The sequence below is a fragment of the Ranitomeya variabilis genome, chromosome 5, assembly GCF_051348905.1.
Source record: "Ranitomeya variabilis isolate aRanVar5 chromosome 5, aRanVar5.hap1, whole genome shotgun sequence".
Taxonomy (NCBI): domain Eukaryota; kingdom Metazoa; phylum Chordata; class Amphibia; order Anura; family Dendrobatidae; genus Ranitomeya; species Ranitomeya variabilis.
The window spans coordinates 121,747,960-121,892,138 of NC_135236.1; the positions used below are offsets into that span (position 1 = coordinate 121,747,960).

The window sequence follows — 144,179 nt, forward strand, 5'->3', positions numbered from 1 at the left end:
TTTTTTAAATGTATCTACTGTCATTGTCACAGTAACTTTTTCACTGACAAAATATCTTGCAACTGATGGCTGCAAAGTTCTCTGCTCCTTTGTTTGGCTGGAAGAGCTGGGCACTGGTTCATTGGTTTGGATGCAGTCTTTCTCATCCACTGCTTTCAGTACTTCTGGATGAAAGCGCTGTAAATGTCTCTTTAGATTAGAAGCTCTGGTAGGAGCATTTTTATCTTTGCCTGAATATGTACTGATCTTGGCTTCACAGCATTTATTTTCGTCTGGATCATTTGTCATACACTGACAGACATAATGTTTTCTATCTTGAGTGATGGTGAAATGTTCAAATACAGCTGATTTAATGTGACGCTTCTTTGACATTCTCAGGTTTTTAATTCTGCATTCACAATCCAAATGACAATTGTTTTCCTAAAAACAATTGTACAAAATTATTGCCAGGTCGTACAACTGATATAGTGGTCAGTAATACTGTTATTCCTCATGTACTCACAGTTAACTGATGCAAAGTTTGTTGAAAGGATAATACTTCTTACAGTCTTCCTCTTCTGAGTAGCAGCTGTGAGATGCTTGGAAGACGCACACCTAGTAAAGATCTAGTCTAGAGGAGGAGCTTTACTACTAAGAATTTGCAACACATTTTCACGTTCAGTTTCATACATTGTAAGTAGGGGGGTTTGGGCAGCATGAGGTTAACCAAGTATAAGATTAGATAAGGGCAGTGGAGAACAGTGACACACAAGAAGTAAGAAATGTCTCTATACCCAGCAGAACTGCTTATCACTGTTGTTCATAGTTTGATAGAACATATATATTTGAGTAAAATTTATAAAATTCACATGAAAGTTCAATTATGAAATATAAATAATTTTTTTTTAAAGCTGGAGTCGGAGTCGGTACATTTCTACCGACTCCGACTCCAACCAAAACTGACTCCGACTCCACGACTCCGACTCCACAGCCCTGCATAAAAGCATCTGTTATTGTAATGTACAGTTGTCTCAATATTTTTGTCCATGGTGTTTATGTGTGTAAAGCATGTCTAAGTATGCAAATTAGTCTGCAATTAAAAGGTGGTTCAACAAAACTCAATACAGTGTGTGGCTAAAGAGGTTGGTTGTCTCCAGTCAACTGTGTACATTTTGGAAAAGTATAAACAGAATGGGAATGTTATAATATTACAAAAGGAAAATTTACTGATAGACCGAGGAAAACTTCAAAGCATCAGGATCAAAAATTCAAAGTAATATGCCTTTAAAGCAGTGTTCCCCAGCGCCGGTCCTCAAGAGCCACCAACAGCTCATGTTTTCAGGATTTCCTTAGTATTGCACAGGTGATGGAATTCTTGCCTTTCCAAGCGATGCAATTATCACCTGGGCAATACTAAGGAAATCCTGAAAACATGACATGTTGGTGGCTCTTGAGGACCGGAGTTGGGGAACACTGCTTTAAAGCAACAAATGCACAACAATAGACATAGAAAATAATAGAAAGAAAACAAAAGTCGATATATCTATAACTAAAAGGGTTATACAGCCTTTAAAATTGATGGCCTAGGTTGGTGGCGTCAGTCTACTGGCCCCTCCTCTGATCAGCTGGTTGAAGTGGCAGCATTCAGGCTGGTTAGTATTTGCCATGGGCCAGGAGATATGTTTTTTAGAACCCTGTATAGTTATTGCAGCATTATTTAATTGAATTGAATAGAGCAACTTGAAAGTCTGCTAAAAAAATAATGGCATCGGCAAGCATGAAGTAACCTGCAAGCTGATGTAAACACGTCAATGGCTACAGAGTCGCAGTCTCTTCAAACAGCTCCTCAGAGTGAGTGCCAATAATCAGATCCTCACAGATTATATATTGATGGCTTATACAGGACGACATTAATTTTAAAAAGTTGGATAATCCTCATAAAAGAAAGCTGTCATTTGATTCGTGCGGGCCAAATCACGGGTAGCATGAATCCGATCCTAGCTGCAGCCATGTATATTCTTCTCTGAAATGTTGGTCATATGACACCTGTGTCGCAGCCACAAAATACAAAAAAGGCCGAGAAGGGGCGAGTTGGTGGCAGAACCTGTACCAGGCAGGTCGTGTGGCCATGAAGTGGGCTTACAACCACCATGGCCACAGAAGGGTCAGACAACGGTCAGATGCTGGAGGAAGATCCGTAGCCTAAGCTGGTAGAACACCGTAAGCAGCGCCAGTAGAAGATCCATAAGCTGATTCAGTAGAAGACTGAGACCAGATCGGAACCAGGCTCAGGAGCCGCTCCAGCTGTAGCAGAGGATCCTTCATTACTTCCAGTGTCGACGTACGGTACAGGGTGTGGTGTGGGGCCTTGCTTCAGTGAACAGAGACAGCTAGTGTAACGAGCACACTGTATGCCCGGTTACTCGCATATATTGGACTTGTGGCCTAGCGAAAAATACCGGTGACCACCCGCTAGAGCCAATGTAACAATCAGTGGAGCCTACATAGACTACAACAGGAACAGCCCTTGTACTGAGAGTGACGCCTGTTAAGCTGAGAAATAAAGGCAATAATAGTCGTTTAACTGCTAGATAATACAGTATATATTATAACTTTGCATAAAGTAGATATTGTATCTAGTCACATTGCTTTGTTCTGATAGTGTCATAACATACCGTATTGACCTGTTTGTTACTCACATACTGTACATATACCTAATTTTGCAGACTATAAGATGCACCAGTTTATAAGATGCACCCCAATTTTTGGGGGAGGAAAATAGGAAAAAAATTTTTTTATAATAAATAAAATGATGCCTGTTATAATCCTATTTTGTGGTAGCATACCTGGGGGACCGCAGTGGTGGAGCTGGGTCCCAGGTGGCAGGGTTGCTGCCGGCAGAAGCAGGAGATGCTGCATGCTCAAGGCTGGTACGAGGTGGTGCATTCGCATTTGACATCTCAGGAAATACGACTTCGGTGCAGAGATCTCAATTTTCACTTGCGCCGCTTCCGGCGGCCATTTTCCCGGAGTCCACCGAATAGTAGAGTATGGAAAGCATGGGTTCCGAGCTGTCACAAAATGTCGGTGGAACCCTCAGCCATCACCCGATTTATGCCTCTGCTGCCACCAGAAGCTTCCGGCAGCAGCAACCCTGGTACCCTGCTCCACTGCAGCCGGTAAGCTCCACCGTAGCTACAATTTTGATTATAAGGTGCACCCCCATTTTCACAAAAAAAAAATTTGGAGAAAAAGTGTGTCTTATAATCCGAAAAATAGATAGATTTTCTTTCTGTGTTAGTCAAATAAATAGTGTTGGTTTAGCACCACTGTCTCCTCATTGTCTCCACTGATGCAGTCAAGTAACCTGTTTACACTGTCAATGTGCAAGTATACATAGAAAAAAATAGTATGAATACAGTACAGTACAGAGCAGGCAGGATGTCAGTCAAGGATGAGTGGTCGAGATTACAGCGTACTCACGGTGTAGTGATCGATGACTGATCACAGCCCCGGCACCACCCTGATGACTGGAAGCAAGTGGCTGCAGGGAGAATATAACGTCATGTTCTTTGTGTAACCCGACTTCCAATTACACTGTTACATATCATGCAGATCACCACCATGCTGCAGGTAGATACCTTTTTTTTTTTGCTGCCAGCTTTCCTTTAAATTATATTGGTTAGCAAGATAAGTCATTTAAGCTAATTTAAAGGCAATGTGTTATCAGAATTAGACCTACTGTTTGAATCAGGTTATTGTGATAAACTAGTTTTTGTATATCATTTCAAAATTAGAAATCTTAGTTTTCACATTGGCCATTAGGGCTATGCTACACTCTCGCACTTCCTATTTTTTCAGGAAATTTACATGTACATTAGTATCAATAGACTGACTCAGACCCTATGTTTTGTATTGAAGCATCTAATGAGTGTGTGCAAAAATTATTGTGAAGGGAGGGGGAACTGTGACATAATTTCGTCTGAATGTTATCAGCTGTGTATAGAGGTGCCTGTGTACCTGTAAGAGGGTGGTGCTGTTATGGACAGTAAGGAACACGCTGTCACTTTAAGAGGCTGCACCCCCTTGTCTGGTGTGATGGAATGTTCTGCTTCTCCCCTGCAATAGTCGGTGTGATGAACTAGTCTGGCAGAGTGCAGGTGTGGAGCTGGAGCAGCGTGTGTGAGCTGAGGCTGCTGCAGAGAGGACTTTTTGTGCTGATAGCTGAAAAAGAAAGGAACTGTGTCCTGATATAGCTGCAAGAGAGCCACGAAGATACAGAGAAAGGGATTTTCAGTTTCCAGGAGCATCCCTAGGATCCAGAAGCAAGGAGAAGACCACACTTCACAGAGCTGACAGAAAGCCGTGCGCACCACCATATTAGACTGCTGGGGGCCCCCCTGGGACTGGATCTGATTCTCCAACATCACCGTGAGTTTGTCCCTGTTTGGTGCACCTGTTAGGGCCTAGTGTAGGCTTCAATAGTTAGTACACGGGAGCCGTGTGGCCTGCTTAGTAAAGGCCAGGGAGGTTATACGTAGAGTAGCATCATCACCTGTTTATTGTTTACATTTGCTGGTTAGACATATTTTGAGTCTGTAATAGTTGGAGCACCGTGCTATTTTATGGGAAAAATAACGTTTATAACTCTTGTAAATTGTCTTTTGCCATTGTATACCCCTGTTTGCATCTTCCTCATTTACTTCATCCCTTGCCTTCCAATAAATCTACCCTTTGTTGTTTGCACCTCATCTTGTGTACAGTAGTCTTCCTGCACCATGGTGGTCCCCTGGCCATCGCTTCATACCTGTCATTGTAATCCTGCCTGTGATGAAATTTAGATTGCTGAAAACTCTTCCTCATACACAAGACACAAATAGTCCATTTCAAATATTTTAATGAAATAATACTTTCCTCTTACATTCTTCTTGTCCATAGATTTTACACATTTTAATCTTTAGAAATTTGCTGATGATTACAAATATCGCTTATTTGGTCTTTCCAATTTTTTTTTAATTTATAGACCAGAAAGATATCTAACTTAGCTCAATAGATAACCTATCTGAGATGCCTGACCCAGAGGACATGGCACTTTAATATTAAATATTATGTTTCTGTATATAATATAGAATTCATGCTAATAGTAGTATTAAGTACAATGCATATTCTTATACATTCACATTATACAATATATATCTATATAATATAGTTAACATTTCTCAATGTCTTTGCTCTTGTAAATAATCTGACTTTTTTATTTGCAGTATTTTAGGAGTAAGAAAATAGCTTGCCCTTTTAATACAGGTTGAGTCTATGCTGCTTTTAATGTATTGCGAGGAAGGCAATTTCCCACCTTGAACTTTTATGCATAACAGGAATAAACAAGAAATAAACAGCTTTTTCTTTAAATAGTGCCTCTCCTGTCCAGTAGCAGGGCCTGGTATTGCTGCTCATCCCATTTTACTGGAATGGGAATGAGTTTTCACAACAGTCACTGCCAACTGACAGGAGTGGTACTGTTCCTGGAGAAAAATAGCAGCGTTTTATAAATCTTGGACAACCCCTTTAACAATCAGTCATGGACTTAAAAAGGACCTATCGTTTCTATGAAAAACACATAAAGTGACAGTAAATGAAAGTATAAGACTTCTGTCAAATTCATCGTTAACAAAGTAGATGATTTGCTTAGTATTACCAGGATGCAGGTTTTACTTTGATGTCCCTGTGTATTCTGCAGCGCAGATAAAGGAGGAGCAGAAATATGCAGCTGCTTATAAAGAGTTAATCATCTGCAGTAGGAGGACATAATTGCTTCTCCATAATCTAAGTCACTAGCTACATACCCTCCAAGCATATAGCAGACACACTGGGGAGACTTGACAAGTTTTACAGTGCAGATAAAGGAGGAGCAGAAATATGCAGCTGCCTTTAAAGAGTTAATCTGCAATGCCAGGAAATAATTACTTCTTCATAATCTAAGTTACTAGCTACATACCCCCAAGCATATAGCAAACACACTGGGGAGACTTGACAAGTTTTACCTCTGTAACTGTTTGTCTCCTTCTCTTCCTGATGCTCTATAATACACAGGAACCCATCTTGCTTTGCATAACACTACATTCAGTAGAAAACCAGATAATAGCATGGTTCTCCCCTCTATTTACACGCAGCCTCCATCCACACAGTTGTGTATCCATAGTCAGAAGCAGGAAGTCTCACACAACTGTCAATATAGTGAGACAGTAGAGAACCCTACCTCAGCCTCCTTCTCTTAAGGTACAAGAGGTTTTAGGACTAGTGAGGACTTTTTTTTTACTTTTCCTAATTTTAAATATTTGAGAAAGTTATATTTCGGTATCCTTTTACTTCATGATGTTTCCCAGGAGGTGATAGGTCCTCTTTAAATGTCTATGTTAATGGAGGAAAAGGGAATCAAGATATACCCACCTGTATAAATGTCAGCTTTGCACATTACAGTTTTTTAGACACATTCTTCCACTGTCATTACTAAATAACAATCATGCTTAACCTAACTATCCACACCAGGGAGTGACAACTTTGAGTCCATTAACTCCATATGCAGGTATTGAGAGCTCACTGAGGGTGGCATATATGGGTCATCATGGTTTTGAACTTCTCTGACAAAACCATGTAAGAGGCAAATTACTCTAATAGTTAAATAAAAAAATAATGTAATGCTAAAAGCAAAAATTGCTGTCAATGTATCGAAGAAAGGCACGAAAGATGGAATGATTGTGTATTGCTGTTCAGTCGATGCTGCATCACGTCTTTGGCTGTTCACTGTGTCCTCTAAATGTCTTGTTCCTCTTCTCCCTTATGCAGATGAATGCTGAATTCACATCTTTGAGGTCTGTGCATGTGTTAGCTTGATATGTCTTCTTTGTGGTGGCTTTTATAGCATGTGATGACTGTCCAAGAGGATCTCTCTGGAGGGAGGAGGATTTGTAGTCTCTATAATCCATTTACATAAACTGCAAGAGGGTACATGCCATAGTGTAATTCCTACTCCTTTCATCTGAGTTCTTAGAAAATGCCAGCATCATTCTTGTAATGTGTACATTGTGAGTGTCCTATATATTGTTCTATATCTCTTAGTTTCTTCTCATTCATTTCACTGCCACTTATGTCTATCAGTAGCCTTCATTATCCATTCCTGGTCACTATACAGTATAAATTGAGAATGCAGGTTGAGCAGTCTGTTTTTAGGGATTATGACTTCATGGTGCAAATGGGTACCACAATCACTAGGATTACCGTACAGGCAGCTGCGGTGATGAGTGCCGCCATCTTACAGACCTTGGTTCGCCGGAATTCTGCTTCCTTTCTTTTCAGCAATGAGTCGTAACCCGGAGTGTAGATGTCTTCCATCCAAAACTCCAGGTTATTGGGGTTCAAGGATTCCTGAGTCTATAAAGAAAAAAAACACAGTAGACCTCAACAGTTATAAAACCTCAGATCTTTCTGTTACATACGACATTCTGATTGTAAATTGCATCTACAATGAGTCTGATTTTCATTTTTATTTTCAGAAATTTACTTCATATGTAATTTTTTTTCCATCAGCCACGTTCACATCCCAACTGAGTGTTTGGTATCTACACATCCCCGTTCTAACATGCTTCCCTTTTTGGCTGGTCTTTAGGGCTTATTCAGACTTCAGCTTTTCGTGTGCGAGTTCTGTCTGTGTTTCTCATGGATAGTACTTGTACCTATTATAGTTGTGGCTGTTCACATGTCCGAGTCATTTCGTGGACTGAGTTCTTTGCAAAAAAGCATGGAGATATGTCCCAGTTTGATCCAAATCTCCGATCAAGCTTGCCAATGCAAGTCTGTGGGTCAGTGAAAAAAAAATCAGACAACACAGATGCCATTCTTGAGCGTACTGTCTTTAGCATGGATTGTTTAATAGGAGAAGTTTGAAAAACCTACAAAAATTATAACATTTTGATAACAGAAACTGACACTGACCCAACTCTGCTGAAACCTTGATAAATAACCCTGCTCCTTTATTCCAATTCCGCTACCACCCTCCACTGCTCTTTCCTCATTTGAGGTGCACTCCGTCCGCATCTATTCCCCCTCCAACCTCCAGCTGGCTGTCATCTACCGCCCCCAGAACTAGCCATCTCCACCTTTCTTGACCACTTCACCACCTGGCTACTTCATTTCCTCTCTGCTGACATCCCCACTATCATCATGAGTGACTACAATATCCCCATTGATACTTCTACCTCAGCTGCCTCTAAACTTTTATCGCTCACTGCCTCCTTCTGCCTCACTCAGTGGTCCTCTGCAGCCACTCACAAAGATAGTCACACACTAGACCTTATCTTTGCCCGCTTCTGTTCCCTTACTAATCTCACTAACTCACTCCTCCCCATCTGACCACAACCTACTGACATTCTCTTCCCTCTCCTCTCCCAGTGTGCAACCCCCACTCCACATACTCACTCACCCTCTCAGAAATCTCAAACACCTCAATTTACAATCTCTCTCTTAGTTCCTTCTCCCTCTTACAGACATAGCTTCCTTTCATGACACAGATGCTGCTGCCTCTTTTTATAACACCACAGTAACAACAAAGAACTGAGACAGGCTTCCAGGGTCGCTGAGTGGAGATGGAAGCGATCCCGCTCTGCCGACCACTTCATTGCATACAAGTATTCCCTCTCCAGCTTCAAGTCCACGCTCACTGCCGCAAAACAATCTTCTCATCTCATATCCTCCCTGTCTCACAACCCTAAACAGCTTTTCAACACTTTCAATTCGCTACTCCATCCCCCAGCACCTCCTCCCTCCCCTCTCATTTCTGCTGAAGACTTTGCCTCTTTCTTTAAACAGAAGATCAATACGATCAGAGAAAGCTTTGGCCAACAGCGCCCAATGCCCCTCTTAGCTGCGCAACCCTGTTCCTCCAAAACCAGCTTCTCCACCATGACAGAAGATCAGCTCTCCACTCTCCTGTCAAGATGACACCTCACCACTTGCACGCTTGACCCGCTCCAGTCCCACCTCATCCCTAACCTCGCCACAGTCTTCATCCCAACCCTAACACACCTCTTCAACCTCTCACTCACAACTGGTGTCTTCCCCTCATCCTTCAAACATGCCAAAATCACACCTATCCTCAAAAAGCCTTCCCTCGACCCATCCTCTGTGCCTAGCTATCGCCCGATATCTCTTCTCCCTTATGCCTCAAAACTACTGGAACAGCATGTCCATCTTGAGCTGGCCTCCCACCTCTCCTGCTGCTCCCTCTTTGACCGGTTACAATCTGGCTTCCGACCCCATCACTCAACTGAAACTGCCCTAACTAAAGTCACAATGACCTACTAACCGCCAAGAGCAGGCGACACTACTCTGTCCTACTTCTCCTTGACCTGTCTTCTGCCTTTGACACTGTGGACAACTCCCTCCTGCTACAGATTCTCTCATCTCTTGGCATCGCAGACTGGTCCCTATCCTGGATCTCGTCATATCTAACAGACCGAACATTCAGTATTTTCCTCTCCCACACCACCTCCTCACCTCGCACCTTGTCTATCGGTATTCCTCAAAGCTCAGTTCTAGGACCCCTACTAGTCTCCATCTACACCTTCGGCCTGGGACATCTCATAGAATCCCATGGTTTGCAGTATCATTTCTATGCCAATCACATACAGATCTATATATCCGGAATTGACCTCACCTCCTTACTCAACAAAATACCACACTGTCTGTCTGCTATCTCTGCCTTCTTTTCTGCTTGCTTTCTAAAACTGAACATGGACAAAACAGAATTCATCATCTTTCCCCATCTCACTCTACCCCTCCACCAGACCTATCCATCAATGTCAATGGCTGCTCACTTTCCCCAGTCCCACATGCTCGGTGCCTCGGGGTGATCCTCGACTCTGCCCTCTCTTTCAAGCCACATATCCAAGCCCTTGCCTCCTCCTGCCATCTCAAACTCAAAAATATTTCCCGGATCCACGCATTCCTTAACCACGAAACCACAAAAACACTAGTGTACGCCCTTATTATTTCCCGCCTTGACTACTGCAACCTCCTACTCTCTGGCCTCCCCTCTAGCACTCTGGCACCACTTCATTCCATCCTACACTCTGCTGCCCGACTAATCTACCTGTCTCCCCGCTATTACCCAACCACCCAACCTCTCCCCTATGCCAAGCCCTTCAATGGCTTCCTATCATCCAGAGACTCCAGTTCAAAACCCTTACTATGAAAAAGCCATCTAGAACCTGTCTCCTCCATACATCTGTGACATGGTCTCCCAGTACTTACCTACACGCAACCTTTGATCCTCACAAGATCTCCTTCTCTACTCCCCTCTTATCTCTTATTCCCACAACCGCATCCAAGCCTTCACCCATGCTTCCCCCATGCTCTGGAACTCTCAAACCCAACACATCAGACTCTTGCCTACCATAGAAACATTCAAAAAGAACCTGAAGACCCACCTCTTCCGACAAGCCGACAGCCTACAGTGATCCTCAACCTACTGAACCGCCGCACAACCAGATCTACTCTCTCCTCATGTATCCTCACCCATCCCCTGCAGACTGTGAGCCCTCGCGGGCAAGGTCCTCTCTTCTTCTGTACCTGTAAGTGCCTTGTTTTTTTGCTCATGTTTATTGTATTTGTCTATATTTTCCCCCTTTTCACATGTAAAGCGCCATGGAATAAATGGCGCTATAAAAAATGTATAATAATAATAATAAAAAATAACTGATGAAACTCAAAACCATATTATGAGTGTAAGAAAATCACTGACTTCTGAATGAGCCCTAAGTCTGTCCTTTTTAAACACATTCAAGGTATACAGTGGCTTGCAAACATATTCACCCCCTATTTCCTAATTTGTTACATTACAACCTGTGTTTAAATATTTTTATAATCCAAACTGTGTGTGATGCATCAGCACTAAATAGTCTAAGTTGGTGAAATGAAGTGAGAAACATATAGGCATAAATAAAATTTATGGGATCAAATAACTAAAATTAGGCATGTGCATATGCATTCACCCCTTTTGCTATGAATCCCCTAAAAATTTCTGGTGCAAGCAATTACCTTCATAAGTCACATGCTTAGGGAAAGGAAGTCCACCTGTGTGGAATCTATGTGTCACATGGTCTGTCAATATATTCACAGCTTTTCTGAAAAGCCACAGAGGCTGCAACACCATTAAGCAAGAGGCTTCACTAACCAAACACCACCATGAAGACTAAGGAGATCTCCAAACAAGTCAGGGACAAAGTTGTTGAGAAGTACAAGTCACGGTTGGATTATAAAAAACAATATCCCAATCTCTGATGATCCCCCAGAGCACAATCAAATTCATTATCATCAAATGGAAAGAACATGGTACCACAACAAACCTGCCAGAGTGGGACGCCCACCAAAACTTTCAGCCTGGACAAGGAGGGGATTAATCAGAGAGATGGTGTATATTGGCTTTTAGACCTCAAGTCCTAGTGGGATATGGTGTACCTTATGGGAACCCTGTTGTCTGGTGTGCAGATGTCCAGACAAAAAATGTCTCTGGGATGATTTATGTAAAATCCTGGTCTGGGACTTCTAGTATGAACGTTGCAGTCTATTTAGACTGATAAAAAGGGAGCACTGTCCGGGCCGGTGACAACAGCTTCGGGCTCCCGTTCCAGTAGTACACACTGTTCAAGTAGAATCTGCTTCTGGTCGATGCAGGAACTGTGTGATGTCAACGGCATGTGACTGAAGCTGCTTCAGGAAGTAAAAAGCAGAGCACTATAAGGGTGCGTGTCCACGGTCCGTAATGACGGCACTTTGGACGGAGCGGAAAACCCGCTCCGCCCAAAGCGCCGCCCCTTCTGTACGCACGGTGATTCTGGATGTGTTCATTGCACACATCCGGAATCTCTGCACCCTATACATAGGGCCCTGTGATTTATCTGCAGGAACAGAGCGTCGCCACAAGGTAAACAGACATAATGTGTATCAGTAATGATACCATTTTGGTGCAAATACGATCTTTTGATTGCCCGTCATTGCATTTTAATGCAATGTTGCGGTGATCAAAAAAACGTAATTATGGCGTTTTGACTTTTTTCACTTTATCTCGTTGAGCAATCAGGTTAATTCTTTTTTATATTAATAGATCAGGCAATTTTGTACTCAGTGATGCCAAATATGTGTATGTTTGATTTTTTTTTGTTTTATTTTGAATGGGGCGAAAGGGGGTGATTTGAACTGTTATTTTTTTATATTTTTAAAAACTTTTTTTTACTTTTGACATGCTTCCATAGTCTCCATGGGAGACTAGAAGCTTCCATAATCCGATTGTAACTGCTACATACAGGTGATGATCAGATTGCCTGTATGTAGCAGAATTGCTCACTTGCTATGAGCGCCGACCACCAGTCGGTGCTCAAAGCAATCTGGCAGTGACAAACCTAGAGGTCTGATGGAGACCTCTGGTTGTCATGCTGACTCATTGGCTGGGAATTCCGGCATGCTTGCCGGAAGCACGCATTAAATGTCTCTGTCAGAGATTGACAGCAGCATTTAACTAGTTAACAGCCGCGGGTAGATTGCGATTCCACCCATGGCTGTTAGGCACATGTCAGCTGTTCAAAACAGCTGACATGTGCCAGAAAAGATGTGAGCTCTGTGCTGGAGCCCACAGCAAAGGGATGGAGTCCGACATTGGCGTAGTATTGAATGCCTTTGTAAATACAGATTTTTTTTTTGTTAAAAGCACCATTAGAGCATTTTTTTTCTTTATCACTGGAGTGGTGCCTCTAATGTAATGTCCTTGCCTCCAGTCTTATACCCTTCCTCCAGCACCTTCTCCTTTTTTTGGTGTCTCTCCGGTCCCACGATATCATCTTGTGACCACAACTTCTGACTGACTTTACGTCAGAAGTTACATCACAAGCTCTCAATAGAAGTAAATGAAAGCCAGACTGAGCTCCTCATAGACTTCTATGGGGTTATGATCGTCGGCTCGCGCCATGAAACACTGGGGCGATCCGGAACGTCACGAACTTCAAAAAGCAATGTCGATGGAAGGGGAAGATGGTGGCAGGTACGTATCAGACTAAGTGCAAGTACCTTATATTCAAAGCACCACTCCAGCGGTAAAACAAAAAAAACACCTGGAGTGGTGCTTTAATTAAATGAAATATATTTGCAATGGGTTTCTCCTAAACATTTTGTGATGCTTGTCTTCTTCTTCTTCATTATTCTTCCATTCTAACTGCTCGATTCACTTCTCTCCTGACAGATTGTCTAAGCTGATTTTTTTTTAATTGGTTTGATTAAATTTGAGTTTACATTACAGGAGAAGTGCTAGAGACTGTCCTGACAAAGAGCCATCTCACCCATTAAAAGGCTGTCTGTCAGCACAGAATGACTCTTCAAACCCAGCCCAGCACCTTGTAGTGGACACAGCCTCAATATAAATTGTATTTTTAGTGTCCAAATCTGTCTAACATAAACATCTTAATTAATCGCCCACATACTGTTTCTGAGAAGCTCATCTTCCCACCTATTTAATTTCCATCTATCTTCCCACCTTCTCTTCGTTGACTGACACGTTTGGCTTTACAGTTCCCTCAAAATGGCAGATAGATGACAAGTAGATGGGATGGTGCACCTCATTAGCGTATTTGATCAAAGAATGACTTCTAGCAAACTCATCAATAGATTTGAACACCGAAAATCTGATTTTTATGAGGCTTACCGGTATGTTTTTTATAGAGTATTTTGCTATGTTTGAGCTGTCATTTTGTGCTGACACGGTCCTTTTAAAGGGAACTTCTCACCACTTTTTTGCTCTATCAGCTAAAAATATCATTTAATTGCTTGTCAGGTATGCATTCCACATCTACATTTGAAACCCCCCTACACCCCATGCATCACCCATAAAAACCTTTTTAGTTTGTCCCGCACTGTATGTTAATCTGTTCAGTCCAGTCCGATGGGCGTTGCCTCTGTTCCCTCACTCCACCCCTCCTCGGCTTGCTGTACGCATTCTTCGCCGTGAATCTCGCAGAGCGCGTATGCTTTGCCCAATTGCGGGCAAAGCCGAAAAGCAGTATGGCGCATGCGCCAGTACTGCGCCTTACTGCTTTTCAGCTTTGCCCGCCTTTGGGCAAGCATACTGCGCACGCGCGCGGTCACATTGCAATGTGCACGTGCAAAGTCTGTACGCGCTCTGTGAGATTCACGGCGAAGAATGCGTACAGCAAGCCGAGGAGGGGTGGAGTGAGGGAACAGAGGCAACGCCCACCGGACAGGACTGAACAGATTAACATACAGCGCAGGACAAATTAAAAAGGTTTTTATGGGTGATGCATGGGGTGTCGGGGGGTTTCAAATGTAGATGTGGAATGCATACCTGACAAGCAATTAAATGATATTTTTAGTTGATCGAACAAAAAAGTGGTGACAGGTTCCCTTTAACACTGAACAGAATTGAGCAGCTTGCGGTGTATGGGAATACATGCAGTCTGCACAACTCACATGGTGTTACATTTTTTAATTAGAGCCAATAGAAAATATGTTTTATTTTACAAAATACATAGTTTAACTTAGCAAAATGTACACAGGGGTGTCCATAATCATATTTTAATATATTCTTTGTTTCATTTTTTCAATATTTTCAATATCTCTGTGTTGTAAGTGAATGGGAATAACCTTGTATATGCGACAGACAAGCGATGAGACAAGGTAGTCAGGAGGTTTTAGGTCAGATACCAGAAGGGCTCGTGGTACGGGGAGGGGGGTGCAAAACAAAAGCGTGGTCACTGGTCAGGTAACAGTCTGGGGTCAAATGCCAGGAAGGTATGTCACGACAAGGGAGTAAGCTAAACGGATAGTCTAAGACCAAGTCCGGGGTAAGGTACCTTAAGTCAGAGAGCGTTAAGAGCTGAAGGGATAATCCACATGAATGGTCGTGACAAATCCTAGGTCCGGCAATAAGATCAGAGAATCAGAAACAATCAGGCACAGAACTAAGCACACACAAGACTAAGCTACAGCTAGCAAATCACCAAGGAAAGGAGGCACCTGGAGAAACGCCCTCAAGCTGGGCCAGATTGAGTAGCAGGGCTGTCAGTCAAAATGCTGACAGCCCAGCTAGCCCCATGATCAAATTGGATGACTGGACTGTCACTCACAGCACTGAAAGTCCAACACACTCCATATCCCATAGGACATCGGAGCTGTCACTCCAGCATCCCTAGGCTGCAGGAAAGATGAAACCGTGACTGTACACATCCAGAGACTGAAAATGTGTATATACCTAATACTTATCATAGCTGAGAGTTTGCTATAATGTATCCAGGCTAGGTAATGCTTTGTTAGCATTAAAAAGTAACTGTACTTTTAATTTTCTTCATAAATCAATACTACACGTGAAAACAAGAAATTTGGGAATACCGTATGTCTTATTACAGAAATATGCTTCTTTCTTCTCATGAACTAATCATTCTTAAAATTCTCAGTTCATGGTTAAAATCTCTCTTTAGTGAATACAGATCGTCTAATTGCTGATTTATTAGATGGTAGTGGGTGATCCTAAATTTCTATGGAGAATTACAGCTGTGGTTTCAGGAGAACTTGCAGCAGAATGTCTGTGCCTGCCTCCAGCTCCACTCCACTTCCATAGAATGTTCAAAGCACCAACTGCCATCTCGTATTTCAGCAATGTGGCAATCTAACTTCACTGAATACAGAGTTTACCTGTGAATTGAAAATTAATGGTCAGTCCAAGAGGTGAATGAAGCAGATTTCTCTAACAAGATATACTAAAAAGTTCCTTATTTTCATGTGGACGATTGATTTATTAAATAAAAATTAAAACTATGGTTACTCTTTAAAGGCTCAGATTTCTTAAAGATGTTTCATTAAGTTCACATTTTTGTTTGCACATTACGGTACTTTTGTCTGTTCAAGTTAGAGGAAAACACAAAAAGAATTCATCTGCATGTTGAACTTTTTCTTCCAGGTTAAAAACTGACAAATAATGGAACCATAATAATCAATGGTTTCCTCTAAATTAATTTGCATCTGTTATGCAATGGATCCGTTTTGCACATGAATTGCATTTCTCTGTTCTCTTTAGAACAGGGGTGGGAAATCTTTTTTCTGCCAAGGGCCATTTGGCTATTTATACCATCCTTCGGGGGCCGTACAAACTCCACCCACAAAGTACATCCTGACTCTGGCACTGGTTTCAGGACGTAATCTTTCATTGCATGCCCTTCAGTGTTCAGTAGGGAACACAGCGTGTATGTGCTAAAAAGAGCAAATAGAAATTAATGAGCTGGTTGTAATCAAAATACTCCTCCCTTCCCAAGAATGCGGTCCCTGAGAATCTGCTCGGGGTCCTGATAAAAGGTCATCGAGGGCCGTAAATGGCCCGGGGACCTGAGGTTCCCCACCCCTGCTTTAGAGGATCAAACAGATGTAAAGTTCAAACAGACAAGTAAATTTAATCTTACGCAGTGCAATACACTGTATTGATCATGACGAGAGGAGAGCGATATGTGCTGTTGAAGTGATTTGCTAATAAGGATTGCCTAGAGTATACACTTGTGGCCAAAAGTGTTGGCACCTTTGAAATTGTTCCAGAAAATGGAGTATTTTCTTCCAGAAAATTTGTGCAATTATACGTTTTGTTTTACACATGCTATTTTTTTTTTGTAAGTATTGGAACAACACACCAAAAAACAGAGGGGAAAAAGGCAAATTTAACATAATTTCACACAAAAACCCAATAAAGGGCCTGACAAAATTCTTGGCACTCTTCCAGAATTGTGGGTAAATAACTTTGTTTCAAGTGTATGATTCTTGTTCAAACTCACCTGTGGCAAGTAACAAGTGTGGGTAATATGAAAATCACACCAGAAACCAGATCAAAAGGGAAGAAGATGACTCAGTCTTTGCATTGTGTGTCTGTATGTGTCACAGTAAGCATGGAGAACAGAACAGAAATAGAGGAATAGAACTGTCTGAGGATTTGAGAACCAAAAACGTTGGACAATATCAACAATCTGAAGGTTACAAGTCCATCATCAGAGATCTTGATGTTTGTCCACGATGAGCAATATAATTAAGTAGCTTTACAACACATAACACTATGGCTAATGTCCCTGGATGTGGACGGCAGAGAAAGATTTATGAAAGGATGCAACGCGTGATAGTCTGGATGGTGGATAAGCAGCCTCAATGAAGTTCCAAACAAATTCAAGCTGTTGTGAAGGCTCAGGATGCATCAGTGTTAGAGCGAACTATACACTGACATTTAAATGAAATGTAATGCTACAGCAGGAGACCCAGGCGGACCCCACTGCTGGCACATAAAAAAGCTAGAGTTCAGTTTGCCAAACTGTATGTAAGTAAACCAAAATCCTTCTGAGAAAGCATCTTGTAGACAGATGAGATCAAGATATAGATTTTTGGTAAAGCACATAAGTGTACTGTTTACTGAAACAGAATGAGGTCTACAAAGAAAAGAACACAGTACCTTCAGTGAAACAGGATGGAGGTTCAAAAATGTTTGGGGGTTGTTTTGCTGCCTCTGGCACTGTGTGCAAGGCATTATGAAATCTGAAGATTACCAATTAATTTTTGGTTGCATTGTAGTGCCCAGTGTCAGAAAGCTGGGGTTTTGTCCTAGGTCATTTCTCTTGGAGCAGGACAATGATCCCAAATATTCTTCTAAAACCACCAAGAAATACATGGAAATGAAGTGCTGGAGAGTTCTCAAGTGGCCTGCAATGAGTCCAGATCTAAATCCCATTGAACACCTGTGTAGAGATCTTAAAATTGCTTGGGAGAAGAGACCCATATGAGAGACCTGGAGCAATTTGCAAAAGAAGAGTGATCAAAAATTCCAGTTGAGAGGTGTAAGAAGCTTGTTGATGGTTACATGAAACAATTGATTGCAGTTATTTATTCCAAAAGGTGTTTAACCCCTTTATCCCCAAAGGTGGTTTGCACGTTAATGACCAGGCCAATTTTTACAATTCTGACCACTGTCCCTTTATGAGGTTATAACTCTGGAACGCTTTAACGGATCCCGATGATTCTGACATTCTTTTCTCGAGACATATTGTACTTCACGATAGTGGTAAAATTTCTTTGATATTACCTTATTTGTGAAAAAAGCGGAAATTTGGTGAAAATTTTTAAAATTTTGCAATTTTCCAAATTTGAATTTTTTGGGCCTTAAATCACAGAGATATGTCACACAAAATGCTTAATAAGTAGCATTTCCCACATGTCTACTTTACATCAGCACAGTTTTGGAATCAAATTTTTTTTTTGTTAGGGAGTTATAAGGGTTAAAAGTTGACCAGCAATTTCTCAATTTTACAACACCATTTTTTCTCAGGGACCACATCACATTTGAAGTCATTTTGAGGGGTCTATATGATACAAAATAACCAAGTGTGACACCGTTCTAAAAACTGCACCCCTCAAGGTGCTCAAAACCACATTCAAGAAGTTTATTAACCCTTCAGGTGTTTCACAGGAATTTTTGGAATGTTTAAAAAAAATGAACATTTAATTTTTTTCACAAAAAATGTACTTCAGCTCCAATTTGTTTTATTTTACCAAGGGTAACAGGAGAAAGTGGACCCCAAAAGTTGTTGTACAATTTGTCCTGAGTACGCTGATACCCCATATGTGGGGGTAAACCACTGTTTGGGTGCATGGCAGAGCTCGGAAGGGAAGGAGCGCCATTTGACTTTTCAATGCAAAATTGGCTGGAATTGAGATGGGACGCCATGTTGCATTTGGAGAGCCCCTGATGTGCCTAAACATTGAAACCCCCCACATGTGACACCATTTTGGAAAGTAGACCCCTTAAGGAACTTATCTAGATGTATGGTGAGCACTTTGACCCAACAAGTGCTTCACAGAAGTTTATAATGCAGAGCTGTAAAAATAAAAAATCATATTTTTTCACAAAAATGATCTTTCGCCCCCAATTTTTTATTTTCCCAAGGGTAAGAGAAGAAATTGTACCCTAAAAGTTGTTGTGCAATTTGTCCTGAATACGCTGATACCCCATATGTGGGGGTAAACGACTGTTTGGGTGCATGGCAGAGCTCGGAAGGGAAGGAGCGCCATTTGGAATGCAGACTTAGATGGATTGGTCTGCAGGCGTCACGTTGCATTTGCAGAGCCCCTGATGTACCCAAACAGTAGAAACCCCCCACAAGTGACCCCATATTGGAAACTAGACCTCCCAAGGAACTTATCTAGATGTGTTGTGAGAACTTTGAACCCGCAAGTGTTTCGCTACAGTTTACAACGCAGAGCCGTCAAAATAAAAAATATTTTTTTCCCACAAAAATGATTTTTAGCCCCCCAAATTTTTATTTTCCCAAGGATAACAAGAGAACTTCGATCCCAAAAGTTATTGTCCAATTTGTCCCGAGTACGCTGAAACCCCATATGTTGGGGTAAACCCCTGTTTGGGTGCACGGGAGAGCTCGGAAGGGAAGGAGCACTGTTTTATTTTTTCAACTCAGAATTGGCTGGAATTGAGATCGGACGCCATGTCGCGTTTGGAGAGCCCCTGATGTGCCTGAACAGTGGAAACTCCCCAATTCTACCTGAAACCCTAATGCAAACACACCCCTAACCCTAATCCCAATGGTAACCCTAACCCTGACACACCCCTAACTCTAATCCCAACCCTAATCCCAAACGTAAATGTAATCCAAACCCTAACCCTAACTTTAGCCCCAACCCTAACCCTAACTTTAGCCCCAACCCTAACCCTAACTTTAGCCCCAACCCTAACCCTAACTTTAGCCCCATCCCTAGCCCTAACCCTAGCCCTAACCTCAGCCCTAATGGGAAAATGGAAATAAATAATTTTTTTTTATTTTATTATTTTTCCCTAACTAAGGGGGTGATGAAGGGGGGTTTGATTTACTTTTATGGCGGTTTTTATATCAGATTTTTATGATTGGCAGCTGTCACACACTAAAAGACGCTTTTTATAGCAAAAAAGTTTTTGCGTCTCCACATTTTGAGACCTATAATTTTTCCATATTTTGGTCCACAGTCATGTGAGGTCTTGTATTTTGCAGGATGAGTTGACGTTTTTATTGGTAATGTTTTCGGACACGTGACAGTTTTTGATCACTTTTTATTCCGATTTTTGTGACGCAGAATGACCAAAAACCAGCTATTCATGAATTTCTTTTGGGGGAGGCGTTTATACCGTTCCACGTTTGGTAAAATTGATAAAGCAGTTTTATTCTTCATGTCCGTGCGATTACAGCGATATCTCATTTATATCATTTTTTTATGTTTTGGCGCTTTTATACGATAAAAGCTATTTTATAGAAAAAATAATTATTTTGGCATCGCTTTATTCTGAGGACTATAACTTTTTTATTTTTTTACTTATGATGCTGTATGGCGGCTCGTTTTTTGCGGGACAAGATGACGTTTTCAGCTGTACCATGGTTATTTATATCCGTCTTTTTGATCGCGTGTTCCACTTTTTGTTCGGCGGTATGATAATAAAGCGTTGCTTTTTGGTTCTTTTTTTTTTTTTTCTTACGGTGTTCACTGAAGGGGTTAACTAGTGGGACAGTTTTATAGGTTGGGTCATTACGGACGCGGCAATACTAAATATGTGTACTTTTATAGTTTTTTTTTGTTTTTTTTAGATAAAGAAATGTATTTATGGGAATATTTTTTTTTCTTTATTTAGGATTTTTTTTTTTTTTACACATGTGGAAATTTTTTTTGTTTTTTTTTTACTTTGTCCCAGGGGGGGACATCACAGATCGCTGATCTGACAGTTTGCACAGCACTCTGTTAGATCAGCGATCTGACATACAGCCGTACAGGCTTACCAGCGCCTGCTGTGGACCCGGAAGTACTCCCTGCAGGACCCGGATGCAGCCCCGCGGCCATTTTGGATCCGGGGACTGCAGGGAGGAGATGCTCGGTACAAGGTGAGTACATCGCCTTGTACCGATCGTCTCAGGGAAGCACGCAGGGAGCCCCCTCCCTGCGCGATGCTTCCCTGTACCGCCGGTACACTGCGATCATGTTTGATCGCAGTGTGCCAGGGGTTAATGTGCCGGGGGCGGTCCGTGACCACTCCTGACACATAGTGCCGGATGTCAGCTGCGATAGCCAGCTGACACCCGGCCGCGATCGGCCGCGCTCCCCCCGTGAGCGCGGCCGATCGCATATGACGTTTTATCCCGTCGGTGGTCATACGGGCCCATCCCACCTCAACGGGATAGTACGTCAGATGTCAGAAAGGGGTTAACCAAATATTAAGTTGAAGATAAGGGTGCCAAGAATTTTGTCCTGACCATTTTGGGGCTTTTGTGTGAAATTATGCCTAGTTTGTCTTTTTTTCCGGGTTGTTCCAATATGCACAGAGGAAATAACTATGTGTATAACAACATAAGTGTAATTGCAATAATTTTATGGTAGAAATACTTTATTTTCTGGAACAATTTCAAGGGTACCAACACTTTTGGCCATAGCTGTATATAATATAGTAAACTCTGAGTTGTGTGCAGAGTTAGGTAGTTAAAGGTTCTAATTTCGTTGCTGTTCACACAGATATTTGCTTTGTAAGCAGTCATGAGAATAGTGTATATATTATAATTTACCTGGAGATCCAGTGCCGTCAGACGCCCTTTCTCTCCTGAGTTGTGTGCATATTCTTCTATTGTCCATGATGGTTGAGTTCGTTTTAACTCTGCCATTTCTGTTAGGCGCATGTCTGTATAAATGGGGTTGCTTTTCATGTGGGACTTCAGAGATGCTGGATAAGGGTGAGGGCTGAACACTTGTTCCACCATATAGGATTCCCTGGCTGGTTTTGGCATTCTGTGCAAATGAGGTATTTCATGCTGGCGATCCACCTGCAGCAAATATCAAAGATACAGTTTAAGTATATATCACCTTGCATTTAATACAACATATAGACAAGAATATATGTTTGAGTTTTCATATTTACGTTAATGTAAATTTGCTCTTTTACCTCTTTTGATTTGCGGTGCCAGTCTCTACTTGATCCTCCTTTATCTTTCTTTTCTTCTTCAGATATGCTGGGCTGTTTAGGGAATCCCCAAGATCGACATTCCAGCTGGGAGTTTCCAGGCTTAGACTCGCTGGTAGTAATATCTTCAGTTAATGATCGAACAGACCTTTGAGAAAAAAGGTTTTTTTTCATGGCTTTGACTCTCAGACTTTCCGTGGTAGCATTAGTAATGTCTGGACAACAGCAGTCAGGCTTGTCCACGTTCCCATTGTGGGATGAGTTTTGATCTTGGAATGAACTTGGTGAAGCTCTTGTACTGGAAGTGGCATCACTATGTGGTTGACTATCGATCTCTAACTTTGCTTTCTCTGGAGGCTGTATTCTTTCATCTAGCTTGTTTAGCTTGGCCAACACTTGGGATACCTCATCACGCACACCAGAAAGTGATTCTAACTTCTTCTCTATCTCTCCAATTCTTCTGACTAACTTTCTAACACTACATTTTAGTTCTTCCTCTTCCAAAGTCTCCCCCCTTGGGCCCTTGGTGGGTTTGCTGTTTGCTCTGTTGGTTGCATGCTCTGGAGAACTTTCATTTTCGACTCGTGGAATTTGAGATAATGAACCACTGCTATTGTAACAAGAGGACTGAGGAATGCCAGAGGATCCACAAAGACTCATATCATCGAGGAATCTGAATATGTCACTTATGTCATCACTAATGATTTCTGAATCTGCTTCCGACTGGTTACGAGCCCTGCCTTCTATATAGCGGCTGCAGTTGGAAGGGATGTTTGGTTCCTTTCCCTTTTTGGCATCAGTTTGTTCTGTCTGTGTACCAACACTCTCTGTCTTCTCTATACTAAACTGACAGGATGAGGATGGCGTTTTTGTGCCTTTGTCTCTGAATCTCCTCAATGCCTCTTGCTTTTCAACATCTTGAGGCTCACAAAAAATTTTTCCATTCGATTTCAAAGCTAGGTCTGGTAAGTAAGAATGATGTCGCTCTGGCACTGAAACAAAATTTGCTGATGGTAAGCCTGTGCTTGGATAACACATAGCTTCTTCTTTTCTATTAAAAAATGAGCGTTCAAAATCTGGCACCTCTTCAGTGTTTAAACTCCAGCTTTTTACTGGCTTTCCTATAAGGTGTTTAGGCTTACTATTAAACCTTTTTTGATCTGATAATCCTGAACCAGTTGTTGGACCGAAGTATGTGGAAGCCTGAAGATCATCTAAGCTTTCATGCTTCGCTCTTCGAAAGTCCTCCGAAGAGGAGTATGCTGTATTCAGATAGTGAGAGCTATATGGCATCTCAAAACTATGATTGAAAAAAACTGTCTTGGGACTTATTTTCCCTTCATTTTTTTTCATTGTTACATTAGGTGACGCTCTAGCTAAGTTATGAAAATCATCCTTAAAAATGTTTCTTCTCTGTCCACTGGAAGCTGGAAGTCTGAAAGGTTCTTCACTGGGCGTAGGGGGCAGTGAATCCGACTCTGATAATGGCTGACTGGGGAAATAGGTGCTTTGCATTTCACAGGATTGCGGTGTTACCATAGGGTATGAGTCCAAAGCTTGCAATCTCTCCATGGAAGCTGCCCGCTTGTTTCCTTCTTGTTTAACTCCTAAGAGGAAATTTGGCTCTGGGAGAAATGTATGGCATCCTTCACATTCTTCTTTGTGGCAGCTGGAGGACCTGGTGATGGAATAACTCCGGTTGGTATCTCGTTTATGTGCTTCTTTATGTGAGGATAAATCTTTGCCACTGTAAACGTCTGTGTCGGATTCCATGCCCTCTTTTTGCTGAGACTGCTGTTGAATGGGCAATTTTTCTTTGGCAGCCCCATCATTCATTTGTATTAAATTAAATATAGTGACTATATCTGCAGCTGCTATAATTTTTTTGGACTGTTGATTTTCTGCGGCATTTCTCATCTTGTCTCGGAAGAGACTTGCTGGAAAGCTGGGATCTTGACAGGCAGTGTAGTAAAGGAGACTGCGCAGCTTTGCAAGTTCAGGTAGTTCATATCGGGAACATAAAGATTTACACAGGTCTTGGTAAGAAGCTGAATTTTGTTTGGAGTCTAAATCTTCTAGAATCTTCACAAGAAGATAGGAAGAGTCCTGAGCATCACTCATGGTGACTGGCTTCTATGTTCCTACAAATGATAAAATTACATTACATTACATCAAATATGTTATTTTGCACTTAACTTTGCAAATTAAGTTTAAAACCTAACGTTAACCAAAACCTTAAAATTGAGGTACTACTACATTTAACACCACTCCCCTGCATTGTTAAAGGGGCATCAAGCAAACTTTGTGTCTTTTACCCCATTTCCGTCAAAGCCAGTTTTCACCGTTCTGGCTGGGCCAAATTATTTAAATATGATGTGTCACTTTAACCTCTGAAATGCTTCTATATATTCTGGTGACTCTTAGATTTTTTTTTTTTTTCGTGACAGATTGTATTTTATGTTAGTGGTAAATGTATGTCGATATGATTTGCATTTATTTAAGATAATATCTAAAGTTTGTTACAATTTTTTAAAAAATGTTTAATTTTTGAACTTTGAATTTGGATGCCCTTAAAACAGATATGCATACCATTCTAATTAGTTAATAAATAACATTTACCACGTGTCCACTTTATGTGAGTATCATTTTTTTCAACAACTTTTTATTGTTAGGACGTTAGAAAATGTTAAATTTTAGCAGCAATTTTTCATTTTTGGAAACTCTATGAAAATTACAAAATATTTTTTTTTGGGGACCACTGCATTTTTTTAAATGTCTTAATGTCTTTGAGTGACCTACATGTCAGAAAATCCCCAAACAAGACTTACTTTTAAAAACTGCACCCCCTCACAGTGTTCAAAATCATATTCCGAAAGCTTGTTAACCCTTCAGATGCTTCAAAGAAATTAACAGAATGTGGATGGAAAAATGAGAAAAAAATTTTTTTACTAAACAGTTGCCCCAAATTTTTCATTTTCACAATGGTAAAAAGAGAAAATGGACCCAACAATTTTTGTGCAAATTTTCCTAAATACATTGATAACCAATATGTGGTTAGAAACTACTGTTTGGGCAGACAGCAGGGTTTAGAAAGGAAGGAGCGCTGTTCTAGTTTTAGAGTGCGAATTTGGCTGGGATAGATTGTGGAAGCCATGTCTCATTTAGAGAGCCCATGTGGTGCCAAAACAGCAGACACCCCCTACAAGTGACCCTATTTTGGTAAAAAATCAATTAAGGAATTTATCTAGGGGTTTTGTGAGTATTTAGATTCCTGGAATGATTCATTGAATTTTTTTCAGAATTTCTCTTGAGTACGCCAATACTCCAATTATTCAGGAACCAGTTTGGGCACAGTGCGAAACTCAGAAGGACCCGAGCGCCTATTGGAGTACAGATTTAGCATTTCATAGAATTATGACATTGGTCACTGAATCAAAAAATAAAGTTTTTACCTCTAAAATTTTGTTTTAGCCCCATAATTTCTTATACTATTATACTATTTTCACAAATGCGGAAATACTTCCTTTGTGGTCATGCAGTACTTTTTGGCCACATGGCAGGGCTTTGAAGCAGTACTGTCTTTTGGAGAGGAGATTTTCCTGGAATAGTTTGCAAGTGCCATTTTCAGAGCCTTTTAATTTTAGAAAAGTAAAAAGCTCCTCAATTGACCCCATTTTGGAAATTACACCCCTCTGGGAATTCACGTATAGATGGCGAGACAATTTTGGCTGTACTGTTTTTTCAGAATAAGTAGTTTGTGTTGCAGGGTAAAAATTGCAAATATGGCAGCTTAGTACCCCATACATTGTGTTGTGCCCACCTTGGGCTTCTGGAGATGTAAACCCTCCAAATTGTTACATGGATTTTTCTTGCTACAGTGATGCCAAATATGTGGACGCTATCTGCAGTTTAGACACACTGTGAGGCTAATAAGAGATGGGGGCATTTGGATTTAGGAGCGCAGATTTCTCTGCATTTTTTCTGAAGGGAGCAGTCATGTAGCTTTTCCAGAACCTTCGTGCTATCAGTGACTTGGAGAGACCATACATTTTAATTGACAGATGGCAGACCTGAGTGAAGGTTTGTTTTTGATGGGTTGGTTTGAACATTTTTCAAGTACACTGTTGGGGTACATAACATTTTGGATACCTTTTTAAGGTTAGTTTCGCATTTAATTTGTGGTTTCCACCTAAATCTCCAAAATACAGAATTCAGACAGAAACCAGAACCATTCACTATATTGAGGCAAGCATTGTAAGGGTATGTGAACACTATATTTCTTTCAGGTGGGTCTGCTCCAAGACCTCTTGAAAAGTGCTAACTAAAGTTCCAAAAGAATGAACATATTCATTTCTATGTGAACACGACTTTATGTTCATATGTTCAGTCTTTTGAGCGTCTTTTAACTGCTTCAGGTTTCCATAAACAGTTAAAAGAAGTGACCTGACCATTCTTTACGCCTTTTTCAATCAGAGGACACTCTATAATTTTTAATACAGGTCAATGAAAAGGTCAAAGGAGGCCCAGGCATCTTTTTGAGCATTTTACCATTGTATTTGTTTGAAAAACAGATAACTTCACCGCTTAATGTAGGGATGTACCCTACTACAGAGCACTGTCGTTTAACTTTGAGTGCTGGCCAGCAATTCGGCTAAATGCATGGCTTACGTATTGGTGCAGTGGAGAAGGATTTTGGTTCCTAGAGCACTAGTCTGTCTTTGCATTTTGGTACAATCTCTATTTTGCATATACAGTAATTCCACTTGAATGGAACAGGGTCTGCTGAGCTGAGGGAGAGAATTCTAGCAGGGATGGCGGAGGTTTTAAACTATAGACTAGGGGGAGAACAAGGCAGAAAATAAAGGGATTCATAGATTAGAGAGGGGAAAAAAACATAACTGGAAAGAAAAATTTTGGGTGGATTAGTATGTGCTTTTTTTCAGTAGTATTTTATCATGGACAACCTGTTGCATCCTGTGGTGCATTTGTGCCTGGACATGGTATTGCAAGTATGGCTGCTATTTTTCTTTTTCAATGATAATAATAATAATCATTTTATTTAAATAGTGGCAACATATTCCACAGCACTTTATGATTAAGTGGTGACATGTACAGACAATAGATTCAATACAGAGTAAGACATTTGAACAGTTACAGGAGACGTGAGGGTCCCGCTTGCAAGCTTACAATCTACAAGGAACAAGGAAATAGGGGGAAACAATAGGTGAAAAGAGCTTGCTATTTAAGGTCCAGCCATTATAATAAATAGGGATTTTCATGTAAAGCTGCATGATCCAGTCATCAGCCAGCATGTTTAAGTGCAGTTATCGTGTGAATGGAGGGTGCAGTTTCTGAATAAAATTTAGAAGGAGGGAACAGAGGAGAGTTAGGTAAGTGAGTTGAGGTGATAGGCTTGTTTAAAGAGATGGGTTTTTAAAGCACACATAACATTGTATAGGGTAGTGCACTCCAGAAAACTGGCGCAGCACGAGAGAAGTCTTGGAGACGGAGGTGCGAAGTTCGGATTATGGAGGATGTTAGTCTTAGGTCAGTTGCAGAATGGAGGGCACATGTAGGGCTATAAATGAGGGAGGAGATATAGGTTGGTGCAGAGCTGAAAAGCTTTGTGGGTGAGAGAGATAAGTTTATATGTATTCTGTAGCGAATGGTCAACCAGTGTAATAACCGGCACAAGGTGGAGGCATCGGTGAAGCGGCTGAACAGAAAGACGACGCTAGCTGTTGCATTCAGGATGGATTAGAGAGGAAAAAGTTTGGTTAGAGGTAGACTGAACAATAGAGAGTTGCCGTAGTCCCGACGAGTGACTAAGAGAGACAGTAAGAGTTTTAGCAGTTTAAAAAGTGAGAAAAGGTCAGATTTTTGATATGTTTTTAAGATTCAGGTGACATGAGCGACTGGCTATAGAGAATATGTCATGAATCACAGTGGGGATATTTTTGATTATCCCACCGCTGCCACCAATATGTCATGAGCCGGGGGTGTTTGGTTGCCCCCAGTTCTTTCTTCAGGGATTTATATCCCACTTCCCAGTTCCGGTTTAGGACTTGCAGCTCTCTGGCACCCCCTTTACCCTCAGGTCAGTCCAGGAACTGCACCTCGGATAATTAGTCGCCAGAAAGGCTGCTTGCTCATGTACTGGCTATTGGGTACGTTACCGTGAAGGTGATATAATTATTCCTAGCCGCAGCTGAGCAATACCCTTTTTGGTGCAGTGACCAATGTTACAGCCAGGGGGCGCTGTGTGTGCACTTCAAGATGCACTTGGAGGCATAGTTGTGGTGAAACAGTGACTAGCAGCGTTGTGAATGGCTGATATGTATCGCAGAGGTGGGTGGCCCTGTGATGGAAGCCTGGGTATGTTTTGCTCAAGCAGATCTACTGCTGAGGGATTTGTTTACATTGGGAAGGCTTCCAGGTGATTGGAGAGATGGGTGGGTCCAGTCACCTACAAACCCACCCAAAGAGGCATGTCTGAACACCTAAGATGGTTTTGTGTTTAAGGACCTGTGGTGATGTCACGCTCACATGACTGGCCATGTGACAGGTACCTGGGTGTGGTTACACCTATGTAAAGGAGGTGTGTGTAGCACATGGTGTGAGTGTTTTGGGAGTCTGTCAGGGTGGACACACTTCCATGTGTCCTGGCTGGACACTGCAGAGTGGCCTGTGTGCTGTAGGTCCTGGATGGTCAGTGTTGGAGGCTCCTGGGAGTGGAGTCATCCTGGAAGCACCTAGAGACCATAGACCTGGACGGTCAGTGTTGGAGGCTCCTGGGAGTGGAGTTGTCCTGGAAGCACCTAGAGACCGTAGACCTGGTCGGACTGTGTTAAGGACCTGGGACTGACGTGAAGTCAGCATGAGGAGTGGAACTCCTGAAAGGTAACCCCGGACAAGGGGATTGTAATATATGGCAGAGAAGTTTATCTGCTGCATGAACAGACTGGTGGTCGTGATAAGTTCATGGACATAATGAAATAGACTGTATGTCATGTGGTTTATGACATTTAATAAACTTGATTTGACCAGATTTGTGTGAGGTACCGTGCCTGAGTGCTTGAATCCTATGCCAAGCGAGTGTCCCCCAACACACTCAGGTAGCGTATCACCACAACTTATAAACCCCGTTCCGTCACTGCCAGCGTTACCCAACAAGCTCAGTACGATCTGCTGCCACCAGCTCCTATTCCTAGGACTAATAGCGGGTCAGAAGCCAACCCAATCAGTAGCGCAATTTACTGCAGAGGACACTGGAGATACGTTTTAGAGCAAGGAGGATGAGACTAGTAAATATTATAGCTTTTACTCCAAAAAGATTAGGCAGTGTTTACAAAGGGTATAAAAAAAAGATATTACAAGATGAGACAATTATATATGTACAGACAGTTACAAAATAAAAGGGATTAAAGGTGAAAAAACACTTACAGTCATCTCAGATAGTGATACGCCATGTGGTTGTGTGGGGAAGGGGACCTTCCCAAATTATCCGGTCAGATTGTACAGCCTGTCGTAGCTGAATCCCCCAGCAAAAAGACAATTCCTAAAATGAGCTTGAACCGCTTATACCCTCTGCTAGTGACATCACTGAGGGGCTGGATATGCCCCCTTTGGAAAGGTATGGAAAACCATCTATTAAACATATCTCGGGGTAGGAACCTCATAGAAGGATGACAAAAGTATTATATGACTTCTCACAAAATTAGCTTACAAATATGTCTACTGTAAACATGGCTTGGTAATGTGACTCGGGTAAGCAGTAATGAGTTTCTCAGATCCTGCCAGGTGCTGAGCTTAGAAAAGCCACTGTGTGATGGCATTATTAATGCACATTCCAAATATGTAACTTTCACACCTATGTCACTACTTGGGGTCAAGTTATTTAATCTTGAATAACTATATCCTACAACAAAGAAAGCACATGGCTAGTAGAACTGCTTTCAGACAGTTTCACAGCTGCACAGGAGGAAGGGGGAATTAGTGGTTTAGAATTACAGAGGCAGACTGAGGAGGCTATGCAGCTGTGAGTTTGGGCCAGCAAACCTAAAAGATGTAGCAGAGCTCTGTATGAGTCATGGTGCAATGAGGCTTACATCGTATTTCATGACAGAATAAAGGAATATTTTGTGTCAAATATAAGCCCAAGACAATAGGCGCACTTCTTGGGAGTTATGAATAAACCCTCCAAGGTAATTTCAATGTCAGGTAGAGTTAGGTTAGTAGATGGAGGAAGCACAAGAAGTTTAGTTTTGGAGCAATTCAGTTGAAGATATAGAGAGGACATGATGTTAGAGACAGTGAACAAACAATCCTTGGTATTTTGTATTAGGGTGGGGGTGATGTCAGGGGAAGAAGTGTAGAATTGGGTGTCATCAGCATAGAGAAGGTACTGGAACCCAAATCTACTGATTGTTTGTCCAATAGAGGTTGTTTATAGAGAGAAGTAGAGGGGGTTTAGGACTGAGCCTTGAGGAACCCCCGATAGTAAGGGGACAAGAAGAGGAGTAAGAGCTGGCAAAAGATGCAGCAAAGGAGCAGTCAGAGAGGTAGGAGGAGAAGCAGGAACAAAGTGAGGAGGAGCTGATGATCCAGAGTGTCAAATGCAGCAGAGAGATCCAGTAGAATTAGCAGGGAGCACTGATTATTAGACTTAGCTGTTTATAGATCATTAGAGACTTTAGTGAGGGCAGTTTCAGTAGAGTGTAGAGAGGGGAAACCAGATTGCATATTGACCAGAAGTGATTGATCTTAGAGATAGTGGATTAGACTAGCATGGACCAAGTGTTCCAGGAGTTTAGAGATGAAGGGAAGATTAGAGGCTGGTCTGTTGTTAGCAGCGCAGTTCTGGTCGAGGGATGATATTTAAGTAAAGGGGCTATGATGGCATGTTTAAATGAGGAGGAAAAGATATTGGAAGAAAGAGAGAGGTTAAATATTTTAGATAGGTGAGTGGTGACAACCAATGAGAGAGACTGCAGGAGATATGAGGGAATAGGGTCACTAGTGCAGGTTGTAGGCCGAGAAGAAGCGAGGAGTTGAGTAACTTCTTCTTCTGTAACAGGCTCAAAGATGGCAAGTGAACTTGAAGTGAGGGTGGGAAGGGGACATAGGCACTGAGGAGATTGGGCAAAAATGTCCTGATGGATGTGGTTGACTTTTTCTAGGAACGAAGTGGCCAGATCCTCACCGCTGTGGTTGGTGAAAGGGACCTGTGCTTCAGGGCTCAGAGGGAGTGTAAGGGTTTGAAAAATCATTTAGGATTGTTAGCTAGCGAAGTGATGTGAGTGGTGAAGTATGATTGTTTGGCCAAGTGAAGGACAGAGTTATAACTTTTGAACATGAACTTATAATGGATGAAATCTTCTGCTAAAAGCGATTTTCTCCACTGTCAATCAGCGAACCTTGAGCAACACTGAAGAAAACGTGTTTGCATCGTGTACCAAGGTTGCCATCATCTGTATTTGGTCTTTCTGCATGTAGCAGGTGCTGCTTCATCTATGGCACTCTGCAATGTATTATTGTAGTGTGACAATGCTAAGTCTGAACAGGAGTGAGAGGAGATCGGAGCTAAAGATGAGTGTAGATTGTACATAAGCTGTTGGGTATAAATGATATGTGTATTCCTATAAGTTTAGTATGTGGAGGTGTCCCGGGCGAGGAGATAGTTCTTGACAGAAAAGGAAAGAAAGTTGTGGTCAGAGAGCAGGAGAGGGGAGTTAGTAAAGTCTTGCAATGAGCAGAGCTGGGAGAAGAGCAAGATCAGCGTATTCCCATCTTCATGCATAGGAAAGTTAGTAAACTGTGAGAGGCCGAATGAGAACGTTAGAGAACGGAAATGAGAGGCAGATTGGGAGAGGGATGTTAAAGTCTCCCCAAATGAGAGAGGGAATGTCACAGCATAGAAAGTGAGGAAGCCAGGTAGCAAAGTGATCCAAGAACTGACATGAGGAGCCCAGAGAGCAACACACTACTGCCAATCGCAGGGAGAAGGGTTTGAAGAGTCTAACTGTGTGGACTTCAAAGAAAGGAAACATAAGTAAGGTTACTCGGGGTGGAGGGTAACCTGGAAAGCACATTGTGATGAAAGAAGCAGACCAACACCTCCACTTTGTCTGGTCTCAGGTCTAGTGATATGTGATAATTTCAGCTCAGTGGCGTCCGACTGCTGGATTAAGGTTTCTGTGAGAGCCAGATGGTTAAGGGAATTAGGAAGGAAGAAATCGTGAATTTAAAGTCGTTTGTTGCATGCTGACCATGCATTCCAGAGGGTACAAATAGATAGAAAAAGGGCGTGCACTAAATGTTAATAAGATTAGCTGGGTTTCTATATGCAGCTGGAAGAAAGCTATGTGTACTAGTGGAGGGAGGCCCAGGGTTGGGGAGTGATGTCGCCATCGACTTGGAGTAAAAGAAAAAAGAGAAAGAGCAGGTGGTGCAATGATTTGAATGAACTTTTTTACTACTGTATGGTGGTAGTGGATGGTTTGGAGTGAGAAATGTCAATAGAGCCTCAGAGTTATACATAGGAGAGGGGAGAAGGTAGTGACTGATGTGGAGAGAGTGCACAAAATGTGTAACAGGGCTGGAGAGTTTGGAGACAGCAGAAGTTAAAACATATACAGTATGAAGCAGAGTGATATGACAAAAAAATAATGCAGTATAACTGACCAAGAAACATGTTTGTTTAAATATCTGGCATAGCTTACCTGTCTCCTGCCCTGTACAACTGCCATGCAGCTACACGTTAAAATTATATTGTATTTGATGCATTTGCAGTGATGTTTTTATTGATTTTTTTGTCATTTTTTCATTGAATTATAGATTAGAGAGGGGTCAGATTTTATTGGAGGGCGGATAAATGGACTCTAGGGGGCACTTTAGGTTAGTGGATAAGGAGATCCATGTGTTACACACCAATAATAAAGATAAATGAGCACTAGTTCACTTTATCACTTTAATGCCTGTATACAGTGGGTATGGAAAGTATTCAGACCTCTTTACATTTTTCACTCTTTGTTTCATTGCAGCCATTTGGTAAATTCAAAAAAGTTATTTTTTTTCTCATTAATGGACACTCTGCACCCCATCTTGACTGAAAAAATAAACAGAAATATAGACATTTTTGCAAATTTATTAAAAAGGAAAAACTGAAATATCACATGGTCATAAGTATTCAGACCCTTTGCTCAGTATTGAGTAGAAGCATCCTTTTGAGCTGGTACAGCCATGAGACTTCTTGGGAATGAGGCAACAAATTTTTCACACTTGGATTTGGGGATCCTCTGCCATTCTTCCTTGCAGATCCTCTCTAGTTCCATCAGGTTGGATGGGAACGTTGGTGGACAGCCATTTTCAGGTCTTTCTAGAGATGCTCAATTGGGTTTAGGTCAGGGCTCTGGCTGGGCCAGTCAAGAATGGTCACAGAGTTATTCTGAAGCTACTGCTTTGTTATTTTAGCTGTGTGCTTAGGGTCATGCCTTGTTGGAAGGTGAACCTTCGGCCAAGTCTGAGGTCTAGAGCACTCTGGGAGAGGTTTTCATACAGGATATCTCTGTACTTGGCCGCATTCATATGTTTCCTTCAATGACAACCAGACAGCCTGTCCCTGCAGCTGAAAAATACCCCCATAGCATGATGCTGCCATCACCATATAACACTGTTGGGATTGTATTGGGCAGATGATGAGCAGTGCCTGGTTTTCTCCACACATACTGCTTAGAATTATCACCAAAAAGGTCTATCTTTGTCTCATCAGACCAAAGAATCATATTTCTCATAGTCTGGGAGTCCTTCATGTGTTGTTTTGCAAACTCTTTGCGAACTTTGAGATGTCTTGCACTGAGGAGAGGCTTCCGTTGGGCCACTCTGCCATAAAGGCCTGACTGGTGGAGGGCTGCAGTGATAGTTGACTTTGTGGAACTTTCTCCCATCTCCCTACTGCATCTCTGGAGCTCTGCCACAGTGCAGTGATCTTGTGGTTTCTTTACCAGGGCAGCATGGTGGCTCAATGGTTAGCACTGCAGCCTTGCAGCATTGGATTCCTGGGTTCAAATCCCAAAAAGGACAACATCTGCAATGAGTTTGTATGTTCTCCCCATGTTTTGCGTGGATTTCCTTCGGGTACTCCGGTTTCCTCCCATACTCCAGATACATACTAATATGTAATTTAGATTGTGAGCCCCATCGGGGACAGCGATGTTAATGTGTGCAAACTGTAAAGCGCTGCAGAATATGTTAGTGCTATATCAAAATAAAGATTATTATTATTTACCTCTCTCACCAAGGCTCTTCTCCCACGATTGCTCAGTTTGGCTGGACGGCCAGGTCTAGGAACACTTCTGGTGGTCCCAAACTTCTTCCATTTAAGGATTATGGAGGCCACTGTGCTCTTAGGAACCTTGAGTACTGCAGAAATTCTTTTTTAACCTTGGCCAGATCTGCGTCTTGCCACAATTCTGTCTCTGAGCTCCTTGGCCAGTTCCTTTGACCTTGTGATTCTCTTTTGGTCTGACATACACTGTGAGCTGTGAGGTCCTATATAGACAGGTGTGTGCCTTTCCAAATCAAGTCCTATCAGTTTAATTAAACACAGCTGGACTCCAATGAAGGAGTAGAACCATCTCAAGGAGGATCACAAGGAAATGGACAGCATGTGACTTAAATATTAATGTCTGAGCAAAGGATCTGAATACTTATGACCGTGATATTTCAGTTTTTCTTTTTTAATAAATGTGCAAAAATGTCTACATTTCTGTTTTTTTTTCAGTCAAGATTGGGTGCAGAGTGTACATTAATAAGAAAAAAATGAACTTTTTTGAATTTACCAAATGACTGCATATTAACTCTTCCATATTAAGAGTTATATTTTATGTTTGATATCTGATCCTGCTTACCTCTAGCTGTATTAATTGGATTCTTGTAACCCGAGTGAGTTTTGCTTATATGAAGATAAATGTGCACACAAAATTTCTGGATTTGGCATTTCTGAATGTAAATGTGGGAAAATGGATAGAAACCCTAAAGTGTCTATTCACAAATGTCAGGAGCAAGCAAAATTTAAGAGATGCAGACCTTGGTAAAGTAGAAACACGTTGATGTAGTTGGTGTTGCTGAGACATGGTTGGTTCTGCGTCAACTGCATATGAGAGAAAATTCCTCAGCTTGTTACAGGACAATTTTATGGGCCAGTTAGTCAAAAACCTGGCAAGAAAAGATTTTCTGTTCGATCTGGTCAATTCTAACAATCCAAACCTTGCTGAAAATGTCTTTGTTCGCGTAAACCTTGGCACTGGTCACCACAATATAATTTAGACAGCAATCAATGACAAAAAAGGGCATTAAGAATATATAAATCTGAGGGGAGTCAACTCAAGTCTTTAAAAACTACAAAGATCTGAATAGAATCATTAAAAAGTAACCAAGTCAGATAAAATTGAAAGGCAAGACACATGCCAAGAAAGTCTTTAAATACATTTTTTAAAAACGGTCCACACAGGTGAGTTCACTAAACAATGGTAAGGGGAGTTGGTTAACCTCTTTCTGACCTCGGACGGGATAGTACGTCCGAGGTCAGATACTGCGCTTTGATGCAGGGCTCCGGCGGTGAGCCTGCATCAAAGCCGGGACATGTCAGCTGTTTTGAACAGCTTACATGTGCCCACAATAGCGGCGGATGAAATCGCAATTCACCCGCCGCTATTAACTAGTTAAATGCCGCTGTCAAACGCTGACAGCGGCATTTAACCGGCGCTTCCGGCCGGGCGGCCGGAAATGAGCGCATCGTCAGCGATGCTTCTGCATTGTAACCATAGAGGTCCTTGAGACCTCTATAGTTACTGATGCCGGCCAGCTGTGAGCGCCCCCCTGTGGTCGGCGCTCATAGCACACCAGCATTTCTGCTGCATAGCAGTGATCTGATGATCGCTGCTATGTAGCAGAGCCGATCGCGTTGTGCCAGCTTCTAGCCTCCTATGGAGGCTATTGAAGCATGGCAAAAGTAAAAAAAAAATATAAAAGTTTAAATCACCCTCCTTTCGCCCCATTCAAAATAAATCAATTAAAAAAAAATCAAACCTACACATATTTGGTATCGACGCGTTCAGAATCGCCCGATCTATCAATAAAAAAAAAGCATTAACCTGATCGCTAAACGGCGAAGCGATAAAAAAATTTGAAACTCCAGAATTACATTTTTTTGGTCGCCGTGACATTGCATTAAAATGCAATAATGGGCGATCAAAAGAACGTATCTGCACCAAAATGCTATCATTAAAAACGCCAGCTCATCACGCAAAAAATAAGCCCTCACCCGACCCCAGATCATGAAAAATGGAAACGCTACAGGTATCGGAAAATGGCGCAAATTTTTTTTTTTTTTTTTTTTAGCAAAGTTTGGATTTTTTTTTCACCACTTAGATAAAAGAGAACCTAGACATGTGTGGTGTCTATGAACTCGTAATGACCTGGAGAATCATAATGGCTGGTCAGTTTTAGCATTTAGTGAACCTAGTAAAAAAGCCAATCAAAAAACAAGTGTGGGATTGCACTTTTTTTGCAATTTCACCGCACTTGGAATTTTTTTCCCATTTTCTAGTACACGACTTGGTAAAACCAATGATGTCATTCAAAAGTACAACTTGTTTCGCCAAAAATAAGCCCTCACATGGCCATATCGACATAAAAATAAAAAAGTTATGGCTCTGGGAAGAAGGGGAGCAAAAACGAACAGGGAAAAACGGAAAATCCCAAGGTCATGAAGGGGTTAATGAGGATCATGATTAAGCAGAATTGCAAAATGGAGTTTTTACTTCTACATATACAAAATAAGAGACAGCACCAGATGTAGTCGATCCCAGTGTTCTTAATCTCATAATCTAATACTGTATACTCTCTTGATTAAACGTAGATATGGTCCAAGCTAAGGGTACCGTTACACTAAACGATTTACCAACGATCACGACCAGCGATACGACCTGGCCGTGATCGTTGGTAAGTCGTTGTGTGGTCGCTGGAGAGCTGTCACACAGACAGCTCTCCAGCGACCAACGATGCCGAAGTCCCCGGGTAACCAGGGTAAACATCGGGTTACTAAGCGCAGGGCCGCGCTTAGTAACCCGATGTTTACCCTGGTTACCATTGTAAATGTAAAAAAAAATAAACACTACATACTTACATTCCGGTGACTGTCACGTCCCTCGCCGTCAGCTTCCCGCACTGACTGTGAGTGCCGGCCGTAAAGTAAAAGCAGAGCACAGCGGTGACGTCACCGCTGTGCTGTGCTTTACGGCCGGCACTGACACAGTCAGTGCGGGAAGCTGACGGTGAGGGACGTGACAGTCACCGGAATGTGAGTATGTACTGTTTATTTTTTTTTACATTTACAATGGTAACCAGGGTAAACATCGGGTTACTAAGCGCGGCCCTGCGCTTAGTTACCCGATATTTACCCTGGTTACAAGCGAACACATCGCTGGATCGGTGTCACACACACCGATCAAGCGATGACAGCGGGTGATCCAGCGACGAAATAAAGTTTCAAACGATGTGCTTCGACGTACGATTCTCAGCAGGATCCCTGATCGCTGCTGCGTGTCAGACACAGCGAGATGGTATGTATATCGCTGGAACGTCACGGATCATGCCGTCGTAGCGACCAAAGTGCCACTGTGAGACAGTACCCTAAGTTACATAAAATCAATGTGAAAATCCCTGACAGAAATAATTTTGATAGAATTGCTTGGAATTGCAGAATTTCATGTCCCTCAACTAAGAGTAAATATTCAAGAATAGACTATCTATTCATACCTCATTATTTACTAAATCAAGTCAAGAAAGTCACTTAAGACACTATATTATAATCAGATCACACTCCATTACTTCTCGATATCATATCAAACAACCAAAAGAAATGCCCCCTCAGTTGGAAGCTTAATAATAATAATCTAATCTTCAATAATGAGTCCTATAAATACATAATTGAGAGTATCAAAAACTACTTCAAAGAAAACTGTCTTGATGACACCTGCGATTCTACTATCTGGGAGGCACACAAAGGAGAGCTTAGAGGCCTTCTCGTAGAACTTGGCTCTAGGAAAAAAGGAAAACTTGCAACCACTTTAATAAACCAAATTAAAGCTTTGTAAGAGACACAGAAAGCGAAACAAACTTTAGCACTAGAGAAGGACCTTTTTAGAATGAGATCAGAACTCAGAGACTTGTTAAAGCAAAAATCAGAAAAATATATGCAATACTCAATATTTAAATTCCACGTCTGAGCAAACAAATGTGGTAAAGTTTAGCAATTATGATCACAAAGCAAATAAACTTAGCATATATACAAAAAAATCAAAGACAAACAAGATTGTATGCATCACAAAACATGACATAATATATTTAGTTAATTCTACTTAGACCTCTATAACCTCAAAAAAGAGAGGACCCAAAACTCTCGAAAAAAGAGCTCTGAATTGACTAATAACTATTTAAAAGCAGTAAATTTACAAACTTTAACGGACACACAAAAACAACTCCTAGACTATCCAATTACGATAAATGAATTAGAATCTACCATCAAATCGAGCCCCAAAGGGAAAAGCCAAGGCCTGGATGGATATTTAATAGAATATTATAAAATAGTTAGAGAATAACTATCACCATACCTGACAACAGGTATTCAGAACAGAAGCTCTTTCTGCACACATTACACTCATCCTAAAAGAGGAAAAAGATCCGGCTTTATGTGGCAGCTACCAACCTTTTTCTTGAATTTTTTAACGACATTTAACTCTATGCTAAAATCATTGCCAACAAAATTCAAAGCGTTCTACCTAGTCTGGTTAGCCTAGAACAAGTAGGCTTTGTAAGAGGTAGGGAGGCTACAGACAACGTCATTACTAGAGATGAGCGAACATCGTCGGCTCCCTCCTTATTCGGCAAGCAGTAGCGCTTACCGAAAAAGCTGCATCGGGAACCCGGATACCTGGAGCGCTCCCGATGATCAGCTGTTTGGCACCGCAGCTGCATGTGTCAGGGCTGTGTGACAGTCACAACATAAGCATAGAGAGTCTGTGTGTTGTGATTATCACACAGCCGTGACACATGCAGCTGCGGCGCCGAACAGCTGATCATCGGGAGCGCTCCGGGTATCCGGGTTCTCGATGCAGCTTCCTGTTATCGCTATAGCTTGCCGAATAAGGAGGGAGCCGACGATGTTCACTCATCTCTAGTCTTCACTTCCCCTGATGAAGCTGCATCCTGCAGCGATATGCGTGGGGCTTTCCCCACACTACTTGGGTCCTGGGACCATTCTCTTCTGACTGTATGACGGCTGACGGCTGATGCCACACTCTGGACTGCCTGATACGGTGATGTTCCCTCATATTTAGTCTTTTGGCTTATTTCTCTGACATTGGTCTGCCCTTTTTCCTTCCACTGTGATGGTTTGAGTTGGCGAGTTTATCTTATACGCTCCCTATATCACTTTAACAGGCTCGACCCTCTGTGATACTGGTAGCGTTGCCTTTTATAGGGACTATTTTTGGTATTTAAACTCCCAAATCTTTTTTTTTTTTTTTTTTTGAGGGGATTTACACTTATCTCCTCTTGCTGCAATTTAGTAGGCTTATCGAGGCCCCCTTGCTAGCATTAGCCTTTTCATTTATATAGGGGCACTCCTGCACTATATGGTACTCTGGGGACGCCCAGAGTTTACCTGCTACCTTGCTCTGTGCACATAAGCCATTGTGCACATAAGTCACCGTTTGTGCATATGTGTTGTGCTATTTATGCTACATCTTTGTATCTTACATTTACGAAATTACCAGCAGTGTGTTGGTGGCGTGACTCACCATATATTATTGTATCTTTAGCTGTCTCCATATATTTACTCTGTATAGGACCATTGGTGTGTTGGTTGTATTTTAATATGTTTTTATTGGTGTTTTCTGTCTTCCTCATTAATAAATAATTTTTTGTATTTTTTCAACTTAATTGTATTCTGGGTGTGCGCCCTATATGCATAGTCTCTTTTCTTGTTTGTTTGGTATATGCTGCTGCTATGCATTGAGCTGCACCCCTTATACTTACCTTATAGGTCGCAATTGGCTCCTCGCCCATTGGTAGTGCTCCCTAGCTCTCCCTCTTCCTTTGCACTCATCTCTAGTCATTACAACCTTGAGCGTCATTCATCTGTCAAAGCTAAAAAATAAATGAAATACCATATACTGGTAGGGTTTATTGAATCAAAAACAGCTATCAAGAGGAAACCCTAGAACAATTTATGATAAATAAAATATAACTTTTAATGAATATACTGAAAAGAGCATCACAAACAATAATCACCGTGCAAGTAACCGTGCTGGCTATGTTCACTCTGCACTACACACCCTGGATGAATATCTACCTGACAGCGGAGGTTGGCACCCTAGATGATATACGAGTATTGGCTCCCCTGCTCCTCGATGGCTGTCCCTAATAACTCCTAGATGTTCCTACTCTGATGCTGCATGCAAACACCCAGTTATACAGTCATATAGGGATAGAGAATAGATAGGGTACTTTCTGAGGACTAGTACTGAAGACAAAAAATTATAGTTGTTTGCTGAAAAAGGTGAACAGAACCACACTAATAAATTGACATGTGCATAAAAACAATGGTGCAGAACCTCACTATGCTGTTCCCTGTTATGCACAAAGCCTGCCTATCAGCGGGGGTTGGCAGCGGATATGGCGCCCCCGCTCCACGAAGGCTGACCCTGAAAACTACCTTTTTCAGCACACACCAATATTATTTTATGTCTTCAGTACTAGTCCTCAAACAGTACCCTATCTAATCACTTTCCCTATATGCTTTTATAACTGGATGTTTGCATGCAACACCAACGTAGGAACATCTAGGAGTTATTAGGGACAGCCGTCGAGGAGCGGGGGCACCAATACTCGTATATCATCTAGGCTGCCAACCTGCTGTCAGGTAGATATTCATCCAGGGTGCATAGTGCAGAGTGAACCTAGCCAACACAGTTACTTGCACGGGGATTGGTGTTTGTCATGCTCTTTTAGCATTAACATTCATTAAAAGATGCTGAAAAAGCATTTGAGTGTGTTGATTGGATGTTCATGGAACATACACTGGCGAAATTTGGCTTCCCAACCCTTTTAATTGACAAAATCTTAGCCCTCTACACGAAACCCTCAGCTAGGTTGAAAATTAATAATGAACTTTCCCCTAGCTTTGATATCAGATATGGGACGAAATAGGCTTGCCCACTCTCGCCCCTTTTATTCACTCTTATAATGAAAACTTTCTTGCAAAAATTGAAACAGAACCATGAAATCAAAGGTCTAAAATGTGTTCAAACAGAACATAAAATAGCTGCCTTCGCAGATGATGTGCTCTTTTATCTAGCAGATCCCTGTAAATTAATTGTAACATTACTCCAAGAAATACACACTAAATACTAAATAGTCTTGAGTCAACCTTTAAAATACGGTAAGTCTCAGCTGTTAAACATTAATATACATTTCGGAAAACTGGCATCGCATATCGTAAATCACCACTTTTAAAAATAATTGCTCCTATATTACATACCTAGGGACCAAAATCAGTAATGCCCTCTCCTCTCTCTATGACTTTATACCACTAGTCCATAAATTAAAATTTGACATTTCCTCGTGGAAAGAAGCCCCCATTTCCTGGTTTGGAAGAATTAACTTGATAAAAATGATTACTCTCCCAAAATCTTATACTTTCTCCAAGTTGTACCTATTGATATTCAACAGTTTTTCTTTCAAAGAATCAAACCTCTTCTTATCTCAAAGTACATTTGGTAGAACAAAGGTCACAGGATTAAACATTCAACACTAACAAAAGCGAAAAATAAAGGTGGACTGGGACTCACAGAATTCGAAATATATAGACTTTCTACACATTTTGCCAGATCCATGGAAACTATGGGTAAATAGAACTCAGCTCTCTTAGTGCAAACATCAACCACTACCTATGGTTAACTTTGTACAGCACATACAAATATAGCGAAATAACAAACCCATTCACTAAATTAACCGTAAGACTTTGGAATAAAACCAACAAAAGATACGGTAGTCTAATCCGTAATATTTTTCCATACTCCTTTATTATACCAGATTCCAAATAGATATAAGTCCTTAAAAAATAAAATTAAAACATCAGAAAACCTATCTAATAAACCAATTGGTAATTTAATGTATAAAAATAAAGCTATTACTGCAAAAAAGATAAAATCTCTCTTCGCTAATATTAGACTTACAGATTCTGATCTTCTAATCCTTAACCCCTTTACCCCCAAGGGTGGTTTGCACATTAATGACCAGGCCAATTTTTACAATTCTGACCACTGTCCCTTTCTGAGGTTATAACTCTGGAACGCTTCAACGGATCCCGGTGATTCTGGCATTGTTTTCTCGTGACATATTGTACTTCATGATAGTGGTAACATTTATTTGATATTACCTGCGTTTATTTGTGAAAAAAATCGGAAATTTGGCGAAAATTTTGAAAATTTCGCAATTTTCCAACTTTGAATTTTTATGCCCTTGAATCACAGAGATATGTCACACAAAATACTTAATAAGTAACATATCCCACGTGTCTACTTTACATCAGCACAATTTTGGAACCAAAATTTTGTTGTTGTTAGGGAGTTGTAAGGGTTAAAAGTTGACCAGCAATTTCTCATTTTTACAACACCATTTTTTTTTAGGGACCACATCTCATTTGAAGTCATTTTGAGGGGTCTATATGATAGAAAATAACCAAGTGTGACACCATTCTAAAAACTGCACCCCTCAAGGAGCTCAAAACCACATTCAAGAAGTTTATTAACCCTTCAGGTGTTTCACAGGAATTTTTGGAATGTTTAAATAAACATGAACATTTAACTTTTTTTCACAAAAAGTTTACTTCAGCTCCAATTTGTTTTATTTTACCAAGGGTAACAGGAGAAAATGGACCCCAAAAGTTGTTGTACAATTTGTCCTGAGTACGCCGATACCCCATATGTGGGGGTAAACCACTGTTTGGGCACATGGCAGAGCTCGGAAGCGAAGGAGCGCCATTTGACTTTTCAATGAAAAATTGACTGGAATTGAGATGGGACGCCATGTTGCGTTTGGAGAGCCCCTGATGTGCCTAAACATTGAAACCCCCCCACAAGTGATACCGTTTTGGAAAGTAGACCCCCTAAGGAACTTATCTAGATGTGTGGTGAGCACTTTGAACCATTAAGTGATTCACAGAAGTTTATAATGCAGAGCCGTAAAAATAAAAAATCATATTTTTTCACAAAAATGATCTTTTCGCCCCCAATTTTTTATTTTCCCAAGGGTAAGAGAAAAAATTGGACCCCAAAAGTTGTTGTCCAATTTGTCCTCAGTACACTGATACCCCATATGTGGGGGTAAACCACTGTTTGGGAGCATGGGAGAGCTTGGAAGGGAAGGAGCGCCGTTTGACTTTTCAATACAAAATTGACAGGAATTGAGATGGGACGCCATGTTGCGTTTGGAGAGCCACTGATGTGCCTAAACATTGAAACCTCCCACAAGTGACACCATTTTACCATTTTGGAAGTAGACCCCCTAAGGAACTTATCTAGATGTGTTGTGAGAACTTTGAACCCCCAAGTGTTTCACTACAGTTTATAATGCAGAGCCGTGAAAATAAAAAATCCTTTTTTTCCACAAAAAATATTTTTTAGCCCCCAGTTTTGTATTTTTTCCAAGGGTAACAGTTGAAATTGGACCCCAAAAGTTCTTGTCCAATTTGACCTGAGTACGCTGATACCCCATATGTGGGGGGAAACACCGTTTGAGCACATGGCAGAGCTCGGAAGGGAAGGAGCGTCATTTGGAATGCCGACTTAGATGGATTGGTCTGCAGGTGTCACATTGCGTTTGCAGAGCCCCTAATGTACCTAAACAGTAGAAACCCCCCACAAGTGACCCCATATTGGAAACTATACCCCCCAAGGAACTTATCTAGATGTGTTGTGAGAACTTTGAACCCCCAAGTGTTTCACTACAGTTTATAATGCGGAGCCGTGAAAATAAAAAATCTTTTTTTTCCACAAAAATTATTTTTTAGCCCCCAGTTTTGTATTTTCCCAAGGGTAACAGGACAAATTGGACCCCAAAAGTTATTGTCCAATGTGTCCTGAGTACGCTGATACCCCATATGTTGGGGTAAACCCCTGTTTGGGCGCAAGGGAGAGCTCGGAAGGGAAGGAGCACTGTTTTACTTTTTCAATGCAGAATTGGCTGGAATTGAGAAAGGACGCCATGTCGCGTTTGGAGAGCCCCTGATGTGCCTAAACAGTGGAAACCCCCCAATTATAACTGAAACCCTAATCCAAACACATCCCTAACCCTAATCCCAATGGTAACCCTAACCACACCCCTAACCCTGACACACACCTAACCCTATTCCCAACCGTAAATGTAATCCAAACCCTAACCCTAACTGTAGCCCCAACCCTAACCCTAACTTTAGCCCCAACCCTTACTGTAGCCTTAACCCTAGCCCCAACCCTATCCCTAACACTAACCCTAGCCCTAACACTAGCCCTAACCCTAACCCTAACCCTAATGGGAAAATGGAAATAAATACATTTTTTTAATTTTTTAATTTTTCCCTATCTAAGGGGGTGATGAAGGGGGGTTTGATTTACTTTTGTAGCATTTTTTTAGCGGATTTTTATGATTGGCAGCCGTCACACACTGAAAGACGCTTTTTATTGCAAAAAATACTTTTTGCGTTACCACATTTTGAGAGCTATAATTTTTCCATATTTTGGTCCACAGTGTCGTGTGAGGTCTTGTTTTTTGCAGGACGAGTTGTCGTTTTTATTGGTAACATTTTCGGGCACGTGACATTTTTTGATCGCTTTTTATTCCGATTTTTGTGAGGCAGAATGACCAAAAACCAGGTATTCATGAATTTCTTTTGGGGGAGACATTTATACCGTTCCGCGTTTGGTAAAATGGATAAAGCAGTTTTATTCTTCGGGTCAATACGATTACAGCGATATCTCATTTATATCATTTTTTATGTTTTGGCGCTTTTATACGATAAAAACTATTTTATAGAAAAAATAATTATTTTTGCATCGCTTTATTCTGAGGACTATAACTTTTTTATTTTTTCTTTGATGATGCTGTATGGCAGCTCGTTTTTTGCGGGATAAGATGATGTTTTCAGCGGTACCATGGTTATTTATATCCGTCTTTTTGATCGCGTGTTATTCCACTTTTTGTTTGGCGGTATGATATTAAAGCGTTGTTTTTTGCCTCTTTTTTTTTTTTTTACGGTGTTCACTGAAGGGGTTAAAAAGTGAAAAAGTGGGACAGTTTTATAGGTCGGGTCGTTACGGACGCGGCGATACTAAATATGTGTACTTTTATTGTTTTTTTTTAGATAAAGAAATGTATTTATAGGAACAATATTTATTTTTTTATTATTATTTTTTGGGGATTTTTTTTAATTTTTTTACACATGTGAATATTTTTTTTTTACACTATAACATTGCCCCAGGGGGGCATCATGTTATAGTGTAAGATCGCTGATCTGACACTTTGCTGTGCACTGTGTCAGATCAGCGATCTGACGTGCACAGCTCCAGGCTTCCCGGCGCCTGCTCTGAGCAGGCACTGTGAAGCCACCTCCCTGCAGGACCCGGATGCCGCAGCCATTTTGGATCCGGGCCTGCTGGAGGGAGGAGGAGGTAAGAGACCCTCAGTGTGCCGGTGGTTAATGTGCCGGGGGCGGTCCGTGACCGCTCCTGGCACATAATGCCGGATGTCAGCTGCGATAGCCAGCTGACACCCGGCCGCGATTGGCCGTGCTCCCCCGGAGAGCGCGGCCGATCGCATATGACATACTATCCCGTCGGTGGTCATATGGGCCCACCCCACCTTGGTGGGATAGTACGTCTAATGTCAGAAAGGGGTTAAAGAAACAGCCAGGATCCACTTACCAGACATTTCAAACCCAAAAGTTGACAGTTCAGTACGAGATCTATTTATAAATACGAAAGAAAAAAAAATCAATGTGAACAAGGCTCCTGGCCCAGATGGTCTGCATCCAAAACTTCTTAAGGAATTCAGCTCAGTTGGGACCCTAAAAATAATTTTTAGAGCCTATTTAGTGACTTATACTGTACTGAGTGTTTAGAGTAGTGGTGCCCATTAACCCTAAGTGAGAGCTAGTTTTGACCTTAATTACCAGACCAAATTTTTGAAATCTTCTGAACACTGTCACTTTATGTGGTAATAACTCGGGAACGCTTCAAGGGATCCCACTGATTCTGAGATAGTTTTTTCATGATATATTGTACGTCATGTTAGTGTTAAATATTGGTCGATATGAGTTGCTGATATTTATGAAAATATCAAAAATTAGCAAAAAAATTTTAAACATCGCAATTTTCAATCAAACTTTATATTTTTATGTCCTTAAATCAGATAGTTATACCACACAAAATAAATAATAAAAAACACTTCCCACATGTCTACTTTACATCAGTACAATTTTTTAAACATAATTTTTTTTAGTTAGAAGGGTTAAAAGTTGACCATCAATGTCTCAATTTCCAACAACATTTACAAAACCATGTTTTTAGGGACCACATCACATTTGAAGTGACTTTGAGGGGTCTATATGACAGAAAATACCCAAAAGTGACACCATTCTAAAAACTGCTCCCCTCAAAGTCCTCAAAACCACATTCAAGAAGCTTATTAACCCTTCAAGTGCTTTACATGAATTAATGGAATGTGGAAGGAAAATAATGAACATTTTACTTTTTTACACAAATTTGTTATGTTCATAAGGTTAACATGAAAAAATGGACCCTAAAATTTGTTGGGCAATATCTCCTGATTACGCCGATACCCCATATGTGGGGGAAAACTACTCTTTGGGCGCACTGTAGGGCTTTTTCAAAGCAAAAATGGCCGGATTCAAGAGCGGACGCCATGTCGCTATTCAGAAATATGATAATGGCTGCTGTATTCGTATTCACAGTGGCACTGCTACACATAAAGTGTATTGTCACCATGTAGAAGAGCATTGCTATACCTCATGTTTATTGCTCTGCATATATATACACTGTGTTCCAAATTATTATGCAAATTGGATTTTAAGTGTCATAAAGATTTAATTGTTTTGTTTTTCAAATAAAGTCGTGGATGGTATTGTGTCTCAGGGCTCAATGTATCACTGAAATCAATCTTAAACACATGTGATAATTGGTTTTCCAGGTGATTCTAATTAAAGGAAAACTACTTAAAAATGATGTTCCACATTATTAAGCAGGTCACAGTTTTCAAGTAACATGGGAAAGAAAAAGGATCTCTCTGCTGCCGAAAAGCATCAAATAGTGCAATGCCTTGGTGAAGGGATGAAAACATTAGAAATTTCCCCAAAACTTAAGCGTGATCATCGTAGTGTTTAGAGATTTGTGGCTGTATCTGAGCACAGATGTGTTTATGCTGATAAAGGCATAATGAGGAAGATTTCTGCCAGGCAAGTTCATTGGATAAAGAGAGCAGCTGCTAAAAAGCCATTACAAACCAGCAAACAGATATTTGAAGCTGCTGGTGCCTCTGGAGTACCTCGAACCTCAAGGTGTAGGCTCCTTCAAAGGCTTGCTGTGGTGCATAAACCTACTATTCGGCCACCCTTAAACAGTGTTCACAAGCAGAAATGGTTGCATTGGGCCCACACATACAATAAGCGTTGAGCAACCCTGGATGGTCCAGATGGATGGAGTAGTGGATGGTTGGTGTATGGCCACCATGTCCCAACAAGGCTGCAACGTCAGCAAGGAGGTGGATGAGTCATGTTTTGGGCCGGAATCATGGAGAAACAGCTGGTAGGGCCCTTCAAGGTTCCTGAAGGTGTAAAAATGACCTCTGCAAAGTATACTGTATAGAGTTTCTAATTGACAACTTTCCTCCATGGTATAAAAAGCAGAAATGTGCCTTCAGGAGCAAAATCATCTTCATGCATGACAATGCACTATCTCATGCTGCAAAGAATACCTCATTGGCTGCTATGGGCATAAAAGGAGATAATCTCATGGTGTGGCCACCATCTTCCCCTGACCTTAACCCTATAGAGAACCTTTGGAGGATCATCAAGCAAAAGATCTATGAGTGTGGGAGGCAGTTCACATCAAAACAGCAGCTCAGGGAGGGAAGAAATACAAGCAGAAACTCTCCAAAAACTCACAAGTTCAATGGATGCAAGAATTGTGAAGGTGATATCAAAGAAGGGGTCCTATGGTAACATGTAACTTGGCCTGTTAGGATGTTTTGGAGTTAAATAGATTTTTTATTCAGTTAATGTGACCTCCTAATGCTGCAAATTCCACAAATGAGTATTTTCAGTTCTTTAAAACATATCAAATGTTTAGAAATTCTACTGTGCCTAATAATTTGGAACAGTGCATTTTAATTTTTTATTTATTTTGGAGATTATAATGTTATCATTGGGAGGTTTCTTCAATAAAATTCGATGTATACCCTAACGGGTGATTAGTTTTATTAGACTGACTGTCATTTGCACAGACCATTTAGGAAAATCCGATAAAAATGTCAGTTGCATAATAATTTGGAACATAGTGTATATATATATATATATATATATATATATATATATATATATATATATCATGTCACTGTTATATGTTTTGCACACATAGTTGTAGGGAAAGTTTGTCCCCGAGCCCAGTATATTGATAGGGGCGTAGTGTCCATAGTTGGCTACTAGAGGGAGGCACTGTAGCACATAGTTAGAATAGGAAGGGCACAGTGAATAAATATAGTGTAGCTTCCTGTATAGTGTAGCTTCTAGTCAGTCAGGGCCTGAGCGCCCGTACAGCTCACAGGGCTGCCTGGCCAGAAGTCGCTGTGCCCTGCAATGTTGAAGAAAGGGGCCCAGCATAGTACAGCTAGCTAAATAATTCCTCTAGGAGGAAAGGAGTACGGGAACACTGCGGACACAGTTGAAGGAATCTGTCCTCATAGAGAGAGAAGTTGGTTCAGCCGGGCAGCACAAGTGAGATGTGGCAGATCTTTGCCTGGTCGGCAGTTCTTAGAACCGAGGCAAAGCGGTGTAGGACTCCCCCATGTGAGGCAAGAATTCTGGATGGAATAGATTCTGCGGCACCAGAAGATTCGATCCGACCCGGGGCTGAGCATAGAGAAGGAAAGGACAGAACAGGGACAGAAGAGAAGGTACTGAATGCGATGCCTGAAGTGCCTGTATTTGAACACGTTGTGCTGAGTAAACAAGTTGTTATTGAAGTTTAGCCAGAGTGTGTCTCCTTTATTGCGGAACCGTCTGTGAGGAATGCATCCCCGTACCGGGCAAGTCCAGATGGTGCAGAGAATCAGCACAGAGGTAACGCAGCAGGGAAATGTGAACTTTTGCTGGGAAAGGACCAGGGAGTGATACAGGGATTGCTGTCAGCCATGGCTACCTCCCTGGCTCCCCCTTCCTACACAGTCAGAATGAATCAGAGCAACAGTAGGAGTTTTTACAGATAAAGGTCAAATTCTAGAAATGCTTTAGAGGTGCGAGTGACATGAGCAAGTGAGTGATCGGATGTAGGGATTGAATCAAAGATCTGAGTCAATTATAAGCTCAATACCGCGGGCAATGTGCTTGAGAGCTATGGCAGAACCACACACGGAGATGGCAATTTTAGGTAGGTTAGTAAAGGGAGGAAAACCAAGGAGTTTAGTTTTTGACAGATTCAGTTTTATACAGAAAGAGCACATAATGGTAGAGGCAGTTATTTTGTAAGAAGGTGGGAGTGATGTCAGGAGAAGAGGTATATAGTGGGTTGTCATCAGCATAGAGATGGTACTGGAAACCAAATCTGCTGATGGTTTGTCAAATAGATGCTGTGTTCAGAGAAAAGAGTAGGGGACTTAAATATGAATCCTGAGGAACCCCGACAGTAAGTGGAAGAGGAGAGGAAGAAGAGCCGACCATTGATACAGTGAAGGAGCAGTCAGAGATAGGAAGAAAAGCAAGAGAAAAAGATGTCCTTGAGGCCGATGGAGTGAACCATAGTGACGAGGAGCTGGTCACAGAATTAGTAATCTGTGGAATAGTCTACGTCAGGAGCTGGTCACTACAGGAACCGTTCATGTTTATTTTTTAAAAAAGCCTTAGATGCTTTTCTAGAAGAAAATAACAAATAATTATGTAATTGGAGCACACTGGCTCATGCTTATGGTGGGACATATCATTTTTCTTTTTATCCTTTTCCATTCTTCGGTTGGACTTCATGGACATTTGTCTGTTTTCAACCGGATTACCCATCCATCTATGTCTATATAGCTGCTGTAAAACAGATCTGAGAACTACTGTTCAGAACAGGCAAGATGGTTGCCCTAATAATTATGTCCAGAAAATAAAATAGGGGTATATACAACCATCAAACAGATTTGAACAGGATTGCGCTTCAGTATCTGGTTTTAATTAAGGAAAAAAAAATGAAGGTGAGACATTTCTTTTATCATGTTGAAGTATTACTAATGTAAATCGTGTAGCAATTTGGAGTTGCTATGTGATTCTACTATTTATATCTCTTGTTATCTCTCCAAGTTGAAAGAGGTGTTAAATGTAATCAAAACTACAAAACGAGAATCTAATTAATTGAAGGAGAGAATGAGAGTGATTAAAATGTGTAGTGCTAGTACACAGAGGGAGTGCGGCTGATCCGGCATCTCTCCTATCCTTTTTTTGCTTGATATACACTTACATTATGTAACAGTTTCATATGCACTTTGAATAGTTCCCCAAAGAATTGTTCCATAATTGTAAGTCCTTGGTGCATTTTCATTATGAAGGTGCCGCTATCAACTATAAGTAAATGAATATATTATTTTTGTATCTGATAACCTGTGATTTTATCAAAACGACAGAAAGATAACAAGGTCAGCAAAAACCTGGTGATAGATTTCCTTTTACCAGTATGTAATATCACATCATTAGGATGTATTCACACATTGCAGTTGAATAACAATTTTGCACAAAATCGATGTTGCTTAGCAAAACCCTGATTGAACCACAACGTTGAGTGTGCACCCTTATACATTGTAGTTGTCACATACCACTCAATGCTTGCCTTAGGCAATCTTCTGGTATTAGTCCTATTAGAACCTGTGAACTGATGTGGGATTAATAATAATAATAATAATAATAATAATCTTTATTTATATAGCGCCAACATATTCCGCAGCGCTTTACAGTTTAACAGTTTCAAACACAACAGTCATAGGTAACAACGTTAACAATACAGTAATAAAGCAAAAATAAGACAAAATAAGACAAAATAAGATGACCCTGCTCGTGAGAGCATACAATCTACAATGAGGTGGGGAGATACAAAGCACAGGTGTGTATTTACAATGATGTATTTACAGTGATGGTCCAGCCATCTTCCGGGGGTGGGGGTAGATGGAAGTAGTGAATAGGTTACACACCACAAAAACATAAAATGAGTTTGATTAGGGAACGTGATAGGCCGCTCTGAACAAATGTAATTTGAGCGAGCGCCTAAAGCTATGCAAGTTGTGGATGGTCCTAATGTCTTGGGGTAGAGCATTCCAGAGGATTGGCGCAGCACGGGAGAAGTCTTGGAGTCGGGAGTGGGAGGTACGGATTAGTGCAGAGGTTAGTCGAAAGTCATTTGCAGAGCACAGAGGTCGGTTAGGCCGATAGACAGAAATGAGGGAGGAGATGTAAGGGGGTGCCGCACTATGGAGAGCTTTGTGGGTGAGAACAAGTACTTTGAATTGTATCCTGTAATGAATGGGCAGCCAGTGTAACGACTGGCGAAGAGCGGACACGTCCGAGTAACGATTAGCTAGATAGACGACCCTGGCTGCTGCATTAAGGATAGACTGGAGAGGGGAAAGTCGAGTGAGGGGGAGGCCAATTAATAGAGCGTTACAGTAGTCCAGACGGGAGTGGATTAGGGCGACAGTGAGAGTTTTTGTTGTCTCCATGGTGAGAAAAGGGCGGATTCTAGAGATGTTCTTTAGGTGTAAGCGGCACGAGCGGGCAAGACATTGTATGTGGGAGGTGAAGGAGAGATCGGAGTCAAGCATAACACCCAGACAGCGCGCCTGCTGCTGGGGTGTTATTATGGTGCCACCCACGGAGAGGGAAATGTCAGATTTAGGGAGGTTAGTAGAAGGTGGGAGCAGAAGAAGTTCAGTTTTGGAGAGGTTGAGTTTCAGATAGAGAGCAGACATGATGTTGGAGACTGCAGACAGACAGTCAGTGGCGTTCTGTAGTACAGCGGGGGTAAGGTCAGGGGCTGACGTGTATAGTTGTGTGTCATCAGCATAAAGATGGTACTGAAAGCCAAATCTGCTGATGGTCTGTCCAATTGGGGCCGTGTAGAGGGAGAAGAGAAGGGGGCCAAGGACTGAGCCCTGAGGTACCCCGACAGTGAGAGGAAGAGGAGAGGAAGTGGAGCCAGAGAACAGAACACTGAAGGAGCGTTCAGAAAGATAGGAGGAGAACCAGGAGAGAGCAGTGTCCTTAATGCCTAGTGACTGGAGCCTAGAGAGTAGGAGAGAGTGGTCAACAGTGTCGAAAGCTGCAGAAAGATCGAGGAGAATGAGCAGAGAGTGGTCACCGTTACATTTTGCTGTCAGAAGGTCATTGGTCACCTTGATGAGTGCAGTTTCTGTCGAATGTAGGGCGCGGAAACCAGACTGTGAAGGGTCTAGAAGGGATTCAACCTTTGATTGATTTAACTATTTTGGCTTTTTTTAACATCACTACGGCCCCTGATTCATTAAGACTGGCATTCTGTACAAGAATGAAATGCACCAAATTCATTAAGAGGTGCACACCACTTAATTCAGCACATATTATCAGTGGCGTGTGCCTCCATGTGCCGCACCTGAAATGTTTATCCAGTTTTGGATAAATTTTGGTCTTTGATTTTTTACTAGATGGTGGCCCGATTCTAACGCATCGGGTATTCTAGAATATGTATGTAGTTTATTTATGAAGATTTCAGAATAATGCAATGAATACACAGGATTCGGCCGGCCGGGCGCGACCAATTAGCAAATCGTGGTTCAAATCCTGCGCCAATTTGCAGCCGGACTGCACCTGTCGCTGATTGTTCACGGCCAGCCGCGACCAATCTGTGAAGCCAGGGCCAGCTGCAGGTTTTTGAGGGCCCCGGGCGAAAGAGTCTCACAGCCCATGTAGCATATAACACAGCCCACGTAGTATATAGCACAGCCACGTACTATATAGCACAGGCACATAGTATATAGCACAGCTACGTAGTATATAACAGCCACATAGTATATAGCACAGCCACATAGTATATAGCAGCCATGTAGTATATAGCAGCCACGTAGTATATAGCCCAGCCACGTAGTGTATAGCACAGGCATGTAGTATATAGCACAGCCCACGCAGTATATAACACAGCCACATAGTATATAGCACAGCCACATAGTATATTGCACAGCCATGTAGTATATAGCACAGGCACGTAGTATATAGCACAGCTACGTAGTATATAACAGCCACGTAGTATATAGCACTGCCACGTAGTATATTGCAGAGCCACGTAGTATATAGCACAGCCCACGCAGTATATAACACAGCCCCCTTAGTATATAGCACAGCCCACGTAGTATATAGCACAGCCCACGCAGTATATAACACAGCCCACGTAGTATATAGCACAGCCCACGTAGTATATAGCACAGCCAACGCAGTATATAGCACAGCCACGTAGTATATAGCACAGCCACGTAGTATATTGCACAGCCACGTAGTATATAGCACAGCCCACATAGTGTACAGCGCAGTGACATAGTATATAACACAGCCCACGCAGTATATAACACAGCCACGTAGTATATAGCACAGCCATGTAGTATATTGCACAGCCACATAGTATATAGCACAGCCCACATAGTGTAGAGCACAGTGACGTAGTATATAACACAGCCCACGCAGTATATAACACAGCCCACGCAGTATATAACACAGCCCACGCAGTATGTAACACAGCCCACGTAGTATATAACACAGCCCATGTAGTATATAGCAATGTGGGCACCATATCCCTGTTAAAAAAAACTAATTAGAATAAAAAATAGTTATATACTCACCTTCCGGCGGCCCCCGGATCCAGCCCAGGCCTTTAGCGATGCTCCTCGCGAAGTTCCATTCCCAGTAATGCCTTGCGGCAATAACCCATGATGTAGCGGTCTCGCGAGACCGGTACGTCATCATCTCGCGAGACCACTACATCATCACGGGTCGTTGCCGCAATGCATTCTTGGGACCGGAGCGTCACGAGGAGCTGGAAATGCTGCCGTGGATGCCGAAAGGTGAGAATATAATGATTTTTTTTTTATTATTATTTTTAACATTATATGTTTTTACTATTGATGCTGCATAGGCAGCATCAATAGTAAAAAGTTGGTCACACAGGGTTAATTGCAGCGTTAACGGACTGCGTTACACCGTGTTATGCCGCGGTGTAACGCAGTCCGTTTAACAGACTGCTAAAACACTATGTGGGCGCTGACTGGAGGGGAGTAGGGAGGGGCCAATTCGCGGCCGGACTGTGCCTGTCGCTGATTGGTCGCGCCCAGCAGGCTGCAACCAATCAGCGACGCGGGATTTCCGTGACAGACAGACAGACAAACAGACGGAAGTGGACCTTAGACGATTATATAGATTTTTTCATTATCCAGACTCCATTAATGGTCATATATCGCTCCTACCCTTAACCTTCACCACATGCCCTCAAGAACCTTATGAAACAGGTCCATGAATCTGCTTCCTCAGTAGAGGCTCAACCAGGAATAGCGGGTTGTACAGAAAGAGCATGCTAAAAGGTCAAAGGCATCCTTACCGCTCCCCACAGCTGGACAATGCCGATATTTTAGTAGCCCCTGATGGCCAGTTACCTACTGCTCCTGCTATACTATGCAGTGCTCGCTGGGTCCTGGAGAACTAATACCACCACACCTATGTCTACTGCCGAAAGGGAATTCCATAATAACAATTGGCATTGTTGTCTGGATAATGGGTCCTATAGCTGCCTAAGATAAACTGACAGTGGTATCCAAACTTGACAATGTTTGGATAAGCCAAGAATTTCTATGGACAGCGATTCCACAGCAATTTTTTGCAGTAAGCTATAACAAGTCCAGATGCAGCCGGCCGTCCACTAGTGTAGAGAAAATCACAACCCAGATAGCGCTGTTGTTGATAATTAGATGCCTATAACGCTTATTAACTTTGCACTAATGACAGGCAGAATGTAATTGTGCTGAATTAATTCATCCATCTGATGCCCATTTGCAATTATCTACAGTACATTTTAATTTCATTTTCTAGGGATGAAAGCTGACTACGAGGCTCTTCGCATTTGCATTAGTATTGTGTTACACGCACCCAATAATATATATCTGACTGAGGGTTCATTTTTTTGTAGTTTACAGTCAGTACAACCAGTATTGGACTAGGGGGCCAAGTGCCCACCAGTAACTAACTCCAGGGCCCCACTTTTCAGCTACATGCAAATGTGACATTATTCTCAATCACAAATGTACAATGAATGGGTAGATTGATAAATGAATAAGATGCCGCCTTTGTCTGTACATAATAATTCAAGTGTATAGTGCTCATATATGAGGGTAGTGGCCTACTCTTGCACAGGGGCCCAACAGAGGATTCTTCTGTTCTCCGGTGGGCTAGTCCAAGCTTTCCTCCACATTCTGACGTCTGTTTTTTAAACATGTGTTCTCTCCATGGTTTTCATGGATAGAACACTTACCCATTATAAAAACGGACTCACGGACCAAACACTGATGACACCGGTACCATTTTCTTCATGTATGTTATTAAATACAGACGTGTGAACGGGCCTCAGTCTGTGCCTGTTCTGTACAGTGAATATAGTTTGTTATTCTCCTGCTGAGGCTACGTTCACATGATTGTACAGTATTTTTCACACTAGTGAGGTCCATGGAAAACTGACAGAACTCGGAGCAATGGTATGTATTAGGGCTGTTCAGATGTGCGTTTTAAAAAAATGGACCAAATGTCTACATGAAAATATCGTAACCTTCACTTTTATGGACCAAGGCCGCGCCCACTAGACGGGTTCTGGCCGGGAGTATACATATACGATTGCAGACTTATGGATTTGGACCGGACAACCCCTTTAACATTATGTATGGGCCTTTGCTATCCGAGTACAAATTAGGCAGCATACTGACCAATGTATATCAATAAGGTTGTTGAGATCACTGGTTTACTTCACATAGATTGTCTTCAGAAATATATGTTGAGCCCAGAAAACACTTTTAGGCCGGGGTCACACTTGCGAGTTCAATGCAACAGACTCGCACATCAATACCCGGCACTGCCGCCGGCACTTGGGACCGGAGCGTTCAGCTGCATAGAAATACATGCAGCCGCACACTCCGGCCCCGAGTGCCGGCGGCAGTGCCGGGTGTTGATGAGAGAGACTCCCGCGAGTTTCTCGCATTGAACTCGCAAGTGTGACCCCAGCCTTAAGTGTATGATCTTTTTTCTGGACATAGACAAAAGTTGCCTGGATCAAAATATTTCAGCGGTTGTTGCTGACAGCTATCTCAATTGCTGACTTGCTGTATGAAGTACTAAACCTGGTTTATTTGCACCAAAATCATCACAAAACCAGGTCTGAATATGCTCATAGGGCTGAGATTTCTTTTGGAGGAGAAAAAAAGACAGTGTGAAAAAAAAAAATCCATGCTTCTCTTACCCATTAAAACGCAAAAAACTGACAATGCTCAGTTGGCACACAGATGGCAGGCATGTCCTGTTGGTTTTTTAATGGACACATTGACTTGAATGGGTGATTTTGATCCACAAATCAGATTGGACAATTGGTCCGCAAAAAATGGATGTGTGAACATGCTCAAGGACTATAATGGGTGCAGACTCTATGAAAAACATGGCTAGAACATATATGTAAAAACCTGACATCTGACTAAAGCATCATATTTTTTTTCTTTTATTACTTCTCAGTTTTAGTTAACTAGTCCCGCTTGAACAAAAACATGGTAAAGACTTGTGTACTTCTGATATCCTGGCTATTATCATCTGCTGTGCTATTCTTCCATGTACAAATGAATAGAAAAATAATGGACCTCATTAAAGTCAATAGATCTCTTAGGATCTGTTAGGCTTCCCTTCAAATCTCCAATTCCCTTCCCTTCCTATCTCTTCCAAGATCTCACTAAATTGTATCCGCCAGCCAGGAAAGGGTTTTTTATGGTATAGGAGCCAATTTTTTAACAATCGCTTCCACCTTGGAGTGTAAACCTCATTGTACTGTCACACACAGACCTTCCATCCCGCTACTTGTCATCTCAAACTACAAGATCTCCGCGTCTCACAGCAGACAGGTGACACCAAGAGAAGTAGAGAAGCTCTCTGCAGTCGTATAGATGACCCCAGTACACAGGAGAGTCACCAGTATATTTAGTACCGTATTTTCCGGCATACAAGACGACTTTTTAACCCCTGAAAATCTTCTTAAAAGTCGGGGGTCGTCTTGTACGCCGGGAATCGCCTTGTACGCCGGGTGTATATGGTGGGTGGGGGGGGGAGTGGTCCTGATGACGACGAGGGGGCGTCTCACAGGAAAGTGAGTATCCCCCATTACCTTATCATAGTGCTGCAGCGTGGGGTCTCTGTGCTGGGAGCGGCGGCTGCTGTGCTGTGGTGCGGCGGCTCCTCTTCTGCAGTGTGGGGCCTCTGGTGCTGTGGGGCGGTGGCGGCGGCGTATCTTCATGCAGTCGGGGCTCCTCCGGCATCTCAAAGCCTGGAAGCCCCGCCGGCAACTCCATCGGTGTAATGCGGTGGCCTCCGGGAAAATGGCCGCTGCTTAGATTCAGATCTCGTGTCCCGAGATTTCGGGACGAGATCTGAATCTGAGCATGCGCAGCCCCCAGCGGCCATTTTCTCGGAGGCCACCGCATCGCACCTATTGAGCTGCCTCCGGGAAAATGGCCACTGCTCAGATTCAGATCTCGTCTCCCGAGATCTCGGGACGAGATCTGAATCTGAGCAGCGGCCATTTTCCCGGAGGCCACCGCATTGTACCGATGGAGTTGCCGGCGGGGCCTCCAGGCTTTAATGAGATGCCGGAGGAGCCCCGACTGCATAAAGATACGCCGCCGCCGCCACCCCACAGCACAGAGGCCCCACACTGCAGAAGAGGAGCCGCCGCACCACAGCACAGCAGCCGCCGCTCCCAGCACAGAGACCCCACGCTGCAGCGCTATGATAAGGTAATGGGGGATACTCACTTTCCTGTGAGACGCCCCCTCGTCGTTATCAGGATCACTCCCCCCCCCCAAAAAGGCACATATTCACCGGCCCTATAAGACGACATAGGGTGTATAAGAAGACCCCCGACTTTTAAGAAGATTTTATTTTTTAACTGGTAAAGTTGGGGGGTCATCTTATACGCCCAGTCGTCTTATACGCCGGAAAATACGGTATATTGGCTATGGCATTTTCTCTGTCTGCTTGTATTTTCTTTTGCTATGCTATTAATTGCATGGCATATGAGGCATTTCTGTTACTTTTTGCGAAACACGACAAAGTCTATTTCTAGAAAATTTTGGCACTTTAGCAACACAGAACACAACACATTCTAAGATGAGCAATGCCGACAGCAATGCACAATGTGTGCCGCTCGCTCATTACACGGGATTATTTCATTAAAGGTTTCTTTGTGAACCCAGAGAACCCATCTGGATTTCTGCAGCGGGGTCTCATGCACACAGCTATATTATTGCTCCATACAACTGAGATGTATGAGGCCATTATGATTCACTTATACAAGTCTATGTGGCCTTAATTTACCTCCCTATGTCTCATGTTTCACATGGCAGCACAGGTTTTTTTTCATATTGTATAAATCCGACAGAGCAGTAAATGATTCATCAGATGCCATATTATAAGGCAATACTTCTAGGGGAGAATTTCTCTTCTACTTTGTTATGCAGTGTTAGGCCTCATTCACACATTCAGCATTTTCGTCAGTACTTTACATCGACATTTGTAAGCCAAAACCAGGAGTGGGATAGTCAGAGGAAAAGTATAAGGGTGGGGTCACACTAGTGTATAAAAAATCGGCCCCATGTTGATCCAGAAAAGTAGGATGAGTATCATGTGATTACAATGCCATTTTTCTCACCTAGCATCTGTATGCAATCTGTATGAAATGCGTCTTTAATATAATGTTTTCCATACAGTAATTCTCTATATAATTTAAAGCTAGTTTACAAATAAAGCAATCTTATGTATCATAGATGGATAGATAGATAGATAGATAGATAGATAGATAGATAGATAGATAGATAGATAGATAGATAGATAGATAGATAGATGGATAGATGCCCTGGAGATATATATATCATAAGCCCCCTACATATTAATAAACTAACACTCTTTAGTGCCTTTCATGTGGCAGTAAAGGGTGTTTAGCCTTATTTAACCTATTAAATAAATAAATAATAATAAAAAAATGACAACGTGGTGTCCCTCCTATTTTTGATAACCAGCAAAGGGAAAGCAGACAGTTGTGGGCTTATATTATCCAGCAGGGAAGATCCCCGTTTTTTGGGCCCCTCCCAGCCTAAAAGTACAAGACCGCATCCGTCCCAGAGGTGGTGCATCAAAAGTTCCTGCTATTCACATTTGCCGGGTACTGACGATAACGCTCATCAGAGAAGCCAGGTCTTGCTGAGCTCAGCGGGATCCATCGATGCTGATGAGTATTGTCGTCACTACACGACACCGGTGAATAGCAGGAACTTTTCTGCTATTCACAATCACCAGAGCCAAAATCGAGAAACATGGACCATGTCATAGCTTGCGTGGGAACTTTTTTTGGTAATATATTGGTTTTTATTTCTGTCTTATGTTTTTCAGGTAACATGTTCTGGAGTACTTCAGATTTGGTGTATTATGATGGACCTGCATGGGATTTTTTAAAATAAATTGGTGAATGAGGGATAGTGTGGGGGAGTCTTTATGCACATTTTTTTTCTGTTTGTGTGTTTTTATTTTTGATTGCCACTTGATAACCACTTCTCCATTACTAACCCCATAGCTAGCTGTGATTTTTGACAAATCGCAGCTGTTATCAACTCCAAATATCATTACCCTGATTGCCACCACACCAGGGCAATCAGGAAGAGTCAGGCAAAGTGCCAGAATTAGCACATTTAATGTGATACGCCAATTCTGGGGTGGCTTCAGGCTGGTATTATTAGGCTGGAAATAATTAGGCCCAGTAACCAGGGACCTTACTAGCCTCATAATATAAGCCCGCAGCTGTCTGCTTTACCTTTGCTGGTTATAAAAAATAAGGGAGACCCTACATCACTTTTTAAAAATATTTATTTAATTCATAAGTTAAGGTGAAACACCCTTTAGTGCTACATGAAAGGCACTAAAGGGTGCAAGTTTTTATATGTAGAGGGCTTGTGATATTATAGGTCTACAAAATTTCTATCTATAACTTCTATATATCTACTAGATGGTGGCCCGATTCTAACGCATCGGGTATTCTAGAATATGTATGTATGTACGTGGCGCTTAGCACAGCCACACAGTATATAGCACAGCCACGTAGTATATAACACAGCCATGTAGTATATAACACAGACAGCCACATAGTATATAGCACAGCCACATAGTATATAGCACAGCCACATAGTATATAGCACAGCCACGTAGTATATAGGACAGCCACGTAGTATATAGCAGCCACATAGTATATAGCAGCCACATAGTATATAGCACAGCCCACATAACACAGACAGCCACGTAGTATATAGTATAGCCACTTAGTATATAGCAGCCACGTAGTATATAGCAACCACGTAGTATATAACATAGCCCACGTAATATATAGCACAGCCCACGTAATATATAGCACAGCCTACGCAGTATATAACACAGCCCAAGGTAGTATATAACACAGCCCACGTAATATATAACACAGCCCAAGGTAGTATATAAGACAGCCCACATAGTATATAACACAGCCCATGCAGTATATAACATAGCCCACGCAGTATATAACACAGCCCACATAGTATATAGCAGTGTGGGCACCATATCCCTGTTAAAAAAAAATAAAATAAAAAACAGTTATATACTTACCCTCCTGCGTCCACCGAAGCTGTCCAGATGCGCGCGATGCTGCTGGCGGCAGCATCGTGCGCATCGGTGGATGTCGGAAGGTGAGAATAGCACAATTTTTTTTTTTTTAAATTATTTTTAACATTATATCTTTTTACTATTGATGCTGCATAGGCAGCTTTAATAGTAAAAAGTTGGTCCGGGATGGGGCGGCACACTGGCACTGACTGGAGGGGAGTAGGGAGGGGGCACTGACTTGAGGAGAGTCGGGAGGGGCCAATTCGCGGCCGGACTATGCCTGTCACTGATTGGTTGCGCCCGGCTGGCCGCGACCAATCAGCAACGCGGGATTTCCGTTACGGAAGTTAGTTACAGACAAACAGACGGAAGTACCCCTTAGATAATTATATATATAGATTGTAGCTATCTATTCTGACTGTGAATTTACTGTACTTGGTAGATTAAATTTTGTGGTTCCTTGGAGTACCCACAATGTGAAATTCACAAGTCTGCAAACTTGTAGCATAAGGACAACCCCTTTAATGCATAATGTTTCTAGGTGGTGTGTTAAATATTTTTTTTTTGTAGATGTTTTGTCTTTTTTTAATTTACAGGTCTCCATGTGTGTGAACATAGTCTTGATACGGGTGTGCTTTTCTGCTGTGACCATATGTTGCATGGTTGTGAAGGGAACAATCAATTAAAATGGGACCACAATCAATCCAGTATTACACTCTTTTATCATATCAATTCTCACACTAGTCACTGAAAGCAAGGACATAAAGTTCTGTACAGAAATAACTATCAACAGGTCTTTACAGTATATCAGACTGAGAACTAGACGACTATATTCCGTCAATGTGACTTGTCGTTGTTTGAAGGTATAAACCAGAATGATTCATTTGACCGGCTGCACAGAGCAGAAGTGTTTTCCTCTGTGTCACAAGTCAGCTGTCACCTCACTGAGACTATAATCACCACTGCAGCACATACCTGTCAGGAAACGCAACTTGTAATGTCAGCTAAAATGAAGCAGAGCTGAGTGTATAAATGCCAATATCAGACAGTAAGGACAGGATTGGAAGGGTTCGAGGTTCAGATAGTCAAAGATATTACAGTTCTGTACAGTTGTTGGGCATACAGTGGCACGCAAAAGTTTAGACACCCCTGGTCAGAATAACTGTTATCGTTCGTGAACAATTAAGCAAGCTGAAGATGAAAAGATCTCTAAAAGGCCTAAAGTTACAGATGACACATTTCCTTTGTATTTTAGGGGGGGGGGATATATGTATATACAGTACAGACCAAAAATTTGGACACACCTTATTTAAAGATTTTTCTGTATTTTCATGACTATGAAAATTGTAAATTCACACTGAAGGCATCAAAACTATGAATTAACACATGTGGAATTATATACTTAACAAAAAGGTGTGAAATAGCTGAAAATATGTCTTATATTCTAGGTTCTTCAAAGTAGCCACCTTTTGCTTTGATGACTGCTTTGCACACTCTTGGCATTCTCTTGATAAGCTTCAAGAGGTAGTCACCGGGAATGGTTTTCACTTCACAGGTGTGCCCTGTCAGGTTTAATAAGTGGGATTTCTTGCCTTATAAATGGGGTTGGGACCATGAGTTGTGTTGTGCAGAAGTCTGGTTGATACACAGCTGATAGTCTTACTGAATAGACTGTTAGAATTTGTATTATGGTAAGAAAAAAGCAGCTAAGTAAAGAAAAACGAGTGACCATCATTACTTTAAGAAATGAAGGTCAGTCAGTCCAAAAAATTGGGAAAACTTTGAAAGTGTCCCCAAGTGCAGTGGCAAAAACCATCAAGCGCTACAATGAAATTGGCTCATATGAGGACCGCCCCAGGAAAGGAAGACCAAGAGTCACCTCTGCTTCTGAGGATAAGTTTATCCTATTCACCAGCCTCAGAAATCGCAGGTTAACAGCAGCTCAGATTAGAGACCAGGTCAATGTCACACAGAGTTCTAGCAGCAGACACATCTCCACAACAACTGTTAAGAGGAGACTTTGTGCAGCAGGCCTTCATGGTAAAATAGCTGCTAGGAAACCACTGCTAAGGACAGGCAACAAGCAGAAGAGACTTCTTTGGGCTAAAGAACACAAGGAATGGACATTAGACCTGTGGAAATCTGTGCTTTGGCCTGATAAGCCCAAATTTGAGATCTTTGGTTCCAACCACCAAGTCTTTGTGCGAAGCAGAAAAGGTGAACGGATGGACTCTACGTGCCTGGTTCCCACCGTGAAGCATGGGGGAGGAGGTGTGATGGTGTGGGGGTGCTTTGCTGGTGACACTGTTAGGGATTTATTCAAAATTGAAGGCATACTGAACCAGCATAGCTACCACAGCATCTTGCAACGGCATGCTATTCCATCCGGTTTGTGTTTAGTTGGACCATCATTTATTTTTCAACAGGACAATGACCCCAAACACACCTCCAGGCTGTGTAAGGGCTATTTGACCAAGAAGGAGAGTGATGGGGGGCTACGCCAGATGACCTGGCCTCCAGTCACCAGACCTGAACCCAATCGACATGGTTTGGGGTGAGCTGGACCACAGAGTGAAGGCAAAAGGGCCAACAAGTGCTAAGCATCTCTGGGAACTCCTTCAAGATTGTTGGAAGACCATTCCTGGTGACTACCTCTTGAAGCTCATCAAGAGAATGCCAAGAGTGTGCAAAGCAGTCATCACCGCAAAAGGTGGCTACTTTGAAGAACCTAGAATGTAATACATATTTTCAGTCGTTTCACACTTTTTTGTTAAGTATATAATTCCACATGTGTTAATTCATAGTTTTGATGCCTTCTGTGTGAATTTACAATTTAGTCATGAAAATACAGAAAAATCTTTAAATGAGGTGTGTCCAAACTTTTGGTCTGTACTGTATATATATTGTTTACAAGCTGTGATACTTTCAATTCAAAAGAAAGTGCTACTTGATACTAGCGATGCAGGGTGCCCAAACTTTTGATTTGGCCCATTTTTCTTTTTGTAAAAGAAAAAAAAGAATATATATATATTTATTTATATATATATATATATATATATATATATATATATATATATATATATATATATATATATTTTATATACTGTAAAAAAATGAATACCGGTATATATACAGTATATATTACAAAAAGAAAAGTGGGCCAAATCAAAAGTTTGGGCACCCTGCTTCGTTAGTATCAAGTAGCACTTTCTTTTTATTTGAAAGTATCACAGCTTGTAAACACTTTTTGTAACCAGACAAGAGTCTTTCAATTCTTGTTTGATGGATTTTCATCTATTCTTCCTTTGAAAATTCTTTCAGTTCTGTGACATTCCTGGGTCATCTTGCATCCTCTGCTAGCCACAGATTTTCAATGATGTTCAGATCAGAGGACTGTGAGGGCCATTGTAAGACCTTCAGCTTGCACCTTTTGAGGTAGTCTATTGTGGATTTGGACGTGTGTTTAGGATCATTATCCATTTGTAGAAGCCATCCTCTTTTCAACTTCCGCTTTTTTATAGATGGTGTAATGTTTCCATCAAGAATTTGTTGAAATTTCATTGAATCCATTCTTCCCTCTACCTGTGAAATATTCTCCGTACCATTGGAAGCAACAAAACCCCAACGCATGATCAATCCACCCCCATGTTAATGGTTGGCGAAATGTTCTTTTCCTGAAATTGTGTGCCCTTTTTCTCCACACATACATTTGATTATTGTGGCCAAATAGTTGTATTTTGACCTTATTGGTCCGCAGGACTTGTTTCCAAAGTGCATCAAGCATGCTTAGATGTTCTTTTGCATAGTTCAGATGCTGAATTTTATGGTGAGAAAAAACATAACGTGAATATAACATGCAAAAAAACATAAGCCTGTTTTAGTTTTTTTTTCTTGAATATTGGAGGATTTTTTCCTCTTTTTGTGGTTTTCATGTTAGAGTAGGACTGGCAAACATAAGGACCCTTGACGCGAGTTGCCAGCTTAGATATTATGGCCAGAATATCAACCAATACCTTACATATATTGATTTTTTTGTTGCACGTTATATTTTTTTCAGGGTGCAATTGGACCCAAATGGTTCTGTAAACTGTGGCCTCTGTTCACACAGGATGCATCATAGGTAGATGATTCACATGAGAATGAAGATAAAGAAAGAATGCGGCACTCACCCGGTTTCTTCCACTGTAGTTAATTCTTTATTGAATGTGGCAATCCATGTTCAACACGGCACAATACAGGCTGAGGCATGGGGAGGGAGCAGTGGGGGAGTGTGCAGAGACAAGACGGACAAGACAAGACAGTCCGTCTTGTCTCTGCACACTCCCCCACTGCTCCCTCCCCATGCCTCAGCCTGTATTGTGCCGTGTTGAACATGGATTGCCACATTCAATAAAGAATTAACTACAGTGGAAGAAACCGGGTGAGTGCCGCATTCTTTCTTTATCTTCATTCTCATGTGAATCATCGACTTTAGCTGCAGAGCACCGCCCCCACTTCACTAGTAGCTGACTCCGTCTGTCTTTTGAAGAAGTTATTAGCCTCGCAGCTGGATTGCTTTATGACAGCTCGTTCAGTGCCGATCTGATACTGTCTTTCTTTCTTGCGTTTGCATCATAGGTAGCACTGGGCAGCCCACCATAGCGCGTCATTAATAGGCTGAGAACCAGATGCTCTGCATTCCTTGTGTGAACATTGCCACATACAGAGTATATTTTTTTTGCATTGGTGTACCACACGGCCAATCCCTGATTGAAGGCTGGCTGTTTCATTTGGTATTGCACCTGTGCAGTTGCCATTTTACTTGGGTCCGCTGCACCCTGGTAGTGCAATTGTATTGAGGCCCATTTAGACAGGTAAGCATTTCTGCCTGTTTTTGTTTTTTTTTTCTTGAATATTGGAGGATTTTTTCCTCTTTTTGTGTTTTTTTCTGAATACTTATGACCATATGATATTTCAGTTTTTATTTTTTAATACATTTGCAAAAATTTCTACATTTCTGTTTTTTCAGTCAAGATGGGGTGCAGAGTGTACATTAATGAGAAAAAAAAATAACTTTTTTGAAGTTACAAAATGGCTGCAATGAAACAAAGAGTGAAAAATTTAAAAGGGTCTGAATACTTTCCGTACCCACTGCTGATACATACAAATACAGTGGGGGAAAAAAGTATTTAGTCAGCCACTAATTGTGCAAGTCCTTCCACTTAAAAAGATGAGAGAGGCCTGTAATTGACATCATAGGTAGACCACAACTAGGAGAGTCAAAATGAGAAAACAAATCCAGAAAAACTCCTTGTCTGATTTGGCAAGATTTATTTTGCAAATTATGGTGGAAAATAAGTATTTGTTCATCAACAAAAATGCATCTCAATATTTTGTTATATATCCTTTGTTGGAAATGACAGAGATCAAACGTTTTCTGTAAGTCTTCACAAGGTTGGCACACACTGTTGGTGGTATGTTGGCTCATTCCTCCATGCAGATCTCCTCTAGAGCAGTGATGTTTTGGGCCTGTCTCTGGGCAATATGGACTTTCAACTGTATACATGAATCCCGTTAGCCGAATGTTCCCCAAATCAAAGCGCTCTCCTTTGGCTAAGTTAACTCATCTCTGTGAGCGGGCAAGTAAGTTCGTTTGTTAATCCCTTTTGTTGTCTGTTATTGTATATTCTGTATTGTCTTATCCCCTTTGTAAAACCGTTTGTGTATTTTTTGTAAACACTGCTGTGTTTTGGATTAAATATAAAATGTAATAGTTGTGCTCCTTTTGTTCTGTAAACCGCTTCTCAAAGCCATAAGCTACCTACCATGCCTCCAGTTAGCCTGAATATAAAAAACAACTGGTGGTGGCGGCAGCAAGTAATCTGGGGTTATCGTGAAGTTAGCGGTGATATATACATATTCCATGCATTTAATCAGAGGTGTATATATCATATGCTCACTGTTAGTTTCACAATAACCGTCTTATTAGTGGTGACAACCTGCAGCCTCCTTTAATCATCGGTGAATCAAATAATTGTCTGGATGATAGGGGTCAGCAGATAGTTGTTTGAGACAAAGATCACAGCAGGCGATTCTACGTGACCTTTCCGTGCTGCGATAATCATGGTAACAGGTGATGCAGTATTCGCATCTACGCGTTTCAGATGAACACTCACACTTAATCTATGTCCTGTGTATGGATTTCATCTAAATAAAAAATTATCTATTTGTAAAGCTGGGCTTTGGCAGAGCCGTTGTCCGAGCTCCGAGTGGATGAGATCAACGTCTGTGGTGAGCTGGAATCTGCGTGATTAGGTTAACTCAAAGAACATACTATATATTGTACATTCAGTCATCAAATTACCGTAGTAAAGTGTAGTTGCATATTTAATATTATACACTTTTTTTTACAGAATATATCTATTAGATAATGCTCAACCTTATAATCCTGTGTCTATGACTAGTAAAGTGCAAGCAGTGTAGTTATTTGATTAATATCAGGCAATAAAATGAGGGCTGTAAGTCACCGCCCCAGGCGTGATAAATCTATGCCACAAGAGTAATAAGTGAGCATACCATATGCCCTAATGTGATGTGTTGCCTGCCGATTAGATTATATTTTGTAGATTATATATATTACATTGGATTGAAGGAAATGAAATATTGCATTATGAATAATTTAAGATTGTTCATCTAATACAGTGCTGCTGCTCCTCGTGATGCCCTACTGCTGTGTTTTCATGACAAATAACAGAGGAAAGACACAATGCAAAGTTCTAGGGAAAGCTCCAGGAGAATTATTTTATGGAGAATATAAGTTTTTACTAAAAAAGATATGTCAGAAGAGAGTTACTCAAAAAACTTTATTAAAGGTCATCAACAAAGTACTTTTTATTCAATAGATCTTGGAATAATAAAAAGTTCCACATTGAGATGTGTTAAAAAGGTTGATATGCCCATTTTTGATCATAGTCATGGATAAAATTCACCCATCCAAGAGCATGAGTTGGTGAAAACTTCGGACAGCACACTGATGGTGACCTGATTGCTTTCTAGTGCTGTCTGTTTTAGGAGGCAGACAGATGGCCATATTTCTCGTGAGAGGATTGCATCGCAGTGCACGGACTGACCCAACACCTCTCCTGACCTGAGCTTGATAGCTGCATAGAAACACTTCACACTGTCAGGTCAGGAGAGCCGTAGGTCAGACCGAGTATTGCAATATTACAAGTGAGTTCATGAAATATCCTAAATATTCCACTATAAACTGGTATTATTGAAAATTGGAATAGTTTATGAATCACAGCAACTCAGCCACAACGTGTAGACCACGTAACGTTACACAGCGAGGTCAGTGAGTGCTAAAGAGTATAGTATGTAAAAGTCACCAACGTCTGCTGACTCCATAACTGCAGAACCCAAACCTTCTCTGGCAGTAACATCAGAGCAAAAACTGTGCCCCTGCTGTTTGCTTCATGGCACATGTTTCCATGATTAAGCAGCCTTACATTACCAAGCATGATGTCAAGCATTGGATAGAGTGGCATAGAGACATGACCACTGGATTCTGAAGTAGTATGATGTATGAGTTTGGGTTTGGTGAATGCCAGGAGAACATTACCTGTCTGACCGCACTGTGCCAAGTGTAAGATTCAGTGCAGGAGTATTATTGCCATTATTTGGTTTTTCATAGGTTGACCTTACTACTTCATCATACCATAACATTTTGGATAATTTTAGCTTCTAACTTTGTTGGAACAGTTTTAGAAAGTCCCTTTTCTGTTCAAACATGACTGTGCTCCATTGCACAAAGCAAAGTGCATAAAGCCATGGTTGGGTGAGACTGGTGTGGAAGAACATGACTAGAAGTACAGAACCACGACCTCAACACCATCTAACATTTTTGGGAAGAAGGAGAATGGAGATTGTGGGCCTGTCCAGCCCCTCCAATATCGGTTGACCTCATAAATGCTCTTATGGACAAATGGGGAAAAGTCTCTCAGACACACTCCAAAATCTTGTACAAATCCTTCCAAAAGACTGGAAGCTGTCATAGCTACAAAGGAACCAACTCCATATTAATGTCCCTGGATTTCGAATGGTAGGTCATAAAAGCTTATGTAGGTGCAATGTGTAGGAGTCCCAATACTTTTGTACATATAGTGCATGTTTTTGCACTCCTATTAAGAATTTTAGACTAAGCAACAAGTATAATAGGAATAATTCAAAGCTGTCATCCAGTATGATCCCGTATAAGAAGAAGACTGAGGATGTGGAGGCCTGTGGTGCCGAGCACTGATGGTTGCCTTAAGGATGTTATTAACTGCTCAGTTTATTATGCAGAAGTTAATTACACTGGTCTGTTGGCGATGAGCTCATACACCGCCTGACATCTTCAGATTTAATAATTAATTGTATCAATAACATATTCATATTACAGTCATCTACAAAGGCCATGCATTCATGTTCCATGCAAAATCTCATAAATTAATCTCTCCCCGGTTATTTTATGCCATTCAGTGGTGCATGCAGGATAAAAAATAATCCAATTGATAGCATTTATATTACATGCTCCACAAGTGCACCGCAGTCCCTTCAAATGGCGCTGTGTCAGTAAAGAATAATTTCTAGCTGGATGTAACCATTTTGGATACAGCACTTTGGGACCATTTCATCAAAGTGTTTGCGAAACTGGCATAAAACACTTTGAAAAGTTGCAAAATGGATGTGTAACATCCACTTATGAAAAAATATTGCACCTTTGGGCATTTTCAGGCTATTCCTTACCATTTAAGCCAAAATTGGCAGAGCATGTGCAGGACGAAGCATGGTGCTGCCCAGCCACCAAATACATCAACAGTTACATCAATACTGACTAGAGTAGTAATTCTGGCGAGGCACACACCACTGATAAGATGCACCAAATTCATTAAGTGGCATGCGCACCTCTTGATGAATTTGGAGCATCAAACACCACAACTCCGGATTATAAAAGCTGGCGTGTATAAAGTAAATATGAAAAAATTTCAAGAATTGGGCCAATCGCCAAAAATGTCTATAGAGCCTCAAGTGTGAAAGGTTATCAGTACTGGTCAAAGTTCGTGATTGGCGAGCAGTAACATGATTGGGTGCTCGTTACTCGAATCAAGCAAGTCGTAATGGTTGGGTGCTTGTTTCGAGTAAAGGTACCGTCACACTCAGCAACTTTGCAAAGAGAACGACAACAATCCGAGACGTTGCTGCGTCCTGGATAGCGATCTTGTTGTGTTTGACACGCAGCAGCGATCTGGATCCCGCTGTGCCATCGCTGGTCGGAGCTAGAAGTCCAGAACTTTATTTCGTCGCCAGGTCGGAGTGTATCGTCATGTTTGACATCAAAAGCAACGACGCCAGCAACGAGCATAGGGGGCGTCGCAGTGTCTCCTTCTAGCCAGTCCGTACACTCCGGCTGTTTGACATGGAGCTAACAACCAGCGAGAACGAGAAGTGAGTCTGGATCGCTCTTGCATCGTTCTGGAGTTGCTGTGTTTGACGTCTCTACAGCGACCTAAACAGCGACGCTCCAGCGATCTAGTTTAGGTCGGCTCGTTGTCTATATCGCCACAGCGTCGCTGAGTGTGACGGTACCTTTACAAGTGTAATAGAAGTCAATGAGAAACGTGAGCATTTTCCCAACAGAACTTACCAGGAGGTCTCGGGGAGGGAGGAAAATTGCTGCAATGGAATGGGAACAGCATGGGGAAGACCCCTGGACACATCTCTGGCTTCCAGGTCACTGCTGGGAGCAATGCTGTCAGAGTATTGCGCAATTTTTAGAGGACTAACAATAAAACATACAAAACTAAAGATAAAATGGATTTTACAGGAAAAAAGGTTAGGAAACATTCTTTCCTGTATAATGACTTGTATATCAGGCAAAATAAAAAAGTGAAGAAAAAAACATAATCTCCCACATATTTCCCTGCCGTTTTTAGCAATAAAGATATAATTAAAAAAAATTACATAGGGTCCCCTCTATTTTTAATATCCAGCTAAGGCAAAGCAGACAGCTGTGGGCTGATATTATAAGGTTGATAAGGGCCATGGTTATTGGCTCTTTCCAGCCTAAAAATACCATGAGATGCGCCAATTCTGGCGCCCTATCTCAGCTCTTCCCGATTGCCACCACACTAACTTAATGGGATTTGGGGTTGATGACAGCTGTGATTTGTCAAAAATCACAGCCTGGCATCAACCCCTGGGGTTAGGAATTGGTAGATGTCTGTCAAACACACCCATTACTAACCCAATAAGAAAAAAAAAACACCCAAAAATCCTTTATTCACAAAAACACTTCCTGACAAATGCCCTGATTCTCCCATTTATTTAAAAAAAAAAAAAATCTCATGCAGTTCCAAAGTAGTCCAACGATCCCACGATGTCCCACATCATCTGAAGCGTATGGAGCGTCGTAACGCTGCTCCATAGGCTTTTGTAGCTGCAACTGGCTGGCACACTGCTCTGCGAGACTGGCTGGCTATGAACTGACGTAATTTCAGTGACGTCAGTGAGGTTACATCAATTCACAACTATCTGGGCCTCATGGCAGCTCTCTTACGGTTACCAGAGTTCACAGCCCCCGGGTCTCCCGACTGCTGTGAGGCCCAGAAATCTTAAAGGGGTATTCCTATCTCCAAGATCAGGGGTGCCCAAACCTTTACATGCCACTGTACATTGACCAAATTTACCTGTAGATACTGAAGGCCGGTGCCTATAAGTGTGTTTAGAAGAAGGGTGCAGGCTTAATGATACATTTCCATATGAAAACACTAAACAGTGTGTATTTATATGTAAATGACGGATATTTACATGTTAATTAGGTTCTGCCAGTGCTGGAGAAGTGAGGACATGGGTTAGATAAGGAGAAGGCTGCACAAGGGGCTTTATTTGTGCACAAGTAAAATCATAGATGACTTATCTGGAGCTGAACTGCAGCTGTGTATAGCTATGTATAGACAGACCTCTGTGGGGTCTTCATTGCTTCAGTAATTGTGGGGTCTTTACTGCTTTATAGCTTGCAGCCAATTTTCGTTTTTGTGCCTTCATTTTTCCCCTTCCCTTTTTCAAATAGCCATATCTTTTTTATTTTTCTATCGACATCACAGTATGAGGTTTTGCGTTTTTGCAAGATGAATTGTAGTTTTTGATTGACACTTTGTTTTACCATATAATGCACTGAGAAACGGAAAAAGCAGGGGTCATAGAGCTCCAACACTGACCGGGCTCCTGTGGTGAGGAGCCCGCCGACGTCCGCTCAAATTTCAACTGGATGTTTGTCTTCGGACACGCATACAACTGTAGGGTATTGCTGCGCACAGACTCATCGGCAATACATGCAGCTGGTCAACTAGAGGCCAGCAACTGTTGTTAGGATGCCCGTGACTGGGGGCCCATGGCAGTGATGGCATGCGCTCCCGTGGCTTGCACGCTGAAATCAGCTACCAGCTTCAGAATAGGACGCCGCACGGTGTAGGAGCGGATAGGAGGTGAGTAGAAACATTTATTTTTTTCTAATCATTGAAGAACTGCGGCAGAATGGGGGACATATAACAAGATGTGGAACATGATGAGGGACATATGTACCAGGATGGGGGATATACACCAGGATGGGGCCCAGGATAAGGGATATATATAGCAGATGGGGCTAAGGATAAGGCACATACAGTATATAGCAGGATGGGGGACATATATACCAGAATGGGACAAAGGATAAGGGACATATGTACCAAGACGGGGCCCAGGATAAGGCACATATATAGCAGGATGGGGGATATATATATATACAAGGATGGGGCCAATAAGGGGAACATATATATCAGGATAGGAGACATAAATACCAGGATGAGCGATATATATACCAGGATGGGATTCAGGACAAGGGACATATATACCAGGATGGGGCCAGGAAAGGGAACATATTTACCAGGATGGAGGGCATATATATACAGCTCTGGCAAAAATTAAGAGACCACCACATCAAAACCCTATCATGGGCAGCCCAAACTCCAGACCTGAACCCCATTGAAAACCTCTGGAATGTAATCAAGACGATGATGGAAAGTCACAAGCCATCAAAGAAGAACTGCTTAAATAAAGCAGTGTGAAAGACTGGCGTAAGGCATGAAAGATGTGATTAAAAATCATGGTTATTCCACAACATATTGATTTCTGAACTCTTCCTGAGTTAAAACATTAGTATTGTTGTTTCTAAATGATTATGAACTTGTTTTCTTTGTATTATTTGAGGTCTGAAAGCACTGTTGTTGTTGTTTTTTTTATTTTTTTTTATTTTGACCATTTGACTTTGTCCGAAAAAAATACAAAATTTGTTGCTTGGAAATTCGGAGACATGTTGTCAGAAGTTTATAGAATAAATGAAAAATTTACATTTTACTCAATAATATAAATATGAAGAGAAAAATCAGACAAACTGAAAATTTTGCAGTGGTCTCTTAATTAAATCAGTGTGGGGGGGGTCCCGGTCCAAATCTTACACTGGGGCCCATGGAACTCTAGTTACGCCACTGGAAAAAAGACTGAGTGGGGAGAAATAATGAATACATGCAATTCCACCATTTTTGGGGGGGCTTCGTTACTATGGCATTAATTGTGAGGTAAAGATGAACTCGCATCACGATACTTCATGTCAATACTATTGTGGCGTTACCAATCATACATGGGTTTTTTTACTAATTCAGTGGCTTAAAACAAATAAGAACTTTGTAAGAATAAAACTTTGTGCCGCTAAATTTTGAGACTTGTATCTTTTTTATTTTCCTGTCAATGTTCCTGCCTTGCTTTTTTTGTGCCGAGTATTAGATTTGTACCATTTTAGATGACATACCAAGTTTTCTTAGCTTTTTACAGTATTGTTTTGTGATTGGGGTGTGGGAACCAATATGGCAATCTTGGCATTCATATTTTTTTCAGATCCCAACATTAAAGGGAGTCTGTCAGTCCAAACTTACAGTAAAAACTAAGCACATCACTTTTTAAGGGATATGGCCTCTATAAAATCCCCTGGAAATAGACGTTGTGTGCATGTAGCCCAATTCAAATCAAAAGTCCTGGTTTCTGAACTCTCTGTTGTTTTTAGAGAGTTGCATTTCCAAAAACTCAGCAAAGAAACAGAAAAGACAAAGGCGAAAAAAGACAACGGTTTAGGAAAATACACAACCAGAGCTCTCCTGAAGCTACTTCACCATCTAAAACTCGGCAAGTGCGCCAAGACACCGTGTGCATATTATTATTATTATTATTTATATAGCACCAGTGATTCCATGGTTCTGTACATGAGAAGGGGTTACATACAAATTACAGATATCATTTACAGTAAGCAAACTAATAATTACAGACTGATACAGAGGGGCGAGGACCCTGCCCTTGCGGACATACATTCTACAGGATGGTGGGGAAGGAGACAATAGGTTGAGGGTTACAGGAGCTCCGGTGTTGGTGAGGCGGTAGCTTCGGTAGTGGTCAAGAGGCAGCGGGGTCAGTGCAGGCTGTAGGCTTTCCTGAAGAGATGGGTTTTCAGGTTCCATCTGAAGGATCCAAATGTGGTGGATAACTGGACGTGTTGAGGCACAGAATTCCAGAGGATGGGTGATATTCGGGAGAAGTCTTGGACGCGGTTGGGTGAGGAGCGAATAAGTGTGGAGGAGAGAAGGAGGTCTTAGTTTACAAATCTCTGCCTCCATTCTGCAGAAACTGAGATCTAGTAAAATATGCTACTTAGGATGCGTGGTGCATCCTCAGCTTGGCCAAGACCCTCAGTGCACCGTTCTGCTCCCTGACTGGGGATTGACAGCGCTGGCTTGTCTGCAACGAGCACAGTCTATAGAGGACGCTAAGGGAAGCCACTAAGGTGATTTACAAAGCAGATGCCATGCAAAGAGCAAGGAATGGTTGAGTTAGGATACATTTAGCGTGCATTCACACTAGTGGCTTTTTTTAGACTTGTGATCTCATACGTTTTTAGGTGCTGCACGATTAGGAGAACTGATGTATTTTTTTCCAATCGGTATCTAACGACGTCAGCATTCAAAGAAATATAAGGAAATATGTTTTCTTTGAATGTTCTTTGTTTTATCCTACTTTTTCCACACTGCAATTCTAAGGGTAGGGTCATAGAAAAGTAGAAAACAAAAAGGTCAGATTTTCATCCAGAACAATGGGACGATTCTGGTCTCACTTGTCATCCGTGTGCTGTCCGTATACAATTTGTTTATATACTTCGCAGTTAGTAATTATTTCCACTCTCTCATTTTACAGAACTGCAATGTATCCAAACAAATCGGATGCTTTACTGTGGCTCGGTATGGCATCCGATTTTTCTTTTGTACCCATCTGATATCGGAGTGAAATTGCAGTATTCTACAATTTTTTTTTCACAGACAGATTTTGTCAGTGAAAAAAAGCGGTCATCAGCACTGCCCCATTGAATAACATTGGTCCTAGTGCTGTCCGATAAAAAGGTTTCTGTTCAGATGGCCCTTTTTCACATAGAGAGCAAATACAAATTATATTTAGGGAGCTGTTCACATGTCTGCATGACTTTTTGTGGACACAAGTACCATAAAAACAGAGACGTCCACTTTTGATCCGAGTCACGAATTAAAATCCCCCATATAAGCCTATAAGTCTGTGAAAATAACAAACAGCCGATGGAAGCTGTCCTTTTTTAACATTACAGAGGGTAAGAGAAACTTTGCAATTTGTTTATTTTATTTTTTTGTGTATGAGAAAGTCACCGATGAAACCCTGGTTGTAAAGGTGGACCAAAACACAGAATGAAAATCAGATAAAAATCACTGAAGAAAATTGGCCCATTTTTCATTTATGTGGAAAAAAAAGGACATCTGAATTTGGCGTTAGGCACAAAGCTGCTCTTGTCTGTGTGTTGTTTTAAGTCTTGTATCTCTGTTTTACGAGGAGTCGGAGGTCTTTTATTTTTGTATTCTGACTTTACTTCTGAACTAATTGTAAATATACAAAATGTATCATGGTGACAATTGTAATTAGGTTGATCGACGTTCCTATAAACCTGACAGTATGATTATATACAGTCTCTGTACAGCCTCCAACCAAAACTACCCACCCCTCTTCCCCATACACATTAGATGAAAGTTAGCCAAATGGCTCATATCAATGGCTTTGGCAAACAGTCTAATGTGTATGGAGGCCCCCAACTCTCCCCTATCAGATGATGTCAGAGGAGTGAGGGTATGTGCACACGTCAGGATTTCTTGCAGAAATTTCCTGAAGAAAACCGGAAATTTTCTGCAAGAAATCCGCATTTTTTTTTTGCGTTTTTTTTCCCAGTTTTTTCGCGTTTTTTTTAGCATTTTGCTGCAGCATCTGTAGCATCGCTTGGAAAACTGACTGACAGGTTGGTCACACTTGTCAAACATACTGTTTGACAAGTGTGACCAACTTTTTACTATAGATGCTGCTTATGCAGCATCAATAGTAAAAAGATATCATGTTAAAAATAATAAAAAAATTAAAAAAATGGTTATACTCACCCTCTGCAGACAGCCGATCTCCTCATCGGCGTCCGTTCCTATAGATGGTGTGTGCAGGACCTTCGATGACATCGCGGTCACGTGACCGCGACGTCATCGCAGGTCCTTCACACACACCATCTATAGGAACGGAAGCAGCAGCTTGCACCGCTGAGAGGCGGGAAGACTCCGGGGGCCATCAAAGGTGAGTATATGACTATTTTTTATTTTAATTCTTTTTTGTTTTTACCAATTATATGGTGCCCAGTCCGTGGAGGAGAGTCTCCTCTCCTCCACCCTGGGTACCAACCGCACATGATCCGCTTACTTCCCGCATGGTGTGCACAGCACCGTGCGGGAAGTAAGCAGATCAATGCATTCCTAGGTGTGCGGAATCCCCGCAATTCCGCAAATTTAATGAACATGTTGCTTTTTTTTCCGCGATGCGATTTTTTCACGGAACAAAATGCAACATTTGCACAAGAAATGCGGAATACACTTAAAATAATGGGAGGCATATGTAAGCATTTTTTTCACGTTTTTATCACGTTTTTATAGCGAAAAAGCGCGAAAAAAAAGCGAAAAATACTGAACGTGTGCACATGGCCTAAAAGATATGCCATGTCTGATTTCAGCCTGACAGTCCTTTTGTTCTTTAAGAGATAAGCCACCTCCAGAGATGTCTGGCAGCATCACTCTCACAGAGGAGACCGGAGAGCTTGGCCAAGTTAGGACTTCTTTGCATGAAAGAGTCAGTGGAGATAGCTGTTGGTTCAATGATCAGCTATCTAGTGTGTATGGAGTGCCAGGGGTGGATATATAATTGTGCAATCTAAGCAGCTCATTTCCTCCTTGAAAATGTGGAGTTGTGCATTATGATGAGCTCTTGGACTAAAAAGGACCCATGTATTTTGGTTGAACACTGGTTCTTTTCTGTCTGTCCGCCAGTGTGGGTACTGTAGATTCACGTCTTCCTTTAATTCACTTTTTAACACTGCGATGTGAGGAAGGGGGTACAGGTAAATGTACAATCTTATTGGCAATGCTGAGTTGAATAATTATATGCAAATTGGGTTATTTTTAGTGCATCTTGTTAGTTCCATCTGATAGCTATCTTATAAATTAGCCCTTTACAACCTTTCAGGTATCCATACGTCCAGATTGGGAAGGAATTTGCGTCCTTGGACATATGGATATATCCTGGTGAATTTGCGCAACAGGCTCTGAGCACACACGATCACTGGCATGTGTTCAGCAATTCTGACAGCTGACACCCAACGTGACATTTGCTAATGATTTCAACAAATTTTGTATTAAAAAAGTCAAATGGCGCTCCTTCCTTTCTGAGCCCTACTGTGCACCCAAACAGTAGTTTCCCTCCACATATGGGGTATCGGCGTACTTAGGAGAAATTTCACAACAAATTGTATGATGCATTTTCTCCTGTTATCATTGTGAAAATGCAAAATTTTGGGCTTAAAGAACATTTTTTGTAGAAAAAATATGACTTTTTATTTAATCGGCTCTATGTTATAAAATTCTGTAAAGCACCTTGGGGTTCAATGTGGTAACCACAATCTAGAAACATTCCTTCAGGGGTCTAGTTTCCGAAATGGGGTACTGGTAGGGGGTTTCCACTGTTTAAGCACATGAGGGACTCTCCAAACTCGGCATGGCATCCTCTAATGATTTCAGCAAATTTTGCGTTCAAAAAGACAAATGGTGCACATTCCCTTTTGAGCCCCACCAAATAGTAGTTTTCTCCCACATATAGGGTATTGGCATAGTCAGGAGAAATTGCACAACAAATTTTGAGGTCCATTTTCTCCTGTTACCCTTTGTGAAAATAAATAAAATTGGGGCTAAAGTAAATTTTTTGCGAAAAAAAATAAAATGTTAATTTTTACCTTCCACATCGTATTAATTCCTGTGAAGCACCTGAAGGGTTAATCAACTTCTTGAATGTGGTTTTTAGCACTTTGAGGGGTGCTGTTTTTAGAATGGTGTCACTTTTTGGTATTTTCTATCATATAGTCCCCTCAAAGTCACTGTCACTTCAAATGTAATGTGGTCACTAAAACAATTGTTTTGTAAATTTTGTTGGAAAAATGAGAAATTGCTGGTAAGCGTTTAATCCTTCTAACTTCCTAACAAAAAAAAATAAAAAATGTTTCAGTAATTGCGCTGAATGTAAAGTAGGCATGTGGAAATGTTATTCATTATCTATTTTGTGTGACATAACTCTCTGGTTTAGGGATATAAAATTTTGAAAATTGCTAAATTTTCAACATTTTCGCCAAATTTCCTTTTTTTTTTTTTTACAAATAAACTTAAGTCATATTGAACACATTTTACTACTATCCTAAAGTACAATAAGTCAAGAAAAAACAATCTCAGAACCAGTGAAATCCGTTGAAACATTCCCGAGTTATTATCACAAGGTGAAAACAGGCTTAGGAGGGTGAAGGAGTTAAGTGGCGTTTACACTGCAAGAAGAACGTGAATGAGCACTGTTAAAAACTTGCCATATAAACAGGCTGCAGATTCGATATTTTTTGTGCAGCGTAAAAGATCATCATTCTCGCTGGCGCATCGACCAGTGTAAACATGAATTGCGCTGCCGAAAACCCTGGCAGCCTATGTGCAGTTAGCCATCTACAGATTGTGTTGTGTGCATCGTTTGCTTTGGTCTTATGTAAACAGACGTTCAACAACCGCTGATCGGTAAAAATATTCCGAGTGGTGGTCATGTTGTTCTACTGATGGGCCTGTGGAAATGGTCTTATCTCTTAACAACGCTTGCAAGTTGACCAGGTATTTAAGATTTACCGTATTTTTCTTAAGGTGGCACTAGTGAGATTTTTCTTCCGCCTGAGAAAGTGATAATTTACATATAATTTAACCCATGGATCACTAAATAAAATAAACACAAGCAAATACTGAAAAAAAACCCCTACATTTTTACTTGTAAATGCCTGTTGGTTCCAAATCCACTTATATTTCCATTAATGTTCTATCTAGGGAAAGCTCTTTTCTTCCATATTATCATGAAGCACAGAAGCCGCATAAACGTGATCCATCCATACGGTATGTCTTTACAGGACTAATTTACCATGACTGCACATGCAGAAAAGGTGATAAACATTCATGTGAATGGATGTGTTAAATTGGCTGTTGGTGGAATTACATTCACCTCTGTATATTGATACAATTTAAAGGTTTATTGAGCCTCACCACGCTTGACAAATGAAAACAAGAATAGCAACTAACATAAAAGAAGTGCAGAGAAGATTTCTGGAAGTACTGGCCAAGCTCCAGTTCTTGCTTCGGAGGATGTCCAGTGCCTCAGCCATTACATCATCTTACTGGCACCAGCTCCAGACCCAAGACAAAGCAGTGTCCTCACTGATGCTGTACAGGAACCAAGGAAATCAATCATGTCACTGCTTACTTTATGAGAAGCTCGATATCTTAATTTTAAGACATAATCCTAAGTGATCTGAAACGTAACGTAAGCAATGTAACTGATGTATGACCCAATCATCTCTCCCATCTCGTCTTCGTGCGTAACTGTATCCTACCACACATTTAAAGGGAACTTGTAATCTCTCCAGATTTGTCTGTTTTAGTACATACTTGAATTAAATATTTAACCCATTACTTGCCAAATTAAAATTTTTACAAGTACGGATTTTTCAGAAAATTGCATCCCAATATTCATTTAAAAATGACAATGACATGATTTCCTATTTTGAAAACATTCATTTTACAAACACAACACAAAAATATTGGACCTGATTATAAAAATTATAAAATCTTAGTTGCTAGAAGCTAAAGATTAGGCATCCCAAAAAAAGGACATTGGTAGATAATAGGTTAAGTATATCCTTGTATTCTCTATTATACATCTGCATTTTATCATTCCTACTTGAAACATAGTCACCCTACTTGGAGGCCTTGGTTTTCTATCTCTGCTTCCTCCACTGAGCCTCACATTTTGGTTCAGTTTTTATAATGGTGTCACTTTTTGGTACTTTCTGCCATATAGACCCCTCAAAGTGACTTCAACTGTGATGTGGTCCCTAAAAAAAAAAGGTTTTGCAAATGTTGTTGGAAAGGTGAAAACTTGCTGGTCAGCTTTTAACCCTTATAACTTCCTAACAAAAAAAATTGTGTTTCCAAGATTATACTGATGTAAAGTAGACATGTGGGAAATGTTATTTATTAACTATTTTGTTTGACACAACTCTCTGATTTAACAGCACAAAAATTAAAAGTTTGAAAAGTGCAACATTTTCAAAATGTTTGCCAATTTTTTTTTCCATAAACGCAAGTCGTATCGAAGAATTTTTACCTCTATCATGTAGTATAATCTGTAAAAACAATCTCACAATCAGTGGGATCCATTGAAGTGTTCCAGAGTTATTACCTTATACAGTGACAGTGGTCAGAATTGTAAAAATTGGCTGGTCATTAAGGTTAAAATTGGCTTGGTCAATAAGGAGTTAAGCACTGTGTAGCACATTGATGATTGGAGTTATTCAGCTGGCAGGATTGAATGTAGGCAGTTACTGGCTATTGATCCGGGAGGGAGTGACATGGTGAAACTGTTGAGACTCCAACCTGAGACTATATTGGCACCTGAGATTATATTGGCAGATGCAAAGGTCCCAATATGTCATGGTACGTCTCGCATTTATATAGATAATCATATTGCTGTCTTGTGATGAAATAATTTGCATTGCCCTAAGGGTCATCACATTGGATGATAATCATGTTCATTAGACTAATTGTTTCCAATAATTGTCCACTGTAAACGTTTAGCAACTAAATGACGAATGATAATTTGCTTGTTTGTCATTGGTGACATCTTTTATGTAGATCTAAAAGTCATCGTTAGTCGCCCGTACATTCCCTTCATGTAAACGGGCATCTGTCTGTCGTTCCTAATGTAGATGTAATGAGAGGAAGAAAAACAAGCGGACGCATGAACGATCGCAGTAAGGAAAGAAGAATACGATTATTGGAACATATAATAGCAATTCTAGCAAATCTAAACGATCAGCAATTGGTGGTCGTAACGGGCAATTTACCTGCCCTTGTAGAAGGACCCTCTAGGTCTTGACGGCCATTTGTACCATCAATAGGAGGCCTCCTGGGAGAATGTTTATGTCTATAGAATCTGTGAAAAATACAGTCTAAAAGATGAGAAAATAAGAGTTGTGCTTCTCCATAACCATTGCTCCACTCCCAAGGATTTTACCGATCTGATTTCCAAACAGTTCAGCTGTAGCAGTAATGCAATTGTGATATTGACAAAGCTGCATCTAATCAAGTGAACTTCAGCACACGTCTTCTGGGATATCCTGAGCATTTGGCCTTTTGCAGGGTTTTGATGACGTGAGCTGATCACACAGTTCTGAACCGCTCTCTAAATTGGCTACTTAGAATTCTTTGTGCACATCGACCTTGAAGCGCGTTATATCCAGAGAAAAGATCTAAGGATTGTTGTGTAATCAGATTTTAATAAAACATGCAAAAAGAACGGCAATCAATTAACCTTATCTTGCGTTTCGGTGTGTGGACGTGGCGCTACGTTGTATGAGAGCTGTGATTGAACATGACGATCTTTATTGCTTTCATTAAATTACATTTGTACTTTGTCAGAAGATCCTTGTTGGTTCGGCGACCTGTGAACATTTTTTGGCCATCAGTTGATTAATGAATGGTTGGTACAGAATTAAAAGGGCTTGTTTTGCTTATATTGCATGCAATTGTAAGGCTATGTGCACACGTTTAGTATTTGAGCAAAGATCAGAGTGTTGGCAGGAAAAACGCTGCATAAAATACAGGATGTGCATTTTTGCCCCATTTTTGCATGTGTTTTTTATGCAATTTACTAGCATTTTTTTTTTACTATTCATTTGAATGGGTGAAAAACGCTAAAAAACGCTTTGAAGGTTCAAACCTGCAAGGAAAAATAAGCAGTGTGTGTATGAGATTTCAGAAATCTTATTCACTTTGGTTTTGTAAAACACTATATTTTTTCTGCTTCAAAACCACAAGGCAACGTGTGAACAAGCCCTAAGGGTATGGGAAGAATGGGTCTATAGACTGTCAAACATGCATTTTATACTCTGAATTCCATTTTGTTGGCACCATGATGAGAATTTGCTATATAGTTTAACTTTTTTGTTTGTTTTGCTTGTTTCTTAAAAGGGATGTCCAGTACTGGACAACCCCTTTTGAATGTTCCCCATGTGCTAAGTGAAGTAAAAGAAAAGTATAAAAATTGTTTGCAAATTACCTCTGCCCTTAAACTGCGTTTACACTATGAGATAATCGTGAACGAGCGTTCTTAAAAATGTAAACAGCCAGCAAAACGCTTGTTCATCGGGTGAATTAAACTTTTGTGCAGCTCAAAAATTCAGCATTCTTAACAGCAGATCTCTCATTGCGCATCTTTTATTTTGGTCTGCCTGTGTAAACTGTAGTAACTGATCGCCGATTGGTAAAGCTTTACCATTCGGAGGTCGTAAAGCTTTCCTGATCGGTTCATGTAAATGTACCCATAGGGCTCATTAAAGGTTTCAAGACTGAATTATTGGGAAGTTATTTCCAATAGGTGGAGTTAATTTGTATACCGTTTCCCAGTCAGTATTGCCTGGTATATACAACTCTCTATGAAAACTGGCTGTCTCCGTAAGGAAAAACAGCACTACCTAAACCAACATCACTAAATCCCCGCTAAAACTCAATGTATAAGTTGAACATTTGATTTTTTGCTTATGTTATAGTCAATCTCGTTCTTCTCAAAAACGTAAGTTTCTGTGATTTGTAAATCTTAGGCTACTTTCACACATCAGGTTTTTGCCGTCAGGCACAATCCGTCGAATGTTGAAAAAACGAATCCATCGCAGATTGTGGAAAAACTGATGCGACAGATCCATTTTTTCGACGGTCCGACTAGCATATCCAGATAATTGGATTAAAAAAAAATTGGAGCATGCTCAGTTTAAAAGAACGGAATCCGGTCATTTTACGGATCCGGCACCTTCTGGCTCCCATAGGCTTCCATTCTAGCAAAAAGCCGGAAGCACCGCATCCTGTGCTTCCCGCTTTTTCGCCGGAGACAAAAAACATTACTGTGTACGTTTTTACCAGACGCCAGAAACAACATTTTTGCCGGACGAAAGGTAAGGTCATCCGGTGCAATCCGGCTCTAATACAAGTCTATGGGAAAAAAACTGATCCAGCGGCATCTTTCGCCAGATCCAGTTTTTTCAAAATTTTCCGGATTGAGCCTGACGGCGAAAGACGGATGTGTGAAAGTAGCCTTAGTCTTATTTCTTTCCTAATTTCTCCATTCCATAATATTTTATGAACTACAATTTCATTTTTTATTTCAACTACCAAGTCGTGATATGATTATCAGAGGCAAATCGTGGATGCTGCAATTTTTTTCCTCGGACTACTTGGTCCAATGAAAAAAAAAATCAGACGTGCACTGCCTCAATGAATAAGACAGGGATGAGTGCGATCCAATATTTTGACAGATCACACTCGTATCGAAACTACGGTCTTCTTCTGCAGGAGCTCTTAAGAGGAGCCAGGACTTGCTGCTAGCTGACGGAGAACACAATGCTGCTATATTTCTGTGTCAAATGCATCATATGCACATTATGTAAGGGCTTTTCTAATTGTGATTAAAACCATTTAAGATTTTAATATTTTAATCCTGAACGTGCACCAAAGGGCGGCACGGTGGCTCAATGGTTAGCACTGTAGCCTTGCAGCGCTGGAGTCCAAATCCCACCAAGGACAACATATGTAAGGAGTTAAGGCCCCGTCACACATAGCGACGCTGCAGCGATACAGACAACGATGCCGATCGCTGCAGCGTCGCTGTTTAGTCGCTGTGTGGTCGCTGGGGAGCTGTCACACAGACCGCTCTCCAGTGACCAACGATGCCGAGGTCCCCGGGTAACCAGGGTAAACATCGGGTTGCTAAGTGCAGGGCCGCGCTTAGTAACCCGATGTTTACCCTGGTTACCAGTGTAAAATGTAAAAAAACAAACACTACATACTCCCCTTCGCGTCCCCCGGCGTCCGCTTCCTGCACTGACTGAGCGCCGGCCCTAACAGCAGAGCGGTGACGTCACCGCTGTGATCTGCTTTCACTTTCCGGCCGGCAGTCAGTCAGTGCAGGAAGCAGAAGGCAAGGGACCTGACGGACACCGGAATGTGAGTATGTACTGTTTTTTTTTTTTTTACATTTACGATGGTAACCAGGGTAAACATCGGGTTACTAAGCGCGGCCCTGCGCTTAGTAACCCGATGTTTACCCTGGTTACCAGTGAAGACATCGCTGAATCCGTGTCACACACACCGATTCAGCGATGTCAGCGGGACCTCAACGACCAAAAAAAGGTCCAGGCCATTCCGACACGACCAGCGATCTCACAGCAGGGGCCGGGTCGCTGGTACATGTCAAACATAGCGAGATCGCTACTGAGGTCGCTGTTGCGTCACAAAACTTGTGACTCAGCAGCGATCTCGCTAGCGATCTCGCTATGTGAGACGGGGGCTTTAGTATGTTCTCCCCGTGTTTGCGTGGGTTTCCTCCGAATTCTCTGATTTCCTCCCACATTCCAAAGACATACTGATAGGGAATTTAGATTGTGAGCCCCAGCGGGACAGCGATGATAACGTGTGCAAACTGTAAAGCGCTGCGGAATATGTTGGTGCTATATAAATAAAGAGATTACTATTCTTATTTCCTTCTAGATACAGGTTCTAATTTGAGTATAGGAACTGAGTAGCGGAGAGAGGAAGAAAGCTCTGCTGGATGTTTAACCTCCTGATAGACTCAAATTTATTCTTTAATTTATTCTGGTAGATCACATAAAAAAAAAAAAAATTCCAGTGTAATAATTTTTTTTTAAACAATGATCTTGTGCCTAGATATTGCAGATGCAGACTTAGAAAAGCTCTCCCATGAAAGTTTTTATCCTTTAATAAATTACAGTCATCATGTTATACATCATTGTGTAAGTCTTTTCCCTTCATGAGTCATCATTAGAACTACAATTCTATATCTCTGCACAGATTATTGTGAAACCAGCATTCTTATAAAGTTCATTCACAAGAATCTTTCAGTGTAAATGCACCTTTAGTGTACAATACTTTTAAACTGGCTTACTATGTGCCAGAAATGGGTGACACAATACTGGCACCTTTTTTACCGCACAATGTCACAAATCAGATCACAACCCTTTCGCCTCAAAAACAGTCCCCTTTTCAGCATGATCCTGCCATTGAAAGCGTCTAACACACAAATAATAAATAATGTCCAAGTCATGGAAAACAGTTTTTTTGCAGCAAATCAAATCAGAATTCTGGCACATTTAGCTTGTTACACGTCCCTCAATTTGTTTTTGATGTAGAAAATCTTTAAATAATTTGTATGAACAGAAAACACAAATGTAGTTGTCCAAAACGAAAATTGGATTTAGACATCCTATCTATCATATAGATAGTGTAAACATAAACAGTCTACAGTGCCCCAGACTTATTACATCCTGCTGGATGATATACTGTATTTGGTGCATTTAGAAATTTTTGTCTAAAGCCGGCCATACGCATTACATGACTGTCGGATGAATGCTGCTTTGGCCATTCATTCTACATCATAAATCTTGCTTGTCTCTGTCATAACAGGAGCGTCCGTTCCGCCAAGCACTCCTATGTCCTTTATGAAGGAGCCACCAGCAGAGATCTGTCAGTCCGAAATTGGGCATGTCCAATCAACAGCTCCTGACAATCGGCCACCACCCCCATAAACATTAGATTGTCTGTTGAACCTGTCAATAACAACGGAGTCTGCCAACATTAGTCTAATGTGTATGGATGGATTTTAAGAGTTTGTCGGGCTTTAGGCTACATGTCTACAATCACTATGTGACTGTAGATTTGTGAATCCTCACATTGTATGCGGATTTGCTGGGGCCTGGAATGGTGGGTGCGTGACCACAAGTATGTGATGTGCATACATTTGGTCACGTGCCAACTAGACATGCACAGCCTCGCCCAAGTGTATTGGGGGAAGCCAAAAACACAGTCTAGTTAGAATGTGGCCGGAAGTTTGCAAGTCACGTACTTGCTGTTACATGACCGCCCGTTCCCGGCACTGGTGCGGCGACCCAGGGTCCTGGTCGTCGCAGTGGTATTGCTTTCCTCTCGGGGAGAGATATGCTACGTTAGGAGGCAAAGAAGGATAACTGCATCCAGGTATCACTAACATGCAACATGTTCACACTCCAGACCAGAAGGGGGAGCTCTAAGCCTCTTTTAGGTGAACTCCCCTATAAGAGCATCCTGATCTGGAGGGAAAGGGTCGGTTCCTGTCAGAGAGACAGAGGGAAAGGAAGGAGAGGAGCCATGTAGCCTGAAGTGCTACAGCTCCTGGGAAGAGACATTCAGAAGGCAGAATTGTACTGCAGTGAGCGTGAAGGAAGTCAGAACAAAGGAGAGGATACCAGAAGGGGACCAGCCCTGCACATGGTGCCTCCTTCTGAGGCGCAGAATCCTGGTAGCCGGAACACCGAGGGAGTAAGGACCTTTATACTTTACTTCCGAGACCGGCAGGACAGCCAATTGCAAGTTACCTGTCCGCACCTACACCCAGGACGCACGATGGCACCCCTCAGAGGCTGGGGAGTGCTAGAGTCCCTATAAACAGCCTCAAGCCACCAGTCATACGGGTATTGTCCTATCCTATATGGGGGACAGAGAGAGAGACATAACATCTGTGAGACCCATATGTGAAGCCACAGGCAGTAAGGGACTACATCACTACAGTGCAAAGGAAGGCTATTGATTTCCACCTGGACAAGGGGACTCTGGACTTGCCTCCAAACCGGCCGGACTCTGCCTGCCCTGTGATCTGGTGCCCTGGACTGTGGATGCAGAAGTCTTCAGTAAAGGTAAAGAGACTGCAACCTTGTGTCTTCGTTCTTCTCTGCTCCTCTCACCATACCATCATCTACACACCGGGAAACCCTGGGAACATACTTCACCTGTGGAAAAGTATACCATCTAGCTGCCATAACATCTCCCCAGCGGACCCCTTAAAGCAGCGTTGGTCACCCTGACCGAATACCACAGGTGGCATCACGAACACAAACTTTATCCTTTTAAAGACCTTTCCCTTTTACACGGACGTCCCAGGGCCACAGACCGGGTCAGCCACCATGACATCGCCCTGTGAACCGCAGGACCCGGTACCGAGTACCCCACGGCCCCATGGGGGCGATCCACTGGCACTGAAGAATCCTTACAGTACTCTGTGATATGAGAATCCACAAGTCTGCAGTCCCATACAATGACTGCACACTTGTGGCCTTAGGCTGGACAACCCTTTAACTTTAAGATGGTTGGCTTACTGGTGCATGTGGACTCGCTTTAAACCACACCCATTTCCACTTAAACCATGCCGCTTCCTGCAAAGCCACATCCCTTTTTAAAATAACCAGTAAACAGTGATTTACACATATTATAAGTAAGTCTTAACCTTTATACAAGAAATTGTGTCAAAATATGCCAGAATTTACACATCTGCTGAATTCAAAAGCAAACTCACAATAGGAAATTTGTTCCAATGTAGTTTGTTTGTCATATTTTACATAACATTGTCCCTTTCTAAGTCCAGAGCTGGTAATTTTGGGATCAGCATATTTTAGATGGGCTAAGGGATAAATATCCCTTCCGGGCAGATGTATATCATTCATATCATTCTAAAAGTGAACCTGGAAATTATAGGCCAGTAAGTCTAACCTCTATTGTTGGTAAAATATTTGAAGGGTTTCTGAGGGATGTTATTCTGGATTATCTCAATGGGAATAACTGTGTAACTCCATATCAGCATGGGTTTATGAGGAATCGCTCCTGTCAAACCAATCTAATCAGTTTTTATGAAGAGGTAAGCTATAGGTTGGACCACGGTGAGTCATTGGACGTGGTATATCTTGATTTTTCCAAAGTGTTTGATACCGTGCCGCACAAGAGGTTGGTACACAAAATGAGAATGCTTGGTCTGGGGAAAATGTGTGTATATGGGTAAGTAACTGGCTTAGTGATAGAAAGCAGAGGGAGGTTATAAATGGTATATTCTTAACTGGGTCGCTGTGACCAGTGGGGTACCGCAGGGGTCCGTGTTGGGACCTGTTCTCTTCAGCATATTTATTAATGATCTGGTAGAAGGTTTACACAGTAAAATATCGGTATTTGCCGATGATACAAAACTATGTAAAGCCGTCAATACAAAAGAAGATAGTATTCTGCTACAGATGGATAAGTTGGAAACTTGTGCTGAAAGGTGGCAGATGCGGTTTAACAATGGTAAATGTAAGGTTATACACATGGGAAGAAGGAATCAATATCACAATTACACACTGAACGGGAAACCACTGGGTAAATCTGACATGGAGAAGGACTTGGGGATCCTAGTTAATGAGAAACTTACCTGAGCAGCCAGTGTCAGGCTGCGGCTGCCAAGGCAAACAGGATTATGGGCTGCATTAAAATAGGTCTGGATACACAATGAGAACATTATACTGCCTCTGTACAAATCCCTGGTTAGACCGCATATGGAGTACTGTGTACAGTTTTGGGCACTGGTGCTCAGGAAGCATATAATGCTACAGATCGCTTGGAAAACTTTAGCATTCTGCAAGCTAATTACGCTTGCAAAATGCTAAAAAAACCGCGAAAAAAACGGAAAAAAAACGCAAAACAAAATGCGGATTTCTTGCAGAAAATTTCCGGTTTTCTTCAGGAAATTTCTGCAAGAAATCCGGACGTGTGCACATACCCTTAGGGCAGTGAGTATCTGGAATTCCTTGCCTGAGGAGGTGGTGATGGCGAAATCAGTCTAGGGGTTCAAGAGAGGCCTGGATGTCTTCCTGGAGCGTAACAATATTGTATATTACAGTGATTAGGATCATTAGAAGGACGTACATCTGGGGATTTTATTCTGATGGATATAGGCTGAACTGGATGGACAAATGTATTTTTTCGGCCTTGCTAACTATGTTACTATGTTACATATGAGCAGAAATAATTTTATTTTGTTATAGCCAAAGTAAATATACTTTGCTCTGGCAAAAATTAAGAGACCACTGCAAAATTTCAGTTTGTCTGATTTTTCTCTTTATAGGTATATTTTTCAGTAAAATGTAAATTATTTTATTCTATAAACTACTGACAACTATAGTTGAGCGACTTTTACTTTTTTAGGATCGAATTGGGTTTTGCGAAACCCGACTTTGTCAAAAGTTGGGTCGGGTGAAATCGGCCGATTATTGCGAAAAGTCGGGGATCCGACTGAAACACGAAACCCAATGCAAGTCAATGGGGAAGCAAAGTCGGCAGTGAGTGGAGGACAGGAAAACACCTACAGTGCCCATTTTAATGCCAAAAACATCAATTCTTGTTACTTAAGCTTGTCAATCTTAATTTGCCTTATAATAATAGTTAGGCATTGAAAATTGGGGGTCATTTGGCTAAAGTTGTGGGGGGGGGTAGGGCTGGCTCAAGTTTTCCGTGGGCCCAGGAAACGCGGACTACGTCACAGCGGTGGAGCAGGGAGAGGTAAGTATTTCAACTTTGCAAGTGCTGCTATCCTGAGCAAGCAGGGGGGCACTCTCGTTCGCATTGGCACTGGCACAGGGCCCCTCAAAGTACGGCAGTGTGTTGGACGGCGGGGGCGCCTCCCACCAGCAGAGACACTTTTGCATACTATGAGGGTCCCTGTGCCAGTGACGTCGCCAACGAGTATGCCCCCCCACCTGATGAAGGAACCTGCACTTTCATCTGCACCTTCCTCTTTGTCCCCGTGTAAGGTGGTATAGTATGCGGGAAGGGGAACCTGACTTTCAGCAGGGTCAGATTCTGGCTGTGTAGAGTTCAAGGGGAATGTAGTGGTCTGGGTCAATGTACCAGCAGACTCATCTAGCAGTGGCTGGGCAATGGGCAGGATGAGAAGGAAACACAGTTAGTAGGCCCAAATAATAAAGTAGGCTAAATGCAGTTCAAATGTGGTAACAGGACTAAACAGGCGGCATTGCTTTGTTCAGTGGAAGACAACTGTAATGAGTGGCAGGCACAGTTAGTAGGGCCAAATAATAAAGTGGGCCAAATGCAGTTCAAAATTGGTAACAGGAGTAAACAGGCGGCACTGCTTTGTTCAGTGGAGGATAACAACAAGCAGTGGCAGACACCGTTAGTAGGCCCAACCAAACAAGTAGGCCAAATGCAGTTAAATATCTGATATAGGCTGAAAGCCTGAAAATTGAAGCTCAGCTTTGTTCAGTGGAGAACAACAAGCAGCGGCAGACACCGTTAGTAGGCCCAACCAAACTAGTAGGTTAAATGCAGTTTCATATTCAAAATATAGGCCGAAAGCCTGAAGATTGAAGCTCAGCTTTGTTCAGTGGAGGACAGCTGTATTGAGTGGCGCAGACAGACACAGGTAGTAGGCCTAAAATAAAAAAGTAGGCTCTATGCAGTTTAAAATAGGTTACAGGGGTACACAGGCAGCATTGGTTTGGTCAGCGGAGGACAATTGCAAGGAGTGGCGCAGACTTACTAGGCCTAAAATAAAAAAGTAGGCTCTATGCAGTTTAAAATAGGTTACAGGGGTACACAGGCAGCATTGGTTTGGTCAGCGGAGGACGATTGCAAGGAGTGGCGCAGACTTACTAGGCCTAAAATAAAAAAGTAGGCTCAATGCAGTTTAAAATAGGTTACAGGGGTACACAGGCAGCATTGGTTTGGTCAGCGGAGGACGATTGCAAGGAGTGGCGCAGACTTACTAGGCCTAAAATAAAAAAGTAGGCTCTATGCAGTTTAAAATAGGTTACAGGGGTACACAGGCAGCATTGGTTTGGTCAGCGGAGGACGATTGCAAGGAGTGGCGCAGACAGACTTAGTAGGCCTAAAATAGAAGTGTAGGCTCAATGCAGTTGAAAATAGGTTACAGGGGTACACAGGCAGCATTGGTTTGGTCAGCGGAGGACGATTGCAAGGAGTGGCGCAGACTTACTAGGCCTAAAATAAAAAAGTAGGCTCAATGCAGTTTAAAATAGGTTACAGGAGTACACAGGCAGCATTGGTTTGGTCAGCGGAGTACGATTGCAAGGAGTGGCGCAGACAGACTTAGTAGGCCTAAAATAAAAAAGTAGGCTCAATGCAGTTCTAAACTGGTAACAGGAGTAAACTGGCGGCACTGCTTTGTTCGGTGGAGGACAACAGGAAGAAGTGGCTGACACAGTAAGTTGGCCAAAATAGTAAAGTGGGCTAAATGTCTGCAAAAAAATGTTCCTAAATAAACAGGTGACAAAGCTAGGTACAGGGGTGGGATCCTCTTCTGAGTAGCAGACAGTGGTAGTTCGCGCACAGTATTCACAGGTCTAAATGGAGGGCAGAGCCCCTGTATATTTTTACTATCATCTATCATTTCAACAAATTTGTATTGGCAGTGCCATTGAAGGATTTAACAGCACAGACTAAACAGTGGTGGAGCAGTGAGAGGTAAGTTTTGCAAGTGGTAGAGCACTGTTTGAGCTGGGGGGGAACACTCTGTCGTGGGCGGTGGTACTGGCCCAGGGCCCCTCATATTACGATGGTGTGTCTGACGTTGGGTGTGCACCACCACCGCCAGAGACACTTCATTGTACTATGAGGGACCCTGTGCCAGTGCCGTCGGCCAAAAGTGGGCACACCCACCTGTCCAGGCAAACGGCACTCGCACGGGTGCTTGCGCCAAGTGGTGACCACGGCCCCATGGGGGGAGTCAGCCCATTTAGGGAGGTGTAAAAATGGCCTATGGTGGACATTCAGCAGCTGCAAATGGAGGAATTGGAGCAGTCAGTAAGAGGAGGCCAAATGCAAGACCTTTTTACAGGAAAGCTACGTGTCAGCAGGGGAAGGTGGGGCAAAATAATCAGAAATCCATGATTGGTTCATTTTAATGAAGGTTAGATCATCAACATTTTGGGTAGCCAGACGAGTCCTTTTTTCGGTCAGTATTGAACCATCAGCACTGAATACTCTTTCTGATAGCACACTAGCAGCTGGGCAAGCGAGCTCCTGTAATGCATATTCTGCCAATTCAGGCCAGGTGTCTATTTTAGATGCCCAGTAATCAAAGGGGAGTGACGTGTGAGGGAGAACATCGATAAGGGAGGAAATATAGTTCGTAACCATACTGGACAAATGTTGTCTCCTGTCACTTTGAATTGATGCAGCAGTACCTGTTGTGTCTGCGGTCATTGCGAAATCACTCTACAACCTGGTCATAAAACCCCTCTGTCCAACGCCACTTCTGATTTGTGCACCTCTAACACCTCTGCCATGTTGCCCCCTGCAGCTCGTGTCAGAACCATCACCGCCGCTGTGTGCTGGGAATGCCTGAACCAAACGGTCTACAAGAGTTGCTTGTTTGGTAGCCAATATTTGCTCAAGGTTCTCATGTGGAATGATATTTTGCAATTTCCCTTTATAGCGTGGATCCAGGAGGCAGGCCAACCAGTAATCGTCATCGGTCATCATTTTGATAATGCGGGGGTCCCTTTTTAGGATACGCAAGGCATAATCAGCCATGTGGGCCAATGTTCCAGGTGTAAAATCACTGCTTGTGCTGGGTTGAGGAGCACTTTCTGGCAAATCAACATCACTTGTCTCCTGCAAAAACCCTGTACCTGACCTTGCAACACCACCAGTTTCTATTGCCCCCTGAGAAGCATCCTCCTTCCATAAATATTCATCCCCATCATCCTCCTCCTCCTCTTCGTCCACCACCTCGTCCAGGAGAGTTCCCTGAGCAGACAATGGCTGACTGTCATGAAGGCTTCCCTCATCCTCGGCTGCAGACGCCTGCTCCTTAATGTGCGTCAAACTTTGCATCAGCAGACGCATTAGTGGGATGCTCATGCTTATGATGGCGTCGTCTGCACTTACCAGCCATGTGCATTCCTCAAAACACTGAAGGACTTGACAGAGGTCTTGTAGCTTCGACCACTGCGCACCTGACAACTCCATGTCTGCCATCCAACTGCCTGCCCGTGTATTGGTATCCTCCCACAAATACATTACAGCACGCCTCTGTTCGCACAGCCTCTGAAGCATGTGCAGTGTGGAGTTCCACCTTGTTGCAACATCTATTATTAGGCGGTGCTGGGGAAGCTTCAACGATCGTTGATGGTTCTGCATACGGCTGGAGTGTACGGGCGACCGGCGGATGTGCGAGCAAAGTCTTCGCACCTTCAGAAGCAGGGCTGGTAACCCCGGATAACTTTTCAGGAAGCACTGCACCACCAGGTTCAAGGTGTGAGCCAGGCAAGGTATGTGTTTCAGTTCTGAAAGGGCTATGGCAGCCATAAAATTCCTTCCGTTATCACTGACTACCTTGCCTGACTCAAGATATACACTGCCCAGCCATGAATGAGTTTCTTGCTGCAAGAACTCGGCCAGAACTTCCGCGGTGTGTCTGTTGTCGCCCAAACACTTCATTCCCAACACAACCTGCTGACGCTTACCACTAGCTGTTCCATAGTGGGACACCTCGTGTGCAACACTGGCAGCTGCGGATGGAGTGGTCGTGCGAATACGCTCTGTGGACGAGCTTTCACTTCTGCTGGAGGAGGAGGAGGAGGGGTGGCGAACGCCTACAGCTAACTGTTTCCTAGACCGTGGGCTAGGCAGAACTGTCCCACTATGGCTGTCCCCTGTGGACCCTGCATCCACCACATTAACCCAGTGTGCTGTGATGGACACGTAACATCCCTGGCCATGCCTACTGGTCCATGCTTCTGTTGTGAGGTGCACCTTTCTACTGACTGATTGCCTGAGTGCATGGACAATGCGGTCTTTGACATGCTGGTGGAGGGCTGGGATGGCTTTTCTCGCAAAGAAGTGTCGACTGGGTAGGTCATAGCGTGGTACCATAGGCCATCAGGGCTTTGAAAGCTTCGCTTTCAACCAACCGGTAGGGCATCGTCTCTAACGAGACTAGTCTAGCAATGTGGGCGTTCAAACCCTGTGTACACGGATGAGAGGATAAGTACTTCCTTTTCCTAACGAGAGTCTCTTGTAGGGTGAGCTGGACTGGAGAGCTGCATATGGTGGAACTAGCGGGGGTGGTGGTGGACATGGCAGATTGAGAGAGGGTTGGTGAGGGTAATCTTGCCGTTGGCCTACATACAGTGTTTCCTACCAACAACCTGGTGATTCCCTGACTGCTTTGGCCTTGCGATGATACCTCCACATTTGCTGCAGGTGGTGTCCTAAACGGTGGGCTTACAGTGAGGGAAGCAATGTAGCGTTGCTGACTACCTTCATTCTGAGCAGGTGCACCAACGGTACGTGACGTTTGGTAGTTAGTCCAGGCTTGCAAGTGCATGCTGGTTAAATGTCTACGCATGCACATTGTATTTTAATTTTTGACATTCTGCCCTCTGCTAAAGGTCCTTGAGCATTTCTTACAGATAACTTTGCACTGATCATTCGGATCTTGGTTAAAAAATTGCCAGACTGCACTCTTCCTACTATCGAATACCTTTTCAGGCATTGCACGCTATGCTACTTTCACCGTATGGCCACGCTGTCCTACAACTGTTTTTTGTTTTGACACACGTTTTTGGCCAGAGACGGGCCTGCCAGATGAAAGCTGTTGCGATGTTGATGCCTGCTGTGGCTCATACTCCTCCGCTTCAGAGTTACTGCCAGCGGTACCCTGTTCCCCCAATGGCTGCCAATCGGGGTCAACAACTGGGTCATCTATCACCTCCTCTTCAATGTCCTGTGCACCTTCCTCTGTGTCACCGTGTAAGGTGCTATAGCGTTCGGGACGGGGCACCATAGTCTCATCAGGGTCAGATTCTGGCTCAGTACACTGCGAGGGCAATGTTGTGATCTGAGTCAATGGAACAGCATAATAATCTAGCTGTGGCTGTGCATCTGTGCACTCCATGTCCGATTCATCTTGTAATGGCCTGTTAACAATTTCCCTTTCTAACCCAGGCACGGTATGTGTAAAGAGCTCCATGGAGTAACCTGTTGTGTCGCCTGACGCATCCTTCACTGTTGTTCTGGGTAAAGGACACAAGGAAGCGACTTGTTCCTGACCGGGAGCATCCACTGACGACTCGCTGCTTTTAAATTTTGAACTTTCCTGAAGAGGAGGCGAAAGAGCTAGAGGCTGAGTCAGCAAGGAAAGCCAAAACTTTTTCCTGCTGCTCCATGTTTAAAAGCGGTTTTCCTACTCCCAGAAAAGGAGCTTTCGAGGCCTTGTGTAGCCAGACGATGACGCTGGCTCAACAACTCGAGCCTTAGGTGCTATTTTGCTTTTCCCACTACCACCAGATGCTCCACTACCACCACCACCATCATTACCAGGTGGCAATGACCGCCCATGGCCACGACCTCTTCCACCAGACTTCCTCATTCTTGGGAAAGTGTAACCAAACTAACAACCGTTATATGGTACTGTAAAACAAGGTAGAAGGTGTATGTAAATTTGTTGTGAATTTAAATCTCCCTTTCTATATGTGTGGGAGACTGCTGCAAAAATCAGGCCCACTGTATTACACTACACAGTATAAGTGGAAGACTGGAAAAAAAAAAAAGGACTGCTGCACACAAAGTGTGGACAAATAAACAATAGAACTGTGCAGAAAGGAGCAACAGGACTTTTGCTTTTAAAAAAGCAGTTGGTTTGCACAGCGGCGTACAAACAGCAATGCAGCTATCAGGGAGCCTTATAAGCTACAGAGCTGATGCACAGAAATCTAGCCTCCGCTGTCCCTGCAAAGAAAAGGTGGTGTTGGACAGTGGAAATCGCTACAGCACAAGCGGTTTGGGGGTTAATATTTCCTCCCTAACTATATCCCTGCTTCTGACGAAGCTGCAGCAACCTCTCCCTATGCTACGATCGGCAGAAGTACGATGGCGGTCGGCGTGCACGCCCCTTTATAGCCCCTGTGACGCCGCAGAAAGCAAGCCAATCACTGTCATGCCCTTCTCTAAGATGGTGGGGACCGAGACCTATGTCATCACGCTGCCCACACTCTGCGTCCACCTTCATTGGCTGAGAAATGGCGCTGAAAGCTTCATACGAAACGCGACTTTAGCGTGAAGATCGCCGACAGCCTGGCCGATCGCACACTGGGATTGGGTCGGGTTTCACGAAACCCGACTTTGCCGAAAGTCGGCGATTTTTGCAAATGTCCGATCCGTTTCGCTCAACCCTACTGACAACATGTCTCCAAAGTTCCAAGCAATACATTTTGCATTTATTTTCTGAAAATGCAAAAGGCTAAAATAACAAAACAATGCAGTGCTTGCAGACCTGAAATAATGCAAAAAAAAAAACAAAACAAGTTCATAATCATTTAGAAACAACAATACTAATGTTTTCATTCAGTAAGAGATCAGAAATCAATATTTTGTGGAATAACCATGATTTTTAATCACGGCTTTGGCATGCTTATCATGTGGCATTGGCGCATTATCCTGCTGGAAAAAACAGTCCTCAGAGTTGGGGAACATTGCCTGAGCAGAAGGAATCAGCTGTTTTCCAGGATAACCTTGTATGTGGCTTGATTCATATGTCCTTCGCAAAGATTAACCTGCGCAATTGAAGCCTTGCTGAAGCATCCCCAGATCATCACCAATCCTCCACCAAATTTCTCAGTGGGTGCAAGGCACTGCGGCTTGTACGCCTCTCCAGGTCTCCGTCTAACCATTAGATGACCTTTGTTGGGAAAAGCTGAAAATTAGACTCACCAGAGAAGATAACCTTACTCCAGTCCTCTATGGTCCAATCCTTATGGTCTTTGGCAGACTTCAGCCTGGCTCTCCTTTGCTTCTCATTGATGAAAGGCTTTTTTCTACCTTTACATGACTTTAGTACTGCCTCTAGGAGCCTGTTACGAACTGTTCTTGCCGTGCACTTCACCCCAGCTGCCATTTGTCATTCCTTTTGTAGGTCACTTGATGTCATCCTGCGGTTGCTGAGTGACATTGGAATAAGATGACGGTCATTGGAGAGACATTTTTGCCCTCTGCCGGTCTGTAGCTTTGTTGTCCCCAATTCTGCTGCTTGACCTTGTTGTAATGGACTGCCGTCTTAGAAATTTTTAAGGATGGAGGCAACATGATGCTCACTGTATCCCTCTGCTAGTAAAGCCAGAATTGAGCCCTTCTTTTCCTCACTCAAGACTTTTCTTTTCAACTCCTTTGGCATGGTTAAAAGTTATTTTTTCATTCCTATCCACAACAGGGTTTTTTATACTTTCGTTTGTTAAATAAGGCTTAGTTCAGGTGATCATCGAATCAGAAGCACATTAAGTAGAATTGAGGTGTACTCTGGTTGGAATTCAACAGACACTGGAATGGAATGGCTGTCAGACATGTAGAGAAGCTGATTTTTATAAAACTGTGCAGTGGTCTCTTAATTTTTTCCAAAGCTGCACATTTCCCTCTCTATAGATTTGCAAAATCAGTCTTTAAATGTCAATATCAGCCCTCAAAGACATCTTGTAGCACTATTTGTCATAAAATTAGCAATTATGAGTTTACATGGATTTTTATGCTAATATAATGCCAGTTTCTGTCCTCCGAAAGGTCATCACTCCACAGTTCCCAAGATCAAAAGTTCAATTGGTTTCAAAGGATTTGTTTAACTAAGAACTAAAAGATTCACTGCAGTTTACAAAGTCCCTAATGATCTTGTTTTTTATGAAGCTAGAATATCATAAAAATTTTGAAAAGACATAGATGGGCTTTTATCTCATTGACAGCTGGATAGACTTTGATCACTATTTATCGCCTGAGATCATCGTATGTTCATGGGCCTCTGTCTGTGTTTGCAGCTCTGACCCATTCAAGCGGTCCCAAAATGATCTGTTTTACTAATTTGGAACTAATCATAAATCTGGAAATAACATGATCTATGACTCATCTAAATAAACTTGTTCTAAAACACAATTATTCTTTATAAATTCAATAGAACTCTTGAAAAAAGGGCAGAATAGGTGCACGTAAGAACACTGATGAAAAATGCAGCCAAAAAAGTGTATGTGAATGAGTCTTTGGGCCTCATTCAAAAGTACATTTTTCACATATGTGTTCATACGAATAGGACAGATACCTATCATACTCATTTGTGCTGTTCACATGTCCATGTTTTTTTTTGCAAAATCACATGTCACAGATACATGTCCGTTTTTGATCCAAGTCACAGATCAATATCACCCATGAAAGTCTATAGGTTCGTTAAAAATCACGGAACCATGGCATATGAGAAAATGATTGAGGGTAAAAATGGAACCATTGAGCAAACGCTGATGAGAGTCTGATCCAGCATACTGATGGAAGTTGGTCCATTTTATTCAACTGCCAGAAAAAAAAATGTCCATATCAATGAGGCCTAACATGGACCTCATGAAATGGACCTACAGCTGTAGGGTTTATGTGCAGGTTAATAGCATTACAACGCTGTGCAGCTTCCTAAAAGCGTGGCTATAGGGAGAAAAGGAACGTTATTCCTCCTGGGAATGACCGGATTTCAGTCACAGTACATACCCAGAGCGGCTGTAGTCACCTATCGCAGCACTGTGAGCAATGACTGTAAGATCGCCTGGAACATTGACAGCTCCCTCTGGACAGATGCACTGCAGAACAAGCTGTCAATCAAAGTGCTAGGGCGTGGTTAGAGAAACCACTCACTCTAATCCCGCCTCCATGACTGTAAGCTGTTTCCTCCCAGGAGGAATAAAGTTTATTTTGTCCCTGTAGTCGCGCTTTCAGTAGGTAGTCTGAACAGTGTTGTAATGCTATTAAAGAAGCACTAACATGAATATTTTTTTTTAACCTCATTGTGTATTAATATGCTCGCCTATCACTGTTCTCTCCGGTGTCCAGTGCCGTTCTACTCTGCTTCTCAGTGGTGTCATCACTCTGCAGACTCTCCGGATCTTGCTGCGCCCAACGTGACCCAGAAGTGGCTTTTACAATGTAAGTCTATGGAGCATCGGAACAAGGCTAACATTGTAAAAGAGAACTCTGGCTCCTGCATAGAGCACAGAGTGATCCGAATAGACGCAATTGCGGGGACGTCACGCCGAAGTGAAGCAGAATGGCGCTGGACACCAGAGAGAGTGGCTGTTGGAGAAAATATTAATACACTCACACTCCATTACATGCACATATGCACAAATTTAATTAGAAAATATACATGGAAATGCTTCTTTAACCTGCAGATAAACCCTTTATCTTCAGGTTTGTAGCGTTTGGGAACACGACAGGTTTACTTTAAAGGCTTTTTCTTTATTTACCCTTCCAGTTTTGATCCATACTGGACTATGATTTCTGGATGAAAATTGCCAATTTATTTCAGATTCATTAAAAAAAAAAGCTAAAAGTCACCAAATTTTGAGCTGTTTATCGAATCTGATTTTTAAATAATCAAAGGGTTGGCACCAGAGGGAAGCAAATTTTGTTTCCATAAAAGCACACAACTAATTTGAACTTGATGATACGTATGTAACAGGGATCTAAAACAGACCTTAAAATGGCCCATGATTCTAAAACGGTCACACATATAGACCAAAAATTTGTGAGCCTGCATGATTTTTCAGGATGAACGCCCCACAATTTTAAAATTGTTTTTCTGAATAAGACCTAATTTTCTTTTTATCACAGACAGGACCCATCACCGAAAGTCTGATTTTCCCCATTAAAATCCACCGGCTATATTTCTATGCATTGTGAAACTCTTGCTAAAATTCCTGGAAGAGCTCCAAAAGCATCAGTTTGTCTCTGCAGTGTTAATCTTGCAGCAGAAAGTAACAACGTAACGCAAGAATAAGCCACGTTACAGCAGGAGAATCTGCAAGTATTAGCATAAAGTAGAATTCTCATGAAATTATGCATTCTGCCACATAAGGAAACACAGCCAGGTCCTGAACACAGATTGCAGTTACTCCTCAAAACATGAAGTCTCTTCTGTTCTCTACTCTTTCTCTTGGTCGTTGTCCGGTCACACTCCTTCTATTCTTTTACCATTAATGCTATCATCTATGAAACTGACTAAGTAGGATTAATGTAGGTCAAGACCCCAAGAAAAATGGTACCAGGGATGACTGTGTCAATTAGTTCATTTTTATGATGTGTATCCTGTGGTTTTACATAGGACTGTAAGTACGCCTAGGGTCCTAAGAGGTAGTAACCGCGTGGCCGAAAAGTCATTCTGTGATGAAGCCTTCCGAGACGATTATTAGAAATTGGTTGTATATTGATTGCTTACTGTTAATGACCGCACGGTGGGTCTTCAGGGATGTCTACGTTAGACCCTGCCCTGACTTCTAGTATGCCTCATCTATGGTATTTGTCAATTATAAATGCTTGATAGGTGGAAATTGCAAATCTTAGGAGAACAGGGGTCTTCTGACCCTAATTTCCCCATACAAATCAGCTAGCAGCAGTGTTGGTTTCAATACATAGTTGGCCCCTCTTGTGTGTAGTGCTCCCCATAGAACTCCATAAGTCTCGTCACCACTCTGTAACCTTCCAAGGATTGTTCTCCTGATAGGTTGGACCCATGCCTGAGATGTCAAAATCCCTCTAAGTTAGAAATGTATCACAGTGCATAAATAATGCTGCCTAATTTGTCTAGTATTCAAGCTGCTCATGCTCATGCAGATGGCCATATTATTGGTCCGAGTGGATCCAACAAAATATTGGATAACGCTCGGATCAATGTTAGTCTATGAGGCCGTGAACATGTCCTCTGTCCAAGGAAAAAATCACTGCATGCTCAAATTTGATCTGTAATTCGTATGGCACTCGGCCGTGCGAGTCAATGAGTGCGTGGAAATCACTGGACTGCACTCAGATGACATTTGATTTCTGCGCAGACACAATTGAGAAGATGGAGAAATTTTGTTCTCCGTATTTTCCTCACAGGGTGCTCCAATTCTCTTATGGGAGAGAATCGGATCATACTATGCTAACAATTTGATCAAACTCTCAACAGTTTAATCAAAGTGTGATTTGCATAATCATCACGATTCTCTCGGATGAAGGAATCTACGGCCGCCTGCACCTGCCCTTACATGGAATATTTATCAACATACCATTTACCAAACTAAAAACCGCCTAATGTGCTGACAAGTGTAGACAGAGATAAATCATGGCAACTCACCTAACGATCAGTGTATTTTTAACTCTACTGGTTGAGCCTTTGCTCGTCTTTCACTGCTTGCATTACATAAATGGAAACTGTCACCAGGTCAATGACCCCCTAATCCGAGAGCACCATAATGTAGAGATAGAGACTCTGATTCTCGTGATGTATTACTTAATGGGCTGCCTGCTGTAATTTTGAAAAATCATTATTTTATCAGAAGGAGATTATCACTAGAGAAACAGTAATTCTGATGCTATGTAGTCCAGCCACACCCCTACAAATGATTGGCAGCTTTCTGCCTATTCACAGTGTACAAAGAAAGCTGTCGATCAGTGGTGTGGGGTTATACAGAACTCAGCATTCAGAGAACCTTTAGATCTGCCGCAAATAAAACAGTGATTTTATCAAACCTGTAGCAATCTGCACAGTAAGTAACACATCGCTGGAATTAGGTTTTTTATCTCCATCTTGCGGCTCTCAGACGGTGAAGAAAAACCTGTTGACAGATCCTCTTTAAAAGATAGTTATTCCAACTACATCTGCTAAATACTGTAAATGTGAGGTATGAAAATTAGGGTTTTTTTATCATATCATCATAAATCAAAATAAAGGATTGCAGTTGTTGGTGACATTAATATTTATAGAACATAAGCTAGATGATAAGCACATCTACCAGCCACAGCTATAGGACGAAAAAGATCACTGATGGAGGCAAGTTTGATCCTATTAAACCCCTTACGGGAAGCCCAATTTGGTTGCCAGGAATTCCTGCCTATACATAGAGATAAAGAAAGAGACAAGGGACAACATAGGCAAGACACATTGCCAAAGATCACAGAATGCCAATTCTAAATCCGTGAGTGGACACACCATTGATGCAACATGTGTGGCTGCACAGGAGCCCAAGGTAAGGGGTCCACCCCTACTCCAGAGCAGCAAGCATCTTCTGTCACAAACATACAAAGGGGTGCATTATTATGAATTATTGGACTGCAAAGGGCCCCTATACTGTTATACTGCAATGGGCCCCTATACTGTTATTGCAGAGAGGTCCTACAAAGGGTGTTGGGACTTCAAGCACTAACCAGGTAACTAGAACTAGGGGTGCCCTGGTCAATCCCTGACCCCTGGATTACTCCTGAAGGTGAGGACGCCAGGTTCTCGTGTCTTGCTATGCTCACATATCTACCCTGATCTGTCCCCACCCAAGGTAGTGGGAACCTGAAGAGTGTAGGAATACACTAACCAGATAAACAAAGGAATATAGACAGGGATAAATGATAATACCAACGATACAAAATACACACACACACACACCAAACAAACAGAGTGGGTTACAGGGGAGTTAAAGGAAGGAGAAACCAAATAGTAGAGGATGAGGATGTGCACACAGACAAAACTCCAAGCAACAATCTCCTAAACAATCTCCAAACACCAACCACGAACAACACCTCCCACTCGAAGCTAGGCAGTAAGAACTAACACTGGCAATTTCTATGTGCCAGAGGCGAGCATATATATCAGAGGGAAGTGGCCAACACTGAACAGCTGAGACAATCCAGATAGGAAAGCTCCAGGAGCTTCAACTGAACAGATTAACCCTTGCACCACCAGCAAGGAAAAAAACTGCACTGTTTAATAAGGTGGTGAAGTACGTCTAACCAGCACAGGAGTGCGTGATTCCAGGCACCGCAGTCTTCTGCCCCTCTCTGTTGCTGTATCCCCATGACACATACACTCACTGGCCACTTTATTAGGTACACCTGTCCAACTTCTTGTTAACACTTAATTTCTAATCAGCCAATCACATGGCGGCAACTCAGTGCATTTAGGCATGTAGACATGGTCAAGACAATCTCCTGCAGTTCAAACCGAGCATCAGTATGGGGAAGAAAGGTGATTTGAGTGCCTTTGAACGTGGCATGGTTGTTGGTGCCAGAAGGGCTGATCTGAGTATTTCAGAAACTGCTGATCTACTGGGATTTTCACGCACAACCATCTCTAGGGTTTACAGAGAATGGTCCGAAAAAGAAAAAAAATCCAGTGAGCGGCAGTTCTGTGGGCGGAAATGCCTTGTTGATGCCAGAGGTCAGAGGAGAATGGGCAGACTGGTTCGAGCTGATAGAAAGGCAACAGTGACTCAAATCGCCACCCGTTACAACCAAGGTAGGCCTAAGAGCATCTCTGAACGCACAGTGCGTCGAACTTTGAGGCAGATGGGCTACAGCAGCAGAAGACCACACCGGGTACCACTCCTTTCAGCTAAGAACAGGAAACTGAGGCTACAATTTGTACAAGCTCATCGAAATTGGACAGTAGAAGATTGGAAAAACGTTGCTTGGTCTGATGAGTCTCGATTTCTGCTGCGACATTCGGATGGTAGGGTCAGAATTTGGTGTAAACAACATGAAAGCATGGATCCATCCTGCCTTGTATGGAGCATCTTTGGGATGTGCAGCCGACAAATCTGCGGCAACTGTGTGATGCCATCATGTCAATATGGACCAAAATCTCTGAGGAATGCTTCCAGCACCTTGTTGAATCTATGCCACGAAGAATTGAGGCAGTTCTGAAGGCAAAAGGGGTCCAACCCGTTACTAGCATGGTGTACCTAATAAAGTGGCCGGTGAGTGTATTTATTTCAGTATGCCCATTTCTTAATTTTGTCAAATCACAAGAAATCAGAAGTCCTCAAATCAGGGACATTTTTTTAGGTACATACAAGTCTGACACTAGGTGACATAGTCAGAGTGAGAGCTGTGGAAGCTTTGTCGATTTTCCCCAAGGCCTGATGAGGGTAAAGCACGTTTACTAAGATCATCATGTCCTGAAGTCCAGTGGGCCCTGGCTTGCTCTCAGATTTGCTTGGTGCTGACACTAGTCCCATATGTGGCTACTTTATGTGTTTCTATGTGTTTGGATATTCTCAGAACCAAAGCCATATGAGGTAAGGTAGAGAACATGGGGCAAACAGACTTGTGGAGTACCTGTAGGTCATTCTAAACAATAAGAAAATGTGAGAACAAACAGAGTCCTCCAAAACTGATTCTCATAATAAAAATAATTTTATTCAGATACACAAATTTTGTTAAATATGATATGATCAATCTGAAGTACAGTGTGAAGATTAGGTAAAGTGCATAGTGCAAGTAGAATCAATAGGATAGTGATACCTGTCTTCAGACAGGTTGTATTTTAACTACCTCTGATATTCTCACTTGCTGTTATTGTGTTTCATGTGACCATCTCAAGTTATGGTGTGCACATTGTTCTCTGGTTTCCCTTTGAAGGCTATGAATTTTATTGATGTTATCATACCATGAAAAAAATGTTCTCTATATATTTTTGCCCTCAGATGGAAACGGACAGAATTGATATCTACCTGGATACTGTATTAATAGTTATTTTGTCTATATATCCTATTGATTCTATTTGCACTATGCACTTTACCTAATCTTCACCCTGTACTTCAGATTGGTCATATGATCATTATGACCAGTATAGATGATATTGTATTCAATATCACCACATCTTAATATCTTTATTATCCCCATTCTACTTTAGACTGTCTGTTGGGTCATTGTATGCTGTTTATTATCCTGTATAACTTGTATTATTGTATTTACTTCACAAAATCATTATCACGTTCACTGTTTGCGCTTTTTCTCATCATTTTTGTGGCTAGGTTGCATTTCCAATTTTTTGTGTTTTTTAACAAAATTTGTGAATCTGAATAAAATGATTTTTATTATGAGAATCACTTTTGGAGGACTCTGTTCTCACATTTTCTTTGGTTGCCCTATGGTCCTCCGTTTTCAGACTTTTTGAGCTGATCATTTTCTGTTCATTCTAAACAATAGTCAGACGCTGCCATTATCACTCCATAATAACTGGGTGATTTATTATTTTTGTATGTTGTACTCTATCTTCTATCCCCTTCTATCTATCTCTGTATCTCGAAGAGCCATATTTTTTTTTTTATTATTCTCCTGACAGCCATATGACAGTTTATTTCTTTAGCGCCATTTATTTTTCCATGGATGTTTTTCTTGTTTTTCAATATAAGTAGTGTAAAATTATGAAAAAACTAAACTCCCTTTAATATCGCATTATGTCGTCTTAAAGAAGTACTCCAATGAAGATTTTTTAAATAAATTTGTGTATATGTGCATGTAATGTAGTGTAGTGTGTATCCTAATATACTCACCTACCACTGCTGTTTTCGGAACCCAGTCCCGTTCTGCTCCTCTTCTCAGTGACGCCACCCCTCTGCAGTCTCTAGGGGTTACACTGCGCTCTGCGTGACCGAAAATTGGGTTTTAAAACGTGAAACTATAGGGCGTCAGAATGAGGACCCATAGACTTACTTTGTGGAAACCACTTCCGGGTCATGCTTAGAGCAAGCCGGATAGTCTGAAGTGCCGTGACTTCACTGAGAAGAGGAGAGGAGCGATGCTCGATCCTGGAGAAGGAGGCGATAGGCAAGTTTATTAACAAACACACACTACAGGGTGGGCCATGTATATGTATACACCTGGGTGGGCCATTTATAAAGTTGCATTAAAAAATAGCCGACTTCAAAATGGCCACCATGGTCACCACCCATCTTGAAATGTTTTCCCGGTCCCATATACTAATGTGCTACAAACAGGAAATTGATATCACCAACCATTCCCATTTTATTTACGGGTATCCATATACATGGCCCACCCATGTGTATCCATATAAATGGCCCATCCTGTAGATTGCATACACATATACACAGATTTATTTAAAAAATATAAAAATATTTATTGGAGTGCTTCTTGAATTACAGTCTCTTTTGAAGTTAGCCACACACAAGACTTTATGGGAAAACCAAATTGGCAGTGATGAGGCCTTCAGTAAGGGTACCGTCACACAGTGGCATTTTGATCGCTACAACGGCACGATTCGTGACGCTCCAGCTTCGCTCCAATATCGCTCCAGCGTCGTAGACTGCGGTCACATTTCGCAATGCACGACGCTGGAGCGATAATTTCATGACGTATTTGCGATGTAGAAGCTGTTGGTTACTGTGCGCACATCATATACAACCTACACGATGCGATCATGCCGCCACAGCGGGACACTTGACGACAAAAGAAAGTTTCAAACGATCTGCTACGACGTACGATTCTCAGCGGGGTCCCTGATCGCAGCAGCGTGTCAGACACAGCGAGATCGTAAATATATCGCTGGAACGTCACGAATCGTGCCGTTGTAGCGATCAAAGTGCCACTGTGTGACGGTACCCTTAGCCTCCAGCTGCATTGCAGTGGGGGGTGACCTGGAACGGACCTCTAGCAGAACCATACAGTTTAAATGCCACTGGCAGTGATTAACTGTGACATTTTAGTTGCCGGCTGTGTAACACAGACGGCATCAGCCCTGTGTGGAGCAGGCTCAGCTGCTGAGCTCGCTCATCACACCCCAACCTGATCTATAACAGATATATGAGAGGTGAGGGGACGCTAGGATCACAATCTAACATCTGGTAATTATCCTTTCCAATACTATCATACACAAGGTGAATTTACTTGGCACATATTCTGATGGAGACAATGTAATTCATCTTTAGTGACATGTCTCCTGCGTCTCTTGATGTTACCTAACACAGGATTGTTGTTATAATCTGTTTGGATACATTGCCTGGTTATACCTTACGAGTGTATAGAATAGGATCACTGTTTTTGAAGATATCATGTCTTTCAAAAAGGGGTTTATATGCATGATTATGTGCGAATACTAGTACTGTATACCATCAAACTGGTTGCTATAATATATAGAAAATTATCTTACATTTACCCTTGCCCCTTTTGTCTATGATGAATTTTTCATGATGTATTCTAACGTCCCCTAAATGGCATTTTGCTTTTTTATTAATGTTGTTCATTGTCATTGTGGCTTAATTAATTAATAAATAAATATTATTTTTTATTATATTGATTGGGATCTCTTCCTTATCCTATACATCTATTGGTATGGGATATGTGGGACATATGTTGATTTTAGATCACTAGTAAACCTGCTGCCATATTCATGAGCTCTGTATAACTCCGTGCCCATCACTGATTGCATTGGCAGAAAGCTGCCAATCAGAGGTGTGAACAAGGTTATACAGAGCACAGTATTCAGTCAAAAGGTAGATCTACAGCAGATAAAACAGTGATTTTATAAAAACTGCAGCAAGTAGCCCAATAAGGTGCACGGCGCTGGAATCAGGGTCTCTGCCCCTAAATCATGCTGCTTTGAGGGACACAAACCTGGTGACAGATTCCCTCTAACACAAGGGCTCAGGGTGCCCATACCCCTAGTGTACAATCAATATGTGTTCATGCACATATTTGGCACGCTGATAAATGACATTAATGCTATTGCTCAGGTTTCCACAATCGCTATCTGTTTGTTCTCGCTATTGAATGACTTTAATGCTGTTTAATGCTATTGATCAAGTTTTCACTTGTTTTTGCAGTAGACAACTATTCTGCCCAAAGACCTAAATGAGTGAAACCTAAAGCCTCCCGATGGCACAGAAATCCCAGTAGAATCAATGGTTACTGTACATTTCTGTACATTTTATTCCAAAGAATTATAAGAGAGAGAACTGCCAGTGTGAATGCAGCCTTAATCATATGCAGCATATAGAATAACACGGCATTGCTAAATATGGACTACGGTAAATAATGTTTGTAGTAATATTTTAATACAGAAACCAATCAGTCACTAGGTATTTGAGGATGCACGGTGGTGACACAGGTTTTCTACATTTGGGGTATTTGAGGATGCATGGTGGTGGCACAGGTTTTCCACGTTTGGGGTATTTGAGGATGCATGGTTGTGGAGGAGGTTTTCTACATTTGGGGTATTTGAGGATGCACGGTTGTGGCGCAGGATTTCTATGTTTGGGGTATTTGAGAATGCATGGTGATGGCTCAGGTTTTCTACATTTGGGGTATTTGAGGAAGCACGGTGGTGGCACAGGTTTTCCACATTTGGGGTATTTGAGGATGCATGGTGGTGGCACAGGTTTTATACGCTTGGGGTATTTGAGGATGCACGGTGGTGGCACAGGTGTTATACATTTGGGGTATTTGAGGATGCACGGTGGTGGCACAGGTTTTATACTTTTGGGGTATTTGAGGAAGCATGGTGGTGGCACAGGTTTTATACGTTTGGGGTATTTGAGGATGCATGGTGGTGGCACAGGTTTTATACATTTGGGGTATTTGAGGATGCACGGTGGTGGCACAGGTTTTATACGTTTGGGGTATTTGAGGATACATGGTGGTGGAACAGGTTTTCTACGTTTGGGATATTTGAGGATCCACAGTTGTGACACAGGTTTTCTACATTTGGGGTATTTGAGGAAGCACGGTGGTGGCACAGGTTTTCCATGTTTGGGGTATTTGAGGATGCATGGTGGTGGCACAGGTTTTATACGTTTGGGGTATTTGAGGATGCACGGTGGTGGCACAGGTGTTATACATTTGGGGTATTTGAGGATGCACGGTGGTGGCACAGGTTTTATACATTTGGGGTATTTGAGGATGCACGGTGGTGGCACAGGTTTTATACTTTTGGGGTATTTGAGGAAGCATGGTGGTGGCACAGGTTTTATACGTTTGGGGTATTTGAGGATGCACGGTGGTGGCACAGGTTTTATACATTTGGGGTATTTGAGGATGCACGGTGGTGGCACAGGTTTTATACGTTTGGGGTATTTGAGGATACATGGTGGTGGAACAGGTTTTCTACGTTTGGGATATTTGAGGATGCACAGTTGTGGCACAGGTTTTCTACGTTTGGGGTATTTGAGGAAACACGGTTGTGGCGCAGGATTTCTATGTTTGGGGTATTTGAGAATGCATGGTGATGGCTCAGGTTTTCTACATTTGGGGTATTTGAGGATGCATGGTGGTGGCACAGGTTTTATACATTTGGGGTATTTGAGGATGCATGGTGGTGGCACAGGTTTTATACGTTTGGGGTATTTGAGGAAACACGGTTGTGGCGCAGGATTTCTATGTTTGGGGTATTTGAGAATGCACAGTGGTGGCACAGGTTTTCTACTTTTGGGGTATTTGGGAATGCACGGTGGTGGCACAGGTTTTCTACTTTTGGGGTATTTGAGGATGCACGGTGGTGGCACAGGTTTTATACATTTGGGGTATTTGAGGATGCACGGTGGTGGCACAGGTTTTATACGTTTGGGGTATTTGAGGATACATGGTGGTGGCACAGGTTTTCTACATTTGGGGTATTTGAGGAAACACGGTTGTGGCGCAGGATTTCTATGTTTGGGGTATTTGAGAATGCATGGTGATGGCTCAGGTTTTCTACATTTGGGGTATTTAAGGATGCACGGTGGTGGCACAGGTTTTCTACTTTTGGGGTATTTGGGAATGCACGGTGGTGGCGCAGGTTTTCTACGTTTGGGATATTTGAGGCGCACGTTTTCTACATTTGAGGTATTTGAGGATGCATGGTCTTGGCACAGGTTTTCTACATTTGAGGTATTTGAGGATGCATGGTCTTGGCACAGGTTTTCTACATTTGAGGTATTTGAGGATGCATGGTCTTGGCGCAGGTTTTCTACATTTGGGGTATTTGAGGATGCATGGTCTTGGCACAGGTTTTCTACATTTGAGGTATTTGAGGATGCATGGTCTTGGCACAGGTTTTCTACATTTGAGGTATTTGAGGATGCATGGTCTTGGCGCAGGTTTTCTACATTTGGGGTATTTGAGGATGCATGGTCTTGGCGCAGGTTTTGTAAGTTTCAGCTGTTCTGGTTTTTTGACCGATGTGCAGAGATGTGCTGTATAATCTCATTGTAATCACTGATCTTTCTAGAGACTTGTCATTGTAATGCAAACACAGATACCAAAGCCGAAGTCTGAGAAAGTGTGTGAGAAGGGGAAGCATGACCCAAGCCCCATCCTCCCCAGTTCTTTTTCAATAGAAGCAATACAAGCTAGTGCACTTGTTACACTTCATCAGTAATGGATTTTAGTTAGAAGGGTTCTCTGCTTTGAACCCTTTGTTATAAGCCCTGTTAGGCTAATGGTAGAGGTCATGTGTGTCTTTGGAGGACCATAGCTACGCAATGAAGATGACTGAATTAGTAAAAACTTTCTTTGCCTGGTCAGAGAGACTTATTATTTGAGATGGGGATTTTTGAGCCAGACAAGTACTTACTGTAACATTTGCTTTTAGCTCTGTCCGAATTCTCCCATATATGCTTTTGTGTAAAAGAGATCATCAAATTATTATTTGTCTTTTTTTTCCGAAGTGAAGTGTACTTGTAATGAATTGTACACCAATGAATTCAGATGCACACAGATACTAATTCATTTAAAATTCTGTGCCCTTAGTAACAGCACCGAAGATCCACGCAGAACATATGCCCTGACTTCTGGCCTGGTTCCCCAATTCTCTGGGCGAGCACTGATTTGATAAGTATCACTGATACCCACCATTCTTCTCTGTCCGGTAGGCAGCCGGCTGGTGTAGACCAATGCCTATAAGACTTTATTGTCCCACCTTAGGAGGTGCAATTGCGGCGCCCCAGGGTTCTGGTCGTCGCAATGGTATTGCTTTCCTCTCAAGGAGAGTGATGCTACGTTTGGAGGCAAAGAAGGAGAACTGCATCCAGGTACCACAAACATGCAACATGTTCACACTCCAGACCAGAAGGGGGAGCTCTAAGCCTGTTTAAGGTGAACTCCCCGATAAGAACATCCTGATCTGGAGGGAAAGGCTCAGTTCCTATCAGAGAGACAGAGAGAAAGGAAGCAGAGGAGCCGTGTAGCCTGAAGTGCTACAGCTCCTGGGAAGAGACACACAGAAAGGCAGAACTGTATTGCAGTGAGCGTGAAGGAAGTCAAAGCAAAGGAGAGGATACCAGAAGGGGACCAGCCCTGCACATGCTGCCTCCTTCTGAGGCGCAGAATCCCGTTAGCCGGAACACCAAGGGAGTAAGGATTTTTATGCTTTACTTCAGAGACCGGCAGGACAGCTAATTGCAAGTTACCTGTCCACGCCTATACCCAGGAGGCACGGTGGCACCCCTCAGAGGCCGGGGCATGATAGAGTCCCTATTAGCAGCCTCAAGCCACCAGTCATACAGGTTTTGTCCTATCCGACTATGGGGGACAGAGAAAGAGAGACACCACATCTGTGAGACCCTTATGCGAAGCCATAGGTAGTAAGGGACTACACCACAACAGCGCAAGGGAAGGCTACTGATTTCCACCTGGACAAGGGGACTCTGGATTTGCCTCCAAACCGGCCGGACTCTGCCTGCCCTGTGATCTGGTGCCCTGGACTGTGGATGCTGAAGTCTTCAGTAAAGGTAAAGAGACTGCAACCCTGTATCCTCGTTCTTCTCTGCGCCTCTCACCATCCACCATCTACACACAGGGAAGCCCTGGGGACATACTTCACCTGTGGGAAGGTATACCATCAAGCTGCCATAACATCACCCCAGCGGACCCCTTAAAGCAGCGTCTGTCACCCTGACCGAATACCACAGGTGGCGTCACGAACACAAACTATATCCCTTTAACGACCTTTCCCTTTTACACAGACGTCCCAGGGCCATGGACCAGGTCAGCCACCGTGACATCCCCCTGTGAACCGCAGGACCCGGTACCGAGTACCCCACGGCCCCATGGGGGCGATCCACAATGATGTCACTGCGTTGCACCACCTGTGCCGACTTCCTCTGTGTATAGGGAAGAAGAGGATTAGGTGAGTTTAAACCTTATTTTTTTTTGCCGAAGTGGCTCAAAGGTGGCATTATTACTTTTGGTGGGACAATCCGAAGGGGACAATAGTACTTGCTAAAGGGGGTTTTTAGGCATTATTTATGTTATGGGAGCAAACCACACTTCACCATGGGATTCAAGTACAATAATATTCAACTATGCAGAATAACAGTATAATTACCAAAATTAACTTTTCCTTTAATGTTACTTACAATTAAATGCTGGAAAAAAATATAGTCCTCCAATCACAAGGGCACAAATTATATAGTCTTATGCAAAGACATAATAAAGTAAAGTGGATTCATGTAAAATATGAACCTGGATTATTAGCAGCAAGTCTCTAGATGGATGAAATAGGACAAAGGCAGAGCACAGAGCTGTGTCTAGGAGGCTGCACAGTAGCACAAAGAGACTCGTACTGAGCTCAGGCTCTTCATATGGAGCCATATTCCACAGTATTATTATGGCATAAAAGCTCCTTCATTCGGCATACAAAGCTGCAAATTGGTCAATAATCAGATATAGACTCTAACACAACATATAGAATAATACGTTAAACATATAATACATACCAGAACAGTACAAGTCTTAGAGGTTATATGGAGCAAGAATGTGCCCATATGCACGAGGTTGGAAGCTGATTTTAAGACCAGGTCAACACAATGTATTTGTATTGTGTTTTTCACATACATTTTTATGGATCACTGGGAATGAAACCAAAAGAGAAAAATGTAGATCTTTAATACTTTCTTTGGACTTTATTATTAAGAGATATTTCCAGTTTTCCATAAAAAACAAAACAAAAATAAAAGTGGGAGTCGCGACACAGATACAGTCTGGGAAGACAACCCTGGACATTTTATTGTTCCTTTTGGCAATACGAGTGAAAACTAAGTCCCATACACATAAAAGTAGCTACTAATTTTAAGGCCAATTTGGCCCTCAGAGTGTTGGGGCTCTAAAGTACTAGAAAAAGCATTACTCAGCTGTGTAAGCCTCTGCCACTGCAGCACCACCTCTTTATTGCTCCCAACCACTGTTTGTTTACACGGCCTAGTGGTCTGCTGTATCACCAATGAGGCGAGTGATTGGCTGCAGCAGTCAGGTGTTGCAGATGGGACATCTCCGTTGTGGAGTGAGGCGGCACAGGAGCGGCAAGGACGTCAATAGGTAAGTCATTCCAGTACCAGTCTATGGGCCAGCTGGATGAGAAAATGGACAACCCCTTTAAATATTAACTATAAGCCAATACCTTAAGCTCCATGTTACAATATAACTGATCTATCATGTTAATTTTGTAATCTGTACACAAACTTGAAGCCAATGACTTGATGATGTTAACATTACTCTTCTACGGTAGGGATCACACATACTTAATAATGTAAGCACAAAAATAGGTAAAAAATTCAGCTCATTGCTAAATGGAGAAATGCATGAGAAATCTATCCAATGCTTGCACAACTCCAGGCCAATCTACGCACTTGAGTAAACAGCGGCAACGGAAAAATAAAAATAATAGTTACCGTCCTGGCACCAACTGAAAAAATAAAAATATTATTTTATTTCCATCTCCTTAAAAAAACAAGGAATCATAAAAACAAGGAATCGGAGGCACATGGCCGCTTGTGCATTTCGACTTCCCACGAGTTCTTAATTATAGCACATGCTAAAACACATAAGGCGTTTTTGGTGCCGGACTGTAACCACTATTTCTATTTTTCCTTTTCTCTTGTGTTTGTGCTCACAAGACATAAAAATAAATCACAGAATCCCTAAATGTGCAAATAGAAGCTCTATGAGTTCCTAATGACCTTCCCCATGCTTAATGTGAATGCCACAAGGATGGGAAGAAAAAAAGATTAGTGTTAATGGACTCCAAGTGTTTCCCCCCCTACCGCTGAGCCTTGTGCTCCCCTCATCCAGAACTTGCCAGTGTCCCCTCCCTTGGCCTTTTTCCTGGTCTCCCACCACTTACCTGTAGCTCAGACTGGACTGTAGATTAGGCAAGAATGGGCAGATTATTTTGTTGGTGGGTGAAGGTTGTCTCGGTGTGCGCGGCGCAGAATAACAGTACTATAAGGCTAATATCATATTGTTCGATGTTCTGTGCAGGTGTCGCCTGATGGGCTCTTGTGCTGTACTGGAAATGCACAGCTCACTGGGGTGTTATTATAACTCTGCTCAGTTTGGCTGTGTCATAATATTTGTAGCGTGTGCGTTAATGTGATCTTTCCTGCAGCGAGATGCCTATGTGTGGTGCTATAGGCAAACAGTCATTTGTGCCTGTCAGCGACAACAGCTGGCTCTCAGGTTTTTAAAAAAATTAATGGTAAATGTGTGTAAAAAAAAAAAGAATCTGGTGGTATATGCCTATATAATATGACAGCGAAGACATATAACGGGTGTCGCGAATTGATTGCGGTGTGGATGTGGAGAAATGACCCTATCGTTCTTAGGCTGTGCCTCTGGAGTAAGGCAGACTGTTGTGTGTGTGTGATCGAGTCTGATTTATTGGTGGATGTCTTCCGAGAGGAGTGTTGTTTTGTCTGGTAGGATGTGTGTGGAAGCTGGCACTGGTGCCGCTATCATGTCTCTTCTCTGTGGTCCAGCTTTCAGGTTCAGGCATCCTCAATCCAAGGAGCATCAATGTCTCTTCCTGACATCCTCATCTGCACGAATGAATGAAGGAAGGTGTCCGGCAGACACAAAGCTGAGCCTTGCAGACCAATGCTGCACAATTGACTGCTGCAGAAGTCCTTGCTGCTCATTCTCCCAGGCATCCAGCAGCACCCGGCTGCACTGCTTTCCTGTCACACCATCCCCCTTTCTCCCATTCCATTTTTACATTAGTGTCTCTGGGTCTATCCTGCCGCCTGATTTGTTGCTCTTCTCTATCTTCCCTTCCTTCTCGTTATAACCTTACACCTCCCACAATCTCGTACCCCTCCTCTTATATATCATCTCAGGCCGATTTTCAAGGGACACCCATGTAATATCTTAAGACTCTGAATGAAGGTTTTGTTGTGGTCCCTCCTATATTCCAAGAAAGGGAGGAGGAAAAGTGTATCCCTTATGGCTTATGAGATAGATTGCTGATGCCATGTACCTGTGCCTTATATCTAACACGAGCGGGCATGGTGTCATCTATCGCAGCTTACTGCAGTGTGAGATGCATAAGTGCAACCCACAGCCTGTAATGAGGGCACCATCGGGTCTCCTGTGCATGATGCTCTGTGTGCATCTCAAACACGGCACAGCATTCAATTAGCATTAATTAGGAGCTTCCTGGCTGTAGTTGGCTTTCTGGTCAGGTTTGTAGAGAAAGAACATACATACCCTGGATGATTCTAGACTTGTATATAGGAAGAGAAGATTGTTAAGAATACCCCCCCCATCGGTTATGTTCTCAACCTTATCAAATGGATAGAATCAATTAACTGGAATTCAGATCAGCGACCATAAAACAAATGAGGCCGCTGTGTGCTCATATGAACACCTGCAAACCTTGAACTTCTCGAGAACCCAGTTGTCTACTGTGTTCGGTCTTAAAATGATGTCTACATCTTTTCACAGTAGCAATAAAAACATTTTAGAGTTTTGTTTTTTACATTTTAACTTTGAAGTCCCTTTCTTGGTTTGACTTAAGACAAGTGAGTATTTAAGATTAGATTATTAGAGAACTGTTGGAAACGACAGGAGAGATTTATCTTCGGGGTCATATGAAGCATGAATTTTTGGATTAGCAAAAATTAAAGCGAAAATATAACCAGGTTTGACCGTTATGAGATGCGGCCACCACCTTTCAGGGCTGATATACAGCATGCTATAATGCTGTATATCTGCCCACAACCAACCTGAAAAACAACTTTTGTTATATTCACCTGAGGGCGGTCCGGTCTGGGGTGTCGCTGGTCTTGGTCCAATGCCACCCTTCTTCTTGCCATGCCGTCCTCCTTCCTGCTTTGTGTGGATGATGCGTCCCTATATACTCCACACAGTGGAGGCCATATCTCGTATCTGTCAACCCTGGTGACAGGTTTCCTTTAAATAAGGTAAATTGTGACACACAAGGCATGATATGTTTGGTGCAACTCAATAAACATGATCAACCATAATATTAAAGCCACTAAAGAGTAAAGTGACTAACTAATCAAAGTGCAAATGTTAACCACCATTAAAAGGTTCTACAATAATACAACAAGCATGGAAGAATGTTTTATCTGATATATATGATGTTATTTTTTATATAATGTAGATGACCGGATTTGCAACTTACCTTAGGATGGCACCAGGGTGAATTGTGGGATAAGTGTCATGATCTCAATGGCAAGAGAACATAGCATAAGCATATATAGGAACTAGCTCTTGGAAGATGGGAACTAAGCTGACCATGAACTAAACCTAACGCACAACTAGCAGTGGCCGAGTAGCATGCCTACGTTGATTCTAGATGCCCAGCCCAGCCGGAGGACTAAATAAAGCTAGCAGAGGAAAATATTAGTCCTAGCTCACCTCTAGAGAAATACCCCGAAAGGAGACAGAGGCCCCCCACATGTATTGGCGGTGAGTTGAGATGAAATAACAAACGTAGTATGAAAATAGGTTTAGCAAATTTGAGGTCCACTTACTACATAGCAGAAGACAGAAAGGACACTTTCATGGTCAGCTGAAAACTCTATCAAAAACACCATCCAGAAATTACTTTAAAACTCTGGCATTAACTCATAACACCAGAGTGGCAATTCCCGTTCACAAGAGCTTTCCAGACACAGTAACGAAACTACAGCTGTGAACTGGAACAAAATGCAAAAACAAACATGGACAAGAGTCCAACTTATCTAGTAGTTGTCTAGGAGCAGGAACAAGCACAGAGAGGCTTCTGATAACATTGTTGACCGGCAAGCAACTAACAGAGCAGTAAGGTTATATAGCGACTCCCACATCTTGATGGGAACAGGTGAACAGAGAAGATGAAGACACCAGTTCAATTCCACCAGTAGCCACCGGGGGAGCCCAGAATCCAAATTCACAACAGTACCCCCCCCTCAAGGAGGGGGCACCGAACCCTCACCAGAACCACCAGGGCGATCAGGATGGGCCCTATAAAAGGCACGAACCAGATCGGAGGCATGAACATCAGATGCATTCACCCAAGAATTATCCTCCTGGCCGTATCCCTTCCACTTGACCAGATACTGGAGTCTCCGTCTGGAAACACGAGAGTCCAAGATTTTCTCCACAACGTACTCCAACTCACCCTCAACCAACACCGGAGCAGGAGGCTCAACGGAAGGCACAACCGGTACCTCATACCTGCGCAATAATGACCGATGAAAAACGTTATGAATAGAAAAGGATGCAGGGAGGTCCAAACGGAAGGAAACAGGGTTAAGAATCTCCAATATCTTATACGGGCCGATAAACCGAGGCTTAAACTTAGGAGAAGAGACCCTCATAGGGACAAAACGAGAAGACAACCACACCAAATCCCCAACAGAAAGCCGAGGACCAACACGACGGTGGCGGTTGGCAAAAAGCTGAGTCTTCTCCTGGGACAACCTCAAATTGTCCACCACCTGCCCCCAGATCTGATGCAATCTCTCCACCACAGCATCCACTCCAGGACAATCCGAAGATTCCACCTGACCAGAGGAAAATCGAGGATGAAACCCCGAATTACAGAAAAACGGGGACACCAAAGTGGCAGAGCTGGCCCGATTATTGAGAGCGAACTCCGCCAATGGCAAAAAAGCAACCCAATCATCCTGGTCAGCAGACACAAAACACCTCAGATATGTCTCCAGGGTCTGATTAATCCGCTCGGTCTGGCCATTCGTCTGAGGATGGAAAGCGGACGAAAAAGACAAATCTATGCCCATCCTAGCACAGAATGCCCGCCAAAATCTAGAGACGAATTGGGTCCCTCTGTCAGAAACGATATTCTCAGGAATACCATGCAAACGAACAACATTTTGAAAAAACAGAGGAACCAACTCGGAAGAAGAAGGCAACTTGGGCAGAGGAACCAAATGGACCATCTTAGAAAAACGGTCACACACCACCCAGATGACAGACATCTTCTGAGAAACAGGCAGATCTGAAATAAAATCCATCGAGATGTGCGTCCAAGGCCTCTTAGGAATAGGCAAGGGCAACAATAATCCACTAGCCCGAGAACAACAAGGCTTGGCCCGAGCACAAACGTCACAAGACTGCACAAAGCCTCGCACATCTCGTGACAGGGAAGGCCACCAGAAGGACCTTGCCACCAAATCCCTGGTACCAAAAATGCCAGGATGACCTGCCAACGCAGAAGAATGAACCTCAGAGATGACTCTACTGGTCCAATCATCAGGAACAAACAGTTTATCAGGTGGGCAACGATCAGGTCTCTCCGCCTGAAACTCCTGCAAGGCCCGCCGCAGGTCTGGAGAAACGGCTGACAATACCACTCCATCCTTAAGGATACCTGTGGGCTCAGAGTTACCAGGCGAGTCAGGCTCAAAACTCCTAGAAAGGGCATCCGCCTTAACATTCTTAGAACCCGGTAGGTATGACACCACAAAATTAAACCGAGAGAAAAATAATGACCAGCGCGCCTGTCTAGGATTCAGGCGCCTGGCGGTCTCAAGATAAATCAAATTTTTGTGGTCAGTCAATACCACCACCTGATGTCTGGCCCCCTCAAGCCAATGGCGCCACTCCTCAAAAGCCCACTTCATGGCCAAAAGCTCCCGATTCCCAACATCATAATTCCGCTCAGCGGGCGAAAATTTACGGGAAAAGAAGGCACAAGGCCTCATCACGGAGCAGTCAGAACTTTTCTGCGACAACACTGCCCCAGCTCCGATCTCAGAAGCGTCGACCTCAACCTGAAAAGGTAGAGCAACATCAGGCTGACGCAACACAGGGGCAGAGGAAAAACGGCGCTTAAGCTCCCGAAAGGCCTCCACAGCATCAGGGGACCAATCAGCAACATCAGCACCCTTCTTAGTCAAATCGGTCAATGGCTTAGCAATATCCGAAAAACCAGCAATAAATCGACGATAAAAGTTAGCAAAGCCCAAAAATTTCTGAAGACTCTTAAGAGAAGAGGGCTGCGTCCAATCACAAATAGCTTGAACCTTGACAGGATCCATTTCAATGGAAGAGGGGGAAAAAATATATCCCAAAAAGGAAATCCTCTGTACCCCAAAAACACACTTAGAACCCTTCACACACAAAGAATTAGACCGCAAAACCTGAAAAACCCTCCTGACTTGCTGGACATGAGAGTCCCAGTCATCCGAAAAAATCAGAATATCATCCAGATACACAATCATAAATTTATCCAAATAATCGCGAAAAATATCATGCATAAAGGACTGGAAAACTGACGGAGCATTAGAAAGACCAAAAGGCATCACTAAATACTCAAAGTGGCCCTCGGGCGTATTAAATGCGGTTTTCCACTCATCCCCCTGCCTGATTCGCACCAAATTATACGCCCCACGAAGGTCAATCTTAGAGAACCACTTGGCCCCCTTTATGCGAGCAAACAAATCAGTCAGCAACGGCAATGGGTATTGATATTTAACAGTGATTTTATTCAAAAGCCGATAATCAATACATGGTCTCAAAGAGCCGTCTTTTTTTGACACAAAGAAAAAACCGGCTCCTAAGGGAGATGACGATGGACGAATATGTCCCTTTTCCAAGGACTCCTTTATATATTCTCGCATAGCAGCATGTTCAGGCACAGACAGATTAAATAAACGACCCTTTGGGTATTTACTACCCGGGATTAAATCTATGGCACAATCGCACTCTCGGTGCGGAGGTAACGAACCAAGCTTGGATTCTTCAAAGACGTCACGATAGTCAGACAGGAACTCAGGAATTTCAGAGGGAATGGATGATGAAATGGAAACCACAGGTACATCCCCATGAGCCCCCTTACATCCCCAGCTCAACACAGACATAGCTCTCCAGTCGAGGACTGGGTTGTGAGATTGCAGCCAAGGCAATCCTAGCACCAAATCATCATGTAGATTATACAGCACCAGAAAGCGAATAATCTCCTGGTGATCCGGATTAATACGCATAGTTACTTGTGTCCAGTATTGTGGTTTATTATTAGCCAATGGGGTGGAGTCAATCCCCTTCAGAGGAATAGAAGTCTCCAAAGGCTCTAAATCATACCCACAGCGTTTGGCAAAGGACCAATCCATAAGACTCAAAGCGGCGCCAGAGTCGACATAGGCGTCCGTGGTAATAGATGACAAAGAGCAAATCAGGGTCACAGATAGAATAAATTTAGACGGTAAGGTGCAAATGGAAACAGATTTACCAAGCTTTTTAGTGCGCTTAGAGCATGCTGATATAACATGAGTAGAATCACCACAATAGAAACACAACCCATTTTTCCGTCTAAAATTCTGCCGCTCGCTTCGGGACAGAATTCTATCACACTGCATACTCTCTGGCGACTTCTCAGTGGACACCGCCAGATGGTGCACTGGTTTGCGCTCCCGCAAACGCCTATCGATCTGAATAGCCATTGTCATGGACTCATTCAGACCCGCAGGCACAGGGAACCCCACCATAACATCCTTAATGGCATCAGAGAGACCCTCTCTGAAAGTCGCCGCCAGGGCGCACTCATTCCACTGAGTAAGCACAGACCATTTACGGAATCTTTGGCAGTAAATTTCCGCTTCATCTTGCCCCTGAGATAGGGACATCAAAGTTTTTTCTGCCTGAAGCTCCAAATGAGGTTCGTCATAAAGCAACCCCAAGGCCAGAAAAAACGCATCCACATTGAGCAACGCAGGATCCCCTGGTGTCAATGAAAAAGCCCAGTCTTGAGGGTCGCCCCGGAGCAAGGAAATCACAATCCTGACCTGCTGTGCAGGGTCTCCGGCAGAGCGAGATTTCAGAGACAAAAATAATTTGCAATTATTTCGAAAATTCTGAAACCCGGATCTATTCCCCGAGAAAAATTCCGGCAAAGGAATTCTCGGCTCAGATACAGGTGCATGACAAACAAAATCTTGCAAATTTTGTACCTTCGTGGCGAGATTATTCAAACCTGCAGCTACACTCTGAAGATCCATTACAAACAGGTGGACACAGAGCCATTCAAGGGTTAAGAGGAGGTAAGAAGCAGCTAGACAGCAATTAAGGACTAGGCAGCAAAACTCTGAGGGGAAAAAAAAAAAATTTCCCTTCAACACTTCTTTTTCTCCTGCTTCAGCCCAAACAATTAACACTTTGCGGGCCGGTCAAACTGTCATGATCTCAATGGCAAGAGAACATAGCATAAGCATATATAGGAACTAGCTCTTGGAAGATGGGAACTAAGCTGACCATGAACTAAACCTAACGCACAACTAGCAGTGGCCGAGTAGCATGCCTACGTTGATTCTAGATGCCCAGCCCAGCCGGAGGACTAAATAAAGCTAGCAGAGGAAAATATTAGTCCTAGCTCACCTCTAGAGAAATACCCCGAAAGGAGACAGAGGCCCCCCACATGTATTGGCGGTGAGTTGAGATGAAATAACAAACGTAGTATGAAAATAGGTTTAGCAAATTTGAGGTCCACTTACTACATAGCAGAAGACAGAAAGGACACTTTCATGGTCAGCTGAAAACTCTATCAAAAACACCATCCAGAAATTACTTTAAAACTCTGGCATTAACTCATAACACCAGAGTGGCAATTCCCGTTCACAAGAGCTTTCCAGACACAGTAACGAAACTACAGCTGTGAACTGGAACAAAATGCAAAAACAAACATGGACAAGAGTCCAACTTATCTAGTAGTTGTCTAGGAGCAGGAACAAGCACAGAGAGGCTTCTGATAACATTGTTGACCGGCAAGCAACTAACAGAGCAGTAAGGTTATATAGCGACTCCCACATCTTGATGGGAACAGGTGAACAGAGAAGATGAAGACACCAGTTCAATTCCACCAGTAGCCACCGGGGGAGCCCAGAATCCAAATTCACAACAGATAAGACAAGCTGGTGGTGGGCAGTGTGATACTCTGGGCAATGTTCTACAAGGAAACCTCAAATTTTAGCATAAAAGTGCATATACTTTGACATGTATAACTTACCTAAACCCCCAAGCCTCCCTTCGACAACCCCGCCCATGGCCACTACTTTATATTCCCTGCCCTGGTAGTGGCTTCTTGCAGTAGATCATTGCGCCCTGTTGCACTACAAAAATAATTCAGGAATGGTTTGAGGAACATGACAACGAGTTCAGAGTGATGACTTGTTCTTCAAATTCCCCAGGTCTCAATCCAGTTGAGCGTTTGTGGGATGTGTTGGAAAAAAAAAACGTGCTTGAGCAAGGGGCGATTTCATGAAACGTGGCTATGTTGACCACCTAATTGTGATTGCTATCAATGAGCTCCTGATTATAATGGACAATTTGCTGCAATTGGAACTCCTTTTTGTTATATAGTAAATGTGCCACACTATTTTGCACTTTATTGATGTAATTTTTTGTTTATTTGAAGCTCACATAAGGATCGTGTTCTTTTTTTCTTTTTTATACTAGAAGAACAAGCCCACGGGGCCCATCCTTGCAGTACTTAAAGGAAATCTGTCTGCAGATTTGACCCTTAAACATACCGATTTGGATGTCCTTTGCAGGATACATTCTTAGAAAAAGACGTTTTAATCTGCCATGCATCACAGTTTCAAGGGTCCTCTAGGAGTTTTCTAAGGCCATGTTCACACGCTATTTGGTCAGTATTTTACATCAGTATTAGTAATTAAAAACAGGACTGGGTGAAAAATTCAGAAGTGGTGACGTGTTTCTATTACCCTTTTCCTCTGATTGGTCCACACCTGATTTGGGGTTTTAAATACTGATATGAGATACTGACCAAGTGCTGAACATGTGAATGTGGCCTAACAGTGAAACACTTCCAAACCCCTTACCTCTGTTCTTGCGTGATGGCTCTACCAATCTGTGAATCGGATTTATTTTTCAACCAACATCCAAAGATGCTCGATCAGTTTGAGGTTTTGAAACTTTGGAGGACAACATTGAATTCCTTATCATGAAAGGCAAGGGTGGAAAACCTTTTTTATGCTATGGGCCATTTGGATATTTATACCATCATTCGCGAGCCATACAAATTCTCAACTAAAAATTAGTCTGCTATACTTGGTCAAACTTTTAATTAACTCAACCACAATATGATGGCCAGAACTTCTTCTCTTTGATGAGGCATGTGATATTCTGTGATATGGATGATGCTGCTACTTGCAACTGCTTTTCGAGGTTTGAATCAGTCTGGAGCTCAGTCAACTCTTTGCCTTGATATGGAAGAAGGATAGGCAAAACGCGCATCGGGGTTAGATGCAGCAGGGAACACACGCCACTCAAGTATTTTTGCTACTTTATGCACTTTAGACAGTGGTTATTCACTAGGCAGAAAGCCAGTTTTCTTATTTGATCTTCATGTGGGAACTAAGGGAAGCAGTCTTTATGGTGATATGAGCAGTTGTGTGATACAAGTACACATGGTAAATTTAGGTCCATCCATGAAGTATCGTTGCTTTTCCAGAGGGAACATATAACCCTGCTATGCAATGTATATTGATTGAGTAATATGGAATACTTTGTGGTGTGTTATTACCTGCTGGTCCTCTAGTTTGGCTTGAGGCATCCAGTATATACTTGAATGATTTTATGTATTTGTTATAAATAAACTTTACTGATTTTATATATACACTCCTTGTTCCTTGATTGGTTCTGGGTTGATATTTCAATGCATGTCTATATTTCAGTGCATGCCTCCTCAAAGTGTCTCCTCATACATTAATAGAACTCAAGCTGTGTGAAGTTTGCTGTATACATCACATAGAATATCTTGAGATTGCTGTATATCCATCACATAAGATACAGTGGGGCTGCTGAGATTGCTGTATACATCACATAGAATAAAGTGAGGCTGCTGTCTACATCATATAGAATACACTAAGGCTGATGTATATGGAACGCCCGCCAGGGGCCATGGGATACTCTGTACCGGGTCCGGTACTTAAAGGGGATGTCAAGGTGGCTGCGACCCGGTCCGTGGCCCTGGGCACCCAATTAAAGGGAAAGGTCTTTTAAGGGTTTCATAAAGTTTGTGTTCGTGAAGCCACCTGTGGTGTTCTGTCAGTGGGGACTGACGCTGCTTAAAGGGGTCCTCTGGGGTGATGTTATGGCAGCTAGATGGTATAACTTCCCACAAGTGAAGTGGGTCCTCAGGGCTCCCGGTGTATAGATGAGGATTGTAGTGGTGCACACAGGTTTGCAGTCTCTTTACCTGGTTTACTGAAGGCTTCCGGAAACTGCAGTCCAGGGCACCAGATCACAGTTACAGGCAGGGTCCGGCCGGCTTTGAAGCGAATTCAGAGTCCCCTTTACCAGGTGGAGATAGAAGCCTTCCTATTATCGCGGTGATGTTGTAGTCCCTTACTGCCTTTGGCTTCTGGCAAGGTCCTCACAATTCTCTCTGTCCTCCATGAAGGTTAGGACACAAACCCGTATGACAGGTGGCTCAAGCCTTTTTATAGGGTCTCTATCACGACCCGGGCTTTATGTGCCACTGTGCCTCCTGGGTATTAGGGCAGACAGGTGATATGTAATCCAGCTGTCCTGCCGGTTTCTGCTGTGCCTCCTAGAGCCTGAAACAACCTCGGTCTTCCAGCTACCGGAATCTGCGCTCGGCCAGGGAGGTAGCCCAAACACTGCTATTCTCCCCTGGTGTCACTCTCCTGTGCTCCACTCTCCTGCATGCTCACTAGCACTGTTCTTCCTTCGGTATCTCTCAATCCTGGAGCTACAGCAACTCTGGCTGCACAGCCCCGAACACATCTCTCTGCCTCAGAATGCTCCAGTCTGCTGTCTGGCATGAACTGCCTTTCCCTCCAAGCCAGAATCTACCGTGTTTCCCCATAAATAGGGCGCCCCCTGAAAGTAAGGCATGCTAGGGGAGCACTGTGCCTGCTAATATAAGGCACCCCCCCCCCCCCGAAAATAAGGCATACCTTGTTCTGTGCATGGGGCATGCAGTTGTGTCTTGCTCCCGCTGTCCCCGCTGTCCGGTGCCCGCCACTGCAGCCACGCTGTTCACAGGAGTTACCGTAATTATACTCACCTGCTCCTGGCGCGGTCCCTGCAGGTCCCTGGCTCCCAGGCGCCCCAGCATCTTCCTGTACTGAGCGGTCACATGGTACCGCTCATTACAGTAATGAATATGCTGCTCCACCTCCCATGGGGGTGGAGCCGCATATTCATTACTGTAATGAGTGGTAACGGTGACCGCCCAGTACAGGAAGAAGCTGGTGTGCTGGGGAACCAGCGACTGCAGAGCGCCAGGAGCAGGTGAGTATAATGGGGAGGGGAGCGCTGCGCGATATTCACCTGCTCCTCGTTCCGGCACCGCTCCGTCTTCAGCGTCTTCTGCATTGAAGCTCAGGTCAGAGGGCGCGATGACGTGGTTAGTGCGCGCCTTCTGCCTGAACGTCAGTGCAGAAGACGCTGAAGATGGAGCGGCACCGGAACGAAGTCAGGTGAATATTGAAAGTGTCGGGGGCCTGAGCGACAGAGAGGTGAGTATGTGATTTTTTTTTTTATCGCAGCAACAGCAAATGGGGCAAGTGTCTATATGGAGCATCTTATGGGGCCATAACGTTTGTGCAGCACTATATGGGGCAAATATCTTTATGGAGCATCTTATGGGGCCATAATTAACGTTTGTGCAGCATTATATGGGGAAAGTGTCTGTATGGATCATCTTATGGGGCCGTAATCAACGTTTGTGCAGCACTATATTGGGCAAATATCTTTATGGAGCATCTTATGGGGCCATAATTAACGTTTGTGCAGCACTATATGGGGCAAGTGTCTGTATGGAGCATCTTATGGGGCCATAATCAAGGTTTGGGCAGCATTATATTGGGCAAATTTGTCTATGGAGCATCTTATGGGGCCATTATTAACCTTTATGCAGGATTATATGGGGCATATTTTAAAATGGAGCATCTTATGGGGTCATCATAGACTTTATGGAGCATTATATGGGGCTCCTGATTCAATATGGATATTCAAAAACACTAAACCTACTGATGTCTCAATTAATTTTACTTTTATTGGTATCTATTTTTACTTTTGACATTTACCGGTAGCTGCTGCATTTCCCACCCTAGGCTTATACTCGAGTCATTAAGTTTTCCCAGTTTTTTGTGGCAAAATTAGGGGGGTCGGCTTATACTCGAGTATATACGGTAATCACAGCCTCGGAGCTGTGTGCTGATCTCTGCCCATGAGCCCTGCGCCAATCACAGCGCAGGAACCATGGGCCAGCTGATGTCATCCATAGCCTCTGATTGTTCCTGTGATTGGCCCAGGGCTCCTGCGCTCTGATTGGCCCAGGGCTCCTGCACCACCAAAGCACTGAGGAAGGAAATCAGTAAGAAAGTGAAAGTGTGTGTGTCTGTGTATGGGTGTGTGTGTGTCTGTGTAAGGGTGTGTGTGTATGTGTGTACGGTACACACATGGGAGGCTGCAGTGGGATACTGTGATAATGGGAGGCTGCAGTGGGATACCGGGATGATGGGAGGCTGCAGTGGGATGATGTGGGATGATGGGAGGCTGCAACACTGTACTGTAGAATGATGGGGGCTGTAATGGAATGATGGGGGTGCTGTATTGGGGACTGTAAAGGGATGATGAGGGCTGCAATGGGATGATGGGAATATCTTGGGCTGCAAAATGAAGATGGGGCTGCTACGGTAAAGGAACTGCTGTGGGTGATTGTTACGGAAGCGGTACAGTGTCCAGAAAGTGTGTGGACGCCATTTTAGAGCCCTTTTACGTTTTATTTCCCCTTGAGGGAGTCAGGCAATTACAGTACCGTACCAAGAAAATAAGACACCCCCCCCCCCCCCCCGAAAATAAGACATGGTGCAACTTTTGGAGAAAAAGTTAATATAAGACGGTGTCTTATTTTCGGGGAAACAGGGTATATTAGGGAAGTTCCACTTAATCTGCGTTCAGAGCTCCCCCTTCTGGCCTGGAGTGTGAACATGTTGTGTGCATAGTGATTACCTGATAGAAGAGATCTTCCCTTGCTTCCAAGCATGACATCACTCTCCCCGTGAGGAAAGCAATGCCACTGTGATGACCAGGACCCTGGGGCGTCACATATACATCACATAGGGGCCACTGAGACTCTGCTGTATACATCACACATTATACAGTGAGACTGCTGTGCACATCACATAAGAGACACTAAGACACCACTGTATGTACTTCACATAGGACACGCCGAGACTGCTATATGCATCACATAGGAAACCAAAACTGCTGTATACATCACACATGCTTCACTGAGATTGGTGAATATACAGTATATCAGAAAGGATACACTGTGATGTGGAGACACTGGGAATGGTCTATATATATATATATATATATATACCACATAGGACACACTGGGACTGGTGTATATATCACATAGAAGACACTGAGACTGCTGTATACATAAATCACATAGAATACCGAGACTCTGCTCTATGTACATCACATAGGATAACCTGAGACTGCTGTATATACAGTACATCACATAGAATACACTGAAACTCTGCTGCATACATCAAATAAGAGACATCAAGACTGCAGTATACATCACATAGGACATACTTAGACTACTCTATATACATCACATAGGAGACACTGAAATTGCTGTATGTACATCACATAAGAGACAGTGAAACTTTTGTATACATCACCTAGGATTCACTGCAACTGCTTTATACATCACATAGAAGACATTGAGAGTGCTTTATATACGTCACATAAAATATACTAAGACTGCTGTACATATATCACATTGGAAACAGTGAGACTGCTGTATATATCACTTAAGAGACACATTATATCATAGAGTACACTGAGACTGGTGTATATACATCAAATAGAAGACACAAAGACTTTTACATACATCACATAGGGGAAGCTTAGACTGCTGTATACATAATATAGGATACACTGAGATTGCTGTACACATCATATAGGAGACACTGAATCTGCTGTATTCATCACATAGGAGATGCCGAGACTGCTGTAGATATCACAGAACATTTCCCAGAGCATCTCCTACCCCCGGTGACTTGCCTTCTTCTTATGGTGCTTTGTGCTGTTTCTTCTCCAGGTTAGTGACTCACAGACCCAGCTGTCCATGTGATTCACCAGATGAAGCCATCTTCTTCCATTGCCTATCTATGGTCCAGTTCTAATGCTCTTATACCCATTGTTAGTGCCAGGGCTGTGGAGTTGGTAAGCTAAACCTCCAACTCCTCAATTTCCCTTGACTCCCTACTTGTACCCCACGACTGGGACTCCACAGCACTGCCACACTACTGAGCATGTACAGAAAGTGGAGCACAGATTCATCTCAACTAAAAGCCCAGATCCTTAGATCAGGAACAGAATAGACATTTATATTACATTTCATAAATTTCCCAAATTCTTATGAAAAAATTTACAGCACATACTACATTAAACTACAGTACCCAAATTACTGTATATTTTAGGAGTCAGAGTCGGTCCTTTTATACGACTCCAACTCCACCAAAATGGTCACTTACTCCACGACTCTGACTCCACATGCCTGGTTAGCGCTGTAGTAGCCAGGGGTCAGCGAGGATACTATGAAAGAATTGTGATTGTGCATCAGCAGACCATTGGATCTCATACACATTCTACGTGCATCAATGAACCTTCAGTGCCTGTGACCCTATTACCGATTCACCAGTTTTCTTTTGTTAAATAGTAACCACTGCATAACGTGAAAACACAAGACTTGCCATTTTGGAGATGCTCCAACCCAGTTGTCTAGCCATCACATTTTTTTTCTTTTGTCTGTGTCACTCATAGCCTTACTAGTATCTATATTTTCCTGCTTCCAACACATCAACTTCAAGAACTGATTGTTCACTTGCAGTCTAATACATCCCCTTACAAGTGCCATCATCATGAGATAATCAATGTTATTAACTTGACCTATCAGGTGTTGTAATGTCATAGATGATCAGTGTGTATATACTGTATACCATCTACAGTACAGATACAAAAGCCCCAGTTATAAATAATTTACAAATCATAGAATTAACTCAACTTCATAGATATGAGCACATCATAGCACTAAGGCCTCTTTCACACGTCCAGATAATTCCGGTACCGGAGAAATCGGTACCGGAGTTATCCGTGTACGTGTGTCCGTGTGCTCACGTGGCCCATCAGTGTGGCACATGTGCGGCATCCGTGTGCCGCCCATGTGCTGCCTGAGGACCACACGGACTGTGCAGGAGAGACAGCGCTACACTAAGCGCTGTCCCCCCTGTGTGGTGCTGAAAGCGGCATTCATCTCTTCTCCCCTGCAGGAGAGAAGAGATGAAAGATCAAGTTTTTGTTATTTTTTGTGAAAAATAAAGTTTGCATGTGACCCCCGCCTCCCACCCCCAGTGCGCCGCCCGGCCCCTTGCAGAAGAAATACTCACCCAGCTCCTGCGATGTCTCCACTCTCCTCTCAGCGCCGGCAGCCTGTCCTGTGTGAGCGGTCACGTGGGACCGCTCATTACAGTGAGGAATATGCGCATATTCCTCACTGTAATGAGTGGTCCCACGTGACCGCTCACACAGGACAACGGGCCAGCACTGAGAGGAGAGTGGAGACATCGCGGGAGCTGGGTGAGTATTTCTTCTGCAAGGGGCCGGGCGGCGCACTTGGGGTGGGAGGCGGGGGTCACATGCAAACTTTATTTTTCACAAAAAATAACAAAAACTTGATCTTTCATCTCTTCTCTCCTGCGGGGGAGAAGAGATGAATGCCGCCTTCAGCACCACAGCGGGGGGGACAGCGCTTACTGTAGCGCTGTCTCTCCTGCGGGCGGTACGTGCACTCAGAGGAGAGTGCACACTGTTCTCCGTGTGCACGTGTGCAGGACGTATTGCTGTACGTGCTGCCGGAAAAAAACGGACATGTCTACGTGTTTTGCACACGGACATACGGTCCGTGTGAAAACACGCACATGTGCAGAAATGAGAAGTATCAGTTATGGAAGTTCAAAGTGGAGATGTTATTGTCTAAAGATGATTTATGGGAGGTAATCACTACAGACTGATCCAATGATAATAATCAGACATGGGATAAGAAAAACAGACAAGCAAGAGCTACTATCAGCTTATTAGTGGAGGATGATCAGTTAATCCACATAAGGAATGAAAATATAGCAAAGGAAATGTGGGAAACATTCAGAAAGCTACATGAAAGATCCAGCTTAAATCACAAACTATTCCTGCTAAGAAAACTTTACAAGATGAGATTAAGTGCAAGGAAAGACATGCATGAGCATATAATCTCCATAATGGAGGTGGTAACACAGCTGAGAACAGTCATTGAACACATTAAGGAAAGCCATATAGCAGCAATATTATTTTGCAGTTTACCAGATTCAGACACTGCTCTGATAAATGCACTAGAGACAAGACCTGAAGCAGACATTGCAGTACAGTTTGTAAAGACCAGACTTATAGATGAATATCATAGAAGGAAAGCGCAAACAAATGATTCCACTAAAAGGGATAGTGAAAATGCTCTTAAAGCGTCAGACAAGAAGCCCCATAATACAGAGACAAGAAAATGTTTCAGATGTAAGAAAAAGGGACATTTAACCCCTTTCTGCCATTGGACGTACTATTCCGTCCATGTGGGGTGGGCCTTACTTCCCAAGGACGGAATAGTACGTCCAGCACGATCAGCCGTGCTCACAGGGGGAGCGCGGCCGGGTGTCAGCTGACTATCGCAGCTGACATCAGGCACTATGTGCCAGGAGTGGTCACGGACCGCCCCCGGCACATTAACCCCCGGCACACTGCGATCAAACATGATCGCAGTGTTCCGGCGGTATAGGGAAGCATCGCGCAGGGAGGGGGCTCCCTGCGGGCTTCCCGGAGACCCCCAGAGAAACGCGATGTGATTGCGTTGCTGCGACGGTCTCTTACCTCCTTCTCCCTGCAGCAGGCCCGGATCCAAGATGGCATCCGGGTCCTGCAGGGAGGTGGCTTCACAGCGCCTGCTCAGAGCAGGCGCCGGGAAGCCTGAATCTGTGCACATCAGATCGCCGATCTGACACAGTGCACAGCAAAGTGTCAGATCGGCGATCTTACACTATAACATGATGCCCCCCCTTGGACAATGTTATAGTGTAAAAAAAAAATATTCACATGTGTAAAAAAAAATTAAAAAAATTCCCCCCCCCAAAAAAAAAAATATATTGTTCCTATAAATACATTTCTTTATCTAAATAAAAAAACAAACAATAAAAGTACACATATTTAGTATCGCCGCGTCCGTAACGTCCCGACCTATAAAACTGTCCCACTAGTTAACCCCTTCAGTGAACACCGTAGGAAAAAAAAAAAAAAAGCCAAAAAACAACGCTTTATTATCATACTGCCAAACAAAAAGTGGAATAACACGCGATCAAAGAGACGGATATAAATAACCATGGTACCGCTGAAAACGTCATCTTGTCCCGCAAAAAACGAGCCGCAATACAGCATCATCAAAGAAAAATAAAAAAGTTATAGTCCTCAGAATAAAGCGATGCAAAAATAATTATTTTTTATATAAAGTAGATTTTATCGTATAAAAGCGCCAAAACATAAAAAATGATGTAACTGAGGTATCGCTGTAATAGTACTGACCCAAAGAATAAAACTGCTTTATCCATTTTACCAAACGCGGAAAGGTATAAACGCCTCCCCCAAAAGAAATTCATGAATAGCTGGTTTTTGGTCATTCTGCCTCACAAAAATCGGAATAAAAAGCGATCAAAAAATGTCATGTGCCCGAAAATGTTACCAATAAAAACGTCAACTCGTCCCGCAAAAAACAAGATCTCACATGACTCTGTGGACCAAAATATGGAAAAATTATAGCTCTCAAAATGTGGTAACGCAAAAACTATTTTTTGCAATAAAAAGCGTCTTTCAGTGTGTGACGGCTGCCAATCATAAAAATCCGCTAAAAAACCCGCAATAAAAGTAAATCAAACCCCCCTTCATCACCCCCTTAGTTAGCGAAAAATTACAAAATTACAAAAATGTATTTATTTCCATTTTGCCATTAGGGCTATGGTTAGGGCTAGGGTTAGGGCTAGGGTTAGGGTTAGGGCAAGAGTTAGGCCAAGGGTTAGGGTTGGGGCTAGGGTTAAGGCTACAGTTAGGGTTGGGGCTAAAGTTAGGGTTAGGGTTGGGGCTAAAGTGCTAAAGTTAGGGTTAGGGTTTGGATTACATTTACGGTTGGGAATAGGGTTGGGATTAGGGTTAGGGGTGTGGTTAGGGTTACCTTTGGGATTAAGGTTAGGGATGTGTTAGGATTAGGGTTTCAGTTATAATTGGGGGGTTTCCACTGTTTAGGCACATCAGGGGCTCTCCAAACGCGACATGGCGTCTGATCTCAATTCCAGCCAATTCTGCATTGAAAAAGTAAAACAGTGCTCCTTCCCTTCTGTGCTCTCCCGTGCGCCCAAACAGGGGTTTACCCCAACATATGGGGTATCGGCATACTCAGGACACATTGGACAACAACTTTTGGGGTCCAATTTCTCCTGCTACTGTTGGGAAAATACAAAACTGGGGGCTAAAAAATAATTTTTGTGGAAAAATTTTTTTTATTTTCACGGCTCTGCGTTATAAACTGTAGTGAAACACTTGGGGGTTCAAAGTTCTCACAACACATCTAGATAAGTTCCTTGGGGGGTCTAGTTTCCAATATGGGGTCACTTGTGGGGGTTTCTACTGTTTGGGTACATTAGGGGCTCTGCAAACGCAATGTGACACCTGCAGACCAATCCATTTAAGTCTGCATTCCAAATGACGCTCCTTCCCTTCCGAGCTCTGCCATGTGCTCAAACGGTGTTTGCCCCCACATATGGGGTATCAGCGTACTCAGGAGAAATTGGACAACAACTTTTGGGGTTCAATTTTAACTGTTACCCTTGGAAAAATACAAAACGGGGGGCTAAAAAATAATTTTTGTGGAAAAAAAAAGAATTTTTATTTTCACGGCTCTGCGTTATAAACTGTAATGAAACACTTGGGGGTTCAAAGCTCTCACAACACATCTAGATGAGTTCCTTAGGGGGTCTACTTTCCAAAATGGTGTCACTTGTGGGGGGTTTCAATGTTTAGGCACATCAGTGGCTCTCCAAACGCAACATGGCATCCCATCTCAATTCTTGTCAATTTTGCATTGAAAAGTCAAACAGCACTCCTTCCCTTCAGAGCTCTCCCATGTGCCCAAACAGTGGTTTACCCCCACATATGGGGTATCAGCGTACTCAGGACAAATTGTACAACAACTTTTGGGGTCCAATTTCTTCTCTTACCCTTGGGAAAATAAAAAATTGGGGGCGACAAGATCATTTTTGTGAAAAAATATGATTTTTTATTTTTACGGCTCTGCATTATAAACTTCTGTGAATCACTTAATGGGTCAAAGTGCTCACTACACATCTAGATAAGTTCCTTAGGGGGTCTACTTTCCAAAATTGTGTCACTTGTGGGGGGTTTCAATGTTTAGGCACATCAGGGGCTCTCCAAACGCAACATGGCGTCCCATCTCAATTCCAGGCGCTCCTTCGCTTCCGAGCTCTGCTATGCACCCAAACAGTGGTTTACCCCCATATATGGGGTATCGGCGTACTCAGGACAAATTGTACAACAATGTTTGGGGTCCATTTTCTCCTGTTATCCTTGGTAAAATAAAACAAATTGAAGTAAATTTTTGGTGAAAAAAAGTTAAATGTTCATTTTTATTTAAACATTCCAAAAATTCCTGTGAAACACCTGAAGGGTTAATAAACTTCTTGAATGTGGTTTTGAGCACCTTGAGGGGTGCAGTTTTTAGAATGGTGTCACACTTGGTTATTTTCTATCATATAGACCCCTCAAAATGACTTCAAATGAGATGTGGTCCCTAAATAAAAATGGTGTTGTAAAAATGAGAAATTGCTGGTCAACTTTTAACCCTTATAACTCCCTAACAAAAAAAAATTTTGGTTCCAAAATTGTGCTGATGTAAAGTAGACATGTGGGAAATGTTACTTATTAAGTATTTTGTGTGACATATCTCTGTGATTTAATTGCATAAAAATTCAAAGTTGGAAAATTGAGAAATTTTCAAAATGTTCGCCAAATTTCTGTTTTTTTCACAAATAAACGCAGGTAATATCAAATAAATTTTACCACTATCATGAAGTACAATATGTCTTGAGAAAACAATGTCAGAATCACCAGGATCCGTTGAAGCGTTCCAGAGTTATAACCTCATAAAGTGACAGTGGTCAGAATTGTAAAAATTGGCCTGGTCATTAAAGGGAACCTGTCACCACGTTTTTGGAAGATGGGATAAAAATAGCGTTAAATAGGGGCAGAGGTGGGCATTACATTAGTGTGTTTGTTATGCGTTTATTACCCACCTAAGTTGCCGAAATACCTTTGCAAAGTCTCCGTTTTCGCCTGTCAATCAGGCTGGTCTGGTCAAAAGGGCGTTGTCTTCCCCCAGATTTTGCGTAGTTTTCCGTTGGTGGCGTAGTGGTGTGCGCATGCCCAAGGTCCCGAATCCTCTGCCAGGGGATTTAAAAGAGCGCGCTGTTCGTTTTCATTGGTGATCGGTGGGCGCGGCCATCTTCCTTTGGCCGCGCGTGCGCAGAAGCGGCGCTCTGCTGGCCGCGGCTTCAGGAAAATGGCCGCCGCGATATCCATCTGCGCACGCGCGGCATCCCGCGGCCATTTTCCTGAAGCCGCGGCCAGCAGAGCGCCGCTTCTGCGCACGCGCGGCCAAAGGAAGATGGCCGCGCCCACCGATCACCAATGAAAACGAACAGCGCGCTCTTTTAAATCCCCTGGCAGAGGATTCAGGACTTTGGGCATGCGCACACCACTACGCCACCAACGGAAAACTACGCAAAATCTGGGGGAAGACAACGCCCTTTTGACCAGACCAGCCTGATTGACAGGCGAAAACGGAGACTTTGCAAAGGTATTTCGGCAACTTAGGTGGGTAATAAACGCATAACAAACACACTAATGTAACGCCCACCTCTGCCCCTATTTAACGCTATTTTTATCCCATCTTCCAAAAACGTGGTGACAGGTTCCCTTTAACGTGCAAACCACCCTTGGGGGTAAAGGGGTTAAAGAAAGACTGTACTATATGGAAAGCAGAACAACAGAAATTACACCAAAAGGAGAATAAACAGAACGTAAAAAGCACAATTTCTAGCTCACATGCAGATCACTGGAATGGTACATTTAAAGTAACTGATAAAGAGTCATCCTCAGGTTGGTTTATTGACTCAGGAGCAGCAAGTCACATGACTAGTGATAAAAGCTTCTTTACTGAACTTGATGAAAATAAGAAGGAAGCAATTTATGTTGCAGATGGGAGTAAAATAACCGCAGAAGGTATTGGACAAGGAATGCTAATCTGTCCTGATAGATTTGGGCATAATTCAAAATTACTAGTAAAGGATGTGTTATATGTTCCTAGACTAGAAGGAGGATTGTTATCCGTAAAGCATCTAACAGCCAAAGGACTAAGGGTACCGTCACACAGTGGCATTTTGATCGCTACGACGGCACGATTCGTGACGTTGCAGCGTCGTATGATTATCGCTCCAGCGTCGTAGACTGCGGTCACACGTTGCAATACACGGCGCTGGAGCGATAATTTCATGACGTATTTGCGATGTAGAAGCCGTTGGTTACTGTGCGCACATCGTATACAACCTGTGTCACACGATGCAATCATGCCGCCACAGCGGGACACTAGACGACGAAAGAAAGTTTCAAACGATCTGCTACGACGTACGATTCTCAGCGGGGTTCCGGATCGCAGTAGCGTGTCAGACACAGCGATATCGTAACGATATCGCTAGAACGTCACGAATCGTGCCGTCGTAGCGATGAAAATGCCACTGTGTGACGGTACCCTTACTGTAAAATTCAAAGATGATAATTGTACAATCCTAGTGGGAGATAAGGTAATAATTAATGTCAAAGCAGGTGAACAATTATATAATCTAGACACATTAAAGGAACAGATGAAGTTATGTACACATGATCACAAGAATTGTATTCACATGTGGCATAGACGTCTAGGACACAGACATCCTGAGAGTATAATGATGTTACAAAAGAAGAATTTGACAAAAGACCTATTGATATTTGATTGCTCAATTACCGTAAAATGTGAATGTTGTATAAAATCTAAAGCTACAAGAGTATCTATACCTAAAGAGAGTGAGACAAAAAGCATAATACCACTTGACTTGGTACACACTGTTGTATGTGGACCCATGAAAGTGACCACATCAGGAGGTAATAGATATATGGTGACCTTAATAGATGACTACTCAAGATACACAGTCACGTACTTGATAAAGAACAAAAGTGAAGCTTTTGAAAATTAGAAGACTATGTGACAAAGTCAAATAACAAGTTTCAGAGGAAGCCAATCATCATCAGAAGTGATAATTGAGGTGAATTTACAGGACACCAAATAGAAAACTATTTAAGACAGAATGGAATAGAGCATCAAAAGACTGTTCCATACACACCTGAACAGAACGGGGTAGCAGAAAGGAAAAACACAACTTGGACTGAAATGATAAGATGTATGCTAACAGACTCCAAACTACCAGAGAAATACTGGGGCGAAGCAGCAATGACAGCTACTTATCTGCAAAACAGACTTTTTTCAAGAAAACTGAAAAAAACAAACCTTATGAACTGTTACAAGGTGAGAAACTAAGTGTGAATCAGTTAAGAGTTTTTGTTTGCAAAGTTTTTGTGTTTATTCCAGAAGAAAAATGCTCCAAACTTCAAAACAGAGCCATTGACTGAATATTTGTCGGATATACTGTAGTGACAATTACAAAGGATACAGAATCCTAGATCCCAAGATAGACAGAATCACAGTGAGTAACAGTGTAACATTTATTGAAGATCTAAATGATGACATAGTGACATCACTGGAAACAAAAATGAGAGAAACGACAGTGATATAACTACAAGAACATCTCATGAGAAAGAAGTGGAAATCGATGAAAATAAAAAAACTGAAAGTCAAGAGATACAGCTCCATACGATACGATACAAAACACTTTATTGATCCTGGGGGAAATTACAGTATTACAGCAGCAATACAAACAGCAGTACATAAAATATTTGGACACAAATCTTGCACAGGTATACCAGCATTACATAACAAATAAATGTGGGTGGTTCAGGTATTTAAATCATCGCTGTTAATTGACATTAGTACACCATTATTGTCTACCACCCTTAGGAAATTATTATGCATCCCCATATAGCAGTAGGTACAAACGATTTCCTGAATTTCTCCTCCTTACTCCTTAGTAGGATTAGGCGGCTGCTGAATGTGCTCTTCTGACTCAAGAACAGCTCGTTTAGTGGGTGTGTATTATTGTTCATTATAGCCCTACACTTCTTCTGAATTCTATCCTCCAATACCTCCTCAAAAGAGTCCAGATGGAGGCCAACAGCCGCGCTTGCCTTCCTGATAAGTTTGTTGAGCTTATTGGCGTCAGCTACTCGCACACTACTGCCCCAGCATGTGATAGCATAAACGATAGCGCTTGCCACAACGGACTGGTAGAACATTTCCAGCATTTTACTGCACACATTGAATGACCTGAGCTTCTGAAGAAAGTACAGTCTGCTCATTCCCTTCTTGTAAACCTTTTGTGTATGACACCTCCAATCGAGTTTACTGTCAAGGTGACAACCAAATATTTGTAGCTGTCAACAATCTCAACCTCCTGGCCAGCAATCAAGATGCTCAATAGGAGAAAACAAGGGAAGACCACCTCAACGTCTTTCATACAAGGCAAGTACAAATAAAATTTATGAACCTACATCTTGGGAGGATATATCTCAACTTTCAGAAGAAGAGGCCAACAAATGGATAAAGGCTGCAGAAACAGAAATAAAATCCATGCATGATTCAAAGACATGGACACCGACAGAACTACCAAAAGAAAAAAAGGATATCTGATGTACATGGGTTTTTAAAGTAAAATGCCAAGCAGCTGGCACAGCTGATCGATACCGAGCAAGACTCGTAGCTAAAGTCTATTCTCAGAAATATGGAGAAGACTATGATGAGACATTTGCTCCAGTTGTCAAACACACCACAATCAGAACTTTATTTGCAGTTGCAGCAACAAAACAAATGCAGATGAAACATATGGATGTAAAGGCAGCATTTATGAATGGAGACTTAACAGAAGACATTTATTTGGAACAACCCCCATGATTCAAGGATAAAATGAAACCAAACATAGTTTGTAAGCTACAGAAAAGTATATATGGTTTAAAACAAGCCGCTAAAGCATGGAATGTTAAAATCACAGAATTACTCATAAATGAACATTTTCAAAGAAGCAAAGCGAATCCTTGTCTACATACGAAGAGACTTACAGACAGATGGGTCTATGTGCTGATATATGTGGACGATATTTTAGTTTGTTTTGAAAAAGAAAGGAATGAAGGGGAGATAGTGAAAACTTTGGATCAACGCTTCGAGATCAAAGATCTGGGAAATGTGAAACAGTACCTAGGAATACAGATAGAAAGACAAGAAGACGGGAGTTTCCTTCTTAATCAAAATCACATGATTCAAGACATAATCAAAACATTTGGATTGAAAGATGCAAAACTAGTAAAGTCTCCAATGGAAACCAATTATCTGAAGGAAATAAATAGTGAGCAGAGTCTGTTAACGCATAATGAACAATACGGGAAAGTAATGGGAAAATTATTATATCTTGTGACTGTTACAGGGCCAGACATTGCAGCAGCAGTGGGAATTTTTAGCAGGAAGGTGTCAAAGCCAAACAAAATGGATTGGAATGCAGTGAAGAGAGTAATCCGTTATTTGAAAGAGACTAGCAGTGTTAAACTGAAACTACCTGCAAGTGAGAAATGCATTTTAATCGGATACATTGATGCAGACTGGGCTAGAGATCCAACTGACAAGAAATCTACCAGTGGCCATCTTTTCTTGCTCTCAGACAGACCAATTAGTTGGACTAGTAGGAAACAATCTATAGTAACAATGTCATTGACAGAAGCAGAATATGTCGCCGCAGCACATGCCAGTCAAGAAGTTCTATAGTTAAGACAACTGCTAACAGACTTAGGACAACAATAATTGGGACCAACAAAGATGTATGAGGACTATCAAGGATGTCTAGTTTTTGCTCAGATGGAAAGCGTTAATCCAAGGACTAAACTTGCGGTGGACGTCGCCGCGTCTGGCGGTATGCACGCCCTCACCACAGATCTCTAAAAGTACTTCTCTCCGCATACTACAGCTTTCTTTCCCCTACATAGATTTGATTAAGCCCGATGACATCCGGGTTCATTTCATCATATGCACTTTTGTATACGTAACTGAAGAAGGTTCGATTTGAACCGAAACGTTTGTGTTTACTGCAAAATAAATTCCTCTGTTCAAGCATCCCAAGTTGAGTGCTAAGTTATATGTAGAAATAGTGACTGACCCAACCTGGCAGGAGGACATGCAGAGAGAGGGCAGCAGCAAACATGGGGAAGGAGGCATATCACCCCAACAGGCAGGAAGCAGTGTGGTGGCCACAGACAGAAGGCGTGCATCCATTCCCCGTAACACCAACATGAGGGAAGTTGCTATTCCAACTGTTAGGTCTTCCCGAGTTTGGTTATTTTTTAAAGACTCTGCCGATAACCCCAAACAGGCCATTTGCAGCACCTGCCATGCCCGCATCAGCAGGAGTAGCAAAACTACTAGCCTGACCACCACCAGCAAGATCAGGCACATGGTAGCAAAGCACCCGACTTTGTGGGCCGAACCCCGGGCTCCAGGAACACTGTCTGTAGGTGACATCACTTCTTCTTCCACTGTTTTGCGTAGAAGCCAATCCCCAGTCCACCGTGCATGTGAAGATGCCTCTAGCCCTGCACCTCTTGTTGCCCACAGTCAAGCAGCACCATCATCAAGCCCGTCTACGTCCTTGTCCCAGCACAGCCTCCAGTTGTCTATACCCCAGTCATTGGAACGCAAGCAGAAATACCCAGCCAATGCCCCACAGGCCACAGTACTAAATTTTAACATTTCTCTTCTGCTTGTGCTCGAAATGTTGCCTTTCAGGCTAGTTGAGACGGAAGCTTTCCGCAACCTGATGGCGGCGGCCGTCCCAAGGTACTCGGTGTTCAGTCACCACTATTTCTCCCGGTGTGCTGTACCAGCATTACACCAGCATGTGTCCCACAACATTACCCATGCCCTCAACAATGCTGTTACTGGGAAAGTCCACCTAACCATGGACATGTGGACAAGTGTTTGTGGGCAGGGATGGTACATCTCACTGATGGCACACTGGGTTAACATAGTGGAAGCTGGGACCCAGTCGGACATTGGGATGGAACACATCCTCCCCATGCTGAGGATTGAGGGCCCTACGTCAATCAGGGTTGACCCGACAGTCTACAGCTCCTGCATCTCCTCCTCCTCCTCTTCAGCCTCCATCTCTGAAATCAGCACATCAGTCAGAAGCTGGAAGCACTGCAGCACTGCCTCAGCCAAGCGGAAACAGGATGTGCTGAAGCTAATCTGCATAGGTGACAAACCGCACAATGCAGAAGAGTTGTGGAAAGAGAAGAGCGCTGAAAGAGCAATCAGATATTTGGATGACAGCGCTGAAACTACAGCCAGGCATGGTTGTGTGTGACAATGGCCGGAACCTGGTGGCAGCTCTGAGGCAAGTTGAGCTCACACACGTACCTTGCCTGGTCCATGTGCTTAACCTTGTGGTTCAACATTTTCTGAAAAGCTACCTGGAGCTGCCGGATCTGCGAGTGAAAGTACACCATCTGTCTGCCCATTTTGGAAAGTCAGCTACAGCTTCAGCCGCCGTTGCCGTGCTTCAGCAGTGTTTGCAGCTTCCATCTCACCAACTGGTGTGTGATGTCCCCACACGCTGGAACTCTACGCTACATATGTTGGAAAGGATTTGTGAGCAGAAGAGGGCAGTTGTTGACTACCAACATCAACAAGGCCGTTGATATTCAGTTCAGACTCCACACATAAGACCTCAGGAGAGGACATGGATGTCAGACATATGTACCATCCTACACAACTTTGAGGACTACACCAAGATGGTGAGCGGCTATGACGCCATAATTAGCATCACCATCCTGCCTCTCAGCATTCTGAAAACCTCTCTGCTCACAAATAAAGAGGATGCATAACAGGAAGAGCATGAGGACATGGACCAAGGAACCATACAGGAGAATTACACTCAGCCCAGCCTCATGTATTCCCAATGTGGATTGGTAGGCAATGAGGAGGAGGAGCAGGAGGAAGGACACGAGCAACTTTCATGTGCTATAGATGGCACTACAAGCACAGCTGTCATACCGTCTGTTCAGCAAGGATGGCCTGAGGACAGGGAGGAGGAGGATAAGGAGGAGAAGGACAGCATGGTCAGTCATCATGTTGGTGAGGACATGGAAGTCTTGCCTGTTAGCAGTCTGGCACTCATGGCTGACTTTATGTTGCGCTGCGTTTCACGTGACCGTCACATTATATAAATTTTTAGTGACACTCATTACTGGTTGTTGACACTTCTAGACCCACGCTACAAGGAGAACTTTCAATCTCTTCTGCTAGAGGCAGAGAGGTGTACTAAAATGTTGCAGTACCAGAGGGCCCTTGTAGCAGAATTACTTAGAAAATTCCCATGTGAGAACGCTGGCAGCAGACGTCAGAGTTTGTTGTACAACCAAGGAGACCAAGAGAGATCGACAGAAGTACAATCCAGCTAAAGCAGGGGAACAATGGCAAAGTTCTGGGACAGTTTTCCCAGACCCTCCCATCGTGCTGGCATAGAGGCAAGGGGTGCTGTCACAAGAAGTGCAATGTTTGGGAAGATGCTGCGGGAGTACCTTGCAGATCGTACAAACGTCCTCCATGAGCCCTCCGTGCCTTTTAATTATTGGGTATCCAAGCTGGACACGTGGCATGAACTGGCTCTCTACGCCTTGGAGGTCCTGGCCTGCCCTGCTGCTAGCATTCTGTCAGAGCTGGTTTTTAGTGCCGCTGGTAGAATTATAACAGATAAGCGCATACGCCTGTCAACTGAAAATGCTGACAGGCTGACTCTTATAAAAATGAACAAGGGCTGGATTGTGCAAGATTTCTGTACACCACCAAGTGAAATCAGCAAAACATAAACTATAATACATTGTCTTTTTTGTGGAGGTGTATTGTCATGCACTTCTCCCCAACCACACATAGCTATCCGCTTCCTGATTTCGTCTGTTTGGTGTTATCCTCCTCCTTATCCTCATCCTCATCATCCACAACCAGTACAATACCAGGGTGAACGTATTCCGTGATGCAAAAGTCACTCAATTTTTGTGCAAGGGTATGTGTCCACGTTCAGGATTGCATCAGGATTTGGTCAGGATTTTACGTCAGTATTTGTAAGCCAAAACCAGGAGTGGGTGATAAATGCAGAAGTGGTGCATATGTTTCTATTACACTTTTCCTCTAATTGTTCCACTCCTGGTTTTGGCTTACAAAAACTGATGAAAAATCCTGACCAAATCCTGATGCAATCCTGAACGTGGACATGCAGCGCCCCAGAGTCCTGGTCGTTGCAGTACTGTGGCTCCGCCACTATGGGGAGCTATGGTGCGTCCGATGGCACTGAAGGAGTTCATCTGATCAGGTATCACAGACACCAATACATTTCACAGCCGGGCCTCCGGGGGGAGCTAAGGGTGCTATTCATTAGGACACTCCCCACCATAGTGGGTAAACTGGGGGTCAGGCAGGAAGTTAGATCAAAAAGCTGACTGGGTTGGAACCAGGCAACACCTTGTGGCAGAGGGTGTTGTAGGGGAAGATACAGTAGGGTCTCTGTCAGGGGTGGGATCCTGACAGAGGCTTGGCAACGAGAACGAACGTAACGGGACCGTGCCTGCTCCGGGTAGCGGCGGTGCCCAAGAAAGGATTAGAAGAGAGATAGATTGTGCTGATTGAGAAACGGGATCACGCAAAGGAGAAATACCAGTAGGAGCCGTGCTGTAAGACCGAAGCAACATCCTACTGAGGCGCACTACCGGTGGCCGGAACGCCGAGGGAGTA

The 144,179-nt window shown here is 42.6% G+C and overlaps 1 protein-coding gene across 1 annotated transcript; it reads right to left on the reverse strand.

Moving 5' to 3' along the window:
* Positions 1-4,859: 4,859 nt before the first annotated feature.
* MINAR1 (membrane integral NOTCH2 associated receptor 1) lies at positions 4,860-115,821 on the reverse strand. Its single transcript, XM_077263166.1, has 4 exons — positions 114,876-115,821; positions 22,025-24,183; positions 21,651-21,905; positions 4,860-7,407 (listed from the first exon to the last, which is right to left on the reverse strand). The coding sequence occupies exons 2-4, from the start codon at positions 24,161-24,163 to the stop codon at positions 7,210-7,212; spliced, it is 2,592 nt and encodes an 863-aa protein (XP_077119281.1). The 5' UTR covers positions 24,164-24,183; positions 114,876-115,821; the 3' UTR covers positions 4,860-7,209.
* Between the last annotated feature and the right edge of the window lie 28,358 nt (positions 115,822-144,179).

Excerpts from the sequence above, each read along its gene's own strand:
- MINAR1 (XM_077263166.1), bottom strand. The coding sequence starts at position 24,163 with ATGAGTGATGCTCAGGACTCTTCCTATCTTCTTGTGAAGATTCTAGAA. Across the intron at positions 21,906-22,024 it reads GGCACCGCAAATCAAAAGAG|GTGGATCGCCAGCATGAAAT; the intron begins GTAAAAGAGCAA and ends TATTTGCTGCAG. Across the intron at positions 7,408-21,650 it reads TGACGGCACTGGATCTCCAG|ACTCAGGAATCCTTGAACCC; the intron begins GTAAATTATAAT and ends TTTTCTTTATAG.